The following is a 110208-nucleotide window of genomic DNA, read 5'->3' as shown; positions in this document are numbered from 1 at the left end:
ACCAGTAATGTCTCACAACAAATTTTGAGACTTGTTGTCACTGTTTTTGGCATATCCAATACATCATGGGTAGCTTGCCAGGCTTTGCCGTGTGAGCAAGATACTCTCCGTGGCTTGCCGGGCTCTCTGAGAGGGGCGGAGGAATTGAACCCGGGTCGGCCGTGTGCAAGGCAAACGCCCTACCCACTGTGCTATCGCTCCAGCCCAAATTGGGGGGGAGGGGAAGGTTTGCCTGGATGATGGCTTCTTTTGGACCCGGAGGGAAGTGCCCAGGTGACATGCCTGACTGGGAAACGCGAGGGGGATGGCGGATGCATGCAGCACGCACAGGACCTACTGGTGCACAGGACCTACTAAGCCAAGGAGCTGGGGTCTAAGCCACAACAGAGCTGATGTGGGCAAGAGAGGTGCTTAGGGACAATGAGCTGTTTCAATCATGACAGTTAATCCTTACTGACCACCCAGACTCTCTCTCTCTCTCTCTCTCTCTCTCTATCTCTCTCTCTCTCTCTCTCTCGGGATATACCTGGTGATGTTCAGGGCTTTGTCTTAGCTCTTCACTCAGGGATCACCCATAGTGGGGCTCAGGGAACCATGTGTGCTGGGGATCAAAATCAAATCGGCTCTACCCACTGTACTATTTCACTGGCTCAATCTACATGTTAAGTGCTTAACACACGCTATCTGTGATGTCTCACCATCATTCTGTAAAGTTAGAACTTTATTAGACCTATCTTATAAATAGGGAATAGAGGGGCTGGAGATATATATATATATATATATATATATATATATATATATGTGTGTGTGTGTGTGTGTATAATATTTATTTATTTATATTTAGAGAGAGGGCTGGAGCGATAGCACAGCGGGTAGGATGTTTGCCTTGCACATGGTCGACGCGGTTTCAATTCCTCTGCCCATCTCAGAGAGCCCGGCAAGCTACCGGGAGTATCTTGCCCACATGGCAGAGCCTGGCAAGCTCCCCGTGACCTATTCAATATGCCAAAAACAGTAACAACAAGTCTCACAATGGAGACATTACTGGTGCCTGCTTGAGCAAATCGATGAACAATGTCAGGACAATGCTACAAGTGCTATAGAGAGAGAGGGAGAGAGACAGACAGACAGACAGACAGAGATAGATACACAGAGAGGCAGAGACAGAGACAGAGAGAGACGGAGACAGAGATACAGAGAAGAAAAGGAAATCTAGTTATCGGTGCAGGTCACATCCAAGCCTCATTTACTCTGTGGGGCTGTGTTTCCTGTACTACCTCCTGCTGGATCCTGGGCAGCAAAACCAAGCCCTGGATCCTAGCCGACTTCCCCTAAAGCCTTTGTGCTTCTCTTCAACCCTCACAGGGTGGGACCTGAGGCTCTGCTCTCTGTCCTGATCCTTCAAAGAGGGTTTCTACGTGTTTTCTCTCACCGGGACCAGCCCTGCTGTGCTCCTTCAAATTGGTCTCTAAGAACAATTAGAGATGGGCTGGAGCATCTTTCTCACAGCATTTTTTGCATGTGAAAGCTCTGAGTTCAATCCCAGCACTTCATGATTCTCAGGCCCCAAAACAAAACAAAACAAAAAAAATACAGAGGATGAGGCATTTGCCTTGCATGGTGCAGAACCAGGTTAAATCCCCAGCATTTCGTATGGTTCCCCGAGTTCCAACAGAAATAATTCTTGAGTGCAGAACCAGGAGTAATCTCTAAGCACAGCCAGGTGTGTGACATGAAATCCAACCCTCTTCTAACTCTAAAAAATGTAACAGGGGCTGGAGCGGTAGCACAGCAGGTAGGGCATTTGCCTTGCATGCAGCCGACCAGGGTTCAATTCCCAGCATCCCGTATGGTCCCCTGAACACTGCCAGGAGTAATTCCTGAGTGCATGAGCCAGGAGTAACCCCTGTGCAACTCTGGGTGTGACTCAAAAAGCAAAAATAAATAAATGAAAATAAAAAAACATAACAAACAAAATCCCCCAATGAAAGGTATATAGTTTCAAGACCTAGTCCAGGGAATTAAACCCTTTATGGTAGTCATAATTTTACCTAGTGGTTTTGAATACTGACTTTGAAGCTCTGTACCACAAGTCCTCTGATTAGTCCTATTAATAGGAGTCCTATTTCTGGTGTGGAAGAGGTTTATGGGTGCAGTTGACTCATTGAGAGGTGCTGTGGGATTCCCAGGAACCCCTCAGGATCTCTGCTTTTGGAGATCGTTTCTAGCATGGCACTCCTATTTTGCTCTGAGTTACACTACAGAAGGATCAGGAAGGAAAGAGTCCACTCCCCGAGTCAAGATTCCCAGGGGTAAGCCTTCTGTCGAGTGGGCTCTGAGAACGTGGGCTAGGTCAGAACCCTGGCCTGATTGACCTGCTTTCTGGTGGGGGGAGAATCTTGCTTTAGAAGCCCCCTATCTGTCTCACCACAATTTATTTTAGAATTAATCAACAGTTAGGAGAACCTTCATGGAATCTTTATTTTCATTCAGAACATAAACATAGGGGCCAGAAAATTAGCTCAAAGAGAGTAAGCAGGTACTCTGTAGGCAGGAAACCTGGGTTCAATCTCTGGCACCATATGTTCCTCTGAACACAACTGAAACGACTCCAGAGCACAGAGTCAGGAGTAAGCCCTGAGCACCACTGGGTATAGCCAAAAAATCCAAGCAATCAAACAAATAAAAATCACACCCTCTCCCTCCGGCCCGCCCCACTGTTTATATTTCATATGTTCATATCTTGGTAGAACCTAAAAAAAAAACACCCGAAACCTCAGAATATAAATTTAGGCTCAAACATTTCCAAAAGTACAAGTGTGTCTTCTTTCTAATATTTTATAAATAACAGGACTCCATAACATAGACATCTGTTTCAACTATCTAATATAAATATTCCTAAAAAACTTCTGGACCTGGGGCTGGAGAGATAGCACAGAGGGTAGGGCATTTGCCTTGCACGCGGACAACCCGGGTTCGATTCCCAGCATCCCATATGGTCCCCTGAGCACCGCCAGGAGTAACTTCTGAGTGCAGAGCCAGGAGTAACCCCTGTGCATCGCCAGGTGTGACCCAAAAAGCAAAAAAAAAAAAAAAAAACCACAAAACTTCTGGACCATACCCATTATGACCAGAGGCTACTCTCAGCACAGTGCTTGGGGATCACACAAGCTCTTTGAGCTATCTTCCTGACTTCTTAAACTTCTTTTGTTTTGGTTTTTGGGGCTACAATTGGTTGTGCTCAGGGATCACTTTAGGTAATGCTCGGAACCATATACAGTATCAGGAATCAAACCTGGGTCTGCTATGTGCAGATAGTACCTTTTGTAGTATCTCTGTACTCTCTGCCCCAATTTAAAAAATACTGTTTTTCTATTTGGGTCACACCCGTCGATGCACAAGGGTTACTCCTGGCTGCACTCAGGAATTACTCCTGGCGGTGCTCAGGGGACCATATGGGACACTGGGAATCAAACGTGGGTCAGCCGCGTGCAAGGCAAATGCCCTACCCGCTGTGCTATCGCTCCAGCCCCTCAAAAATATTTATCCCCTTTGATGTATTTTTCTTCACTTTGAGAAAGCATATTCCTCTACTGCTTGTCACGTCTAGTCCACCTCTTTACCTTTCACATTCCCCCTACAATGAGTTTTTTGTTTGTTTGTTTGAAGTCCTATTGAATGCAGAAGATATTCAGAAAACAACCTGGGAAAGACTATATAGCCTTTAGGAAATCATAGTCTTAGAAAATTATAACTCAAGGCTTAAGAATAAGGAACAATAAATAATGGGAAACAATAAATACTTTCACATACAGTGAAATGTCAGAGTGTAAAAATGTCAGGCTTTGGTATCTGCTCTGACATTGTTTAGCTCTGTGCAAGTCAAGCCCTTAGCCGCCGTTTCTTACTCGTAAAACGCTCAACTACCTTAATGGATTGTATTATGTTCTAGATAAAAATTGTCTGAGGGATGGTAGTGAGAGTAAGACGCTTGCCTGGCACACGGCCCTTCCGGGTCGGATACATGGCACCCCATGTGGTCCCGGGAAGCCCCCAGGAGCGATTCCCGAGCACAGAGCCAGGAGTGAGTCCTGAGTGCTACTGGGTGTGGCCCAACCTCCCCGACCCCCAAAACCGCCCCAAATTGTCTTGACTGCCACTGACAATGCAATCAAGTTCCTGACATCTAAATGATGCTCAATAAACAGATGGCTGTTACTTTTCAAGTGACAGAGCTAAATCTGAGCGATTACACAAGAAATGATCATTCTGGGGTCTATGATGGGTAAATGAGCATTCTTTTCTTGTTTTTGTGCCCCATCTTGTGGTACTTGCGGGCTACTCCCAGTATGCTGGTTGCTCAGGGGTGCATGAGGCGGAGCTCATGCTCCCAGTCCCTTGAGCCATTTTCCTATGCCTAAACGATTGATACATACATATATATATATATATATATTTTTTTTTTTTTTGAGAGGGGAACACACCTCGTGGAGCTTAGGACTTACTCCTGGTCGGGGGTTCAGGGGATGGAACCCGGGGTCCGCTGAGCGCAAGGCGTGCACACGACCCGCAGTCCTATCTCCCCGCCCCGGGTTTTTGCTTTTGTTTTGGAAGGGGGCCCACGTGCTCAGGAATCACTCCCAGCGGCCTCGGGGCGGACCGACGTGATGCAAAGGAACCTCCTGGTGCAAGGCAAGCACCCTACCCGCTGTACTTTCTCGCCGGTCCCGTTTTTGTGGGGTGTCGGGGGCACACCCGGTGTGCTCAGCTGTCACTCCGGGGGGGGGGGGGGCGGCTCGGGCAACCGTATGCAGAGCAGAGGAATGACCCGGATCGGCTCTGCCCGCTGCACTATCGCTCTGGACCTGAACGACTGCTGTTAAGTCACCCGGACCAAAGCCTGATCTTCCGAGTCAAGCTTCTAGAAGCTCTCCCGTGGCAAAGCAGTGGAGGGATCGCAGGCGCGGAGGAGGGGAGTGGGATTGGCTTCCACACAGGCGAGCTCGGGCAGAGTACTCCCGGGAGCAAACGAGCCCTAGCTAAGGGTACGGGGGCTAGCCAAGACCAGCGCGAAGGTTCTGCCCGAGCACCCGCGCCACGAGGCACCAACGCGCCGACGGGCGACGCTCGCGCGTTTCCCCCGCCGGCGGCTCCGCTTTTCTGCGGGGCGGGGGCGGGGGCGGGGAACCGCGGCAGGGCTAGCCTATCACCATTGAGCGGCCAACGAAGTCCCGTCCTGATTGGCGGGCCGCGCGGTGACGACGTCACGCCCGCCCGCCCCGCCGACGAAGGGAGCGCCGTGGATTGGCTGGCTCGGGGCGGCGGGCGGTGGCGGAGCCCGGGCGAGTCCCGGGGCCGGGGCGGTGCTGCGTTGGCCCTTTGCCTGGCTCGGGGCGGCGGGGGGCTGCTGCGGAGGGCGGGGGGTCGGCGCGGCAGGAGCCCGGAATCGGTTCGCAGAGCCGCGGGGGTCGGAGAAGTGGTGACCGGAAGTGATCCTGGGGCTGACCGGAAGCGAGGCCTGGCGGGGGGAAGGAGAGCGGGGCGCGGGAGGGCGGGGGCTTCCTGCGGGAGGGGGCGGGGGGCGGCGCGGAGCCGGCGTGCGGGCGCCGAGTCCGGCCGCTGCGTCTGCCGGGAGGCCGGTGCCCACCCGCGGCCCGAGGGGCAGTCCGAGGAGACGGGACACCGGGGAAGGGTCCGGCCCAGGCGGGCTCCCGTGGCTTCCCCCGGGGGGTCGGAAGTCGGGGCAGCCCCGGGGTCCCGGCGCTCCGCTGCGCGGGGTGGGCGCGAGGGTGGCCGTGGACCCGGGTGGGAGGTCCCGCCTTGCGCCCGTCGCGTGGGCTCGCCCGGCCCGTCTCCGCTCACGGCTCGGTGTCTCCCGGGCCGCGCAAGGAGCCAGGATGGCCTGGGCGCTGAAGCTGCCGCTGGCCGACGAAGTGATCGAATCCGGACTCGTGCAGGACTTTGATGCCAGCCTGTCCGGAATCGGCCAGGAGCTGGGTGCCGGCGCCTACAGCATGAGGTGAGGCTTGGTGCCTTCCGAGCAACAAAGGCTGGACGGAGAGTGCGGGTGTGGAGGCGGCGGGAGGGAGCCGTCTGCAGCTAAGGAACGCGATTGCGGCGGGTCTTGCTTTTTTTTGCTTTTTTGGGTCACACCCAGCATTGCACAGGGGTTATTCCTGGCTCATGCACTCAGGAGTGACTCCTGGCGGTGCTCGGGGGACCCTAAGGGATGCTGGGAATCGAACCCGGGTCGGCCGCGTGCAAGGCGAACGCCCTCCCCGCTGTGCCGTCGCTCCTCCAGCCCCAGCGGGTCTTGCTTTTGAGCTTGGAGTACGGTGGAGGGAATTGATGGATGCAGACTGTCGGCGTTGGCAGGTCTGTGCAGGGTCAGTGGAAGAAGGAAGAATGGCCCAGGGTTAGCCGCCAGCTCAATACCGAGCCGGTTGTGTCGGTGCGGCGGACCTGGAGATGGGTGGATGGTGCCTGCATGTGTGGTAGGTCGAACTGGTCTTGTGTGTGCAAGAGGCCGGCCGCGTGGAGCATGCCTGGGATGGTTTGGCAGCTGGCGATTTGGGAGAACTGGGGCTTAGTGGTGAATAGTAATTGATGGCTGGTTGGAGGGAAGAGTGAGACCAAGTCCACGCCCAAGTCTCATAGTTTGTTCTAAAGCTACACTTAATTCTAGAGTTTATGACTTTTTTTTTCTTTTTGGGTCACATCCGGCGATGCACGGGGGTTATTCCTGGCTCATGCACTCAGGAATTACTCCTGGCGGTGCTCAGGGGACCATATGGGATGCTGGGAATCGAACCCGGATCAGCCGCGTGCAAGGCAAAAGCCCTACCCGCTGTGCTATCTCTCCAGCCCCAGTTTATGAAGCACAAGCGATGAGATTTGAGTGTGAAAGAGAACTTTAAGATGCCTCTAGACCCTTATGTAGCTAGTTAGAGGCTGATGATAGAATCTCCTTGGAAAATAGCATAACTTCACAGGTATTTTATTTGCATGTATTAGTTATTTCCTTCTTCCACTATAGTTTTTTTTTCAGTTGTGATATGAACAGGAGCCATGTTTGGAAATGTTGAAAAGCATTAAGGACTCCTTCCTTTAAGAATCTGGTTAGATGGGATGTAACTGGGTTTCACAAATAGCTTATGAGATTAAAGCAAATAGTCAGAAGTGACTTTAGAACTTAGCACTTTTATTAGGTTTATGGGGAAAGATGCTTTATAGGGGAAAGATGCTTTTTATGGGGAAAAGTTGGCAAATTAAGCACCTTTCCAGAGAGATCCTTTGAGTTATAAAATAAAATATAAACTTCCTTTCTTGATTCCTTTTAAACCAAAACAACTTTCTTTCCTTGAAGTGAAATTACAAGTTAGAACTGAATATTTCATTTTCAGAAATTTTGTTTATAGCTAGAATAATAGAGATTATTTCAGTGTACAGTGTGATTCTGCCATGCAATACCGTCTATTTGAGTAATTGGGTTTTTCTCAGGAGAAAATTCTAGTTTTACCTGACCTTGCTTATGTAAGTCTGGCCATAAAAATAGAGATTATTGTGGTCTGAAATGATCTGAACCTGTTCTGAAGCATTTCAGCATTTGATAACGTTTGACAATTTATGCTATTGTTAAAGTAAAAATTACCACAGCAAAAGACTTGCTTTTGTTTAGGGTATCTGAGATTAGAGGGAGATAAATATAACTGTACTTATTATGAAAATAGTTATAAGTTATAATCATTGGGGGGGTCCCCAGTTCAGTCCCTGGTGTCACAAGGTCCCCTTCGCACTATTGGGGAACAGCCATCCAAGCACCGAGCAGGAAGTCCCAAAACAAACAAAATTCTTCCTTTAATTTTTATTTTAGGTTAAAGTGGAATTTATATTACAGTGGATGTAAAAAATCTATTTTCCTTTATTTAATTTTGTGTGTGAGAGCTCAGTAGTGCTTGGGGGTTCCAAAATCCACATGGGGCGGTTCTGATGTTAGCACGTGATATTGGTGTTCCCCAGAGCGTTGTGTATGGAAGACTACCATTTGGGCCACATTCCCAACCCTAAAATCTACTTTTTTTTTTTTTTTTTTTGGTTCTTGGGCTACACCCAGTAGTGCTCAGGGATTACTTCTGGCTTTTCACCCACATCCAAGAATCATTCCTTGCAGACTCTGGGGACCCTACGGGGTACCATGAATCGACCCCAGGTTGGCCACGTGTTAGGCAAGCGCCCTACCCACTGTGTTGTATCTCCACCCCCTAAAATGTACTATTTTAAAGAGAATGGTTTAAGTGGTATTTACTGCAATGGTTTTCAGCTGTCAATCTGCGAACTGGTGCTGGTTCATGGGTGTAAAAAGGTTGACGAACCACTGACTCGTTGTTTCATGAGATTGTGCAATTACTACCTCCTTCTAGTTTGAAAATATTTCATTACCCTACCTGTCAAGTGATCGCTCTTTCCTTTTTCTCTAGCAATCATTAGGCATTTTGTCTGTATGGATTTACCTATTTTGAGTATTTTATGTAAGTGGAATAGTGTGTAACCTTTTGTGTCTGGCTTCAATCAGAATTTTAGGGTTCATTCTATTATCTAATATATCAGTAGTTAAGTATTTTATTCATTTTTATGACTTAATAATCTGCCATCTTATGTATATATCAATATTTCTTAATCCACTAATTTTAATGTTTTCCACTTTTGTTTTTTTTTTTTTCTTTTTTAGGTCACACCCAGCAGTGCACAGGGGTTACTCCTGGCTCATGCACTCAGGAATTACTCCTGGCGGTGCTCGGGGACCATGTGGGATGCTGGGAATCGAACCCGGGTTGGCCACGTGCAAGGCAAATGCCCTACCCACTGTGCTATCTCTCCAGCCCCCTTAGCCTGAAATACTTTTTTTTTTTTTTTTTTGCTTTTTGGGTCACACCCGGCAATGCACAGGGGTTACTCCTGGCTCATGCACTCAGGAATTACTCCTGGCGGTGCTCGGGGGACCATGTCATGGGATGCTGGGAATCGAACCCGGGATGGCCACGTGCAAGGCAAATGCCCTACCCACTGTGCTATTGCTCCAGCCCTTATGTTTTCCACTTTTGGGATATTACAAATGTTACTGTAGTGTTGTGTATATAAAGAAAGTGATCATGAAACGTGTAACTTTTGTGTAGTTACATATTTTCATTTCTTTTGGATACTGTTGCATTGCATACCTGTTACAGATTTGGGGCAAGAAAGATACTCTAGAAAGTAAGGCACATTTCTTTGCATTTGTCCTACCTCAGTTTGATCCCCTATTACCACCAGGTGTCCCTCCTGAGCATAGAGCCAGGTGTAGCCAAAATTCCAAAACAAAACCAGAGACTGGAGAGAGAGTACAGCGGATAGGGCATCTTCTTTTCCCTTTTCTTTTTCCCGGGAATAGTTGTATCACACGTGATGGTGCAAGAGAAGCACCTTAAACCCTGTACTATCTCATTCATCCTGCATCTTGTTTTGATGGAGAAGTTGCTTCACTTCGTTCACACGTGAACTTCAGAAACTAAAATCGTTGGAGGCTGCTGTTTAATACTTCACTGGCAGAGGAACTGTGCCGTTTAGCTAGTGCAGGAAGATGTGAGTCGTAACTGTGTCATGCAACTTACTCAAGGCAGTTTCACTTGCTTGATGGCCCCTTTGCACTTACAGGTCTTCACTGGGTTGAGTGACAATATTGTTAGAGCTGCAGCGCTCTAAACAAACCATTCAAGTCGGTTTCTGGACATCTACTGGTAGTGCGCATGTGCTGAGAATTCTAGGCTTGTATGCGCAAGATGACAGTTGTGCATCTGTAGGTCATTGTTGACTGTGTTACCGCCCTGTTTACCTTTTTTTGGTTTTATTTTGTTTTTGGGTCCCACCCGGCGATGCTCAGGGGTTACTCCCGGCTCTTCACTCAGGAATTACTTCTGGAGGTGCTCAGGGGACCTATATAGGATGCCGGGGATCAAATCTGGATTGGCCACTTGCAAGGCAAATGCCCTATCCGCTGTACTATCATTCCAGCCCCTGGTCTTGTTTACTTTTTAAGCGATGTGACAGTTATACCAGGTGATGATTATGTAATGAAATGTTCCAAACCAATTTTTCGGACAGAAAAAAGAGGATGTGATGATTATGCTGTGGTGACCTTTATGGGATGAATTATAAGTAGGATTCAAATTGCTGGGTCATATGGCAATGCTTTCCGAAATATTTTTTAAAACATTTCCTCTTTCTTCCCTTTGTTGCAGTTTTTTTTCCTTCAGAATTTCCAACCACCTCCCATTTTTATGGACATACTTTGAATCCCATTTTTATGGACGTTCTTTGAATTTTTTTTTCTTTTTCTTATTCTTTTTGGTTTTGGGTCACACCTGCTGGTGTGTTTGTCTTTTCTTTTGAGCCACACCTGATGGTACTCAGGGCTTACCCTAGGCACTGTGTTTAAGGCTAACTCCTGGTGGGGTTCGGAGGACCATCTGGGAACTGAACCTGGGTTGACTGCGTACCTGCTGTACTATCTCTCCGGCCCCAACCCATTAGCCCTGTCAGCTCAGGGCTGGAGGTTGTGTCCCAGGAGTGTTGCTGTGATCAGACCTCGCATGCCAGGCTCTATCTTCTCGGCTGTTTTTCCCAATCCTTTCGCACTTTTTTTCCACACAAGAGCGGTCATCGGGGTGGGGATGTTGCCTGTCAGAGCAGGTTGTGATTCTCGCGCACTTGACCACCATGCTCGTTGAGGGTTGCACCCTTTGAGTTTGGGGTGCCCTTCACACATTCACTGGGGGTCACTCTCTGAGTTGTGTGCTCGCCGGAGTTCACCGTTGCTGGCAGTGCTGCTTTATTGCACTGTCGCACGGTCCTCCCGTTGTTCATCGATTTGCTCGAGCGGGCACCAGTAACGTCTCCATCGTGAGACTTGTTCTTACTGCTTTTGGCATATCGAATATACCATGCCACGGGGAGCTTGCCAGGCTCTGCCATGCGGGTGGGATACTCTCGGCAGCTTGCCGGGCTCTCCGAGAGGAACAGAGGAATCGAACCCGGGTCGGCTGCGTGCAAGGCAAATGCCCTACCCACTGTACTGCACTCTGGCTATTCCTAAACTATCTACACTATCTCTCTGGCTCCAGGAGTTGCAGACTTTTACAAAGGGAAAAGAAACTGGAAAATAAACGACCCCCAGCAGTTTGGTTGTAAGGGGTTGCAGAGGGGTGAGCTGCTTAATTTCACTGGGAGCCCTGGAAATAGTGTGACAATTTATATTTACATAGTGACAATTTATATTTACATTTTAAAAAGGTTATGCCAGGATAAAAAAACTAGTTTTTATTTTGAGGAGGGATGGGAGCTTAGGGAACTCGGCCTCATCTGCATATCCTTAGAAATGCAAATTACTTGTCTACGGAGGTCAGCTGACAGACCTGCCTTAATCCCCTCATCAGATCTATTTGGGAATATCGCTTTTGTTTCATGCTTGTTGCGGAGTCACACCTGGTGGGGTGTGGGGAGCCATAAGGGGTGCCGGGGAATAAGCCCAGTGGGCCCTGTGCAAGACCAGCAGCCTACCCACTGTATTATCTCAGGCCCATGTGTGTCGTGTCCCCCGCCCCCCCCCCCCGTGGTTTTGTTTTGGGTCACACCCAGTAGTAATGCTTGGGTTGTTAGGGAAGCTTGCAGTGCTGGTGATTGAACCCGGGCATTCTGGGTTTTTTTTTTTCATTTATCATTTGGTGCTAGAGGAGGGTGCACCCAGTATTGCTCAGACTCTCCCAGCGGCCTCCTGGCCCTGCTTCGGGGTCAAGTGATGCTCTTGGGGAGTGTGGGGCATTGAACTGGTGTCAGCCACGTGCAAGGCAAGTTGCCTGACCCTTGTACCATCTGTGGCCCTCGGGTCCTTTTTGAACTGGTCCCAAAGTCATTAGCAGCTGAAGCCTTCACGCATGAAATGTCTGTGCTGGTCTTTCACTGCAGGGGACAGTGGGAACACTTGGGAGATGCTCCCACTTTGAAGCTGGGCTTGGTCGGTGGGTGAGTGGGCAAGACAGAGGAACCCTGCAGAAGTGGTGAGTGATGCTTGCTAGAGGGAGTGACGCCTAACTGTAAAACATACCAGCAAGGGGCTGGAGCTCCTGTGCTTTTCATGCAGGAGGCCGGATTTGAGCCCTGATACACCTCAGTCCTAATGCACTGCTGAAACTGACTTGAGCACTGAGCCAGGAGTAAAACCTGACACCACCTGGTGCAGTCCCTCTGCCAAGACAAAAGCAGAGAAAGAGGGGGGAAGAAGGGAGGGAGGGAGAGAGAAAGAGAGGAAGGGAGGGAGGGAGGTTGGGAGGTTGTGGTCAGTATTGAAGCACATCCCTAGTAACCAATAACCAGTTGTTTTTGCATTTAGGCCTTGCTGTAGTGGTAATTACCAGATTTTTGAGTACGGAAATGGGGATTGAGTTCTCTGATTCAAAGCTGTCAGGTTAAGGCTGTGGTAGGGGGAAGGCTTCAAATTCCCTGGAATACATAACCCGTGAAAATTGTTGCAGATCGCCGTTTGTTGGCAAAATGGGAAGAGTCGCTTATTTTAGAAATTCAATCAAAGCACCTGTTACTCATGATGCCACATCTGTTAGGCCAATTTCCTGTGATGTAGGGGTAGAGATATGAGAAACCATATCTGACAAATCTCCTGAATACGGGCTTTGTTGATTTAGATTTTTTTTCTTTTTTTTTTCTTTTCTTTTGCGGGGAGGATGTCACATCCGGCGATGCACAGGGGTTATTTCTGGCTCATGTACTCAGGAATTTCTCCTGGCGGTGCTCAGGGACCAGATGGGATGCTGGGAATCGAACCCTGGTCAGCCGCATGCAAGGCAAATGCCCTACCGGCTGTGCTATTGCTCCAGCCCCTGATTCGGATTTTTTTTGTTTTGATGATACTTTTAATATTTTGCAAGCGCTCTGTGAGTAAATTTGTAACTGGCATTTGTTAGATATTTTCAGATATTTTTCAATTTCTAAAAATAAAGTTCGCAGGAGCCGGAGTAGTAGTTGCATGGGGGTGACCAGGGTTCTATCCTCGGCATCCCATATGGTCCCCTGAGCCCATTCAGGAGTGATCCTTGAGCACAGAGCTAGGAGAAAGCCCCAAGCATGGCTATGTGTGACCCAGAAACTGGAGGGGAAAAAAGTTTGTAGATTTTTTTTTCTGCCACACCCAGGGGTGCTTCAGGGCTTACTCCTGACTCTGGTCTCAGGGATCATTCCTGGTGGGCTCCAAGACCCAGATGGGGTGCTGGGGATCTACTATCACCCTTGGCCTGGTTTGCAGATAGATTTGAAGGTTTTAGTCATTTTCTAAGCTGAAAGCAAAAACCACATAACTTGTAGAGGTAAAGGGCTATTATTAACAAATAATGTAGGCAGAGTAGAAATGGAGGAGATTCCAGGAGTTAGGGAGAAAGAAGAGATACTGCCTTCTTTTGGGGGTAAACTTTAATTTGTACACAATAACAGCTATTCAAAAACTCTGCTGAAGAAATAGTTTTTAGGGACTGGAATGATAGCACATCGAGTAGGTTTGCCTTCCATGCGGCCGAGCTGTGTTCTATTCCCAGCATCCCATATGGTCCCCCGAGCATCATCAGGAATAATTAATCCTTAGTGCATGAGCCAGGAGTAACACCTGTGCAATGCCGGGTGTGACCCAAAAAGCAAAAAAAAAAAAAAAGTTTTCATATGCGAACACTTCTTTAAAGTCTTTCTTGAAGATTGTAATGTAGGTGTGGGTACAATACTATTAAAATGTATGGTTTTGATAGAAAAAGTTCTGACACTCCGGACATCAACAAAGTACCTGTGACCCTTTAGATGAATCTTCATTCTGAGAAATTCTTTTGGTGCTTAAGAAACTTAAAGCACTGGGGCCAGAGCTATAGTACAGTGGTAGGGTATACTATCTTGCACGTGACCAACCTGGATTCAGTCTCCAGCATCCCATAAGGTCCTCTGAGTGCTGCCAGGAGTAACCCCTGTGTATTGATTGATAGGTGTGGTCCAAAGGCAAAAACACCAAAAAACTTAACGTGCTTCAAAACTTAGCACTATCTTCCAAAAAAATTCTCGAAACATTCCTAAATATATATATATATATATATATATATATATATATATATATCTCGACAGGGACGGGAGATAGGGTTCAGCGTAGGACCTTGTATATGTAAGGTTTTGCTTATCTTCAGCACCACGGTGAGCAAATTAGAACAAAAGCTGTCTGATCTCCAAGTCCCGTCACCATCCAGTGCTTGGAGTGTCAGTTCCACATGTGTCGTTTTTACGTGCTACTCTTTTGTGGTTTACTGGGATCATTTTGCATTTTTACTAGATCCCCTCGCCTTTCCTTGGGTGCTGGTGGCTTTGTGACGGTGGCAAAGGGTGGCACACATCCCTCAGCATAGTTCTCATCAGGGCTCGTTCCCCCAGTGGAGATGCGAGCACTCTCGGCCACGCTGCTCACTGAGACACGCTTTTCTATATTCTCAGTGCTTGCAAGTGTGTTTGCTGACACTCTTGGGCACTATATGCAGTGCTGGATTTGGCAAAACTGGGGTTGGCAAGCACCTTACCCATGATGCCATCTTTCCGGCCCTTGAAGCTCACATTCAACTTGTGGGTGTGGTACTCAGGTAGTGGTACTCATCGCAGTGCTCACAGAATGCTCACCAGAGACGGTGCTTTATTTATTTATTTATTTTTATCTTTATTTATTTATTTATTTATTTATTGAATCACTGTGGGAAAGGTTACAAAGCTTTCAGGTTTATGTTTCAGTAATGCAAATATCAAACACATTTCCCTTTACCAATACTAATTTTTTACCATGAAGAACCCCAATAAAACCCCACCCCCCACCCCTCCCCGTCCCTGTGAGGCAGATGAATTCTAGTTAACACTCTATCTGCTTTGATTAGAATCATTGTTTCAATAAAAGATTCACCACTATTATTTAGAGTTTACCCCCCCCCCCCCAAATCAGACATGCTGAAAAAGCATTGTGAAGTGATTTGCTTTCTACAGCTGGGTTAAAGAATTAAATGTTGGTTTTGGATTTCTGCTATTTTACCTATTGACCCTGGAAGTATTTCTACTGAAAGTCAGATAGTTAAGAAACTGGTTTCTGTGTTCTGGAGTCGTGGCCGTGCTGGAGAGCCGCTCGCGGGGGGCAACCGGTGGCCTCGGTAGGGCGTGAAGGGCGGAGCGAAACGCCCCCCTTCCCATGAGGTTTTAGTCGCCCCCACACTCCCGGCTCATACCTGCTGTCCACAAGGCACCCATGTGGCCGCCATCTTTCTTTCCAGAGAGGAGAGGGCGAATGGGGCAACACCCTTTCCCCTCCGGCAGACTTGATGGGCTGGATCAACGCATAGTCCGTTCACTTTTCTGCTCCAAGCTGCTGGGTTCTGCATTAAGTCCTTGTGCTTCTGGGGCCATGGCCGTGCTGGAGAGCCGCTCGCGGGGGGCGACTGGTGACCTCGGTAGGGCGTGAAGGACGGACCGGAACGCCCCCCGACCCATGAGGTTTTAGTCGCCCCCACACCCCCGGCTCATACCTGCTGTCCACAAGGCTCCCATGTGGCCGCCATCTTTCTTTCCAGAGAGGAGAGGGCGAATGGGGCAACACCCTTTCCCCTCCGGCAGACTTGATGGCCTGGATCAATGCATAGTCCGTTCACTTTTCTGCTCCAAGCTGCTGGGTTCTGCATTAAGTCCTTGTGCTTCTGGGGCCGTGGCTGTGCTGGAGAGCCGCTCGTGGGGGGTGACTGGTGACCTCGGTAGGGCGTGAAGGAGAGACGGTGCTTTATACCCACAGTACTCACACTTTTTTTTTTTTTGGTTCATTTTGTTTTGGAGTGGTAGGCTGGAGTGGTCACACCTGGAGGTGCTCAGGTCCTAGCAGGCTAGAGGACCCATATAGGGTGCTGGGGATCGATCCCGGATCAACTACATCCAATGCAGCTGCCCTGTCTGCTGTACTGTCGCTCTGGCTCCTTGGTTGTCTTGATTTGGGAACCACACCTGGTGCTGCTTGGTGTTTCAGGGACCTTTTAGTGCTGGGATCAAAGCTGGGCCTTCCGGGGCTGGAATGATAGCACAGCGGGTAGGGCGTTTGCCTTGCACCCGGTCAACCCGGGTTCGATTCCCAGCATCCCATAGGGTCCCCTGAGCACCACCAGGAATAATTCCTGAGTGTAGAGCCAGGAGTAACCCCTGAGCATCGCCGGGTATGACCCAAAAAGCAAAAAAAAAAAAAAAAAAAGCTGGGCCTTTCTCAGGAAAGCATGTTTTTTGAGCTATCTCTCGGGCACTTCACACATCTTTGTAGTTGCTGTGCTCAGTAGGGGTTTCATCCTTTATTGTGGTGGTTATACAGACCTACCTGCAGTGTGGCCAGGAGTTAAACAGAGCTGCCAGCCTCAAATAGTGGAGCTAGTCACTTGTGGGGCACTGGGGATTGGATCTGTGATCAGATGCTTGCAAAGCAAATACTCAGCCCCTGAGCTGTTCCTCCAGGCTCCAAGTTTTGGAGTCACTCAATAGTTCTTGTTACAGGTTTGGAGTTGGAGGTGGTTGGATTAAGCTGTTCAAGGCAGAGTTTTCTGAAATACCTACTAGAAACATACTAAATCCTTCTGAGTTCCGTTATTGTGACCATATAATATTAAAAAAAATTATTTTTTGTTTTGATTTTGGTACTCAGGGTTCAGTCCCGGTAGTTTTCGGGACTGTCATATGTGGTGCCAGGGATTGAACCTGGGTCAGGTGCGAATGAACTTGGGTGTAAAGCAAGGGATTTACCCGCTGTGCTATCTCTGTGGCCCTGTGATGAATTTTTGAGATCTATCGTATATGCATATATACTTGTATGTAGATTGTGTGGGGGTGGTTATCGGGTATCAGATCGAAGGTTTTTACATGTGCAAGTCAGGTTCTCTACTGAACCAATATCATATTTGTTTTGTTGCCATGCCCAGCAGTGCTCAGGGCTTGTTCATGGCTCTGTGCTCAGGGATCACTCTGGAACATAATGGGCTACGTGTGAGCAAGCACCTTACCCACTGTATTATCTCTCCAGTCCACCACATGTATATTTTTTAATAATTTATTAATGAGTACTAGTAATATTCCAGAGTAACTGGAATATAGGAAAGCAATACATGTTTGTAGCATAGTAGGATTCCTTGAGAAATTTCGATGACAGGGATCTGTTCTGTGGTTATGCTCCTGCCTCCTGCCTAGAACATAGTAGAGTGTCAAAGACTTTTAGCTGAATTGATGCTTCTCTCATTTCCAAAAGTTGGAAAGAGTTACTGAGTGCATCTGAGTGCTAACCTCCTGTGCACTGAAGGACCCCAATGATGGTGAAGACTCAAGCCGGTCCTCTGGAGTCTCATCTTGCATTTTAGGATGCAGTGTAAGCAGTTAAACACACCAATCCCTCCCTCCAGCTGATTTAATTGCTACGATTTGTGACCTGAAGCGGATTTTCAGTTGTTCCAGGTGATTCTTAATAGGTCGCCACGGCTGAGGGCTGCTGGTGTCTATACTGACAGCCATCCACACTGACCTGACTTAATTTTATTTATTGAATCACCATGAGAGCAGTTACAAAGCTTTTGGGTCTAAGTCTCGGTCATACAATAAAACGCCCGTACCTTCACCAGTGCCCATTCTCCACCACTAAAAACCCCAGTATACTCCCATCCCACACCCTCCCCCTACCTGTGGGACAGATGATTTCCAAATCACTCTCTCTATATGACTCTATATAATCACATTCAACATTTATTTCGACACCACACCCACCATTATTATTTGAGATTTTACCCCAATATTCAGATCTGCTGAAAAGGCAACAGTAGACAAATTGTTTTCTATTGCTGGTTATGAATAACATATGATGTCGTGTGGCTGCAGTAGGGCCGTGTGGTTTTGAAATTCTGAAATTTTAACACTTAAATCTGGAGGGATTTCTGCCAAAAGCCACTGGGTTTCGAGATCTGCTCCTGAGTCTCCGGGATCATGGCCATTGAGCAGCTTGATGAGGAGCCAGAGAGGCCGTTCGTGGGCTGTGACTTGGGGTCTCGTTGGCGTGGGGAGGACAGGTCTAGCTCCACCCCATCCCGTGAGGCCCAACAAATTTCGTCACTGCGGGTCCAAGCCTGACTGTCCAGTGGCCTCTGGAGGATGACGGCCACAGAGCCACCAGAAGGAAACAGGCGGAGGGACAGCACCCTTTCCCTCCTGGGGTGGCCCAGCAACAGTAACCTACTGCAGGGTCCGGACACATTTCTGCCAAAAGCCGCTGGGTTTCAAGATTTGTTTCTGAGTCTCCTGACTTAATTTTTAAATTTTTATTTCATTTTTTTACTTTTTGGGTTACAACCGGCAATGCACAGGGGTTATTCATGGCTCTGAACTCAGGAATTACTCCTGGTGGTGCCTAGGGACCATATGGGATGCAGGGAATCAAACCCGGGTCGCCTGTGTGCAAGGCAAACGCCCTACCCGCTGTACTCCAGCCTCTGACCTGACTTTAGTGATATGTTTTGTAAATATGGCAGAAGATGGCTGGAAGCTTTTTTTCCCCCCCAGTCATAAAAATGCTTTCTGCATTAATTTATCTAGTAGTAGGTAAATTCCACATTCATTTCTGGTTCATTTTCAAAAGTTCAGATTAACTTCATTTAGCATGATACTCCCCAGATCCATTTCTTGTAGCAGAAAGTGACACGTTTAATCTTTTCTTATCGCCAAGCAGTAGCCCACTGTATGTATATACATATATGTCACATAGTTCCTTTAACCAGTCACCTGTTCTTGGACACTTGGGTCGTTTCCGGAGTTTGGAGATCGTGAATAGTGCTACTGACCCTGCTCTGCCGATTCATGGCTGAATCTCTGAATATATTCAGAGGAGCCTGACGGCCATAGACCTGGGACCTCTTGAACTGTGGGTTGCAATCCCCCATAGACGTTGGGTGATTTTTAAAGAATTTATTTTAAATTTCTTATGGTTTATCATCAGTGAATCTTTGATTTGTACACCTGGATACTGGGGTCATATAAAATTTTCTTCAGCAAAAAGGAGCTGCCAGTGGCTAGAGTTTGAGATGCCCTGGATATCTTCTTAGAGTTTGAGAACAAGGAGGGAAAGAGAGGGCTGACCCGTCACTCCTCAAAGGGCCAGACTGCATGTTTATTTTCTCTCAGGTAGTTTTTGGGTTTGTTTTTGATGTTGGTCCTTCCTGGATGCTCTCAGGGCTTACTCCTGGTTCTACGATCAGGGATCACTCCTGGCAGACTCTGGTGACCATCTGGGGTGCTGGGGATCAAGCCCGGGTTTGGCCGTGTGCAAAGCAAGCCCCCTCCCTGCTGTACTCTCGTTCCTGTGCCGCGTTTGTCTTTTGATTCAGCTACGTTGTTTTGGTTTGGGGCCAGCACTGGTGGTGTCGGGAGGTGGGAAGCTATTCTTTACTTGGTGTTCGGGGTTATCCTGGCAGTACTCAAGGGTCCATATGTCACGGTGTACGTCATACAAAGTGTGTATTCAAGCCCTTGGAGCCATCTGCCTGGCCTCGCCTTTCTTTCTACATTCAGAAAATTTTTATTAGTCATAAGGGCATTTCTTGTTTGCTTATTTTGGGCCACACATGGCAGGGCTCAGAGGCCACTCACAGCTCAGTGCCCAGGGGTTGCCCCTGGCAGTGCTCAGGGGACCATGTGGTGCGAGCAATTGAACCTGGGCCTCCTGTATGCAAGACCAGCACTCTAGACCATTATTAATTTCCTTATTTATTATGGTCACTAATTTATTTCTATCAATATTTAGTGGGGCTGGAGTGATAGCACAGCGGTAGGGCGTTTGCCTTGCACACGGTCTGTGTGGCCGAGCCGGGTTCGATTTCTCCGCCCCTCTCGGAGAGCCCAGCAAGCTACTGAGAGGATCTTGCCTGCACGGCAGAGCCTGGCAAGCTCCCCGTGACGTATTCAATACGCCAAACACAGTAACAACAAGTCTCACAATGGAGATGTTATTGGGCCCGCTCGAGCAAATCGATGAACAATGGGAGGACAGTGCTACAGCCATATTATATTGAGAAGGTTAAAAACGATATATTAAGTGGGTAGATGCATAGTGACATTTGAGAAGGGGAGAAAATGCCCCGCATTCACAAAGGCTGAACTGTTGCTATGTTGCAAAATCCGATTTGCCTTGGTTCCTGGTAACCTTCACTAATCTTTCAAGGAATCATTAGATGTGGTGCGTTTGAGGATGAACCGGTAATAAAGTCTCCTGAAGACTAATCTCATGTTCTCCAGTTTTATAGTGTATTATTTTATTTTCTCTCATTGGCGATGGGAGCTATATCCTATGATCACATGATTTTAAGTTGTGAAAAAAAGGGGCAGAGAAAACCTTGGTTTCTAGGACAACCCTGTGCTTGTGCAGTTCTGTTGTTTATTTGGGGGATGGGTCATACCCAGCAGTGCTCAGGGGCTTACTCCTGACTCTGCACTCAGGAATCACACTTGGCAAGGACTTGGGGGCATGCTGTATGAAAGTCTTAAAATTTATCTAAATAGATTTTTCTTTTTTGCGTCACACCCAGCGATGCTCAGGGGTTACTCCTGACCCATGCACTCAGGAATTGCTCAGGGGACCATATGGGATGCTGGGAATCGAACACAGCTCATTCGCATGCAAGGCAAATGCCCTGCCCGCTGTGCTATTGCTCCAGCCCCCTAAATAGAATTTCCTTGTGTTTATGCCCTCATTTTAAAAATTACAATATGCTACTACTCTTTCATCATTCATACCATTTCCTGTTCTCCATTCAATAGCATTTTTTTGAGGAGGGCATATCTGGAGGTCCTAGGGCCTGCTTACTCCTGACTCTGCTCAGGGGTCGTTCCTGGTGGTGCTTGGGGGACCATATGGGATACGAGGAATCAAACCCAGATTAGCCACATGCAAAATCAGAACTCCAATCACTGTACTATCATTTTGGCCCCTCAATAATAGCAAAAGAATTTTATATATGAAAGGATGAGTCAGCAGCTTCTGCAATCTTTCTCAGAAATACAGAATGCTGCTGTTGTCACTGAGCAGGGGTCCTGCTGATCTTTGTATCACTTCAGTTTTAGTCTGTATGCTGCCAAAATGAGTTCCTCTCAGTAGTTTGTTTAGACAATGGACCCCTTCCAGCTATACATTAAGAAATGGACCCCTTCCAACTGTAGAGTTAGAACCATGTAACACGTAACTACACTCTATATAGTATACTCTTTCTCCTCTCTCTCTCTCTCTCTCTCTCTCTCTCTCTCCCTCCCTCCCTCCCTCCCTCCCTCCCTCCCTCTCCGTCCCCCCCCCCAATCCCTAGTATTGACATTTGAAATTTTTTGCAACATTTTTTTTTTCTTTTTGGGTCACACCCAGCAATGCTCAGGGGTTACTCCTGGCTCTGTGTTCAGCAATTACCCCTGGCGGTGCTTGGGGGACCATATGGGATGCTAGGGATTGAGGGGATTGAACTCAGGTCGGCTGCATGCAAGGCAAACGCCCTACCTGCTGTGCTATCACTCCGGCCTGCAAAATTCTTTATTGTGACAGTCACACTCAGGGTTGCTAGGTGGTCCATATAATGCAGGAGCTCAAACCCAGGACTTCACACATGGTAAAGCATGTGCTTTACCACCTAAAACATATCCCTGGCCCTTAGTCTAGACCATTTTTTATCTTCCCAGTAAGTTTCTTTTTATATCTTCCAGGTTAGTCTCTGCTCTGCTAGCTGCTAGTAAGTCCACTGTTCTTGGTTTTCTGTTTTAGGATAGCATCAAAAGGAATCATACAGTATATATTATTTTTGTCTAGTTCCTTTTATTCGTTATCAATTTTCTTTCTTGTTTGCTCTTTCTTTCTTTCTTTCTTTCTTTCTTTCTTTCTTTCTTTCTTATAGCTGGCTGTGTTCAGGGCTTACTTGTCTAGTTCTTCATCCAGTGATCATTCCTAGTAGGCTCACGGGGACCATGTGGGGTGCTGGGGGCTGAGCCTCTGTTGGCTACATGCAAGGCAAGCACCTTACCTGTCTCCATCCATTTCTTATTTTCCTTTGTTTTGCCCAGTTGTATTCCATTATCTGAATATACCAATGGTGCACCCATTCTCTGAGTTGTAAACATTGAATTTTTTCTAGGTTTTTATTTTAGGTCATGAACATCATTTACTTGTTTTTGGTAGATTTATATTTTAATTTCTTTTGGATAAATGTCTATTAGTGGGACTGTCAAAGGGAAGATGCATGTTTATATATATATGTGTATATATGTATTATATATAATTTTTTAATAAGCTGCCAGAACAGTGAGTACAGAGGTTAAAAGTACTTGCCTTGGGGCTGGAGCAATAGCATAGCGGGTAGGGCATTTGCCTTGCACGTGGCTGACCCTGGTTTGATCCCCAGCATCTCGTATGGTCTCCCAAGCACGGCCAGGAGTGATTCCTGCGTGCATGAGCCAGGAGTAACCCTTGTGCATCACCGGGTGTGACACAAAAACAAAAAAAAAAGTACTTCCCTTGCATGTGGCTGACTCCAAGCAATCCCTTGCATCCCATATGGTCCCCCAAATATGGCCAGGAGTGATCCCTGAGCACTGCTGGGTATAGTTCAAAACTGAGAACCAAAAAAACTGCCTAACCTTTACAAAACTTTCTGTTTCTTGGGCCATACGTAGCACTTCTCAGGATCTTGCTCTTGGGTTGTGTTTTAGTCACTCCCGGGGTGCTCTGGAAACCTTGTTGTGCCAGGAATTGAACCTGGGCTTCCTGCACACAAGGCTGCCCTGAGCCAGCTGAGCTGTCGTTCCAGCACCGCAAAATCAACCGCCAACGCGTTCCTTTTTTTTTTTTTTTTTTTGGTCCCTTTTAGTGCCTATTATTAAACAGGGTGGCCCATATCCAACATTTGGCTTGTTAAACTCTTTAATTGTAGACATTTTAATTGTGTGTTTATTATTTATGTATGTATGTTATTTGAGGCTCCATGATTCAGAATACTGCTGATGGGCTTTCATGTATTCCGGGTTCTTGAGCTATTTTAGTGAGACCCGGTGGCTGTTCTTTCTTCCCGTCCCCTCCCTTTCCCTGTGATGACTAGAAGCCGCGCACACGCGGGGGTGTGGGTCTGACTGGGATCACCCCTCTGCTTGTGGGGCTCAAACGTTTTTGAAGGGGTGCTTGCATCCACGAGCTGCCAGGGTGTGTGTGGGAGGGGCTGCCACCCACAGAGATGCAGGTTTACAGCGCAGGTGACTAGCACTAGGCATGGACCCCTGGCTGCTGCTTCTTTTTTTTTTTTTCTTTTTTGGGTCACACCTGGCATTGCACAGGGGTTGCTCCTAGCTCTGCACTCAGGAATTACTCCTGGCGGCGCTCAGGGGACCATATGGGATGCTGGGAATCGAACCCAGGTCGGCCCGCGTGCAAGGCAAACGCCCTCCCTGCTGTGCTATCGCTCCAGTCCCTGGCTTCTAATTTTCAAGCCCAAACCCCTACGTAATTTACTTCAAAGAAAATCACTTATTTTATTTGTATTTAATTTTTTGCCAAATTCAAAAGAAATTTTACTTTTTCAAAAAAATTTTTACCATTTTTTTTGGCCACAACCAGGAGATACCCAGGGCTTACTCCTGGTGGGGAATGGGACCATATGGGGTGCTGGGGATTGAGCCCCGGGTTGGCTGTGTGCACAGCAAGTACTCAGAACAGGTAAGCTCAGAGAAACAGATACAAGATGCTTTTTCTTAGAGAAGGTTGCTCTCGGTATAAGTTGTATTAGGCAAACATAAGTCACATTGAAATGGGTACTGTAATAGGTTTGTCCTATGAGTTCTAGTAATTTTGGCTCTTGTTTTTTGTTTTTTTTTTTTTTTTTTTGCTTTTTGGGTCACACCTGGTGATGCTCAGGGGTCACTCCTGGCTCTGCACTCAGGTGCTCGGGGGACCATATGGGATGCTGGGAATCGAACCTGGGTTGTCCACGTGCAAGGCAAACGCCCTACCCACTCTCCTATCGCTCCAGCCCCTCTTGTTTTAGTTCCTAAGAGAAGATTAGGGACTGGAGTGATAGCACAGCAGGTAGGGTGTTTGCCTTGCACACAGCCGACCCGGGTTTGATTCCCAGCATCCCATATGGTCCCCCGAGCACCGCCAGGAGTAATTCCTGAGTGCATGAGCCAGGGGTAACCCCTGTGCATCGCCGGGTGTGACCCAAAAAGCAAAAGAGAGAGAGAGAGAGAGAGAGAGAGAGAGAGGATTAGCTGATTTGAATATAGTTTGAATAGATAATGTAGTTGGTGCTTGTCTGAGAACATATCTGTCACTGAGTGCTGTAAATTGACACTTTAGAATAAAGCATACACTTTGCAGAGCCCTTTTAGGAACTCCTGTCTGATTCCTAGAAATTCTCTTTGGTTACCTGGGTTGTCTTAGCAGTGACTGTCATCACCTGCTGTCATTACCTGCTGTGCTCAGGGAGTTGGCCCAGCTGGCCCTTTGAACTGAATGATTGGATGGAACCTCCACTAGAGCGAGTCGTGTTTGTAGTGTCCAAAGCAAATTTCAGTTAAATTGTAAACTAGCCAATTCTCCCTTGCGCCGTGGTTGGATGCTATTGTAAATCGTTTGTTTTATTTCAGCGATGTCCTTGCACTGCCCATTTTTAAGCAAGAAGAGTCCAGTTTGCCTCCTGACAATGAGAATAAAATCCTGCCTTTTCAGTACGTGCTTTGTGCCGCCACGTCCCCGGCGGTGAAGCTCCACGACGAAACCCTGACGTATCTGAACCAAGGTTAGATGCTTCCTTGTTTGTGAGTATTTGTGCAGAGCTGCTGGATTTGGGATAATGTATTAAGCACCCTTTGTTTTTCCTTTGCGGTTTCTGAGCCGCACCTGGTGTTGCCTGGGGGTACTCCCGGTGCATTTCTTCGGGGGCCACGATAGTACGTGGGGCACCATGCAGCGCTAGAAATTGAACACAGACCATCTGCATGCAAAACTATCTCCCTGACCCCTAGATAGACTTGTATATGAAAATATGTCTTCATATTGTGACCTGGAAGAATTGAAGCCTGTCAGTTCATGACTTTGAGTTGTAGTGTCACGTTTGATATATATTATTGGCTTCTTTTGTCCTCCTCTCTAATTGTATTTCCTCCCTTTCTTTTCTCTCTCTTTTTTGGGGGGGGGGTGTGAGTGTGGGGGAAGGGGTTGGCTACACCTTGTGGTACTTGGGTTGTTTCTGGCTCTGCACTCAGTGATCACTTCTGGTGAGCTCGGGAGACCATATAGGATGCAGCCCAGTTGGCTGCATGAAAGGCAAGCACCGGACCTGCTGTGCTATTATTCTGGCCCCCTTTTTTTTTTTTTAAATTTGGGGTTTATGCGTGGAGGTTCTCAGGGCTTACTACTGGCTCTGTGCTCAGAGATCACACCTGGCAGACTTGGGGGACCTTTTGGGGTTTCGTGGATCGAACCTAGGTAGCCGTGTGTAAAACACACGTGCCTTACCTGCTGTCCTATCTCTGGCCACGTTCCTTTCTCTTTAATTTATATTCTCTGGGTTGTCTTGAAATTTTAGCCTCCCCAGTGGTTATTTACCAGTGTATGACCTTGGTCAAGTAAATGCCTTACATTTCAAGTTCCTTAGGGACTGGAGAGAGCATATAGTGGGTAAGGCTGCTTGCCATGCATGTGACTGACTCTGGTCCAGTCCCTGATATCAAAGACTGTTTCTCTGAGCACTGCTAAGAGTCCCTACTAGGCACTGAGCCAAGAATAGCTTTTTTTATTTTTTTGCTTTTTGGGTCACACATGGCGATGCTTAGGATTACTCCTGGTTTTGCACTCAGGAATTACTCCTGGCAGTGCTCAGGGGACCATATGGGATGCTGGGAATCGAACCTGGGTCGGCCACGTGCAGGGCAAACGCCCTACCCACTGTGTTATCACTCCAGCCCCCCAGGAATAGCTTTTGAGCTTTGCTAGGTGTGGCTCAAAAATTCACAATATGTGATTTCCTTATGTGAAAAGTGGGATTGTAATATCTTAAGCATTGAATCACTTAATGATATAATTTATAAATGTAGTACGGTGCTTAGCTTATAGTAAAGGATTAGAATTGTTAGTAATACTATTAATTCTCTTGTTTTATTCATTGCGCCAAATTTTATTCCTTCTGAAACTTGCAAAGATAACTTGTGATGAATATAATATGTAATTACTTTTTCTTCTAGGGCAGTCTTATGAAATTCGAATGCTAGACAATAGGAAACTTGGAGAGCTTCCAGAAATTAATGGCAAGTTAGTAAAGGTAAAAGAAAATGAGTAAATCATTCCTCTGCACAATATCCTCCCATTGGCCCCTTTAGGATAGTATTTTTTTCCTTTGATGAAGGAATTGGTGGTATCTATAATCTGCCACAAGTTCTGGTACGGCGGTATATTGAATTATTTCTTTGGGATCTGAATGAACCTCCCTGTTCACATGGATTTTTCAAAAGTGCCGAAACATGAGACTGACTTACCATTTCATGCCAGGCTCTTGATTTTATGACGGTGTCTTGACTCAGGAAGTTCTTTTCAGGCAGAATAAAGTAACCTTCCTGAGATCTTCAGAGAAGCTCCTGTGTCTCTTTGAATACTTGCTGTTGTAGCAAGGACAGAGGGTATTATTAAGAAATAGCCATTTTCTTAGTGGAGAGTTACAGTAATGGTTTAATAATTCACAGCACAGTTGGGCCAAAAAGTCTGGTAAAACAGCAGCTGTAAAAGTTGGTAGGAAAGATACAGGCACTTCAGCAGAATGACTGTAACCCATGAAGAGCTGGTGTAAGCACCCACTACCAGCCCTCGGTGTTTACAAGTTGTTGGTGGCTTAGCAGTCGGGGACTGGGTGAGTTTTCCTTCTCCATCTGAGAAGCTGGGCTGAATATGAGCGTGCCGTCAATAGAGGCATGTAAAAATGCTGCCAGTAGCATCCTTTTTTTTTTTGCTTTTTGGGTCACACCTGGCGATGCTCAGGGGTTACTCCTGGCTTAGGAATTACTCAGGAATTACTCCTGGCAGTGCTCAGGGACCATATGGGATACTGGGAACTGAACCTGGGTCGGCCGCAGGCAAGGCAACGCCCTACCCGCTGTGCTATCACTCCAGCCCAGCATCCCTTGTTTATACCTACTATTATCAGGACTGCTATGTAAGACGTTTTAAATATAATGCTAGTTAAATATAGTTTTAAATACAAATTTCATCCTCAAGTAGTGCTTGATATGATAGGCCTTGTAGAAGAAATTTTAAAAGAAATCATTTTAGATTGTGTCTAGAAACCAGCTGGGGGTGACTCGTTCTGATTTTCCATTGCCAGCCTGATTTTTTTTTTTTAAGAGATTCTGATCCTGTCTGATTTTGTTGCTTCCTTATAGAGTATATTTCGTGTAGTGTTCCATGACAGGCGTCTGCAGTACACTGAACATCAACAGCTGGAGGGCTGGAGGTGGAACCGGCCTGGAGATAGAATTCTCGACATAGGTAAATGAAGAGACTCTCTTGCCAGTGCAGTGCCTGTAACTGTGAACTGAAATCGAGTTTTCTTTACTTGGTTCAGAATGCCTGGGAGATAGCACAAAGGACCCGAGTACATGTTCTGCATGCAGGAGCCCTGGGTTTGCTCCCCAGCACTGAAGGTTTCCCTGGCACTGCCAGCAGTGACCCATGAGCGCGCACAGAACCAGGAGTAGCCCCCCCCCCCCCAACGAAACAAAAGAAAAAATTCTAAACTGTTTAAGGGGCTCGCATAAAAAATCGCTGCTGGGCTGAGTACATGCTTTGAATGTGGGAGCCCTGGGTTTGGTCCCCTGAACTCTGCCTGGAGTGAGCCTCAAGCACTAAGCTGGGAGTGGCCCCAGCACTATGAGGGGTGGCCCCATGAGAAACGAAACATTTTAAAAATTGCTGCTATGATGATACTACAATTGTGGTTTGAAATGTAAATAGTTCTATTTCATGTCAGTTATATCCGTTACTTCAGGATATTTTTTGTTTGTTTTTTTAAAGTTAATTGTAGTAAATATACATCAGAGATATTAGTTATATTCTCACAGGAACTTGGCTATTTCCTGGGTTCTGTAATAGTGGCCACTTACAGATGCAAGGCAGCAACTCACAAATTTACAGTTCTCTAATATTTGGTGATGTCGGCATCTTCTCATACGCTTACTAGCCATTTATGCACCTTCTTTAGTGAAATGTGTTTTCAGATTCTCGGGCCAACTTTGTGTCAGGTTATTTTGTTGTTACAGGAAGGCTTTTGTTTTTTGTATTTTTTAAATTTTCAATTTTTTTGAAGACTAAAGGAGGGATCCAGGAAAGCACATGTTATGCATGTATAAGGCCCTGGATTTGATCCCCGGCCCCAAAACCAAACTGAAGGAGGATGCAGTAAATTAAGACTAAAGCACAAAGATAGCACAGCAGGTAGGGCGTTTGCCTTGCATGCAGCCAACATGGTCGACCCGAGTTCGATTCCGCCGCCCCTCTCAGAGAGCCCGGCAAGCTACCGAGAGTATTCGATATGCCAGACACAGTAACAACAAAGTCTCCAATGGAGACGTTACTGGGCCCGCTCGAGCAAATCGATGATCAACGGGAGGGCCTTACTTATTACAAATGAAACTATAGGAGATAGAAGTTTAAATTGATACTATAGAGCATTCTTTTTTTTTTTTTTTTAATTTTTATTAGTGAGACACCATGAGGTATAGTTGTAGACTTACACATTTTTGTGCTTGGTTTTCAATTATACAATGATCAAGTACTCAGCCCTCCACCAGTGCCCATTCTCCACCACCACGGATCCCAATATCCCTCCCACCCCCCATCCTCCCCATCCCCTCCTGCCTCTGTGGCAGGGCATTCCCTTTTGTTCTCCTAGAGCATTGTTCTTCAACGTTTTTACACCTGCAAACCAGATCGGTGCCAGTCTGCATACGGGTCTCGTGATCAGTAGGTCAGTAGTTACATCCCTTGTGGAAGACTAGTATGTTTCAGCTTACCTGTGCCTGTGGTCATACCCCTTTCCATGGACCTGCAGTTGGAGACCACTGCTACTGAGAAAATACCATAAGGAAACGATCGAAAAGAGGAGAGTTCAGAATAATGGGGGCTGGGGAGAGAACTCATAGGTCTGGGGCTCGTGCTTTGCATTCTCAAGGCCCTGAGTTCCAGCTGGTGCCACGTGGCCCATGAAGCATTCCTGTGTAGCCCTACTGAACTCAAGTACTGCTGGGCACGTGCAATGCCACATTTCCTGGTGCTGGAGGGGTAGGTGAAGGGCCAAGTGGATGCTTTGTGTGCTGGAGGCCTGTACCAGTCCAATCCCCAGTAGTGCATGGTCCCTTGAACATCGATAGTTGTGGCCTTCTTCAAAATAAGCAAGCAGTATCAACCTGACGTTATTTGGTTAGTTTGACTGTCACTGTCCTCCTGTTGTTCATCGATTTGCTCGAGCGGACCCAGTAACGTCTCCACTGTGACACTTGTTACTGAGTTTGGCATATCGAATACGTCACGGGTAGCTTGCCAGGCTTTGCCGTGCAGGCGAGATACCCTTGGTAGCTTACAGGGCTCTCCGAGAGGGGCGGAGGAATTGAACCCTGGTCGGTCGCGTGCAAGGCAAATGCCCTACCCCTGTGCTATCACTCCAGCCCTCTTAGCGCAGTAGGCAGCGTGTCAGTCTCATAATCTGAAGGTCCTGACTATTTATCGAAGTCAGGAAATGATAGCAGACCTTATGCAATGTAGAATGGAAAATAAAGTTCTGTAAGAGCATGGTCTTTTTTGCTTTGTCTTGAGTCCAAGATCTGTCACTCTGTTACAGGATGGTTTGGTGAAATGATAAATCAGTATCAGTTTTCATATTAAATTTTTTGCATCGATTCATGACGCATTGCCTTTTCTTTTCTTCATAGATTCTGTTTTATCCTTCAGCAATCCTCTTAGTATACTTCTAGCAATAACACTATTTTTGTTTATTTTGGGGCCATACTTGGTGGTGTTCAGGGCTTACTCTTGGCTCTGCGCTCAGGGATCACTCCTGGCGGTGCTCAGAGAACCGTATCGAGTTTTGGGGATTGAGCCTGGGTTGGCTGCATGGAGGGCCAATGCCCTACCTGCTGTACTGATCACTCCAGCCCTTTTTTCCACCTTTTTTTCCAACAGTTCTGTCATCAGACCCAAGGCTTCACATGAACAAGGCTAGAGCTGAGCCTCTGAGCTATATCTCTTTCCCAGTAATGTTAGTTTTAATAAGTAAAACACAAAAGTTTTATGATACTGGGGCTAGTGTTTATACTTAATCTAGTTTCAAGTAGAATTTTGGCAAGTTGAAAGGAAGCTGCTATTTTAAAGTTGTGTTAAGATGAATTGCTTTAGTGGATAGAAGATACTCAGAAGGAAAGGTTAATATTGTCTCTAATTAAGAAGAGATTTAGTGCTGAGAGATGGTGCAGCAGGTAAAGTGATTGCCCTGCACACAGCCAATTCCTGTTGGGTTCCTGCCACCCCTGAGACCCACCAGACGTGATCCCTGAACACAGAACCAAGAGTAAGTTCTGAGCATAACTGGGTGTAACCCACACCCCCATCCCCATGCAACAAAATAGAGAGATTCAGAGGTTAAGTGAAAATATTGGTGGCCAGAGAGATAGTACAGTGGGCAGGGCCTTTACCTTGCACACAGCTGACCTGGGTTTGATCCCTAGCTCCCCCCTCCCCCCACATACACCTAGTCCCCCCCCCCCCCCCCCCCCGCGCACCACCAGGAGTGGACCATGAGCACAGCTGTTTGTGGCCCAGAAACCTAAGAGAAAAAAATCTTCATCATCAGTGGCTCATAATATAAGATTCGGTGCTTTCTTGGTTAAACTTAGTAGCCTTCAGAATTATTCAATGATTATCATTTTGTTTCTCAGATATCCCAATGTCTGTGGGTATAATTGATCCTAGGGCCAATCCAACCCAGCTCAACACGGTGGAGTTCCTATGGGACCCTGCGAAGAGGACCTCTGTATTTATTCAGGTAATGCACCGTGGATGGGCTTCCCAGAGGAAGAGCAGGTCTTGCTGCCAGTTCGTTGCTTTGTTTTGGTACCAGTGACTGAACCCACATAAATGATGTGCTCTATCTCTGAGCTACGTCCCCTGCCCCCTAATTTCTTTCTTGAAAATTAAAACTTGTTGAATTTGAGATCTTTACAGGATACCTGCCAGTCTGTCAAGTGTAGACTTCTATACATGTAATTGGGACATACGAAGAGTTTCTGAATTGCTCTTCTGATTTCTGCATTTTATTAACCTCCCCAAGATAATTAATGGTGGTATAACATTTTTTTCCCTTTGGATGGCCATGACCAAAGAGTTATTTAGTATAGAGATTGTCTTAGTTTCTTTTACTGTAATTTATGTCACTATTTTTCTATCTTTTAAAATTTGATTTGCCTCTCTACTTATATCTCATGGGAAGAATTCTTGAAAGTTCTTATTTGCGGGGCTGGAGAGATAGCACAGCGGGTAGGGCGTTTGCCTTGCACGCGGCTGATGGGGGTTTGATTCCCCGCATCCCATATGGTTCCCTGAGCACCGCCAGGAGTAACTCCTGAGTGCAGAGCCAGGAGTAACCCCTGTGCATTGCCAGGTGTGATCCCAAAAGCAAAAAAAAAAAAAAAAAGAAAAAGAAAAAAAGAAAGAAAGTTCTTATTTGCAGTAGTAGTATCTAATAGTCTACTGAGTATTGGCCATATTGCTGTGCTAATTTGTATATATGGTTTTTTTTGAGTCTTTTAGTAATACTTCTTTGGAGTTGGTAAGCTTTTTAGGGCTTAGAGAAGGTAATAACTGAGATAGTATTCCACTATTAAGAGTTAGTATTACTAAAGTAATAACTGAGATTAGCATTCCACTATTAAGATTCATCAAGATTTTTAGACTTTATGCCATAGCCCAAACTTATACATAATAGCAAGAATCAGATTTTTTTTGCTATTATCTGTAAGTTCTCTATTTTCTATTTTCCCGACATGAATGATGCCTCCTTTTTCTAAGTTTCTTTCAAGTCCAGGAAACGTTTACTAATAGAAATCATGGCTCTTTTATGTTAAATCTGTGCATTCTCTGAAGCAGTTAACAAATTTAGTTTGTCATAGCACCTATATTAGCATTAGGTCTGTACATTTATTTTGTTTGCATTTATAAATTGTTTAAGTTCTCCTCGTTCCTTTTGTTAGTGTGTAAGTTCTTAGAGATCAAAAGCACGACAATTTTTGTATTTATGGTGCTTTTAAGTAGTTGTCCAATAAACATTGCTGACTGGTTTGGTTCACCAATAGTCCTGAACCCTAGGTGTTGTGTTCTTTTCAGGTGCACTGTATCAGCACAGAGTTCACCATGAGAAAACACGGTGGAGAAAAGGGGGTGCCGTTCCGAGTACAGATTGATACCTTCAAGGAGAATGAGAATGGAGAATATACTGAGCACTTGCACTCAGCCAGCTGCCAGATCAAAGTCTTCAAGGTATCTCTGGGCAGAACTTTGCTGAGACTGGGACTTTTTTTCCACATCTTTGAATTTAATTTAATTTAATTTAATTTTTTTTTTTGAGGGGCGGTGGCGCACACCCGGTGATGCACAAGGGTTACTCCTGGCTCATGCACTCAGGCATTATTCCTGGCGGTGCTCAGGGGACCATATGGGATGCTGGGAATTGAACCTGGGTCGGCCACGTGCAAGGCAAACACCTACCCGCTGTGCTATCGCTCCAGCCCCTCATCTTTGAATTTTACCATTAGTTAACAGATCAGAAGGTTAACTTGCCTTCTTTCTTGTTTTTTTTTTTTTTTATTGAAAAAAACTAAGAAAAGTTCATCTACAACCATTAAAATAATTACTGAGATGCCTGGTAAAGAAATTTAACCAGGATAGGAAAAGAGAAACAGGGCAGGTTGACCACATGCAAGGCAAGTGCCTTACCCGTTATAATATCATTCCTGCCTGTAACAAGGTTTTTTTTTTTTTCCTTTTTGGGCCACACCCGGCGATGCACAGGCGTTACTCCTGGCTCATGCACTCAGGAATTACTCCTGGCAGTGCTCGGGGGACCCTATGGGATGCTGGGAATCGAACATCGAACTTGGGTCGGCCATGTGCAAGGCAAATGCCCCACCCGCTGTGCTATCGCTCCAGCTCCTGTAACAAGTTCTTTTTAAAAGCTCATAAAAATAATGAAAAATTGACTTTTAAATATATTCATACTTGATCTTTCCTTATTTTGGTCTTTTGTTTTTGCCACATGCACACATAAATTCTCACTGCAGAAGTTTTATCAATATAAAAATAATTCAAAGTAACAGACTGACCCAGGTTTGATCCCCAGCATCCCCTATGGTCCCCAAACCTACCATGAACGCAGAACTAGGAATACTTACCTAGTTGTATCCCCCAAACAAAAACTAAGCAAAAAATCAAAGCATGACTACAAAATGTCCCTTTATTACTTTTTTCGTTGTTGTCTTTTGGCAATGATAACCTTTATTTGTGAAGAAAAATAGTGGAAAGCCTTCCAATTTTTGTTTTGTTTTTATCTAATTTTCAAAGAATTTCATTCAAGGCCAAGGTATATGGGTTAGGCTGTTTGCATTGCACTGTATCTTGTCCCCTAAGCATCGTCAGGAGTGACCCCTGAGCACAGAGCCAGGAGTAAGCCCTGAGCACTGCTGGGTATGGCCCAGTAACCAAAAAAATCAAAAAAATTGTAATGAAAAAATGCTTCTCAAATAAATGACTTCAGTTCTGCTTTGGAGGGAGCGTTTGGGGATAGAAACGGGAAGGTCTAATGGTGGTGGGATTGGTGTTTGAATATTAAATGTAATCAATTATTGTGAACAACTTTATAACAGTAAAATTTTGAAAAATAATGATACCTTCCTTGAAAGTGTGTGGTCAGGCATTCAAACCGCAGTGCTGCCACATGCAGCAGTTGTGATGCTGGCAACTTTGCTGCATGTAATCTCTGGTTCTGTGTGATTTCCAACTGCACCAAAGCTGGATGTGTGGAAGTGCCCCCCCACCCCCCAAATACTTCTCAGACCATAACAATTAAATTGTAAACCAGTAACAAATTTTTCCAAATACTTAGAAATTAAACAATACGTTCCTGTTCCAAAAGAGGGAAGGAAATTTCCCAAGGACGGAATTAGAAAATATTTTGAAGTTTTGAATAAGTAATTTAGAGAGAAATTTACAATATTAATGCTTATATTAAAAAAGAATGATTGGTTCGTGCCCAATTGAATCAGCTAATAAGTGGCTGAATAAATAGCAGTACTCCTACATTAAAAAAAAAATAAAGAACGATCAGGTACTAGGGCAATAATACAGAGGCACTTACCTAGCACGCAGCCAACCTGGGTTTGATCTCCAGCACTCCTGAGCCCACCAGGAGTGCTGCCTGAGTACAGAGCCAGGACTAGGTCCTGAGCACTGCCAAGTGTGGCCCCCAAGCAAAAAACAAAACGAAACCTAGGAAATTAAACTGCACGTAGGCAGAAAAAAAGTGAAATAGACTGTTTGATTGCAGAGTCACCAAGTAATTGTTGCTTTGATGTTGTTGTTTTGTTCTGGGGCCACACGCTGCCGGTGCTATTGCTGTGGAGAATGGGTTTCAGCATGGTGTCCACCAGCCATGCTAGCCTCTGCCCTGCTATCCAGAAGATTGTGAGAGATTGTCAAGAGAGTGCCTGCCAGCGACTCCACCCCTATTTATACCTTTAGTTTTTCATCTTCCTTTCCAGTATTGTAGGAGTGGGATCATGGGATTGGATCCTGATTGGGTGCAATCTTCCCTCCATATATCCCAGGGTAATGTTCAGAAGCTTAAAGTTCTCCTGATTTCTTCCCTTTGGTGGGGTTTCTTTTTAGTGAGGTCTATCTGCCTCAGATCTGCTCTTCTTTTGCCCTTTGCTGTGACAGGCTTTTGGATTGTTTCTTGGTGATTTTTTTTTTTTTTTTTTTTTTTTTTTGTGGGTAAGGATTGTATTCAGAACTTCGCACATATGTTGGTCTGGTGACCATATGGTTTCAGGGATCGCACCTAAGATTCCTGAATATGAAGCCTGTGTTTCAGCCCTCTGAGCAGTGCCCCCAATTTAAACTCTTCCTTATTCCTAAACTTTTCCTGAAATAACTACCGTTTGGTATGTATTGTTCTAGTCATCTTCTGGGCTTTTACATGTATATAAGTATACGTGTATTTTATTCCCTTTGAAAGCATAGGATTATACCACATGTAATTTTTTGTGTGTGTTTGAGTTCAGAAGTGATTTTATTTCACGATCACGATCATCCTGTTGTTTGTCGATTGCCTCGAGCAGGCCCCAGTAACGTCTACTTCGTCCTAGCCCTGAGATTTTAAAAAGTGCCAAATTCAAGGCTCTTTCAGGGTTAGGAGAATGAGATCCATCATTGTTACTGGTATTTGGCATGTTGGGTATGTCACGGGGAGTTTGCCACAGACTCTGCTGTGTGGGCAGGCTACATTTGGTAGCCTGCCAGGTTTTCCAAAGTAAGATTTTATTTAAAAGAATGAAAAAAGGGAAAAGTACAGGAAGGCTTCTGGAGTATGGGAGGAGTTTCCTAAGAATTTTCTTACTGTTTTTGGGCATACCTGGCGGTGTTCAGGGTTACTCCTGGCTCTGCACTCAAGGATCACTCCTAGTGGGTTCAGGGGACCCTCTGGGGGAATGAGGATTGAACCAAGTCGCTGATTTACCCACTATCCTATGTCTCTGGCCTCGCAATGTGGCTTTTGTTAGAAGCTTACTTGCTTTTGTTTTGGGGCCATTCCCATCAGTATTCAGGGGCTACTCCTGGCTCAGTGCTTGAGGGTAGCTTCCAGGGTTCTTGTACAGCACACGCTCAGCCCTTTAAGCTATCGCGCCAACAATATTTATTTATTTTTGGTTTTGGCCTATACCCATATGTGCTCAGGGCTAGATTCGTCCTCTTTGCTCAGGGATCACTTCTGGCCTGGCTTAGGGGACTCTTGAGAGTACCAGGGATCAAACCCAGGTTGGCCACATGCAAAGGCAAGCACTGTGCCCACCAAACCCTTTGGCGTCTCTAACCCTAAATGTTTTTTGAAAATTTAGGCGTTACTAAAATACTGTTAATGATAGGGTTTCATGTATAATATTAAAAATTTAATAAATTGTACTGAAGCTGATGCTCTGCTGGGGGTCTCACCCTGCAGCTACATCCCTAGCTCCAATCAAGTTGTCCAGGGCCTTTTTCTTGCTCTCTTCCGTCAGCTCTGTGCTGTAGAGAGTGATCTTTTTTGTATCAGTAGCTGAATAGATCCCCTCTCTTTTTCTGTTCCATCAAGCATTTAGGTTTTCTATTTTCAGGCATATAAGGATGATAATGCATATTATATGTTCATAAGCATATTTTTTTATTTTAGGGCCCTAGTCCCAGCTGTGCTCAGGGCTTGCTTCTGGCTCTAAATTCAGGGATCACTTCTGGTGGTCCTTGGGGGACTATATGTGGTGCTAGGGATTGAACCAGGTTAGTTGCGTGCAGGTATTCTACTCTTGTTGCTCTGCCCCAGAAAATTTACATCGTTGTATATTTTGTTTCATATGTGACTGTTTTAGAAATAATATTGTTGGGTCAAGAATTAAATCTTTGAGTTCAGTGTGTTTTGAGGTTTTTTGTTTTTTTGGGGGCCACACCCAGTGATGCTTAGGGGTTACTCTAGGCTCTGCACTCAGAAATTACTCCTGGCAGTCCTCTGAGGACCATATAGGATGCCAGGGATTGAACCCTGGTGGGCTGCATGCAAGGTGAGAATCCTACCTGTTGTACTATCAGTCCAGCCCTGAATACTTGAGTTTAAAACAAAATGATTTCTCGTTTCAGCCTAAAGGTGCAGACAGAAAACAAAAAACAGACAGAGAGAAAATGGAGAAACGAACACCTCACGAAAAGGAGAAATACCAGCCTTCATATGAGACGACTATTCTCACAGAGGTAAAAGGGTTCCTTTTGGTGGCAGTTTCAGTCAGTGGGCAGTGCTCGGGGGACCGTATGGGATGCTGGGAATCGAACCCGGGTCGACCGTGTGCCAGGCAAACGCCCCACCCACTGTGCTATCACTCTAGCCCCATTGGTTTTTATTCTTAAAAGAAAAGTCTGAGGCTGGAGATGGCTCCCACCTGCCTTACAAACGTGAGGCCTAGAGATTGATGCCTGGTGCCACTCGCATGACCAAGTGTTGTCTCTGCATCTTTGTGGTTTGGGACCTCCCCCCAGCATTACAGCTAAAAATATGTGAGCACTGCTACCCGCTGGGTGATCCCCAGTGAGCACATATATGAACATCACAGCCTGGATGGCGCACACTGCAGCCACCCTCGTGAGCACCATAACCGAACATGTCATCGCAGTGCCATAGATGGGGGGGAAGGAGGACAGAAGATCCAGCCATTTCGTAAAATACACATATTTCAGCTCATTCAGTTGTACTCACAACTCTGTCTGACAGTCATACCATTTTTAAAAAACTTTTTGTTTTTTGGACTACACCTGAGCAGTGCTCAGGGCTTATTCCTGGCTCTGTGGTGTTTAGGGATCACTCCTGCCGGGGGCCCTAAGGGGTGCCAGGGATAGAACACAGGTCGAGCATGTACAGTGCAGTCATCTTTCCTGCTGTACTGTCTCCCCGTACGTACTGTACTGGCTATACTATTTCTTGGCCCCCTATATCTCATTCTGTTTATTTTTTTTCCTTTTTGGGTCACACCCGGCGATGCACAGGAGTTACTCCTGGTTCATGCACTCAGGAATTACTCCTGGCGGTGCTCGGGGGACCATATGGGATGATGGGAATCGAACCTACGTCGGCTGCATGCAAGGCAGACGCCCTACCTGCTGTGCTATTGCTCCAGCCCCTCCCATATCTCATTCTGAACAGCAGAAACATAAATATTTCAGTTTGGTCAAAACTTACTTGCCCTGAGTCCATTCCTTTCAGTTTTGATGTCCTCGGAGCAATAACGTTTACTAATCAAGGGAACTGTCAGTGTGACCCAAATGACAGGGAAGATGCCTCATCTGTGAAAGGCCCCAGTTCAGTGTCCAGTTCCGCATGTTTCCTGAACCACTCATGTAGCCCTTCCTCAGTAGCTCGTGTCCCCCCCCCCCGAAAATGACTATTTAGTTGCCCTATTCAAGGGCCAGTATCTTGGTGAACCCTGGACTCTGAATTCTTTTCCCTGTTTAAGTTCTTCTTTGCTTTTAGTGTTCTCCGTGGCCTGAGATCACGTATGTCAATAATTCCCCCTCACCTGGCTTCAGCAGTTCCCACAGCAGCTTTTCTCTCGGGGAAGGGTAAGTCTGGGAAGCATGTTTATCCTAAATAAGTATTCTTTCATGATCTTTCCATCAATAAGTTCTTTCCAAATGGTTGCATGCTGTGCTATGGTTAGTCTTCGAGGGATTAATGTATCTGCCGAGGTTTGTGTTATCTTGAAGAGACTGAGAGATTCTCTTCTTTTATCACCCCATTTAAAGAGAGCACTTACGGTCAGTCTTTGGCGATGGGGTACTTGTGTCCCCCTTGTTACTGCTCTTTGTCCTTTAACTTCCTGATGGTACTTTAATTGGAGTGGTCATCTAGAATTGAACCTCAGTTAAATGTACACTAAGGTGTATCTTATTACTTTTAAAGAATGACCCAAACACCTGATAATATGAATCTTGGGGAAGAAAGTTGAAGATAATAATGAACTTTTGGAATCTTCCATGGGATGCATTTCTTCTCTCCTATCCTTTTCCTATCAAAAGATAATCGAAAGTTCTTAGATTTCTACTTCCAGTTAAAATAAGTTATCTTATAATCTTAGCATTTGACATATATTTCACAAAGGCCTTTGAAATTTGAATATTTACACTATTAAATGTGTATGTTATTTGATGTTTGTTTTCCAATTTATATAGGCTGTATATTCAACCTACTTCTAAAAGTATTTAAAATTGCTTAAGTAAATTAAATTACTTAATTGTTACCTTCAAAATGTAACAATGAAGAATGAAAGTAGTAGCACCATCCTCCCATTATTCATGGATTTGCTCCACCGGACACCAATTATGTCTCCATTGTGAGACTTGTGTTACTGTTTTTAGCATACTCTGCGGAGCTTGCCAGGCTCTGGCGGGATACTCTCGGTAGCTTGCTAGGCTCTCCGAGAGGGGTGGAGGAATTGAACTTAGATTGGCCGCGTGCAAGGCAAATGCCCTACAAACGCCCTACCCTCTGTACTATCGCTCCAGGACTGGGAAATAACTGGGAACTGGAGCACAGGCTTTGCATGAGGGACCACCAGGTTTGATTCCTGCATTGGGTCCTGAGCCAGGAGTAGGGCCCTGAGCACTGCCAGGTGGGGCTCCCTGCAAAAACACAAAACAAAAACCAGAAATTATAGATGAAATAACTGGGGTCCTGAGATAACTAATAAATCTGAGTACTTAATGTACTTAATTTCAATTTTTCAAATATTGCCAAAAGAATAGTTTTTTCTCTTTATTTGTGGGTTTTTTTTTTTTTTTTTTGGGGGGATGCCATACCCAGTGGTGCTCAGAGCTACTCTTGGCTCTGTGCTCAAGAGTCTGTCTGTGTGGTGCTAGGGGTTCAACCTGAGACTTCTCCATCCATGTTCTGCATTCCAGTCACTTTAGCCACCTCTCTGGCTCCAGAAAAAAAGATTTTTTGCTTTTTTGAAAGCAAACTATTTTATTGTCTGTGTATTTATGCATTTAGAGGCACTTCTAATTATGCCTGGATTTTTTTTTCTCTTTTAGTGAAGCAGAATAGTTTTCACTGAAAGAACAGTGTGAGGGGAGAGGAAAAAAAATTAGCACTTTAGAAAAAGCCCAAACAAGATATATGTTTAAACGTGTTAATTTTGGGGCTGGAGCAATAGCACAGCAGGTAGGGCATTTGCCTTGCACGCAGCTGACCCAGGTTTGATTCCCGGCATCCCACATGGTCCCCTGAGCACCGCCAGGGGTAATTCCTGAGTGCAGAGCCAGGAGGAACCCCTGTGCATCGCCGGGCGGGATCCCAAAAAATAAAAAGAAATAAATGAATAAATAAATAAAAGTGTTAATTTTGGGTCAGAGAGATGATACGGCAGGTAGGCACTTGCCTTGCATGCAGTTGACCCAGGTTCAATTCTCTGCACCCCATGTGGTTCCCCCAAGTTTAGCCAGGAGTGATCCCTGACCACAGAGCCTGGCATAAGACCTGAGTATCACTGGATGTGCCCCAAAAAACAAACAAGTGTTAATTTTTACCTTTGTCATTATTTTATTAGTAGGCTCAAAGCGTTTTTCTCCCATAAAGAAGGAAGCATGGCGCTGGGGCCAGAGAGCTAGTCAGAGGATTGGAACATACACTGTACGTGCTGGTCGCTCTGGTCTGAAGTGGCCCCTATTGGGTGTGGCCCCCAAACAAAAAACAAGACAAAACAAACAAAGGGAAGCCTTATGGAAGGAGAGCAATATATAGAGCAAAAGGAAGTTTTACAGAAACCAAGGGTGATCAGTTAGACAGCACTGCTTGGTTGGAGTACTACCTGCCCTAGAGGCCCCCCAGCACTGCCAGGTGTAGCCCTGGTGTGTGTCTGGCCCTTTGGAGCTGGGCCCAACTGGTGCTGAGTTGCAGAGCTTTAAACTGACCTGCACAGCTGCATTACTGCAGGGAGTAGTCCCAGGCCCCTGAACTCTGGTGGCCCACCCTCCCAGAGTGATCGATTGTGAGGAGGGAGAGTTAGCTAGAAGCGCCGGAGAGCTTTCTAGCCCCCTAGTTTCTGACATTGCATGGCCCCTTGTGCCTCTGGTCCAAGCAGGACTGCCAGGCCTCAAACTAACTCCAAAAATAATAATAATTATATTATCACTGTGTAAGTATACAACCACGTTGTACATCGAAAATTTCCTTTCAGTTTTTTTCCCTGTATGTGTTTACATATATATATTTCTATTCTTGTTTAATGTTCATTAATTTTTTATACTGAGATTTTTACTTTACATTCTAATAAATTAGTCCTTTTAGGGGGTGGGGAAGGTTTGGGGCCCATACCTGGCCATTTTCAGGGACTGCTTCTGGGGGACCAGGCAGAGCTGGGGATTAAACTGTGGTTGGTTAACCTCTGTACTATTTCTCTAGCTCACTAATACATCTCTTATGTTAAATATTCTCGGTGCCATAATTTAATCATCCCAATTTACTGAAATGCTAAGATTCCCCCCCCCCCCCCACACACACCAAATTTCCAATAATAAAAAAAGTGTAGGAACCAGGGTGATAACTCAAAGGGCAAGAGCACATGTTTTACATGTGGGAGGCCTTTGTTCAGATACCAGCACCACCTGATTCCCCAAGCACCACTGGGAGTAGCCTCTGAGCACTGTGCCAGGAGTAGCCCCTCAGTATCTGCGTGTGCCCCCACCCCAGAAAAACCCAGAAAAAACATTGGATGAACATAGTTTCGTTTCCCTCTCCCAATAAAGTCTTTACATCGAATGAACAGATAATAGACGTATGGGACTCTGTATAGGAATATTATGTGAGACATAGATTCCTCTACATCACTGGCTTGTGAAGTGTTATGAACATGAAGTCTGCAATGGTGAACCCTAGTGTATGCCATGGACTCATCCTTTCGTTTTAAATGTTCCTCTAGAAATGGTTCACCAAGCCACCAGCCAGAGCCGCCCCCACCAGTCACAGATGTAAGTCTACAGTGAAATATCAGTTATTTGCAATGTTTAATAGTTTGATGACTGCCGTTCTTTAAAAAATGCTCAGGTTTTCGAGAATGTTATGTATTAATTCATGTTGAGTTTTGACTTTCTACTCAATACTAAGCTAAGGGCTTGAGAGAGGAGCCTTGCATTTTAGTTAGGAGCTTAGAGTCTAGTGGGGCCGATAAGGCTTGGCTAGCATCCCTGGGCGTTCTTGCGTGGTTGGATAGAACGCTGCAGAGTGGTGTAACAATGTCCAGTGGAAGGCTGTTGTCTGTCTGAGTGTGGATCCGTTTGGCTGTGTGTTACCTAATGATGCAAGAGATGAATGTTGATTTAGTTGTCAAAAAAAAAATTTGCTTTGTCTCTTCTAGAATCTCTTGCCAACAACCACACCTCAGGAAGCTCAGCAGTGGCTACATCGAAACCGTTTTTCCACTTTCACAAGGCTATTCACAAACTTCTCAGGTTCAGTTTGCTTGTCCTTTTGGAATATTCCTTTCTATTTTAGGGTCTCTTTGTAATCATGGATATATGTGTGTGTGCATGTGGCGTCTGCGGTCTCAGGGTTGTCTTCTGGCTCTGAAACTTTGTTTGTTTGTTATTTGGGCCACACTCAGTAGTACTTGGGGCTTATTCCTGGCTCTGCTCAGGGATCACTCCTGGTGGGGCTTGGGGCACTGCGTGCAGCCCCAGGGATGGAATCAGGGTTAGTCACATGCAGGGCAAACGCCTTGCCTCTGAACCGTCTCTCCAGCCCCTGAAATGGTCTCTCCAGCATTTTTTTTTTTTTTGACCAAATGAGTTTCATAGAACCCATCAGACTTCCTTAACAGCCACAGCTGCTATGCAGTACATTCGAAGAATGACCCTTAGGTCAGGGGAGATGGTTCAGAGACCTAGGGCGTAGGCTTTGTGTGTGAAAACCCTGGTTTTGAGTTCTGGCAACACATGGTCCGCGAGCACCTGGCCAGAAATGGCCTCTTAAGCAGCACTGGCTGTGACCCCCTCACCCCCCGGAAAAAAGACCTTAGTTTGAAACACTTTGGGGAGGTCACATCTAGCCATGTTCAGAGCTGTTTCTATTAGTGCTCAAGCAGTCGTGCAGTGCCAGGGATTGAACCTGGAGATCCAGAATGCAAAGCAGCCATTTCTCTGCTCTTATACTACAGGGTTTTTTTATTGGGGAGGAGGGTGATGTTTGCGTCACACCCAGGCTGTGCTCAGGGGCTGCTCCTGGCTTAGTTCTCAAGGGTCCCCCCTTAGGGAAGGAACCCAGGCTTCCCACATACAAAGCATGTTCTCTAACTCTTTGAGCTGTCTCCCTGGCCCATAAAACACTTTTTTTAGGGGTGGGGGGAATTGGGAGCTCAGCACCTGGCATGCTCAGGAGGTGCTCCTGGTTCTGCACTGGGGGATGCGGGGGGGGGGGGGGGGGGTTGTCTCTCCTGGTAGTACTCAGGGAAAGCTCGGTGCTAGGGATTGAGCCCAAACCTCCTGTGTAGTACAGAGGACAAGCTCAGACAATTGAGCTGTCTTTTAGGCCCCATACAACAGCTTTAAAAATGTATCCTTCAGGACCAGAGGGTAGTACAGTGAGTAGGGCGTTTGCCTTGCATGTGGCCGACCTAGGTTCAATCCCTGGCATCTGATATGGTCATCCAGGCACCCACCAACAGTGGCTCCTGAGTAGCAGAGTCAGGAGAAGCCCCTGAGCATTGCTGGGTGTGACCCTGAAGACCCCCCCCCAAAAAAAAAAGAAAAGAAATGTCCTCTATATAATATTTTAGCAAGGGACATGCCAGTAGTCTCAGAATTTTCATTTGTTATTACTGCTCTATATTCTGTTTGCACATTTGTCTGATTTGGCGTTATGCATGTATCTCGTCAAAAAATATCCACATTAATAAAATTCCCTCTAAGTAGATAAATAGTTGTGAGACAAGAGACTTAGGAGTACAAAGTGAGGTATGTGGAGGGGGGTCTGCAGCCAGGGATACGTAAGTTGGATGTGAAGGGTGAAGAGTCTGTGAGTCAAACAGTGGGAGGAAGGCTGAACAACTTGCTCATTACACTTGATCCATTTGTTAAAAGTATAGTGTTAGCAAAAAAAAAAGGGGGGGGCTGGAGAGATAGCACAGCGGGGAGGGCGTTTGCCTTGCACGCGGCCGACCAGGGTTCGATTCCCAGCATCCCATATGGTCCCCCTGAGCACCTCCAGGAGTGATTCCTGAGTGCAGAGCCAGGAGTAACCCCTGTGCATAGCCAGGTGTGACCCAAAAAGCAAAAAAAAAAAAAGTATAGTGTTAACCAGGAAGTTGAATTGGGTGAGAATTGAGGTGGGAGAGGAAGGTAGGAAAGCGTCTTAAATACTATGAAAAAGGTTATGACTGTATTATTTGGCAATGAGGTGCCCCTATAGCAGAGCCCTTTTAAAGAATCATTAACAAAGATTTGAATCTTTGCTTTTGATACCTGTTTTGTTATATTCATTCTAGGAGCAGATTTACTGAAACTAACTCGAGATGATGTGATCCAGATTTGTGGTCCAGCGGATGGAATCAGGCTCTTTAATGCATTAAAAGGCCGGTATGTAATTAGTCTTAAAATCTCAGTGAAGTTGGATTTCAGTGGATTTGGATTCAGGGTCTCTTTATCGTATTCTTTGTACCATTAAATATATCTTATCAAAACAGTTTTTACTGCCTCTCAGCTAGGTATCAAAAAAGCGAGGATGGACAAAAGCTTTTCCTATGGAATTCCCTATGATTACCCATTTTTGATTTCTAGATAGTGTTTTGTTTGTTTTTTTGTTTTTTTGTGCCACACCTGGCAGTGCTGGGGCAGGGGAGGAGGAGGGGTTCCTCCTAGCTCTGCACTCAGGAATCACTCCTGGCGGTGCTCAGGAGACCATCTGGGATGCCGGGAATTAACTGGGATTGGCCCTGTGCAAGACCAGTGCCCTTCCAACTGAACTATCACTCCAGCCCCTCCAGGTAGGTTTGACATTCAAAATACATATTGTCCTTAATGAATCAGGTACTGTTGTAGGCCCAGATTGTCTATTGATGAGCAAAACAGTGTATAAAACATAAATCTTCTCCTGGAACAAATGCAACAAAGCGAGTAATAAAAGCCAAAAGATTCTCTTTGTTAATGTTATTGAAAATGAATTCTGTTGTAATGTATTACCAGTACATTAAATTTTATAATCTTTTTTATAGTTTATAAGACCCTCTCCCACCTTCCTTTCCACCTTAGTTCTCACCCAATTCTCGCTGTTTTTTGTCTTTGAAGAAAAACAAATAAATGGAAATAAGATTGTGGTTGATGAATGCCCAGAGTATGATCATGGGGAAAAGAGATTGAATCTTTCATCTTTTCATGTATTATTTAAAGGGAGTGTAGAAAGAGGAGTGGAAAGATGGTCAGTTGAAGATGTTCTCTTGAATACTGTTCTCTGAGAAATAAGAACAGAGGGCTTAGGTTACTCAGGAGAATAAAATGAAGAAAATAAGATTCTCTAGTTCTTTATATTTAACATTTTCAAGTAAAACACTTATCCATTGAACAGTAGTTCACACATTATGAATACTTCTAACCTTTACACTGTAAAGTTGCCACATGTAAATTAGTGAATCAAGTCCAAATCAATTAGTGAATTCAAATCAATTAGTGAATATACTGAAGAATGCGTCCCCCACGCCTAAGGACCGTTGACTGGTTTCTGGTAAGAATGAGTGTCTCAGATTTTCAGATCTGATTTTTCAAGAAAAGCTGAATTTGTGAGGATCACACCCTGCCTTCTGTTGGAATTTGTTCAGTTGAAAACATCACCACCCCAGTGGAGACCAGGAAGGCCTAGCAAGTGGGCTGCATGGGTCGCGGGCTACCGCTTTTCAAGCCCTGCTCTGTAGTATTAGATCAGACCCCTAGATTCTGCCTTAATGTTTGCTTGCCATGGAAAGTGTAAGGTTAGTGGTCTCTTTTCCTCCCCAGGATGGTGCGCCCGAGGCTGACCATATACGTTTGTCAGGAGTCCTTGCAGTTGAGGGAGCAGCAGCAACAGAAGCATGAGGATGGAGACTCAAATGGTACTTTCTTCGGTAGGTTGTTCTGGAGAGGACAGATACGGAGGTGCAGAGATGGCCTATCTTTCGTTACGGGAATTAATCAAGCAGCAGATGGGGGCATTGGCTAGAAGTCATGATAATTACTAGAATGGTTTGCAACAGACTCATCCTTTCCAAATACTCATCCTTCCACGTGCTTTATTTCTAACTGGTAACTAATATCTCTTCTTTGCAGTAGGTCTTATCATCTCCACCAGATAGATGAGGGAAACTAGGCCCAGGGATGCTTTGTCACTTGCACCAGGTCACACAGCTGGCAGGTGGCTGGATGAGGATTGGAATTCAGGCGATCTGACTCTGAGTCCTTCAGAAAAGTGGGCATTATGTGGCTAGGCGAAAGAACAGTGGGTGGGACACTTGTCTTGCACGTGAATGACCCGGGTTCCATCTCCGACCTCCCATATGGTCCCCGCGCCCTGCCAAAAGGGATCCCTGGACACAGAACCAAGAGTAAGCTCTGAGCACTGCCAGTTGTTGCCCTAAAACCAAACAAAACAAAAAGGGGAAAAAAAAAAAGAAAACGGGCATTCCTAGAAATGGACGCAGAGCAGGGGACGTGGAACTGACTGTCGATTCTCTTCCTTTTGCAGTGTACCATGCCATCTATCTCGAAGAACTGACTGCTGTTGAACTGACAGAAAAAATTGCTCAGCTCTTCAGTATTTCCCCTCGTCAGATCAGCCAGATCTACAAGCAGGGGCCGACAGGGATCCACGTGCTCATTAGTGATGAGGTATATTCTCAGTGCAACTAAGTCACCGGCTGAGGTTTCATCAGGGCATGACTAGGCGCAGCTCCACGGGGGTGACTCCTCTGCTTTTTTTTTTTCTTCCTAAAGCAGTCTTCCCACTATTGCTCCGGCCCTTTCGTGCTCTGTTCTCTGCACCACAGATTTTTGCTTGTTTGCTTCTAAGATGCTGTTGATTTGTTTTTATTTTTGAACCACATCTAGTGGTGCTCAGGCGCTTCTACTCTATGGTCAGTGCTGGGCTCAGGGGACCTTGAGCTACTGGGAATTGAACCTCCGCCTCCTACTTGGCAAACATGCCCTCATCCCTTTGAGCTATCTCTTCAACCCCTTTTTTCGGACCCATCCTGGGACCGGGGGATGGCCTGGTGGTTTAGAGAGCTTGCTTAAGACTTCAAGCTTGGATTGAAGGATTAAGAATTCAGGGCCTGGAGAGATAAAACAGGGCTTAAGATGCTTGCCTTGTACACAACTGACCCCAGTTTGGTCTCTGGCACTGTAGATAATTCCCTGAGCATTGCCAGGATGTCCTCTCTGACCACAGAGCCAGGAGTAAGCCCTTAGTGCTGCCCTCCCGACCTGCAAGGAAAAAATAACTCAGTCCCAGGGGCCGGAGAGATTGTACAAGGGTTAAGGCATTTGCTTCGTATGTGGCCCAGTTTGCTCCCCAGCACTGCATCTGATCCCCTGAGCATCGCTAGGGATCACTCCTGAACACAGAGCCAGGAGTAGCCCCTGAGCATTGCTGGTTTTGGCCCCCCCCAAACAAAAAAACGAATGCAGTCTCTAGTGCCACTGCACACACCAGTATGATCCTGGCAGCTCTGCTGTCTGGGATTCCTGGAACTGCAAGTAATTTCCACCTGTACTAAAGCACCAGCTGGAGTGTGACAAGCAAACTAAAGAGTGGTACAGTTCTGGCAAGCACTGTGACCTGGAAGTATGCCCTTGGCAAGCATGCGTGGGAGCAACCTGGTGATCCCCAGCACACACTGTGACCAGAATGTGTGTGAGCACCACAGCAAAACGCGATGACCTCTGGCAGATACTACAACCAAGAGCGGTACAGCGTCACAGCCGATGTATGGCCCCTAGTGATGACCACAGCTAAAGGCTACATGTGCAAAAAAACGTGTATCTCCCTAAAACATGGGGGGTGGGAGGGTATCTGGAAGGTTCCTCATATATTCAAAATACATGATCCAGGCCCTCATATATGCAAAATATCTGATCTACCACTAAGCCACGTATTGGCCTTTGTACTTTCTTTTCCCCTTTCTGGATCATACCCAGTAATGCTCAGGGGTTACTCCTGGCCCAGCACTCAGGAAATAACTCCTGCTGGTGCTTGGGGGACCATATGGGATGCTGAGGACAGGGGTCAAACCGGCTGCATGCAAGGCAAGCTCCCTACCTGCTGTACGATTGCTCTGACCCCCTTTTCTACATTTTTTATTCATTTAAAGTTCTTGGTTTTGTTTTCATTGTCCCTTTAACCCAGGTTGTGCACATGCTTGATTGAATTAGCACATTTTGGTTCTGGTGCTTGCTAGGAGGTCACGTTCTTTCAGCTGCAGTGGCCACACACTTGTTTCCTAGGGTCATACTCTTTAGTTTTACTGCTTACACACGTTGTGGTTGTTGTACCTGCTGAGAGTTGCACACTTTTTAGCTTCTGGTAGTCACATATGAGTTCCTGGGAGTTTCATTCCTGGTTGTGGAACCTTTTAGTTGTGGTGTAGTTGGAAGCTGCTGGCGACACTGGGGGTCACAGAGAGCAGAGCTGCCAGGTGCCATTAGGTCTGAATTTACCCTTTCACAGCTGCAAAGCAGTCAGTTTGAGCCATTATGCCATCTCTCAACCCCATTAAAGTTTTTTGTTTTGAGATCAGGGAGATTGCTCGAATGGTTAAGTGTGCCCACCAAGTACTGCGTACCATTGTCACCTAACACCTTCTGGAAACCCCTGTGGCCCCCAGACTGCTGGATCTCTGCAGTATTCCATTGCTGAGCACAGAATAGTTAGGCCTGAACTGTTAGACTGATTATTGCAAGAAAAGACCCTGAGCACCCCAGTGTTGCTATCTGTGGTCCCTATACAGTATTTTTTTGTTTGCAGAAAGTCATTTCTGGGAGCGTTATATGAAAATGAAATTGTCAGGTGCTGCGGAGACAGCTCACCGGACTGGAGCATGTGCTTTGCATATGGGATTGGGTGTAGTGTGTAGTGTTTTGATAGGCAATTATTAAATATTAGCGATACGTATTAGAAATGTATTCATTCATGAAGTTCTCTAGTCTCACCTCTGCACATAGTTCACTCATCTGCAGGCAAATGCCGCGTATTGATGGCTAGGGAAAAAAAGAGACTTAAGCATTGCCTCCTTGCTGTTTTTTTCCTCTCTTAGATATAAGGTCTGTGGGATCCAGCTACCATAAATGGATGGAAATGGATTGAGTTTTGTCATAACAGCATCACTGGACTTTTTTTTTTTTTTTTTTTCTTTTTGGATCACACCCGGCGATGCTCAGGGGTTACTCCTGGCTCATTCACTCAGGAATTGCTCCTGGCGGTGCTCGGGGGACCATATGGGATGCTGGGGATCGAACCTGTATTGGCCATGTTGGCTGCATGCAAGGCAAACGCCTTGCCCGCTGTGGTATCGCTCCAGCCCCCACTGGACTTTTTTTTAAACTTATGAGTTATGTGCAAAATTACAGTGGTGTTACAAAAATACTTTTATTAGAAAATCATCTATCATTTGATAATTTGTGATTAGATCACTCTTCAGTTCTTATGAAGGAATTAGAAACCATCTGACTCATGTAACAGTTTGTTACCGAGTCATCATTGTTTCACATTTGCAGTTATACTGAGGCATCCTGGATGCTTCCAGCCACCCTAGAGAGTTACATATTGCTAAGATTCCAGGGTGAAATCCATGTTTTATTTTATACAATGGGGAACGGGAGTTTGAGAAGGAAAAAGTGGAAAAAGGAACCTGAAGAGGTCCACAAACTGCAGACGATTTAAATGCAGAAGGCAGTTATTTCATTTGATCCTATCAGAGTTGATGTACCCCTTGGGATTTCTTGGGGCTAGCCTGAAAAATGCATACTATGCTATTCTTTTTTTTTTTCTTAGATTTGACTGAAATTATTTGAACTTTAATAGCAAAGGAGGCCAGTATGCTTTCATTTGAGCAGGGCGTAAATTTTGTTTTTTAATTGAGTTACCTTGAGATACACAGTTACAAAAGCTGTGCATGATTGGGTTCCAGTGATACAATGTTCCAACAGCTTTTCCTCTACCAATGTACATTTCCCACCACCAAAGACCCCAATTTCCCTCCTGCCACCAACCCCATGCCCACCTCCAGCCTGCTTCTAGGGAACAAATATGATAACTTCTCAGTATCTGTATTCAAAACCATAAACGCCCAAAAGGAGAGAGAGAGAGAAGAAAAATGCATACTATACATACTATATTTTTAATGTCACTGTTATAGACTGCTTACTTTTTAAGACTGAAAAACCAAACAGAAGAAAATAAGATTAAAGTCAGTTGGTCAAAAGAAGTACGACAAACCAAAGCTTTTCATTACCAGCAAATTTTCTTCATTTTTTCAGATGATACAGAACTTTCAGGAAGAAGCCTGTTTTATTCTGGACACAATGAAAGGTAATAAAAAGGACAGTTGCCTCCTTCGGGCATTTAGATGCTATTTTTCACACTTTTTTAAGAGTATGGGGAAATTATTATTATTTATATGTAGTAGAGAAAGTGACATAATCAGAGACCTTTTTGGTATGAATTGGCTTCTTAATATATCGGAGTATACTCTGCAATTTTTTTTCACTTTCCATGGAAGAATGAGGAAATTGAGATGCATTGTTTTATAATGCATAGTTTTTATTGCTATACATATTTGATGATTGTTAATAAACAGTACCCTTTGTCCTGCTTTTATTTTCCTTCTCAATAAAGCCTTACTGGATTAGAGAGATACACAACAGGCTGAGTTCATGCTTTGTATATAAAGTAAAGTAAAGGCCCTCCCGTTGATCATCGATTTGCTCGAGCGGGCCCAGTAACGTCTCCATTGGAGACTTTGTTGTTACTGTGTTTGGCATATCGAATACGTCACGGGGAGCTTGCCAGGCTCTGGGGCCCAAATTTATGTCCTCTGAGTTCAGAGCTGGGCGCAGTACCCGAGCACTGCCAGTGCAGCCCCAAAGCCAAACAGAACAAAACGAGAAACCCAAATCATAAAATCTGACCATTTTCCCCCTACTGTTTTCAAGGTAACTAAAGGTGATTCTCTCTCTCTCTTTCTCTCTCTCTCTCTCTCTCTCTGTCTCTCTCTACAGCAGAAACCAATGATAGCTATCATATCATACTGAAGTAGGTGTGGGACATTCCAGCCTCAGACTGTTGCTTCCTTCACCTTTTGGAAACGTCCCTTGAAGGGGCTCAGAAGTAGAGACTTGAAGGTCTGCAGGAACCTGACTCATCTGATTGTGTGTGGGGAGTCGAGATGTTGGCGACAGAGTCCAACCATCTGTGTGGATGCAGCCCGGGGCACACACAGGTCACTGCCCAACTGGCATGTCAGCAGCTGTTTCTTAGTTAAAATTACTGGACCCTGACATTGAAAATCTTTAGAAACACCGCATTATTTAGGGTGTATGTAGGACATAATGATGAGAGTTGTGTGGTGTTTAATGGAAAGACGTTACATTTTTTTTTGTGATATAGAGCCATATGTTTTTTTCTAATATAAAAGTGAATATCTATATTCCTAAGACTAGATCCTCCATATCTTTTGCATCAACAATACTGGCATTTTGCCATAATTGGGCCCTGAAAATTCCTTCAAAGAAGAGAAATACAGTTTTTTTTTTATTTCCCTTTAGCTTTATGACTAATTGTAATTTTAGCTAACATTTATTGAGCATTTTCTTGTACCAGGCAGTGTGAAAAATCTTTCAGTGGATTATCTTATTTTAATCCTTGTAATAATTCTGTATGTAGTAGATAATAATAATCCCACTTGAAGATGAGGAAATGGAGACACACGATGGCTCCGTGGCTTGTTGACAGGCAGATGGGAAGTGAAGCTGAAATCCAAACCCAGGTACCTGGTACTGGTCAAGTGCTGCCCTGTCTTGCCAGCCTCGGCTCTTAACGGTGAATCAGATGTAACACTGAGAAATCAGTGTTACACTGAGAAATCAGCCACTGAAGAGGGACAAACCACCCCCAAATTATGACAGATAAATCAGGGCCTACCAAAAATGAACCCACAGCTCCTTGTTAAGTATCAACACTTACCAGATTTATAGAATTTTTAAGGTGGTGAAAAACTAGGGATTATCTATAGTGCCCTAAATTCACTCTAATTGAATGACCGCTCAGACTATGAATGAAATGTCCTCTCCCTTCTCCACGTTTCTGTCTGCCTTTTCTCTTGATATTGAAGTTCTTTTACTCGTACAGTGTTCTCTTTTATAACCTTTGCAAGAAATTCATTCCGAGCCCATTCACTCTTCTGACATTGGGTATTTGTGTGTAAAACTTTTTTTTTTTCCACATGTAAAGTTGTATCCAGAAATCCCTTTACATGTTATGTTGAAGTGAAAAAAAGGATAAATGTTCAAGATTCTGTATTGAGTTTGGACCTGTGTGTATGTGTGTTTTAATGCATTTGATAACGTTTTAAATGTTTTTATACAGAGGTTTTTGTTCATTAAAATAAACCTGCAACATGGCCTGATTTCTTTTGGTTTGAAGGAAATGGAAAACTTTTACACTGGAAAATTGAATCTTGGTATTTAAAACTTACATCTGGGCAACTTGACATGTTAGGCCAAAATAGCTTTTAAAAAAGCAAATGATTGAATAAGTAGCAGTACTCCTACATAAATAAATAAATAAATAGCAAATGATTAACATATCCCAGTTTGCAGGGTACATATCTAGCTATATTGCGTGTCTAGGGTTGATTTCTGTGCTTCAGAGAAGTTTGTTCTCTTAAAAGCCTGATCCTGTCTTCTCACACCTCCCACTCCATCTCCAAACAAGACAAAACACAAAACAAGAAGACAGTTTCTCAAGACTTTGTGAAGTAAAGTCCATATGAGGGCACAGATATTTTGGTTTCCGGATGTTAGGGACAGTTATACATGGAATATCCTCTGATGGTTATCCAGGGACTGGATAGATAGTCCAGATTTGGTTAAGTCTATACTGTGAGCAAATGGAAAAAGGCTTGACATAATAGATCTAACCAGTTCTGATGAAGGAGTGTTTTGAAAACTTTGTCTGTCCTCTTGCATTCCAAGAAAGTCTCTTGAATATGGTTGATATAGAAATTCCATCGTTAAGGATTCAGTGAAGCCTTATGCAGGGACGGGAGAGATAGTACAGTGGGTAAGGTGCTTGCCTTGCACGTGGCAGACTCCGGTTCGGTCCACAGTACTCTGTGGTTTTCTGAACCCACCTTGGAGTGATCCCTGAGCACAGGGCCAAGAATAAGCCCCGAAGACCATAAGGTGTAGCTCAAAAAACCCAAAAAGCTTTATTCAGCTTTCAAAGTTATACAGATTTGGAGTTTCAATATTTGAAGTTAGGTGTTGCTTCATTATTATTTATTCATTTATTTTTCTGGTATACCAGGCAGCCAGGGGTTGCTCTCAGTTTGTAGAGGACCATCGTGCAGTGCAGGGGATTGAATGCTTGGCTCCTGTGCTCTGGCCCTCTGAGCTATCTCCCTGACTCTCACTTGTAGTTTTGTCCGTGCCCAATTTGTAGCAATTCAAAGAATTGAAGATGAGCCATTTTTTCATTTCGCTAAATCATGAGTTTGTATGCTTGGCCATAGATGGTTCTGTAGGAATTGGATCTGTTAGGGTCTCTATTGGTTTTTTTTTTTTTTTCGGGGGGAGGGTGGCACATGGCAATGCTCAGGGGTGATTCCTGGCTTTGCTGAGAAATCACTCCTGGCAGTATTCTAGGCACCATATGGGATGTGGGGGATCAAGCTTAGGTTGACCGGGTGCAAGGCTAGTATCTTCGCCTCTGTATTACCTCTCTGGCCCTCCATTGGTCTGTCCTGAGAACTCTAATCTCAACAGGAATGGCACAAATGCTCCACCTAGCTGCATCATTCATATGCTGATTCATACAGAATAATCCCACGTCATTCTGTTTCTCCTAAAAATACTTTAGGATTAAGCTTTTATTCAAATTCTTAGACTGAAAAAGCATTACTACTACTGCAAAGTGAAATGAGGTGGAAATGATGTCATGTATGAGGTTGATCGGTACCTGTTTTTTTTCTGATTCAGTGATACTTTATTTCTTCTTGCTTTTTTTGTGGGCATGGGACAGGGGCCTGACTATGCTCAGGGGTTATTCTCGACTCTGCATTCAGGAACCACTTCTGCTGGTTACCTGGGTGACCATATGGTATGCTGGGGATTGAATTTAGGTTGACCACATGCAGTGCCCTACCCGCTGTTATCTGTCTAACCTCATCTCCTTGCATTTTTCTTTAATTGATCTTGTCATTTATTTTTATCCTTAAACTTCCAATTATTTCCAGATCACCCTTTTTTTTTTTTATCTCAATCCTTCCTCCACTTTGCCATTCAGGTTTCCTCTTATTCATTATGTATTCCCCTGTTATTCATGTGAATAAGTCTATTCACATGACCATGCAAAATTGCAACCAAATCCATCATTTGTACTCTTATTCAGAAATTAAAGGTGTACATGAATTAAAATTTCAAATTGGATTAATGTCAATTAGAAAGGAACTTGCTATTTAAAAAAAATACTAGTTACTATATTTTTGCACTGTTTTGCATTATATGGGATTTGGAAAATGAGTAATAACATGATGGAAGTTTAAATATTCATTTTACATAAGAGGTGGTATTCCTCATTCACTGCAAATTTTTTTGTCTCCTGACTCCCAGTGTCTTTTTTTTTTTCTTTTTCTGGGTCACACCTGGTGATGCACAGGGGTTATTCCTGGCGGTGCTCAGGGGACCATATGGGATGCTGGGAATCGAACCTGGGTCAGCCGCATGCAAGGCAAATGCCCTACCCACTGTGCTATCTCTCCAGCCCCTAATGTCTTATTTTTCATTAAGGATTTAGCTAACATCTTTCCTAGCTTCTTTATAACTTTGATTCAGATTATCATTTACCTCCTTTGTGCTTTTTAATTTATTTTTTGTTTTTTTGGTGTCATATCTGGTGGTGCTAAGGTGTCTTCCTAGCTCTGTGCTCAAGAATCACTCCTGGGGCCGGAGCGATAGCACAGCGGGTAGGGTGTTTGCCTTGCATGCGGCCGACCTGGGTTCGATCCCCGGCATCCCATAGGGTCCCCCAAGCACCGCCAGGAGTAATTCCTGAGTGCAGAGCCAGGAATAACCCCTGAGCATCGCTGGGTGTGACCCCAAAAGCAAAAAATTAAAAAAATCAAGAATCACTCCTGGCGGTGCTGGGGTGCTTGGAATTGAACCCATGACCAGTCGCATGCAAAGCAAGCACCTTACTGTACTATCTCTTAGGCCTCATCCTTGGTGCGTATTATTCAAACTTGAAACTCCCTTGCTCTCTACTTCTCAAATCTGTTTTACTTTTTCTTTTCTTCTGGCTTTTGGCCACATGCAGTGATGCTCAGAAATTACTAGGGGGGTGGGCGGGGTCACTCATGGATACCAGGCAGGTCAGCCTCACTCAAGGCAAGTTCCTTAGCCATTGTACTATCCCTTCAGCTGTGGTTTACTTTTTCAATAGGGTATATATGTAATACATATGTTGCCGATGATTTGGTAAGGTTGGGAGCAAGGAAGGTAGAAGAGAATCGAGTCTTCCACCTCTCTGCTCTACTCACCTTGGCCACCAGCACTTGGCAAAATGCCTGACATGGTTGAGACTAGTAAAGTCCGCTGCAAGCACCCACAGGGCACAGATACTCACATCCCACCAGTCCCATGAGGCAGCTGTCAAGTTATGCATGAACTTGACTTGTTATGCACGTTGTGGAGACTGATCCCTGCCACCCGATTTCTCAGGGAGCTGTGAACTCGGGCTTCAATGAAATTGCTCTTTGAAGGAAAGTCAAGCCAGTCTTTGGCACAGGTGATCTGGGTCCCATCAGCTTTCCCTCACAGAAAAAAGAATTCAGTAGAAAGTGAAAAGAGTGAAGATCATTTTGGGGCTGGTGGGAAGGGTTTGGACCACACCCAGTGGTTCAATACCTGGCATCACATATGGTCCCCTGTGCCCTGCCAAGAATAATGCCTAAGTGCAGTGTTAGGAGTAAGTCCTGAACGCAACTGGGTGTAGCCCTAAAACTTTTTTTTTTTTAAATGGAGATACTCATGGTTTTGAAGAAGACTAAAAAGAATAATGAAACAATTTACTTGAACTCAGGACTATTTTTTATTTTATTCTGGTTGTGCTAGGGATTAAACACAACAGTACATATTCAGGGAATGCATTTAACTCAGCCACATCCCTGACCCCCGAGATACTGGTGACCACAATGATCTCTACTTGTGGGCCATGACATCTGACTTTTGTTTCCATCTGTGACTGCTATTCTTGGTCAGATGTTTTCCTATTCCACTTTAATGTCTTGGTCTAAAAACAAACCACCCATCTGTAATTTGTGTATTTTGAATTGGCTCAAACAGCAGCAGCCCTGCAGTAAGGTGATTTCATCCAATATTGTTTGTTACAGAGTTGATATGAAAAAAATCCTGGTTGATGATGAACATTAACCCATCAAGGATGTTTTCACTGCACGTTGTTTTGCTTCAGAACAGAGGAACCTGTACATAGGACTTGTTTTATAGCATGAAATATTTATTTCATAGCATGGTCTAGAACAAAGTAGCATTTAGAATTGGAAATTCGATTTTTGTTTTACATATTAATATTTGCACTTCCTTTCTACTAGGCTTTAGCTTCATATGCCTCCAGACACCCTGCTTAGGTGAGAAGCAAAACTGTGGTTACTACTGGCAAACTGGCACCATTGTAGTAACTTGTCCAGTGAGCATCAGTGAAATACGGTGAAAAAGTAACCATGATAATGTGATTTTAGAAGTCCGCTTGATCTTTTGAGAGATCTAGAGCTTATTACCAAATCAGATCCTATCTTAGAGATTGGGTTGTTTTTGCTTGATTTGGAGCCCCACCTGCTAGTGCATAGGGCCATCACCTGACTTTCTTCTCAGGGATCACTCCTAGTGGTGCTCAGAAGATCATGTGTGGTGCTGGAGATTGAACTGGAGTTGAACACATGCAAGGTCCCTTAACGTCTATAATAGTTTTATGTCAAGAAAGTAGGCACTGAAGTTGATGGTACCCTGACAAATTATTCCGACAGTTCAAATTCTGCATGTGTGGTCTTATGAGACATTTTTAGCCTGGTCAACATAACCTTTAGGCTTCACTCTTGTGTATCTGTTTTGTTGCTAAATTTGCTGATTTTACAGATTGCTCTGGTCCCATCCCTCTTCTAGTTTGTTTTTGTGCATTCAAGAAAAATAGAATCATGAACATTTACACAGCACTGAGGTTAAAAATATTTTACTCTTCACAGAACTGCATGCCATACATAAATTTTTGCAGATGAGGAAGTTAAATATTTTGCTAAGGGTCAGACCACTAGTGAGTAGAGTTGGGGTTTATGTTCGGGTGATATGGCCCCAGGATAATCTTTTTTGTTTTGGGCCACACCCAGCAGTGCTCAGGGCTTATTCCTGGCTCAGCTCTTAGATGAGGCTCCTGGTGAGACTCAGAGGACCATAGTAGGGTCTAGGGATCAAATTTGAATCAGCTGTGTGCAAGTCAAGCACCCTACTGACTGTGCTCTGTATGCTGTACTCTGGCCATGGATACAAACTTTTGATCCCATGTTCTATCATACCTAAATTTCAGCCAATAGGGAAATTACTCATGCTTGTCGCCCTAAGAATCGATATTTTGTGTGATCTGCATTTCATTTTAAAAATTCATTGTTTCTTAGCTTCTTGGGGTCCCATGTCACTTAGGGGAGAGGACTAGAATTCTTGGCATTTTTTTCTCAGTCGCCCAATCTCTCTCATTGTCCCTCACTTCCCTTCCCTTCGTTGCCATTTTTGATGCTGTGACCAGAGGTCACACACACTAGGTTGTGCTTGCACGTTCAGCCATGGTGCTTGTGGGGTTTATTCTTGCACACATGCTCTCATGTGTTCGCTCACTGAGTTGTGGTGCTCACGCACCTTCTGAACCCAACTTCTCTGAGTTCTAAAACTGAGATGGCTCGATAATCAGTAGGGCTGCTGCAGTAGTAGTATCTTGTTTGCACTTGAACCTGGCTTTGGAAAGAGCCTTATCTGAGTTTTAACTCAGCCATCCTCCATCAGTGAATAGCCAGTAAATATCTACTGAACTCCTAAAGGTCAAATACCAGGCTTTGTACTAAGTGCTGAGGACACAGTGAACAGAACCATTTCTTGCTGTCAGGAAAGACTGGAAGACATATAAATCTGGTGGCAAACACAGAGATATGTAAGACAAGGGCATCGAGACTAGAGGGAAACACCCGCTTAGGGACACGGTTAGGGGGAGTTTGTAGTCAAGGGCCAGTGGAGCAAATAGAGGAGCTGACTCTGTGGCCGGCTGTCCTGTGGAGCCCGGTGAGCTGCAGAGTTAAGGGGGCTTGTGGAAGGGGGGGATTGGGGAACAGATGGCACGACTGGAGTGGTTGTGAGGCCAGGGAATGCGCCTGTCTTCTGAGCCGGGAAAGGCAAGGCTGACCTTCCTGCACATGACACTCAACGTCATACAACTTCGTTTTTATTTAATTTTTGCTTTTTGGGTCACACCCAGCGATGTGCAGGGGACCCTATGGGATGCTGGGAATCGAACCCACTGTGCTATCACTCCAGCCCCACATCTTCGTTTTAATTTTTTTTTTAATTGGCTTTTTTGGGTCACAGCCGGCGATGCACAGGGGTTGCTCCTGGCTCATGCACTCAGGAATCACTCCTGGCGGTGCTCGGGGGGGACCCTATGGGATGCTGGGAATCGAACCCACTGTGCTATCGCTCCAGCCCCACAACTTCGTTTTTATGTATTGGTTGGCTTTTTTGGGTCACACCCGGGATGCACAGGGGTTCCTCCCGGATCGTGCACTCAGGAATCACTCCTGGCGGTGCTCGGGGGGACCCTATGGGATGCTGGGAATCGAACCCACTGTGCTATCGCTCCAGCCCCACAACTTCGTTTTTATGTATTGATTGGCTTTTTTTGGGTCACACCCGGGATGCACAGGGGTTCCCCCCGGCTCGTGCACTCAGGAACGACTCCCGGCGGTGCTCGGGGGACCCTGTGGGATGCTGGGAATCAAACCCGGGTCGGGCCGCGTGCCAGGCACACGCCCTCCCCGCGGTGCTCTCGCTCCAGCCCCGCAACTTGGTTTTGAAAGCGGGTCCTCGCCTCCCTCCCACTTCAAAGCCGGGAAGACGCGAGACCCGGGGAAACGCTGGGTCCGGGGCCTCCCCGCAGTCCGCGCCCCCGACACCCGGGTACCCAGCAGGGATGCTCCCGCCCGCCTCCCTCCCTCCCGCGGGCGGGCTGCGTGCCAGCCGCGGGGTCCGCGCTCCTCGGCGGGGGCGAGGGGCCCCGGGCCCAGGGACGGGCGGGTCCGGCCGGACCCTCGCCCCCGAGCCGCCCTCCGCGTGCCCCCTGGCGCCCCGCCTCGGGTCGGCCCCGGCGCTGCCTCGGGGGCGGGTCGCGCCTCCAACTCCCGGCAAGCCGCGGGGCGCGGGGCGGGCGGCGCGCGGACTCCATTTCCCAGCCTGCCCCGCGGCCCGGGCCGGACGTGCCGGCGCCTATAAGAGCCGGAGCGCTGCGGCCGGAGCCTATTGTTAGCCGGCGCCGGGGCGGTTCTGGGCGGCTGCCGCCGGGGCCCCGCGTTGCCGGAGCCGCCCGCCCGCCGCCGCCTGCCGGCCCGCCCGCCCGCCCGCCCGCCCGGCCTCCCCGTGCGCCCGCCGCCCCAGGACTCCCCGGGCCGCGCTCTCGCCCTCCCTTCCCGCCCGGGCCGGGCCGGGGCGGCGGCGGCGGCAGCAGCCGGGGGCGGCCGCGACCGTCTCGGGAGGAGGCAGCTGCGGCGGGGCCGGTAATGGGCCTGGGGGTGCGGGCGGAGGGGGCCGCCGCGGCCCGGCCCGGCCCGGCCCGGCTGGGCGCGGGGGAGTGGCCAGCGCCGGGCGGCGCGGGGCGAGGGCTCGGCCGGGGGGCGGGGAGGCCGGCGGGGGCGGCCGGGGCGTGGGAGCCGCGGCCCGCGGGGGGCGGCGCGCGGCGACCGCTGGGGCCGCCTGGAAGCCCCCAGGAGGAGGAGGAGCAGGAGCAGGAGGAGGAGGAGGGTCGAGTTCGGAGGGGAGCGGAGGTGATGCCGGGCGGGGCGGGGGGCTCGCGGGGACGGGGCGAGGAGGCGCCGCCGCCGCCGCCGCCGGGCGGGGATGCGCCAGGCCGGGCGGGGACGGACCCCGGGGGGCGAGGGGGATGCTCGGCCCGCGCCCCCCGCTGCCTCCCGGGGGGAAAGCGAAAGCGTCCTCGCCCGGTGCCAGCGCGATCCTTTTTCACAGGCCCCAGCACGCCGCCGCCGACCGCCTGCCCTGCATTCATGCTTTTGGGGGTCCCGGTCTTGATGCATCCTTGTAGAGGGGTGGAGAGTGGCTGTGTGTCCGACAAGCCGTTCTTCCGTGGGCAATGGTAGAAGTTGTCCCCGCGGGGCCCAGTGTCCCCTTGTCCTACGGTTTTCAGCCCCAGGTAAATCCACGGCCCGTTCGGACCCCGCTCTTCCCGGCTGTCCATCTCGCGCATCCCCGAGTCGGAGGGAGGTGGTGGCCTGTGTCAGACTTGCACAGGGAGAGTTGGTGGTTCGTCCCTGCAGCATCAGAGATTTGTGTCTCCCCCGCGGATCGTGGGCGAGGTAGCGGGGGCCGAGTCTTGACCTTTGGTCAGCGAGCGGGCGCAGAGCAGGGGGCGAGGGTTGGAGGAGGGCCCCCACAAACACCTGGTTTACACCGGAGGGTGTTTTCACTCGAGCACTTTGTAAGTTCACGGTCCCCAGAGTAAATCACGAGGACTCACAGATCCACAGCGCGCACCGCCAGTGAACCACAGTACCCTGTAAAAAGAGAAATGGGACAGGTCATTTTTGTTGTCCTCTGGTCTGGGGGCCACACCCAGCAGTGCTCAGGGTTTAACTCCTGGCTCTGCACTCAAGGACCCTTCCTGGCTTGAGGGACCATTTGGGATGCCAGGAATCCGACCTAGGTAGCAGCCTTCAAGGCCAGCACCCGACCTCCCTCCTGTCTCTTGCCCCAGAGGACAGGTCATCTATTCAGGTTTACCCTCATGCTCAGCCGCAAAGCCTGTTCTCCTGTAACCTTGATACAGATTTAGGGATTTTGGTCCCTTGACCTTTAGCAGAAGTTGAGTTCCAGTACAGCAGAGATGTTTTCTCCCTTGAGGTGTGTACCTAATTATTTTGGACTCATTTAAGATGGAAACTTTAATTACTTTACAAATACGTATGTATTTCGTTGTAATTCCTACCTCTTCATGCCAGTCCTTCTTGCTCGTGCTTTTGGGGGAGGGGCAGCCAGGGAGGGGTGCTAGAGGAATTCTCACAGCCTGAAAAGGTTTAGCTCTAGCAATAAATACACACGATCTCCATCTATTTTACTTGGTGTTGGCCTAATAATCCTCTGTGTACTCTGGCGATTAGAATTATTTCATATACCTTTGGGGAATGCTCAAGCTAGAAACCCTTGAGGAAGGACCATAAGGCATGTAGCCAGGAAGTATAGTCCTGACATTTTCATTTTGCTGGCATTTAAAAGCTTTTATGGAGGTTTGTCTTATTTTGTCCAAAAGCATTTGTTGTTCACGTTGGTTACTTTGGCTGTTATCTGTCAGTTATGACCTGCATTTCTAGGCTCACTTTGATTATTTCTCTTCAGGCTTGGGGTATAATTCATGAGTTTCTCTTGAACTCAGGCATTGATCCTCTGCTAGTGTACAGTTGGGAGAGGTGGGAATGACTGATTCGAATTGTGTCTTGAAGAGTTGACTTGAACTGGAGAGTGTGGAACCTATTCTGGTTTTTGCTAGTGCAAAGAAAGATCTCTTCAGGCATCCTGGAAGTTCGAGGGGTGGTTTGTCCTTGGTGGCTTCTCCCAAACATCTTTACCAAACAAGTCAATTTCTCGGCAGGGAGCTGGAGAATGGAGAGCTAGGTTGAAAATTAAACAGACTAGATGAATTTTTGATCTTAATGTCAGGGGTAGTGTTGCTCACAGATCCTAAGGAAGACGAAGGAGCTAAGGGATACATTTACACACGGAGACAGATTCAGATTTTTCTCTTAAGCTTGATTTCTTTTTTTCCTGTTTGCTTTTTGTTTGGTTTGTTGGGGGCTACGTGGTATGATGCTCTGGGCTTACTCCTGGCTTTGTGCTTAGGAATCATTCCTGATAGTGCTCAGGGGACCATATGAGATCCTGGGGATCCAACCCAGGTTGCCCTGTGCAATGCAAGTGCCCGAAAGCACTGCACTAAACCTCTGGCCGTCCTCTTTGCTTCTTCCCGACCTCCCTTCCTTACCTGCTCCCAAAGTGGAGGTGGGAAGGCAGGGGAAAAGGGCAAAGGAGAGTGGGAGAAGCAGTGAACAAATGTGCTGCATCGTAGCACACCAAAATGATACCCCTGAGGGCAATGGGGTTAAAACTGGAGACTTCCACTACCAAAGATGATTTGGGACCAGACCCAGCCGCATGCTGGGCTGAAAGGAGTTTCACAAATGTGCTTACAGTCCTAAATGCCTGAGTGCTTCCCGCTAAAAAAAAGCCCCTCCCCCCAAAAAAAATCAAAAAACAAACCAACAGGCCTCGTTCCTAGTAGTAGCAGCAGCAGCAACCGGATCTTAGTTAAAACTGAAGCTGAATTTAAAGCCTTTCTGAGAGAGCAGATGTTTGCCTCCATCTAATTTTACGTGTGGTTTTTTTCTTAAGGGTTCTAGGTGGAGAGGGAAAGATTTAATTCAGTCATCAACATTTTCTCTTATTTTGAAAATCCCATCCGTATGAGTTCTCAGACGCAGAGGTTACCTGACCTCTAAAAATGGACTGTGATTACTGATTTCTTGCCCCAGTGATGCTCAGGCCTTACTCCTGGCTCTGCACTCAGGGATCACTGGCAGAAGTGCAGAGACCATAAGGGGTGCTGGGGATTGAACCCAGGTCCTATGCATACAAAGCAAGTGCCTCACCCACTATACTGTTGCTGTGGCCCCCATTAGTAGACACCTTTATGCCCCTCCAAACTCTTAACCCATTAAAAAGTCTGAGACTCCCCTCATTCTTTTAAAATGTGAGGGTTTGCAGGTGGCACTGTGCTTGGGAGTCATTCCTGATGGTGTTGGGTGACTCAGGCCTCCCACAGGCGAGGCAAGTGCTCGGCCTATCGAGCTCTGCCCCTCTTATATTGGAGGTGGGGGGTGTTGTGGAGGGCCCTACCCAGTGGTACTCAGGGCCTACTCCTGGCTCTGCACTCAGGGATCACTCCTGGTGGGCATGGGGGGGGGTGCTATAAGGGTGCCAGGGATCAGATCCAGGTGGGCTGTGTAAGGCGAGCACTCTGCCCTCTGCTGTCGCGCTGGCCCTCCTCCTCCTCTCCTTTTTTACACGTCCTGGGAATGTGACCTCTGATGGACAGTACGCTGAGAAACCTCAAGAACAAAACTGATACTTGGGGATTAGCTGTATGATTTAATCACAATTCTTATCAATTCCTTTATTCCTTTTTTCCCCCTCCCTGGCCAGATTTGTTTCAAGAAGATGCTGGTCTGAGGCTTAGGGTGGCTAAGGGATTTCTTAAGTTCATTTGTGACTCGAGTGCGAAATTTTGATGCAATTTGGAAAAATAAATAAATAAGACAGTATCTTCTCTCAAATTCTTGGTAGATCTGGTTGGCTGGAGAGCTGGTCTCACAGCAGGCAAATGGCTTTCAAGGGACAGTTGGGAACAAGAGCCCTATAGCAGGCACCTCTCGCCACTACAGTATATTCTGGGTGGCTGCTCGGCAGTCATGCAGCCCTGTCTTTCTGGGCAATGTTGTTATTCCTTCTGCATAATTAGCAACTAGTGAGATCATAGTCTGGGGAGCTGCTGGCAAGAGTGAGGCAGAGCAGGGCAGGCTTCCTCTCGCTGCATGTGGCTCTAACCCTTGACAGCATTTCTGCTGCTGATGGAGATTCAGATCCATGGGAACTTAAGATCCGAGACCAAAAGAGAAAGATTCGTACCTGGGAAATGGACCGTCTTAAGACTTTTTGGTGTCAGCAGGTTGAAAGCACTGCTGTCTTTTTTTTTTTTTTTTTGCGCGTCACACCTGGCGATGCACAGGGGTTCCTCCTGGCTCATGCACTCAGGAATTACTCCTGGCGATGCTCGGGGGACCATCTGGGATGCTGGGAATTGAACCCGGGTCAGCCGTGTGCAAGGCAAATGCCCTACCCACTGTGCTATTGCTCCAGCCCGAGCACTGCTGTCTTGATGTGACTCAAGTGATTTGTCACTTTTGCTGGCTTTTTTCCCCCCTTGCTTTAGTGTCTTTATATAGGACGAAGATTCAGAGCTAAGTTTCCTTGCACAGTGAAGGATGATAAAGTGGCTGGGCCCTGTTTTTTGGAGCAGTATGACGTTGGAGAAGATTCTGGGTTTTGAATCCAGTGCAGATTCTAATCTGCAGTCTATTCTTTCGAATTAAATTGGACCTTTTTGGGAGCCTCAGTGGGACACTTTATACTTGTGAAGATCTGGATACACTTTGAAATTGAGAGTCAAAAGCAGCATTTCTCAAAGTGTGTTACAAGGATCACTGTTCTTTAAATACTCTGGAAACTCAAGGCTATAGTCAGCGCGTGTGTGAAATCCTGAATCCTGTGTTCCCTGCCACTTAGCCCCGTACTCATTCCGATTCGAAACTTCTCTGAGGTCTTCCAGAAGCAGTTTATGTATCTGGAGTCTATTTTAATACGGATATCTTCTTTATGTATGCACTCTTTGGGAAATGCCAGGCTATATTTTCCCTAGGAAAAATAATTGGATCTAGTCTACATTTAGGCAACCTAATTCTGCCTCTGATCCCCGGTCCCTCCTGTTGCCCCTTGGAGAGCTCTCCTGGTGACCAGAGGAGCTGCTGCTGCTTTCTCCAGGCTAATGAAGCCTAGAGCCCAGCTGGCTTGGAACCAAAGGCCTTAACTCCCCTGGGAAAGGTGCTGCCTCTTTGCATCTCGTTATTCTAAAAGGTTGGACGGTGAGGGAGAACAGAAGTAGAAGAATGCTGGCTGCAGAAGTAGTGATCTAGTCTTGAGAGGCCAGATGTCACGACCAGCTTGGGTCTCTGCGTCAGCTGGAGGAGTGCGTGTGTAGGTGGGGGTGAGGGCTCTCTGCGTTCAGGCTTGCTGATTCCTCTTTTCCCCTGGGCAGAATGCTAACGCACCTGACTAGCCGGTGGTGAGCAGGGGCTTTGGGGCCAACGTAGTGGGCTCCCCAAGGAAACCCCCTTGAAACCAATGGATGCATTCACGGGCTCGAGTCTCAAGAGGAAGTTCGATGATGTGGATGTGGGCTCATCAGTTTCCAACTCTGACGATGAGATCTCTAGCAGTGACAGTGCTGACAGCTGCGACAGCCTCAATCCTCCGACAACTGCCAGCTTTACACGTGAGTGTGCTGCCCTCCCCGCCTACACATAACCCCCCCAGCACCCTCTGACCCCACACCCCAGCAGGACCCCTTCTGGGTCTTGAGATCTTTCTTCCAGCTAGTTTAGGGATTTACCCTTCATCAGCCTCTTCGCTGCTCTCTGTCCAGTCTTGTTTAAAGTACCCCATTGCTCTCAGATCATAGGCTGAAGTCTTATTTATTCTAGCTCATTTTATGTATGCTGGGATTGGTGCGTGCGGGATGGGTTGAATTAAAAAATTTCAGGAGTAATTCCGAATTCCGCAAAATTGTAATTGCAGCAGAACTTAAGTGTTGCCGCAGGGACAGATGGACAACTCTAGATATATTAATTATTATGACTCAATAAAAAGTAAAGTAAAGGCCCTCCCGTTGATCATCGATTTGCTCGAGCGGGCCCAGTAACGTCTCCATTGGAGACTTTGTTGTTACTGTGTCTGGCATATCGAATACGTCACGGGGAGCTTGCCAGGCTCTGCCGTGCGGGCGAGATACTCTCGGTAGCTTGCCGGGCTCTCCGAGAGGGGCGGAGGAATCGAACTCGGGTCGGCCATGTTGGCTGCGTGCAAGGCAAACGCCCTACCGCTGTGCTATCGCTACTTCATGACTCAATAGTTCTTGGAAAGAACTTTAACTTATTTTCGTGGTTCTGGAAATGGAACCCAGGACCTCGCACATGCAAGGTACGTTTCCTTGCGCTCAGCTCCATGCTTGGCCCAGAAATAACTTCTGGCAGGATAAATCAGGGCTTACTTATCTAACCTACTGCCTGTTTTTTTTTTAAACTATTTTTTTTTTATTAGTGAAGCACCATGAGGTACAGTTGTAGATATACAAATCTTTGTGCTTGGGTTTCGGTCATACTATGATCACATACCCATCCCTCCACCAGTGCCCATTTTCCACCACCATGGATAATATCCCCCCCCACCCCACCTACTGCCTGTTTTTATAAATAAATTTTATCAGAATGCTGCCACACTTATTGTCTGATTACTTTCATGCTCAGTGGTGGACAGGAGTAATAATTGCAAGAGAGATCTTTAAAAAAAAAAAAAGCCTAATATATTTACTGTCTGGCCCTTCTCAGAAAAAGCTTGCCTTCTGTATAGGTCAGTGTAGTCTGATAGAATTTTGTTGTGTTAAAAATGTCTTGTATAGTGGTACTACATGGAAAGTATCATGTTAAGCGAAATGACTCAGAAAGAAAGGGATAGACATAGAAAGATTGCATTCATCTGGGGAACATAAAATAACACAATAGGAGACTAACACACAAGATTGGCCGAGATTAGTACCAGGAATTTTACTCCATGACTTGGAGGCCAACCACACATACTAGGGTGAAAAGGGAGCTCAGATAGAGAAGGGAACACCAAATAAAGTGTGTTGGGAGGATCCTCCCAGGATGGGAGAAGCATGTGGAAAGTAGACTACAGACTAAACATGATTGTCACCCATTGCCTCTTTTGCAAACCAAAACACCTAATAAGAGAGAGAGAACAAAAGGGAATGCCCTGCCACAGAGGCAGGGTGGGATGGGGGGGGATGGGGGGTGGGAGGGATACTGGGATCTGTGGTGGTGGGAAATGGGCACTGGTGGGAGGGATGGGTATTTGATCATTGTATAATTGAAACCCAAGCACAAAAATGTGTAAGTCTGCAACTGTACCTCATGATGTCTCACTATTAAAAATTTAAAAAAAAATGTCTTGTATGAGGCCCAAGTGGTAGTCCAGCAGTGCAGGTAGGGCATTTACCTTGCACATGGCTTACCCAGACTCAGTCCCTAGCACCCATATGATCTGCCGGGCCCTGTTCGCCCCAAGAGCGAACCCTGAGCAATGCTGGGTGTGGCCCAAAAACAAACTCTTAGATGGTAGTCATATGAGATTGTTGATTATGTAAATGTGATTAGTGTAACTGAGGAGCTGAGTTTTCAATTTTCCTTTACCGAAACTTAAAGTGCCACTTGCAGCTAATAACTACTGAATGAAAAGTGAGTCTGAAGAGCTTATTATAGCCTTGAAGGATTACCTAGAGATCTTCCCAGCAGATGTTCTAAAGAGAGTGTTTGGGTAAAGTCAGCCCGGTGTGGACTACCTCAGGTTCCTGATCCCCTCCTACTGCAGTTGACGGCTGGAGGACCAGAGATCTGTGTGTCTCCAGGGAGCACTTGGAGAAGAGCTGAGAGCCGGGCAAGCTGAGGTCCCCAGGCAGGCCTCCATGCTTTACCTCACTGCTCTGTGCTCTCTTCTCAGCCACATCCATCCTGAAGCGGCAGAAGCAGCTGCGGAGGAAGAATGTTCGCTTCGACCAGGTGACGGTGTACTACTTTGCCCGGCGCCAGGGTTTCACCAGTGTGCCCAGCCAGGGTGGCAGCTCGCTGGGCATGGCCCAGCGCCATAACTCTGTGCGAAGCTACACCCTGTGTGAGTTTGCTCAAGAGCAGGAGGTGAACCATCGGGAGATTCTTCGTGAGCATCTGAAGGAGGAGAAACTCCACGCCAAGAAGATGAAGGTGCCTACGGGGTGGCAGGGATCTGGCAGTCAAGTGGGAACCATCTAGGTCCACTGAATTTTGTTTTGACTTGATTGTTTTCTTTGGCATAGAGAGATTTTACATTTTTCTATGAGATGTCTGTGATTTAGATTCAGATTTCAGTCTGAGACACCCGTCTTACTGTCTCTAGTAGTGTGTGTGCAGACAACAAAATGGCTTCCTCGTCCTTCTCGTAGGTGGTTTTCCCTTGAGGACGTGAGTGCCTAAAGACTCTCGGGTCAGGCAGTGGGGAGCACAGTGTAGGGCCTCTTGTCAGATGCCTGTCCTTGGCTCTGATGCGCAGAACAGTTCTGGATCTTGGATGCTCTCAGGAGTTCGCTGTTTGTGTTACCTCTGCCGTGTCTAGCTGTGGAGTCTTCTACGTATCAGCCTCAGCATCGGCAAACAGTTATCTCACGTTGTTAGTGGCAGGAGACTGGGTCTGCCCTCTGGCGCTGCCCGAGCTCGTCCCTTTTCATTTAGGAGGCGAGCAGGGCAGGCTGAAGACCATCTCAGATGGCTCCTTGCATCTCTCCGTTTGCAGTATTAGCAGCATTTGTCATTCCAGTCAGTCTCCACCAGTTCAGAACATTAGCCTCGGGGAATGGCCTGGTCCAAATTTGAGGAACACTGCTTTAGATCAGACCAGAGAGAGAGCGAGAGAGCGAGAGAGCGAGAGAGAGAGAGAGAGAGAGAGAGAGAGCGCCCACGCGTGGTGGGGAGTGGTGCAGGGGAAAAGTGCTAACCCCGAGAGCATGACCCATATAAAAATGAGCAGCAGTCTTATTTCCAGGGTCGTGTGAGAAATTCCAGTGAGACTTGCCAGTTTGGGGTGGAGTGATGAGCCGGTGGCTGAGGGCTCAGTAGATCAGGCTCAGCAGATCTCATTTTCTTCCTCCTGATACTGTAAGATCTCCTCCCCTTAGCCAACTCCATACACCTGTTTTTCCAGCCAGAATGATGTGCAGGCTTCCTGTCTTCCAAGGAATTCCATCCGTGACCCTATCACCTTTCTGCTGCTATAGCAACAGCTGGGCAAACAAACACTCCTCGTCTGCCATGCAGGCTTTCTTCCCTTTTCCTAGAAGAAGGCTCTCCTAAGTCTCATAGGGGAATAGTTGGTCAAAATAGGATGTCATCCCATTCTGTGCTGCCTCCCCCCTCCTCTTGGATGAGGTGCAGGGTACCTGCTACACCGATTGGTGAGGCAGTGATGGCATTTTTTCCTCTTCTGGGCCATACCCAGCTTGGTGCTGGGGGTGGCTCCTGGCAGTGCTCCAGGGACCACATAATGTCAGTAATCAAACTGGGGCCTCCACGTGCAAAACACGTGCTCAGCCTGTTGAACTCTCTCTGTGGCCCCAGTGGTGGCATCTGATACATCTTTGCGTGTCAAGAGAAATGTCTTGGGCCGGGATGCGGTTCATTGGGATAGCACTTCCCTTGCCTCTGTGAAGCTGAGGACCGAATTCATGGGACCACTGGATCCCCAAGCACAGGAAGCAGCCCCTGCACACCATGCTGCGAGCAGCTCCTAAGCATTGCCTAGTGCAGCACAAAAGAAATGGACCAAAACTTCGATTCTGCCTTCGCCGTGACTCCTTCACATAGAAATTTCTCCTACTTTAGCATTCTCCAGAAAAAGCAGCATTTGTTCTGCTCCCCCCGTCTCCATATGCCATCTCATATTTGTTCTCTTTGGGGCTGCCACCAGAAGTGAAAAAAGGGGGAAAAACTGGTTTTCTGTAGCTACCTATGATTATTCTATTATCTTAGATTTCCACTTTTTTTTTTTTAATTTGTCTATATTTTTTCTTCTTGTTTTGGAAAAGCAAGAAAGTTTTGAAACTTACTTAGAAAGATGTGAGGGGAGAAAAAAAAAGGAGAAGTGTGTGTTCACGAGAGAACAGAGGCTTCTCCGGAGTGGAAGTAGGCAAGTAAAGAAACAGAGACAAGCAAGCAGGATACGTGTCCAGGTGAGAACACGGACTTTTGAAGAGCAAGCCCTATTTCACTTTTTTAAATTATTAAATTTTTATTTTTTATTTATTTGTTGCTTTTTTGGGGGGGGTCACACCTGGCGATGCACAGGGATTACTCCTGGTTTTGCACTCAGGAATTACACCCGGCGGTGCTCGGGGGACCATATAGGATGCTGGGAATCGAACCTGGGTCTGACGCGCGCAAGGCAAACGCCCTACCCGCTGCACTATCGCTCCAGCCCCTTTCACTTTTCTTAAAAAACAAAGTTGGCCCAGTTCCTCAAAGATTCTTTTTTCTCACTGATCGGGAGTACTATCTCAGCCATGACTTTTGTTTGAGCCGCGTCCATTGGTAGATAGGGCTACTTCTGGTGACGAGCAGGGGACTGACCATGCTGTGCCGGGAATTGAAGCCAGGACTCCCACATGCTCCAGCTTAGGAAATTTTCCGACCCATCACATTCTTATCTACACGGGTTTCTTCCTGTCGCATCTCTCATCACTTTACTTTGAAGACGGTCGGGGGGAGGGCATTAGGCGGAGGCCACTGCTGCAAAAGAAGCAGTCCTAAGGGCTGTGGAAAGGCCCTTGCGGTTGGCCTGCTGATATAGAAATCATAGATCTGGGAGTCCTGAGAAGCATCCCTTGATTTCTCTCCTCATCTTCCCATCCCTTCTTCCCCTCCCCCAAGCAAACAGGTATGTAGCTTGTTACCCGGGGCTGTTGCATCACATTTCTCCCAGGAGTCGTTCCTTTACCTGCACCTCTCTGGTCTGATGAAATAAGCCAAACCCTCCACTTGCTTGGCTCTCATCCTTGCAGGGTCTTGGAGATGATCAGAACTCATTTCCTTTACTTGAATTTTTCTGGTGAGTTTTCAGAATCCATGCAGCACCTGTTGCCTTCAATCTGTCCTCTCCCTTTGAGTTCCTTTTTAAAGACTCTCAATCCCTCTTAGGCTGAGAACCCAGATTCTACCTTTAGATGGTATATTCAGATTATAGATGCCATCCTACCTCTCAGCTTTTCCCTAAAATCAGATTTAAAAAATATATATATCAGAAAGCTGGAGAGAGAATACAGTGGGTAGGGTGCTTGCCTTGCATGCACCTGACCCGGATTCAATCCCCAGAACCCCATATGCTCCCTGAGCCTGGCATAAACCCTGAGCACTGTTTAGGTGTGACTCCAAACAAAAAACAACAGAAAGAGAGGGACTGAAAAGATAGATGATACAACAGTAAGGCACTTGCATATGATTACCGGCATCCTGTATGGTCACCTGAGCACAAAAACTAAAAAACAAAGATTAGAAAGGAGAAAGGACGGGGCCAGAGGAGGACGTACAGTGGTTGGGGCATTTGCCTTGCACGTGGCTGACCTAGGTTCAATCCCCAGCATCCCTTATGGTCCCCCGAACACCGCCAGGAGTAACCCCTGATCATCACCGGGTGTGGCCCCAAAACAATATTTTTTTCTTTTTGGGTCACACCCAACGATGCACAGGGGTTACTCCTGGTTCATGCACTCAGGAATTACTCTTGGCTGTGCTTGGGGGACCATATGGGATGCTGGGAATCGAACCCGGGTCGGGCCACGTGCAAGGCAAACGCCCTGCCCACTGTGCTATCACTCCAGCCCCAACAACAAATTTTTTAAAAAAAGAAAAGATATATTTCTTCTTAAATAGTTGTAGTACATTTACTTCTAGTATTTCTAGCAATGGCATTTTGTATGAGCACAGTAAGAGATAGATCAAGCTTAAAGTTTGGTTCTTCCTGAAGACATCTCACTATATATTCCAGACCACAGTCCTCGGGACAGGTTAGTCTTCCTCCTTATCCAGTTACCTCTTTTGAGGCATGACAGAGCTTGGCCACGACCATGCTCTTGACTTATAGCTGAGTATTCTGGCGCTTCGGCCTCACCCATTTTGATGCCAGAGTAGCTCACAGCTGCCCTGGGTCCATTCAGTCCCTTGTCAGGACCCTGCTTTTGGGGCAAGTAAGGGCAAATGAGGCTTAAGTTGGGAAAGCAGATGTCTAGGAGTGAATATTATTCAGAGGGCTGGAGCGATAGCACAGCGGGTAAGGCATTTGCCTTGAGCGTGGCCAAGCCGGGTTCGATTCCTTCGCCCTTCTCGGAGAGCCCGGCAAGCTACCGAGAGTATCTCGCCTGCACTAAGCCTGGCAAGCTACCCGTGGCATATTCGATATGCCAAAAACAGTAACAACAAGTCTCATAGTTTGTTGTGAGATGTTGCTGGTGCTGGCTTGAGCAAATCAGTGAACAAGGGAGGACAGTGCTACATTTTTATAAAGGTGTTCACAATAATTTGTTACATTTAATATTCCAACACTAATCCCACTCTGTTACACCTACCTACCACCATATTTCGAATGTTTCCACCCTGACTTCCAAACCCTGCGTTCAAAGCACGACCTCAATAATTTATTTTATATTGCTTGTTATGAATAATCCACTAAAAACGATCCCAAAAAAATTATCTTAGAGGAAAGTGTGCAGATTGTTGTTTACCATGGAGCCATTAAGCCCTTGTATCAGAGATTACTAAGATGTTATTAAAGGTTGAGCCTTGTGTGCTTGTATGTAGCACCGGGTCACTGTCCTCCCGTTGTTCATCGATCTGCTTGAGCGGGCCCAGTAACGTCCATCATGAGACTTGTTACGGTGTTTGGCATATCGAATATGTCATGGGTAGCTTGCCAGGCTTTATTGTGTGGGCGAGATACTCTTGGTAGCTTGCCGGGCTCTCCGAGAGGGGCGGAGGAATCGAACCCGGCTCAGCCAGGCCAACTGCACGCAAGGCAAACGACCTACCACTGTGCTATACATCACACACACACACATATATATATATATAGTTTTCTTCTCTCCCCGAGATGGGTTGCTTCTACTTTACACCCCATCAAAATGTGGTGTGCTACTGTGTTTTGTTGTTGTTGTTTTAATTAATTACTGTGAGATAGTTACAAGCTTTCATGTTTGGGTTAGTGTGCTACTCCTACATCAGTGGTACAGAGTATGAGATGTCTCATGGCCGCATTTGCAGAACAGTAATTTTTAACTGGACGGTGACTTTGGGGTCCAGAGGCCTCTCTATGGCGTATCATCCTGTGTTGTTCTCTTCCAAGAGATTTATTTGGGAGTCTCTGGATCACAGCCGTTAAGGAGCTCGTGTGGTACCAGAGGCAGTTTGTGGGCTTGACTATGAAGCTACCAGAAAACACAGGGAGATAGGGGGAGGTCGCCCATTCCCGACTACAGATTACTAAGACTGTGAGAGCTTTTGTAATAGCCATAATTACCCATTTCCCCCCCCCCCCTTTCTAAGAAGATGAAGCTCTCTGTACCTCCAGATCATCGTTTACAGGCTGGGGATTTCATCAAATGCCCTCCCCACTGCACGCTCTGGCCTGAGAGAAACTCTGCTTTAGAGGCTAACTTTTCCTTCCTGTCTGTCGGCAGTTGACCAAAAATGGGACAGTGGAGTCAGTGGAGGCTGATGGCCTGACACTAGATGACGTGTCAGATGAAGATATCGATGTGGAAAATGTGGAGGTGGATGATTACTTCTTCCTCCAGCCTCTGCCCACCAAACGGCGACGGGCCCTGCTGAGGGCTTCTGGGGTTCACCGCATCGACGCGGAGGAGAAGCAGGAACTTCGTGCCATCCGCTTGTCACGGGAAGAGTGTGGCTGTGACTGCCGACTGTATTGTGACCCAGAGGCATGTGCCTGTAGTCAGGCCGGGATTAAATGCCAGGTGAGTTCACAACGGTCTGAAAATGGTACCTTTGAGTCCAGGGCTGGTGGTGTGGTTTCACGGGTGGATTCCTGAACCTCCCAGCTTCTCACAGCCCTTTTCCAGGGAGAATGCAGGCATGATAGGATTCTTAACTGCAGAAAATCGATGAGCTACTCTGAGTTTATTATCTGTTCTCAGGGGCAATAAGCAACAACTGTTAGTAAATGGGGGGTAGGAAGTGGCAGGTCCTGATCGTAAGTTTAACATTGGTAGTTGTTCCTGAAGTAGCAGTGTTCTTTGAGATAAAAGGAAGCAGAACAAGTTTGTATCTTGCAAACAGTTACTCTTAGTACCTCTGTCAGTGTTATAATAGTTCTTGGATCCCGTAATTCAGAAGAATTACCACCTGACTGTTCTTCTGACAAAGAAGGGTCTGAAAGAAGAGTCTTAAGGACTCAAACATAGCAGCACCATCACCGAGAATGAATTTCAGCTGCAACTTTGTGTATTTGGAATGTAGATTCTGGGTCCTTGTGGTTGAACTGATGTTATGATGTTCATCTACCCTTTCTTTTCCTTGTTTTGGTTTCTGGGCTACAGCCAGGACTCACTTTTGGCTGCTATATGCTCAAAGATCACTTCTTGGGGGGCCCGGGAAGGAGTGATGGGGGGCATCGGGGTCAGTAGAATGCAAGGAAATCCCCTTACCTGGTGTACTATTGCTGATCTAGCTACAGATTTTTCTGACTGAAGTCCCATGATGAACCAGACTGTTAAATACAGACCAAAGAGCACCCCTAAGAACCGGAGTCTTCTAAGAACAGGAATGTAGATGTAAATTCATGAAACAGAAAGATGTTAGGGCCAGAGATAAAGGACAGGAATTAAAGCACCTGCCTTGCATGCAGCTGGCCCGTTTGAATTTTGGCACCACATGGGCTGCCCTGAGCACCAGAGCCAGAAGTAATCCCTGAGCACAGAACCAGGAGTAGACTCTAAGCACCAGAGGGTGTGGCCCCCAAATGAAAAAACAACCAAAAAAAGGAAAGATACTATGTATTTGTACTTAGGTTTTGGCTTAAGTTTTTTTTTTCTTTTCCTTTTTTCAATTTATTGGTCACACATGACTCTTCTCAGGACATACTCCTGGCTCTGCAGTCAGGGATCCTTTGTGGCAGGGTTGGGGTCCAGGAGGCCACATGGGTTACCAGGGATTGAACCTTGGATGCACACAGGACAAGCATCTTACTGGCAGTATGATCTCTAGTCCTTATTAACAGTTTTTAACACAGTCTTTAGCTCCTCCCACCCTGTTTCGACTAGAAATAAAAGAGATAGAGGTAGAAGGTACTTCCTTTCCAGAGGTCCCTGGTTTTCTTATTCGTTGCCATGGTTACTGTTTCGGAACCATAGTGTTCAGGCCTGGGGGGAGAGCTCAGACATCAGGAGTGTGTGCTTTGCATGCCCTGTTGGATACCTGGGTTCGATTCCCCTGGCACCATCCCTCAAAGCAGCACTGGGATTAGCCCCTGAGCACTGATGGGAGTGGCCTCAGAAAAACAGAACCAGACTGTTCAATGATCAGGGGAATATGAAGCAGGCAATGAAAAATTGGCTGTAACTATTTGAACCTTCATTCTCATAGTCTTTCACAAATCGAGGTTCTACACCTAGTTTTCTCCAGAATGTCTTGCTTTGAACTAGATCTTGCAGAATGCAATAAGCTTGAGCCCCAGCCTTTTCTGAGTAAAGCTGGGGAATCCTAGAAAAATCTCTAGGTGTCTGTGGGGCACACACGTTTCTGCAGCTTTTTTAACTCTGACATAAACATTAGATCTTTTTTTTTGGTTAGAGAAAACATAAAGCTCTAGAGAAAGGACTTCCTTGAAGTGACATTAATTAATAGCTGCCGAATAACAGACACAGGTGGCCTTGCAACAGTGTAGTGCTCCTTTAGCTCATGCTGCATGATTCCTTTGGTTTTGGAACCACAGCTGGCTGTGCTCAGGGCTTACTCCTGGATCTGCATTTCGGGGATCACGCCAGGTATGCTTGGGGGAGCACCCGGGATCGAATCAGGAGTGGCTGTGTCGGTGTGTGGCAAGTGCCTTACGCCTAGTATTTAATCTCTTCGGTCCCAAAATTTCGTCTTGAATTGCTGGTTTCTTCCTTTTGCGAGAAGACCGCAAAGCCCAGCAGTCTCGATTTGCTAGCAGACGTTTCCTAGCCCCCTGGCTGAACCTGTTGGTCCCATCTTGCCTCAGCCTCCCGATTTTGTTCCCTTCGCAGGTGGATCGCATGTCCTTTCCGTGTGGCTGCTCCCGAGACGGCTGTGGGAACATGGCTGGGCGCATTGAATTCAACCCGATCCGGGTCCGGACTCATTACCTCCACACCATCATGAAGCTGGAGCTGGAGAGCAAGAGGCAGGTGAGCCGCCCGCTGGCCCTCCACGAGGAGCCCTCGGCCACGGCCACCTGCAGCCTCACCGGGGCGCACGGCTCGGAGACGCAGGACTTCCAGGAGTTCATTGCTGAGAACGAGACGGCAGTGATGCACCTGCAGAGCGCGGAGGAACTGGAGCGGCTCAAGGCGGAGGAAGACGCCAGCGGCTCCAGCGCCAGCCTGGACTCCAGCATCGAGAGCCTGGGCGTGTGCATCCTGGAGGAGCCCCTGGCTGTGCCCGAGGAGCTGTGCCCGGGCCTCACCGCCCCCATTCTCATCCAGGCTCAGCTGCCCCCTGGCTCCTCGGTTCTGTGTTTTGCTGAGAACTCGGACCACGCAACCGCTTCGGCAGTGAGCAGCCCCTCCTACTTGAACAGTGGGCCCCTGGTGTATTACCAGGTGGAGCAGAGGCCAGTCTTGGGGGTGAAAGGAGAGTCCGGCACAGAAGAAGTCCCACCTTCTTTCCCCAAGGAGAAGGATCTGAATGTCTTCTCTCTCCCTGTTACCTCACTGGTGGCGTGCAGTTCCACAGACCCAGCTGCCCTCTGTAAACCAGAAGTGGGGAAGTCATCCACTCTAGAAGTGCTCATGCCCGAAGACTGTAGCCCCGAGGAGCCTGAGAACGAAGACTTCCGCCCCTCTTGGTCCCCCTCCAACCTCCCCTTTCGCACGGACAGTGAAGAGGGCTGTGGGGTGGACAAGTCCTCACAGCCCAGTGAGGACCGGCCTCCCGAAGATTCTGCACTGGAACTTCCCCTGGCAGTGTGACGCGGGGCTGGAGCGTCTGTCTCTTACCCATTCTCTATTTATTCCCTATTTTACCTAACGCCATTTCAAAACAAAACTGTAGAAGCACCTGCTGCTCCCATGTTATTTTATTGGGGTCTTTGGGAAATGGGAGGGGGGTGGCGGGGGGAAAGATTGTACAAGTATTTCGTAAAGGGAAACAATCAAGGAGATGGGCTCCAGCTTGGTCTGGGCCTCAAGTCTGCGCAGAGGCAGCTGTGTAGTGAACACTGAGCTTTCTGGGCCATCGGAACGAAGAGCTAGATGTCACAGGAGGAGCTGGGTAATCAAGCAGCTTCCCCCCTGCAGGGGCCAGAACAGTCACCGAACAGCACGAAAGCCCCTTCCGGTTCCCAGGTAGGGGCACAAGCTTGATTTTCTTTGTGGTCCCTCTGATGTCCCTTATTGGTGTGTCATAATAAATTGGAAATAATCACCCACGCCAGTCTAGAGAGGATGGAAAGGTCTCTGCTTCTGTACAGAATCTCTGGAACTAAAAAAAAACGAACCGCCTCCCCCTGGTTCCCTATCTGGTAAATAAGTTAATATTTGACATGTTTGGTGTTCCCTGACCTGTTCCCCACACTGGGGACTCCTGGTCTGTAACTTGAATTGTCAATTTCCTGTTTTTAGGTACTAGAGTTACACGAGTCTTGGTTTTCCCCCTCCTCTATATTTTCCTTTGAAGAAGAGGAGCAGTTTGGCTGGGGATTGGTCTAAGGGCCCAAGGCTGCAGTGTGCCCCCCCGCCCGGCCAGTTGGCAGGAAGCTGTAAGCCCGGGCTCAGCCATCCCAGGGGAGGCATATATGCAGCAGTAACTGTGTCCAAAGGAGGCAGCAGAGCAGCTGCTGTGGGAAAAGACGACTTTTCTTTGTGCCATGCTTGCTTTTTTGCCCTGGATTATTGTTCCCCTTCTTTGGGAGATTCAAGCTTTAATGGAATGTAGGATGTGGCAACTAGTTTGTCACCAACTAGTTTTTGTTTGTTTTGTTTCGTATCTACCTCCTGTCTGGTCCTTCTTGGCCGTACAGGGGTAGAGAGTTCTAATACTATTCCAGTTCACGCCCGCTGCCCCTGCCCACTAGATTGGCAGATGCTTATTAGGCCATCTTGATGACACATGAAAAAAGGAAGGCGAACATCCTTAAATACCACATACCTCTCCCAAGATACAAATAATTCCAGCTTTTGACTATAACCACTGAGATTCATACAGTGAGACTCCTTCCGTTCTTCTATCACAGGGAATATAGTTATTTCTCTTAGGTCCAACTTACGTGCCAGGCCCTGCTGCTTTTTATACCACTCAAAATTTTTCTAAATTTTTTGTAGCAAATGGTACCATTACCGGGTAGTATCCTTTCCACAATGCCTCGCTTCTGGTGTGGCTTATTAGCAGGAAAGAACAAAATGGACAAAAGAGACTGGGGTGAGGGAGAGAACTTCCTACGTTGCTCACAAAAGCCTTTTCCCGTGGGCGACCAAGGCACCAGTGTCTAAAGCAGTCTTCATTGCTGTTGCCACTGCGTTCCAACTGCGTTTAAACTGAGCCAGAGAGGCCCTGTACTTAGCAGACATCCCTTTTAACCCCTTCTGCCTCTTGTTCATTCCTGTTCTGAGGGGAGGCAAGGCAGTTAAGTACATAGATTCTTACCTCTCCCCAACTCCAGTCTCACTAAACAGATGAGAGTCTGCGGTGTCTGAGCTCTACGTGCTGCCCCAAACCCAGTTTCTCCCTTCCTAGACTGGGCACCCTCAGATGCGAGACTGAAGCTTAGTTGGGAGTTTTACTCTGGAAAAAAGAATCATTCTGAAAGTTCATGTGGAAGGGGAGTCAACTTTATGCATTCCCTCTTTAGGAAGGATCCAGCCGAATCAAGAATGTGGATTCTAGCTGAGCAGTGAGACACATTAGCCTCTGGGATCAAATCAAAAGTCTGAATCTACTTAAATTCATTGCCAACCCCCAAGACACTTTATTTTTCGAAAAACTAGTTCCTTAATAGAAGTCTTATCGCTTCACTAACTTCAATCCTAACACTGATCCCAAGCATTAAAATGCTAAATATTAACATTTAGCAGACCTGTCTTGTCAAGGGGCCTTTTCTACAACCTAGTCTATCTCATTTTTGGTGCTACCTGAGGTGGACAGAAGCACGGTTGCCAGAAAAGCGAGGCCTTTTATCACAGAAGCAAAGAGCTTCAGTCCCACTCAGCTCAGTTGAGGCCTAGATAAATGACTTATTAAAATTCCTTTCTCATATTGTACACAGGTAGTATTCTCAATGTGAATCCAAAGCTTGTATGTTTCTCTGAAAACACTTTTATTTTTCCCCTTTTAGGTCCTTGACATTGTGATAATACTGTATTTAAAGAGAATATTTAAATGTAATATTAAAGAAATATTCAAAAGAACGGTGTATTCTTCATCTTGTCAGGCCACGATTCGGCTGTCGGTAAAGATGCTTCTCCAGCACCGTGAAAAAAACGAGGTCAGTAAAAATGAATGTTAACAGCAGAAGCAGGAAAAGACGACGTTACCTTTGGATCAAGAGCTTGACTTGTGCATACACTGTTCCCTCTATACTCCTAACCCTTAAGCGTCATTTTTGAAATACATAGGAAAATCTGTTAGTTAACATCATAAATTTCAGCAGAGATGAATTTGAATTCTGTTCCTTCCTAACTTGTACCCATCAGAAGGTTCCAGTCCAACCACATATCTCAGTCTTGTAACAGGATCCTTATTAGCAAAATGATTAGAGTGAGCACAAGTAATTTCCAGCAAGTGGTTTGAGTGGTTTTTACTTGGGTTTAAAAACAGTGCTTCATGCGTTTAAAATAAGTTACTCTAAGTCACGGATGTCCACATACACAAATCCAACTTAGTATCTGGAAGCAGACCCGTCCTGGTCTCCCAGGCTGGGCAGTAATTTAGTAACTTAAAGGTTTGATCCACAGCTCAGTGGTGGTGCCCACCGTCAGGTCCAGTGGACTGCCGCGTTACAGAGTGAGTTAACAGTGCACGACCCACAAGGGTTGCACCACACCCCCAAAACGAAAATGGGAGGGGGAGGCAGTTAAGGCTATAAATAATGGGAAGGAATCAAGAAGTCCTTGAATTTCCCTTTATATAGTACATTAGAATGTTAAGTTCACGCACAAAAAATTTACTAAAATGTTTACAGGACTGGAAAAAGAAAGGGAGTGGTTTAGTACAGTGGAGACAAATACTCGTATTTTTGGTCATATCAGAAAGGATGTGGGGAGCCCTTGAGTCCATGCGTCGATGGAAAAGCTCCCTTTAGGTGGTGCTGTTCCCTTAGAGGCCTCGGCCACCTGTAACAAACAGCTGTAAAGAGTGGGCAGTGGCGAGTCCTAAACACACGAGGACCCCCTGGCAGGGCAGAGCTTCCCTTCCGGAGACCCGACCCCAGACATCGCAGTCAAAGCCCACTTCAGAGGCCGCTGCCAGCGACTGCTATTGAGGGGAGCGGCTGGAACTCCCAGCCCGGGCAGGAGGGGCTTCAGTTCCTGCCTGCACAGAAGGCCGCCGGCTGGGGACGCCCATTCTGCCTCCCGCACACCGGGCAGACACAGAGTCTCAGTGGTCGGTGCCGTCTGGCCTGCGCTGCTGCTCTCGGTGACTGGACAGCGCCTCCACGCTACGGTTGCTCAGAGCCTCGACCCCGCGTAGTTGGTGGACAGCAGGACCAGGTTGTGCAGCAGGAGGGACAGCTCGGCTTCTGCAAAGACCGTCAGTGGTAAGGGTTTGGCCAGGGAAGCCAGCCTCAGCCGCCTGACATGAGAGGTGGAAGCCAGGGGAAGGGCCGTGTGACCGTAGGCTGTGTCCCCTGCTTTGGGCCCGTCCCAGCATAAACGCTTCTGCCCTCCCACCAGATCCACTCACACCATCCCTATTTCTGTTTTGGTCACAACTGGCAGTGCTCAGGGGACTGTATGTGGTACCAGGAACGGAACCCAGGTTGGTCATGTGTAAGGCACATTCCTTTCTGACTGTACTACTCTCTGGCACTAACATCCTTGTTCTTTATTCAAGGGAGGAGGGAGGAGGGAGGAAGGGGAGGGCTGGGTCAACCCAGCTATGCTCAGGGCTTATTCTTGGCTCAGAGCTCAGCAGCTACTTTTAGCGGTGTTTGGGGACTATACTGGGACAGGGATCAAACCCGGGTCAGCGGCATGTAAGGCAAGCGCCTACCTGTACGATCTCTCCAGCCCCAACATTCTCATTCTTCTAATGTGACAGCAGCAGAAAATGAAGAAATGGCAAAGGTACTAAATATCACTGTTACCTCAGGGATTCTACTCGCAGAATTAGATGCTCTGGGGATGTTTCTAGGCTTCAAGGAGATTACTGGGGAGAAAGTCTGCCCTGATATTCACAGGCTTAGAAAACACCAATGGCTACACAAGTTTCAAGAAGAAAAGAGGGGCAATAGACATCGTGTGCAGTGAAGGGTCTGTCTTGCCCATGACTGACCAGGATTTCATCGCTAGCACCACATATGGTGCCCTGAGCCCTGCCAGAAGCGATTCTTGAGTGCAGCGCCCAAGTAAGCCCCAAGTACCCCTGGCTGTGGCTTCAAACAAAAACCAAAAACGTAATCAAAACAAAACAAAACAAAACAAAAAGAAGAACTAATATCTACTACGCTCACCTACTTTTTATTCGGTCAACCGTATCTTTTTCATTTGAATTTGAATGTCCCTCACCCCACTGCTCCTCAACCGGGACAAACAGATTCCCCACGGCCTCCCGACTTATGGGAGTCTTTTTGGGAGACATTTTTGGTGGTCAGAACTAGCATGAGGGTACACTGGGGCATCTGGTACAGAGAGGACAGAGATGTCACTAAACTGCTGATAATAGAACAGTTGTCAGCGTGCCAAAGCCCAGAGACTGCTTCATTTTCCTGCACCCACAATTTCCACTACTTCCTGTCATTTTTTCAGGGGCCGCACCTGGAGGTGCTTAGGAGTACTCCAGGCTCTGTGCATCAGCATCACCCCTAGCAGTGCACAGAAAACCAATGCGGATCAAGTGACCCTGAGGATCAAATCAGGGTCAGCCATGTGCAAGGTAAATTTACCTGCTGTACCAGCTCCTCCCTTTTGCCTTTATTTTTATTGGGTTTGTTGTTGTTGTTGTTTTGCTTTATGGGTCACACCTGGTGTGAGTTGCACAGGAGTTACTCCTGGTGGTGCTTGGGGGACCACATGGGATGCTGGGAATCGAACCCAGGTCGGCCACGTGCAAAGCGAACGGCCTACCTGCTGTGCTATCACTTCAGCCCTCTCCTTCCTCTTGCCTTACAGTTTACTCCATCACCTGCCTCACCACTGTAACTCAGAATCATCTTCAAACACTGTGCAAAGTGAGCTGCAAAATTCCAGTGACATAGCCACGGGGTTTGCCTTACCTTTCAGGTTGCAGGAGATATGCAGCCACTCTCCCAGCCAAGTTCGACACCTCTCTTCAGCAATATGGTTAGAATTCAGGCCACGAAGATAACAAGCCTGCATCACCCAGAAGAGAAAAAGTCCACAGGAATTATAGAATGAGGATGTTAAGGCAGTCATAGATCTGTAGCTAACTCCAAGTCTCCTTAAGTAAGTAATAATGCCACCCTCAAAGAAACCCCTCATGTGGTAGCTGAATTATTATGAACACAATGAGAAGGAAAGAACCTTATAGACTCTTAGCCTGAAGTTCAGTGTTCTTGGGGCAAGAATGATAGTACAGTTGTAGGCTTTTGCCTTGCACATAGCCGACCTGGTTTGATGATCGGCATCCCATATGGTCCCCTGAGCACTGCCAGGAGTAACCCCTGAGCATCACTGGGTGTGACCCAGAAAGAAAAATAAATTCACGCGTTCTTAGATTTTGAAGGGTCAGTGCAAAGTAAACATGACCAAATCCTGCCACTTTCTTCCCACTAGCTAGGTTTGCTGGAAGTAAAGTGAGAGACAGACAGTTTGCACACCATTGCAGTAACAAGTCAGACTAGGAGCACTCTGCAAACTCCCAGTCCCTGTGGGCTCAAAAGCCCACGAAGGTTGCAATCAGGCTCTTACCGATTTAACTTCCTGAGCTGTCAGCTGGCTGATTCCCAGCTTCGCCAGAGCCTTGTCCAGCTGGTGAATCACCGTGGTGTGAGTCCTCAAACGATATCTCAACAGGACAGGAGGCAGGTAAGGCGTGAGAAGCATGGCACGACTTAAGGCTCTCTGTGAAACAGGAGGAGAAGGTCAACAAAATGCTACCAAAGCAAAGACCCAAAGCTGAATTCCGCTGTGGAAGATAAAAGTACTCACCATCTGGAAAGCCTGGAGTTGGTCCATGCCCAGAGGAGGGTTCGAGAAACACTTTCTCAGAGCCAGGATCTCATGGATTGTGGGGTGGGTGCCACGCTTCATCTTGGGAGAGGTAAGAAACCGGTGGGTTTAAGAAGAGCCCACTAGCCCTTGTTCCCAGTTTTGGAGCAAAATGGATTTAACAAGATTGTGACTTGCACAAAGGGATAAAGGGATAATACCTTGGTGCACAGCTCTGTCATGTGCTTCTGGAGTCCTGCATCAGAGATGAGAGGGACGATCGTTTCTAAATAACGAAGGACTTCTGGGTGAGATTCCTTCCGAAGACCATGGTAGACATCTAAGAAATCAATTTTTTGCTCTGGGGTCCAGAAATGTTGGACCAGTAGTTGCCTAGGGAACAGGTACCTGAGAGCAAAAGAATGAAAAGTCAAACTGGCATGTTTCAACATGAGCCGTGCCAAGAATGCACTGGTGGACAGGAAGACGAGGAAGGAGATGGACACCTGACCCTACTCCTTCCTTTTTCATAATGAGTTCCAGACCAAGGTCAACTTCATACTGCAGTGTAACTTCATGTCCTACACTGAGGTTATGTGACGGGAAACGGGAGGAGTAGCCTAGCCCGGGGCAGTCTAAGAACACGACTCCTCTGAGATTCAGTTTGTGGGAAAAACATTGGGTCGGAGCTGTGGAGCTTGACAGTGGCTGTGAGACTGACAATCTCGGACTGTAGAACAGTCCTGTGTATCTAGTCTGTGGAACAGCAAATGTTTTTAATTCATTTGTCCACATGTATGCTGTGAACAAGTTCACAAGTTCAGACGAGGGAGGTCTAACCCCCTTTGAGAAAATCTGGGTGACCGACGTAACCGTTAGGACAGAGAAGTGAGCCTTTGTGACCATTGAGGCTAGATTATAAGTACAGAGTCTTTTCTCCCCACCCGCATCCCACTGCCCTGCCTTTGTTGCTGTGCGATGAGTGGGGTCACAGTCTCGGTTGAGGGGCTCGCCCAGAGTCTGGAGTGGGCTGGTGGCCGCACCTGGGAACTGAGATGCTCTACTACGCATCTGGCTGCAGTGTACTGGAGATGGGGGCGCTTCTGCGGCAGCACCTGGGATCCCAAACAGCAGTGTCGCCTGGGTTGCACTTGGCATATGGGCTGGTGTCAGGACCTGAATTTATCTAGAAGTGGTAGCCTCAGGCCTATAGGACAGGCTCTACCACTAAGCTGTCCCCACAACCCCTAAGGGTCCAGGTTCATTTGCAGGAACAATCACTCTGAACCCAGAGCTGAAAAAGTTCCTCTATCTTCATGCCTCTCTATGAAGAAGGCCACAAGAAGGCTTTGGGAAAGTTCTAGTCTTCCAGCCATCCCTGCTAACGCCCCACTCCTAGACGAGACTCTCTTAGTCCTAGACTCTCCGAATTAGTTTGTTCACCAGCTCAGTATCACCCGGTGACTTTGGCTAATACTGTAGTAAAGAAAAATCAGTAATGCAAGCTGTGTTCAAACCTGGACCCACTCTCTCAGGAAGTGGTGCTTGTTCTAAGCTATTAAGTGACAGCTTGTTATACAGGAATAGACACCAACATGCAAGGCCACAGGTTAAAGGTCTCCTCTTTATTTTCTTTAATCTGTAATTTTGGGGGTGACAGCCAGCAGTGCCCAGGGCTTTCAGTCTGGCTCTCTGCTCCGTGATTATTCCTGGTGGGGTATGGGAAACCATATATGGGTTCCAGAGGGTGAACCAGAGCCATCCATGTGCAAGGTTAGTGCCCTAACTGCCGTACTATCTCTCCGGCACCTGAGAGTCTCCTCTTTTAGATAGTAGACAACAAGTAGAGGCCGAGCATAGTCACCCTGCAATACATCTCCAGCACTGAATATAGTCCCGAGCCCGCTGGGATAGGTGTTGGGCTGGGACGCAGGAAAAGCCCCTGATCACCAATGAATATGCCCTCCACACCCCCACCCCCCACACACACACACAATCTGAACATGAAATCTACTTTGGGGAGAAGCACTCCTGGAGGTGCTTAGGGATGGGACCATTTGGTACTCAGGAATGAACCTGGTGCTCCGGTCCTTTGAGCCACTTTCTGCTCTGAAATTCATTTTTTCTTTTCCCCTTGAAGAAAGAAATCTGTCCCAAATTGCTGTCTCTCAGGGTGGGCTGTTCCCTCCAGGGATAGAGGAAAAAGGTCATTATGTAGGGCCAGAGTTACAATACAGCAGGGAGGGCATTTGCCTTGCATGTGACCAACGCAAATTTGATCCCCATATGGTTCCCCAGCACCACCAGGAGTATTTCCAGACTGCACAGCCAGGAGTAACACTCAGGCATCACTGGGCGCAACACAAAAAGTCAAACAAAAAAGGTTATTATTTTTTTGTTTTGGCCACAAATGATAATTTAGCTTTTAAACTACACCCAGGCTTGGTGCTCGAGGAACCCTGCTGTGATGGGAATCGAATCTAGGGCATCAGACACGCAAGACCCAGAGTCATTATCTTATCTCCTGTTGTACAGGAGTGTCCACAAGCTAGGAAAAGACTGGGTCACCAATATCCACAAATGTCCCGTGACCCAGGGACATTTTGATAATCTTAACATACGCTTTTGATAATCCTTAGACTGATGAAAAGACTAGAAGCTTGATAACCCCTACCTGGCTTCTGTACAGAAATAATATTAAAAAATCAATTCATTTTTTAACACTTAAAAAAATCATGTTTCTTTTTCTTTTTTGGGTCATACCCAGTGATGCCCAGGGGTTACTCCCGGCTCTGCACTCAGAAGTTACTCCATATGGGATACTGGGAATCGAACCCAGGTTGGCCGCGTGCAAGGCAAATGCCCTACCCGCTGTGCTATCACTCCAGCCCCCCCCCCCCCCAAATTATGTTACTTTTAAAACAACCCACAAATGCTGAATACGTAAGGGGGCAGTTTGTACTCACATTAACACGAAGACCAGGTAGTTGGCAAAGGGTGGAACGGAAATAATACCTAGGAAAAGGAACTTGGTGATGTCTCGACGAAACTGAGTGGAAACAAACGGAAAAGCAGTTTTAACCCGGATCAGTTCTGATCACAGTGAAAAATCCTTCCTCCTCCCACCCTCCCCTGCACAATAACCTTTATTACAGCTGAGAAAGGGATTGCGGTTATTTCTGTCAACTGCTGGATGCTTAGTTCCTTGAGGGCAGAAACCTGATTTGTTCTCCTCTGATCCCCAAGAAACGTCTAGTATGAGGCCTCACATTCTACCAGTTCCCTTGGTGAACGCCTCTTCATCTGAAGAATGGGCCCTAGAAATCTGACTCGGTCTCAAAACTGCCCATCTACTTACCACCACATACTACTTTTCTGTTGCCTTTCTTGATGCTGGGGACTGAACCTCACATCCCACAGGCAGGCAAATGCTCCACCACTGAGCTAAACCCCCTCCCCACTTGATGCCTTTTGGACTGTCGCAGGGTTTTCTGTGTTCAGAAAGAAGATGGACAGTGGCCCTGACTTTTATTCAGAAAGCGCGTAGAGACCACGGAACTCTACTGAGAAGGGCCACACTCTGAACCTAACTCAAAACTGCAACTGACTCTCATTCTGTCCGTTCCCCTGACCTCAAAGCAAAGGGCAAAAGCTCGAGAGAAGATGAGCAAGGAAGAAAAGAACACAAACTTGAGAGCTTGGTTAACTTCGATTACCTCAACCAGGAATTTCTGACATCTGCCTCCGGCCCATACCTGTCTCAAATGCTCCATCTCCCGGTATGAAAGTTGATGAAACTTTATATTGTGCTTCCACATACTTGTCCTTATTCTTCTAGCCTTTTTGGCATCAGCCCATAACATCTGCAATCCTGCCTCATTAAAGTAGAGGACACAGTGTGATGTTATCCCAGTTTGCATCTTCCCCCAATTCTCTACTTGTGTCCCCCCACATGCGCTCACCTGTGCCTCCCAGCCACAGACTGAAGCTTCACACGAGGCCTGCAACGCTTGTGAGGCCAAGCCCTGTCTCCTTTCTCGTCTCTACTTTCTCATCTCTACTCCCTCTGCAGGCAGTACATCCTGTCTTCCTTCCAATGCTGGCTTCTAGGAGCTACTCTAAACGGTCTCCTCCTTATTTACGATTTTTGTTGTTTCCGGGCCACACCCGGCTGTACTCAGGGGTTACTTCTAGCTCTGAGCTCAGGGATCGCTCATGTTGGTTCTTGGGGGACCGTATGGGATGCCGGGGATCGGAGCTGGGTTGGCCGTGTCCAAAGCAAGTGCCCTACCTGCTGTACTTTCTCTCCAGCCCCCTCGTTACTCACTTCTTATTTCTCTTTTCTTTGTTTGCTTCTCTGTTCCTTTGTTGGGGGGGAGGGGTGTCAAAACACTGCTCAGGGCTATCTCTTGGCTCTGAGCAGGGGATCACTTCTGAGAGACTTGAGGGACCACATGGGGTGCTGGGAATCAAACCCAATTTGGCGGTGTGCAAGGCAAATGGCCTACCCGCTGTGTAATTGCTCCAGGCCCTATTTCATTTTTTGATGAGGGGATTGAGCCAGGCCCCCTTCTATGCGAATCGTGTGCTTTATCACTGTGCTACATTTTTCAGCCCGTCCCTACTTTCATTTTGGGGCTACAAGTGGCAATTTTCTGGAGCTACTCCTGGTCCTCAGGTCATTGAACCCGGGGCTCCACATGCAAAGCATCTATGTCCCTAGCTCCTCGTTTACTCTTTAACAAACATTACAACTGCCTGAACTCTAAGTCTTTTTTTTTTTAATTTACTCTATGCATTCCCAATACAGCTAATAACTTTTCAGAGCTGGAGAGGTTGCTCAATCGACTGAGCACACGATTTGGCTGAGAAGGCCTGAGTCCAACCCACAGCACCACAAGATCCCCTGAGAGCAAAACCCTGAGTACAGAGTCAGGAGTAGTCACAAGCTCTGCTGGGTGTGGCTCAAAAAAAAAAAAGGAAAAAAAAGGAAAGATATTAACAAAAATCTAATGTGATATTAACTTTTTAAAAAAAAATTTTTGGTCATACTTAGCAGTGCTCAGGACTTACTCTGAGTTCTGAGGTCAGGGATCACTCCTGGTGGGGCTCAGAGGATAATATGGGATGCCAGGGATTGAATCCAGGCCAGCTGCATGCAAGGCAAGTGCCTGCCCTCTGTACTATTGCTTTGGCCCCAACATTTTTCTTTTTAACTTAAGAAACTGGGTGAGAGCCTCTCCAGTAGTGCTGGGTCTCCCAAAGCAAAACGTGGCAGAATTTGGGCATCAAATGTGGAGCCTTAGGCGTGGTAGGTATGGTGCTCCACTCCTCTGAGCTATTTTCCTGTTCCTTATTTTATTATCTTTTGATCTTTGAGTCACACCCAACAGTACTCAGGACTTACTTTCGACAGGGCTTGGGGGACCATGTGGGGTGCCATTTTGGTCAAACCCAGATCAGTGGTGTGCAAGGAAAGCGTCCTACCCACTGCACTATCACTCTGCCCCATCCTGTGTTTTATTTCCAAGATACTTTTATAATTACTCTAATTCAACGTAATTCTGACCACATTTTAAATCTCCTTTCTCTGGTAATTATTACATGGAATTAGAACTTTGGTCTTTACAGATGCTTTTACATTTATGAATGAAAATAAATATAAAACAATATAAAACAATATAAAAGAAAAAAATCTAAATGAGACAATGGTGAACACAGGATTGGAGAGACAGCTCAATAGGCTGAGTGTGGACTTTACAAGTGCAGGCCCTGGTTTAATCCCCAGCACCAAAAGATCCTCCAAGTACCACCAGGAGTGACCCCTGAATATAAATCCAGCAGCAGACTCTAAGCATAACCAAATGTAGCCCCAAATTCCATTCCCAAAAAAAAAAAAAAAAGATTGGTGGCCATGAGTTGATAAATGCTGGAACTCAAATAACTTAATCATATTATTCTACTTTTATGTGGTTAAAATGTCCTATAATAAAAGTCTATATATATATATATTTTTTTTTTCTTTGCGGGGGTCACACCTGGTGGTGCTCAGAGGTTATTCCTGGCTTTGCACTCAGAAATCATTCCTGGAGGTGCTCAGGGGACCATATGGGATGCTGGGAATCGAACCGGGTCAGCTACATGCAAGGCAAACACCATACCCACTGAATTATTGCTCCAGCACCCTAAATGTCTTATTAAAATGCCTTCTGGGCTGTTTGTCACTCCTCCTATTATAAGCCTTGGAGCTCAAAAGGCTTGGAGCACACAAAAGGTTCGTTACTATCTCTAGTGCTAAGGATAAGCATTTTACTTAAAGTATCAAGTTAGTAATAAATACAATACTTGGAGCTGACAATGTTCACTATAATTGGTGTTATAATGAACATATAGTGTATACTAATTACTATACAACAATTACCAATTCTAATTAGGTATTAGGTCCAAAGTAACTTACATGCATTGATTTATTTAACTTTCACAATTAGGTGGTCAACAGATAGGTTCTATTATTATTCTTAGTTTACAAATGAGAAAACCCAGGGACTCAGATTAAATAGTCCAATCAAACAGGGACAAACGGGGATTTGAACCCAGCAGATGGCTCCAGACAGGACAGCAGACACTGTTCTATCTCATAGCATCTAGAAGAGATATGATTTGAACCAAAACACGCAGAAACTGAGTGCACATAGTTCTATTACCAAAACATGCTATCTAGAATATACGTGATAAGTCTTCATTCATCCTTCTTCTGAGTCAAGCCAACTGGTATCAGAGGGCAGGTCTATATCCCTGGCCTTGTGAATAATAAAAAAATTTCTACTTCAATCAGGTGCACAATTAAGAACAAAAGTATCTATGTAATCCCTTAGTGCTGATAAGAATTTTTTCCTCATCTCACTGCATAACAATCTCAAATGTGTGAACTCTGAGTAATCAAGCACTTAAAATACGGAACACTGTCCAGTTCACATTCTTATAGCACAATCTGCAAACGATTGTCTCTGTTTGTGTTTTGGTGGCGGTGGTTTTGGGGCCCCACCTCGTGGTGCTCAGGTGCAACTTTGACTAGCTCTGGGCTGGGGGACTTTGTGCCCAAAGGCTCCAACTCCTTGTGCTATGTCTCCAGTCCCTCCGGTGCCATTGATCTTAGTCTCTGACACTGCCCAGGAGCGCTTCAAGGGATCCCCACTCTAGTTCTGATTTTACCTTTCGTGAAGATTGTGTACAGAAGATAAACGCGGGGGAAACGACGGCTTAAAAACTCATGGTATTTCCCATTAATCGCTTTAGTCTTGGTCACCACGTAAGAGATCAAGCTCTTCATATCTGCCTTTGGAGAAAGGTGGATCTTTGCAGACCTGCAAGAAAAAAGAATCAAAGAGACTCTCTAGAATCTAGTCCTGGAGGCCCCTAAAGTCCTGAATATAAAACACCACCCCTCCGAGAATGTGTGCAGAGACCGGAAACTTCCAAGATCAAGACCTTGGGATTCAGGGGCTGGAGCACTAGCACAGCGGGGAGGGCGTTTGCCTTGCACGCGGCCGACCCGGGTTCGATCCCCAGCATCCCATAGGGTCTCCCGAGCACCACCAGGAGTGATTCCTGAGTGCAAAGCCAGGAGGAACCCCCGAGTTCGATCCCCAGCATCCCATAGGGTCCCCTGAGCACCTCCAGGAGTGATTCCTGAGTGTGCAAAGGCAGGAGGGACCCCTGAGCATCGCCGGGTGGGACCCAAAAAGCAAAAAAAAAAAAAAAATCTTGCATTCAGAAGCAACGAGCCTCCCAATAACAGATCGGCGAGGACAGGCAGGACGGCAAACCCTGGAGTGTGCAAGGCGAGAGGCTGGAAGCAGCAGGCTAGAGTCCAGAGAGAAGGGGGGTCGAGGCGATCAGCTAGGGAAACCGAACCTTCGGGAAAGAGGAGGCTGGGAGATGAACTCGGGCCACAGGGCCATGCAGACACTAGGGGCACTGTGCACGGGGAAGCCCCGTCGCTAGCGAGAAGCGGGGAGCAGCGTCCGGGTGGGCCTGGGCGCGGAGCCCGGCGGCGCGACCCTCAAGGCTTTGCAGCACGCAAGCGAGACGGTCGGGGCATGCAAGCACGGCCCGCCTCGGAGCGGGGCGTCGGCGCTTTTCTCTCTCCGGGCCCTCACCCAGGGGCCCCCCAGGCCAGGCCGGGGCGAATCAGCTGCAGCCGCCGAGGGGCGGGGGGTCCGCGGGCGACCGCCGAGCCCCACAGCGCGGCCCGAGCCCAGCACACCCTGGACAGCGCCATCTTCGCCGACGGGGAGGGGCGCGGGCGCCGGGGCGGCTCTCGGGTCAAAGGGCTCCGCGTGGCGCAGCGCGCAGGCGCCTTCCCCGGGCGCTGATTGGCGCGAGGCTCGGCCCGAGCAGGAAGTGGGTGGGGAAGTGGGCGCGGCGAGTGCTTCCGGGGTCAGAGGTGCCGGAAGCGGGCGCTTCCCGAGGGAGCGGAGCGCCTGCCCGGGCCGGGGCCTGGAGCTGGAGGACGTCCTCTCCTTGGGCGTCCGGTGACCCCGGCCGATTCCCCAGGGTCTCCGCGCTTCCGAGCCCGCCCTCGCCCGCCCTCGCCCGCCCTCGCCCGCCGCCTGGGCCGGGCTCGGGGGCCTCGACGCGGTAAGTGCCAGGCGGCGGCCGCGGCTCCGGCTGGGCTGGGCTGGAGGGAGCGCGCGCCCCCTAGGGGCCGGCGCGCGCGTCGTCTTCGGTGGGCTTCCCCCGAAGCCCCCCGGGGGAGCGTGTCCTGCCCAGCGGACAGCAGCCTGAGAGCAGCCCGGGTCCCCGCTCGGTGACACTTCCTGGACCGCAGCGACAACTCGGCGCGCCGGGCGCGGCCCTGACTCGGGAGGGCGGCTTAGATCCTCTGGTCCCTCGAACCCCCTCCCCCGCCCCCCGAGTGTGGCATTGGGTGTAACTCTCGAGCCCAGAAACACACAACACACACACGCACGCACACGCACACGCACAGTCACTTCCCATCCCCCCTTCCTTTTTTTTTTTTTTTGCTTTTTTGGGTCACACCCGGTCATGCTCAGGGGTTGCTCCTGGCTCTGCACTCAGGAATCACTCCTGGCGGTGCTCGGGGGACCCTATGGGATGCTGGGGATCGAACCCGGGTCGGCCAGGTGCAGGGCAGACGCCCTATCCCTGTGCTATGCTCCAGCCCCTGTCCTTTATTTTTATTTATTTATTTTTGCTTTTTGGGTCACACCCGGCGACGCACAGGGGTTGCTCCTGGCTCTGCACTCAGGAATCACTCCTGGCGGTGCTCGGGGGACCCTATGGGATGCTGGGGATCGAACCCGGGTCGGCCGTGTGCAAGGCAAACGCCCTCCTCGCTGTGCTCTCTCTCCAGCCTTCTCTCTTTCTCTGGCTCTCCTTTCCAAAGTCGCCCAAGGACATTTCCTCCCACCCCTCCGTTTTCTGGCGATGGGTAGATGGGTACCAGGGGTCACTCGTGGAGACCTGGGCCTCGCTGAGCTGCAGCCCCAGCCTGGCTGTCTTTTTTCCTAGCACCTGCTTAATCACGTGCTGGGAAGTAGTAGATGAATGGGTGGAGCATAAAATGAACTGAAACCTCACCCCGCAGGTGCCTAGGCAGGACTCGCAGCAAGTGCTCTCAGGAACGTTTAGGTCTGGACAGAGGTAGTATGATGGGTAAAGCACCTGCCTTGCACGAGGCTGCCCCCCCCCCCCCCCCCATGGTCCCCAGAGCCTGCCAGGAAGGATCTCTGAGAGCAGTGGGGTGTGACCCAAAAGCCGAAGAGAAAGAGGAAAAAAAAAAGAACGATTAGTTCAAAATTCTATAACCCAGGGCTGGAACGATAGCCCAGCGGGTAGGGCGTTTGCTTTGCACGCAGCCGACCAGGGTTCGATTCCCAGCATCCCATAGGGTCCCCCGAGCACCGCCAGGAGTGATTCCTGAGTGCAGAGCCAGGAGTAACCCCTGAGCATCGCCGGGTGTGACCCAAAAAGCAAAAAAAAAAAAAAAAAAAAAAAAAAAAACACAGAACACAAAATTCTATAACCCCTGAGCATCACCGGGTGTGACCCAAAAAGCAAAAATAATAATAATAATAATGATCCTATAACATTTCTGAAAAGAGGATCAATCACAGTTCGTTTTAGTAAAACGATGCCTGCGCCTGTCCCCATTGCGTTGTCGCTCAGGCTCCCCCTGATTTCATCCCTTGTTCCCCGAAGCTTCCTGTGCTTAGAAACACTGACCTCTTCTGCAGGCCCAGCAGCTCCGTTGAGTGCTCATGTTGCTGTCTCTTCTTTCCTTGATCCCTGCTTGTCTTTCTGGTTCTCTCTAATAAAGTAGTATTAACAGCTGACACTTTTGAAACGGGCACTCTGTCATCACTGTGTTTTACGTGCGTGAAATTACTGAGTCCTGACTGGGTTTGTGAGCTCCGTGGCATTGTTAACTGCACCTGTGTGAATGAGCAAAGACCAGGACCGGATTTGAATGCAGCCAGAGTGGTCACCTGAATTGCTGCAACACTGCATATAAACACGATTGATAGGAAATTTTAACTCCCACAGACTTTGTTTCCCTTGCCACCTGTGTGACTAGCTATACTCATCCTTCATAGTACTTAAAATGATCATAATTAGCTGTGTCAGCCTCATAATGATTGTCTTCCCTTTGGGATTCTAAACTCGCTTAACCTGCAGTACTTAGCACAGTGCCAGGCACTGAATATTTATTAAATGAAAACTTAGTTATCTGCGTAAAAGTAGTGCTTTGCTTTTCAATATAATTCCTCAGAAAGCAAGATTCTGCATATGTTCTCACAGTCTTCCTGTTAGGGTCCATGATGTCTGAGTTTTTAAAATAATATTTTTGTTTGGAAACAAAGTATTGTTTGGTTGGGAAAGATGCAACCTTAAATCACCTCAATCAGTGCTAGTTCTGCAGACTTGTAGAGGTCATTGGCTGGAATAACTCCAAGTAAAAAAACAAAATTTAGTGAGTTATTCTGGGGTCAAGGACCTTACACTTCCAAGTGTTAGATATTGTTGATAACCAGTCTTTCAGGTCTTTGAACCCAGGTTAGCCGCATGCAAAGCAAGCACTTTACCCCATGTTCCATTTTTCTGCCCTCCCCCCCCCGTATAGAATTGTCTTATAACATTTGCGTGAAAATGCGTTCTCAATATTTTATGTGATTTATAAGATTTTGAAAATACTAAGTTGAAAGGACATTTGAACTGGTATATTTATATTGCATTATTCACAATAGCCAAAACATGAGATCAGTGACAAATGACCTGATAAATTGTACTGTATTTACTCCACAACAGAACACCACTCTGTTGTTTATTTTGGTTTTGTTTTTTTGGATCACACCCAGCGATGCTCCGGTGTTACTCCTTGCTCTGCACTCAAGAATTACACCTGGCATGCTCAGGGGACCATATGGGATGCTGGGGATCGAACCCAGGTCGGCTGCATGCAGGGCAAACATCCTACCTGCTGTACTGTTGCTGTGACTCCAGAACACTACTCTGTCATTCAAAAAGATAAAATTGTGCCATTTGTGAACTGTTGATGCTAAATGTCATAAAGTTAGCGAAAGACTGAATATCCTGGAATATTAATAAAGCAAAAGAACCATTCAGTGCAACAAAACTAGTTCCAAGATTCAGTGAAAACTGATGGTTCCCTGAGGGAAAGGAGGGTGGTAGAAGAACATGTACACGATAATTTTAGTGTTTTCGATGGTAGTGGGGCTCTGGTGGGTGCAGTGAGTTCTGTGCACATAAAGAGGTCTGAAGCTGCATTCCTGAAATCTAATGGTAACAATGATAAATCAACCAAAAAAGGGAGGAAGTCCATACCAAATAATATTGGTTGATTTATTCAGTTGACAAATACAATTTATATTTTTATTTATTTATTTTTAATGTGGGAATACTGCTATTTATTATTACTTTTTTTTTCTTTTTTGGGTCACACCCGGCAATGCACAGGTCACACCTGGCTCTGCACTCAGGAATTACCCCTGGCCGTGCTCAGGGGGCCATATGGGATGCTGGGAATCGAACCCAGGTTGGCCGCGTGCAAGGCAAATGCCTTACCCGCTGTGCTGTCTCTCCAGCCCCCACTGCTATTTATTCAGCCACCGATTAGGTTGATTGAATTGGGCATGAACACTGTATGTTAATTTTTAATTCTGTTTATTCCCATCATTAACTTAAAAACTGCATAAGTACTAATTTTTGTTTGTTTCTGGGCAACATGCGGCAGTGCTCAGGGCACGCTTCTTCTAGTTCTGTGCTCAGGGATCACTCTTGGCAGTGCTCAAGAGTGATTTGGTGCTAGGGATCGAACTTGGACTGGTTGCATGAAAGGCAAGTACCCCCTGTACTGTCTCTCAGGCTCCTAAATCTAGTGTTTCTATATGCCTGAAAAGTGGAGGTGGGGGGGACGGAAGTGGGAGAGGGGCGGTAGCAGGAGGGGGAGAGAAAAAGTGCCTGCTGTAGAGATGGGGGGGAGAGTGGTAGGAGACGAACTGGGCACATGGACATTGGTGGTGGTAAATGTTTCTGGTGGAGGGATGGGTGTTGGAACTTTGTATGACTGAAACCCCACTAGGAACGGCTTGTAACTGTGTATCTCGTGGCAGTCCAATAAAAATACAGTGTTTCTACCTATAGTTTATGTAACTACTCCCTTTTAACTTTTCGGCTGTTTCCAGTTTACATTATTAAAGCGGACTGAGTTTTATTATTCAGGCTTTCTGTGTGTATTTCTATCATCAATCGTGGGGGGAGAGTTTGGGCCACACCTGGCGATACTCAGGGGTTACTCTTAGCTTTGCACTCAGGCAAGTGCTTGATGACCATCTGGGATGCCAGGGATCTCATCCGGGTTGATGTGCAAGGTAAGCTCTATACCCACTGTACTAGCCCAGGCCCTCAGTATCAATTTTTTTTTAATCCTGTTTGTTGAATACAGTGTGTTTATTCTCTAATAAAATGAAATGCATTGCTGAAAGTAGACTATAGACCAAACATGATTGCCACTCAGTGCCTCTCTTGCAAACCACAGAACCCAAAAGGAGAGAGAGAGAACAAAAGGGAATGACCTGCCACAGAGGCAGGGTGGGATGGGGGGGATGGAGGGTGGGAGGGATGCTGGGACCCGTGGTGGTGGAGGATGGGCACTGGTGGAGGGATGATCAAGTTATACTTGATCATTGTATAACTGAAATCCAAGCACAAAAATTTGTAAGTCTATAACTGTACCTCGTGGTGTTTCACTAATAAAAAATAAAATGAAATGCATGTTTTGCTAAATATTAGATTTACATTTCTATTGGTTAGTAACTAGTTATTTCACATCTATGAAGTTGACTCAAAAACTTTTAAATTCTTCTCCATGGGGCTGGAGATAGTACAGCAGGTAAGGACTTGCACACAGCTGATCTGTGTTTGCACCTCAGTAACGCGTACGGTCTTCTGACACCACCAGTAGTGATCTCTGAACACAGAGCCAGGAGTAAGCCCTGAGTTCAGTGAGATGTGTCCGCAAAGCAGAAAGATTCTTCTCCTTGGGAAGATGGCATTGCTCACATCTGGATGCGTATGTTTATTTTAAATGTAATCCATTGTCTTGTTTTTTTAATTCAGTATTAGAGATTTTGGACAAACTTGCAGGCTATCGAATGTAGGCTGCCCACAGGGCAGAGTCTGGCAAACTCCCCGTGGCGCACCAAATATGCCAAATACCAGTAACAATGATGGGTCTCATTCTCCTAAAGAGCCTTGAATATAATCTCAGGCCTAGGATGAAAGAGACGTTACTGGGGCCTGCTCGAGGCAATCGACGAATAACAGGATGATGAAATGAAATGAAAAAAAAAGTATTAGAGATCACTCAGCATGGGTTTATCTGAGATGTTGAGTGTAGAGTAAGAAGAACACTTGCCTGGGGACTGGGAAGATAGGTCAGTGGACTGGAATGCAGGAGACCCCGGTTTGTAAAGCAGAAGATGTTCCCCCCAAGCAACCCCAGGAGTACCCCCACCACAGCACTGCTGGGTGTGGCCCCAAAACAAAATCAAGCCCCAAATTTAGCCTTGTCAAGACAAACTGTTATATGTTAGGGAGAATTTATTTGCTTATTTCCACAGTTGAAAATATTTCCACAGCTACTGAACATCAAAATTGTTCATTATCAGACCAGAGAGATAGCCCACCATGCACAAGGCACCATCACATGGTCCCCTGAAGATTGAACCCAGGTCAGCCGCGTGCAAGACAAGCTCCTGCCTCTCCTGACCTTTGCTAGTCATCCCTCTGGCCTTCTCTTGTCATCTTAACTCTTCCAAGTCTTTCTTGGAGGGCCCAGGTTACACAGTAGTTCTTTGAAAACCTGTAAAAAAGGCAGCAAAGGCTCCGGGTGTGGTCCTGGACTCACTAGGAGGAATCTCTACAGAAGATGAAGGTTCTGCAGCCAGTTCCTCCTTCATGCATGCACCTGGAGCCTGGTCCCAGTGTCCCAGAGGTCTGAGAAAGGAAGGAGGTGTAGACTTCTGACAGGCCCCCAAGTCCTGCTTCTAAGGCCCTCCCACTGCGCCTCCTCATTTACCTCCTCTCCCCAAACAAGCCCTGAGCACTGGCTCCCTCTTCCTGAAGCAGGTTGTGAAACTGGAGCACCTCAATCACGTGGCTGTTGTGGCTGAATCTGAGACGAGTACCGAGGTCTCCTGGGCCACAAGCTGAAAGATTTCAGGTGAGTTCAGTTGCAAGCAGTTCGGGAGAGAAGACTGGAAGAGCAGGTTAGTATTGCCTGAGAAGCAGTATTTTTTCCCCCTCTTTTATGGGGGGCACACCCTGTGGTTCTGCTCCTGGCCCTCTGCTCAGTGGTCACTCCCGATGGTGTTCTGAGGGCTATATGCGGTACTAGGGAGAAAACTGAAGTTATGGAGGCAAACACTTGACTTCCTACTTTCTCTCCAGCCCCAGAAGCAGAATTCTAAAACAGTAAGAAACAACCTGTACTTTCGTTTTTGTTTTCGGCCACACCTGATGTTGCTACTTCTGGTTCAGTGCTTGGAGTTGCTCTTGCCGTGCTCAGGGCCCCTTGTGGTTCCAGAGATCTAACCTGGGGTCTGTGTGCTCTTCCACCTTTTGAGTCATTTCTCGGGCTTCGCTTTTGATTTCTAAGCCTAATCCTTGCAGGCATAATTGTCATCAAAAAACCTTTCTACACACAGCAGTTGATGTAGACAAATTCAGAACGTATTGTGCACATGCATGGTCCTACTCTGAAAATTGATACTCTGAAAATTAACATAAGCAAAGGACTGACCTCAGTGGTCATCAAAAGAGGAGCCCAAGCTAGCTACTAAGGACAGCGAAGGGTGAACATCGAACACATCAGAAGGGAGTTGTTCCAGGCTAAGGGCACTGCCAGTAAGGAGCAGCGCCTGCTAGGCATTGCTGCTAGGGGTCCCAAGTTCAGGGCCCGGCACCGGTCATCTGTAGGGCGGGTGCTTGTTTCCTGGCCCCGCCCACTACCCGCCTCCCTCACACATGGGCCCCACCCCAAGCCTTTCTTCTCCCAGACAGCACAGCTGCAGCCTGAGATCAGAGGAATTCCTACTTTGTGTCAGGCCTTGGCTCTGAATGAGGGGACCTTTACCCAGCATCAGCGGGAACCACCCTCAGGAGCCGCTTTGTGCCGCCTGGCACGTCCACATGATTAGACCAGAGGGCAGAGGTAAGGAACTCCCGAGGGGAGGTCTCCCACACACTCTGGCGGGGTCCGGGGTGGGGGTCTCAACCATCGTGCAGCCTGTGTGGCTTTTGATTACACCGGCTTCTCTTTCTGAGCTCCCCTCGGTTTCCACTTCGACAGGAAAGAAGAAGCTTCTGCCTCAAGGGATCCCGTGTGGATGCATTTGCGTTTTGGGCAAGATTCAGAGACGACTGACCTGACCTGCGTGAAGACTTCAGGGGGTTTACGGTTTAGTACATGATGAGGAACAGTTATCGCCAACATGCCCAGACACGTTGCGCACCAGGTTCAGGAAGGAACCTAGCTGTGGGGCAAAGGAGGAGAAGCGCTCGGAGAAGCCCCTCTGGGAGCAGTTGATCACAGCTCACTTGATTGCCAGATACACACATTTTTATCGAGGGTCTTGGCTTAAGTCACATTAGAGTTTAACACTATTGCCTTTACACTTAACACTTTTTTCTTCTCTGCTTTGCCCCCAGTCCAGTCCACTTCACGGCTATATGTTATGGTTAGAGTGACTTGCGAAAGGCTTCTGTGACAGGTTTTGCTTTTTCAGGCATACGTGACTGGAGGGTCGAACGAGGCTGAAGGCCGGACACAAGATGCAGGCCCCGTGATTTGCTGCCTTTGTCCAGTTCCTCCCTCTTGTGAGATTTCACTTCAAGGCTGCTTTGCACTGGCCGCTTTGCCAGTGCTCGTCACTCTGCTCCAAATCTTCTCCTCTTTATTTATTATAGCTGGGAATAGCCGTAAGCCCGGGCTCATATTGCTGGACTGGAAATTGATGGTCCATTACCCGAGTCATTTCCCAAAGACGTGTTTGAGCAAATCCAAACAAGCAAGGGGCTAAGGCTAATAGAGAACCACCAATAAAAGCAGGAAGTAAGGCAAGTATCCAAAGGGGAACTGAGGCAATGGAGCAGGGGAAGATGGGGTGGTCACTGAAGCGTTCCCTAAGATGATTGTGAATTTTAACCATTTTCTTGATACAGCCTCAATTGTCCTGTTATGTCCCAGGAAGGGAGATTCGCTCACACTTTGACCAGACCAGATTCGAGGATGCAAATGCAGGGCCTCTTTATTGCTAGCTCGAGATAGGGTCCGAATCTCATGCAATGCAGTGGAGTCTTGACAAGGACCCCGACTCCAAATTCTGAGCAGTTTAGATAGGGTTTGGTTACATAACAGGTTTTTTTTTTTCCCTAGGAACTGGCAATGTGTTTCCAATTCTGGTCCCAATCCTGTCCTGTGACAACAGGGACCAACACTATGTTTCCAATTCTTAGTCCCAGTCTTGTCCCGTGACTCCACTCCCTAGGCCCTCTCTGCTGGGCTGGGCGCCAGTGCCCATACCCCCTGTTCTGATATTATTGTTTGCGGGAGGCCTGCAAAACCACTCCCTGGCCTGCGGAGGTGGCCCTAGGATCCGTAGGTGCAGGGAAGGACCGACCGAATGAACACAAGACACAAGAGACAGAGTATAGTTTAGAAATAGAGAGAAAAAGGTACAGACTTTATTGAGGGATACAGACTGTTTATATAGGGTCTGGGATAGCCCAGTCACAAGCAGAAGCAATATAACCATACATGGTAAGGTCAGCAACAAGAGCTTTACCTAACATTCAAGGTAAACGTTTGTACATCAAAGTGTCTTATGGCAGTAGGTGCATCCTGAGCTTTACATTTGTATATCAAAGGATCTTAGGGCAGTAGATGCATCTTGGAGGTTACTATAGATAAGGCCAGATAAGATAACTGTCAGCCTGATGTTATGTGGCCATAGATCAGGTATCCGCTGAGATCAGGAAATCCTGCGAGACTGTCACCAATGTCTGTCCCAAGCAGCTCCTAACATGGGAACCACAGCCAGGGTCTATGAGAGGGCTCTTGGCTTCCCACAATTGTTTTCTGAGAAGTCGGGACTTTTTGATGGGGGAAAACCAAGACTTAGGCCTGCTGAGCTTTGGTCTTAAAGTGGAGTCTCATGGCTCCACTTTGGTCTCGCAGTTCCAGATTCATTAATAAAACAATATTGTTCATCAAGAAATATACAGACACACCCCTCCTTTGTCTGCTGTCATCAAGTCCAGTGCTCATTGATTCTAAAGAATGACTTCAGCTAGGGAATTCATCTGACGTTGCAGCATTGCCAGGGGGTGTTGTGGTGGAGTCAAACACTCCCTGCACCTCGATGGCAAAGTCTCGGACTGTCAGGAGTGTTTTAGCCAGGGCACCAGAGGACAGTCCCACCAAGGCAGCTAGTCCAGAGGCAGCCAAGAGGGGCAGGAAAATTGCTTCTTTGGGTTCAGGCAGGATCCAGGCAAGTTCATCTGAACTGTAGAGTGAATTGTAGGGCAATTGCACTAAAAAATGTGGAACAGTGTCATACAGTGAAGAGTCACTTCAGTAAAAAAGACCTTCCAGTGGGTGTGTGTGTGGCGGGGGCGGGGGAGAACGTTTCATTTATGGTTGCTGGAATCAGGTCTGTCACATTCCCCCAGAGAGGGATGCTCTGTATCAGATCATGGTTCTTATTCTGGGGCGGGGCCGTGTCAGGCTTTGTTGGCAGAGTAACCACAGACCAATTTAAAGGCAGTGCTGCAAACAGGGGCCCTGAGAGAGAAGCACTCGAGAAAGCATCTCTGCCATGTGTAGAATTTATGTCCCTCGGGAGATTAAGTGTATATAGTAGATACTGGGGACAGGAGGGAGCTCGGCAGTGCCTCTTGATGGCCTCTTTCAGGGAATGTATAGTTTCATGGAAAATATGTGATACAAAGGCAGATGCCAGAACAGGGACCAATATTCTGGAGACCCACAAACTATGTGCTGATTTATTTGCCCAGACAGAGGCATATAAGAATCCATCGATTCTCTTCTGCCGACGTTGGTGCCAGGAGCCCAGTATCTGTAATTCAGTTTTTTCTGTTTGTGTGAGGGATAGACTTAGTTATAGAGAGGAAAGATTTTTGTATCTGGATTTATGCAAAGCAACATAGTGCCACGAAACATCAAAAACATGCTGAAGGTACAAAGAAGAGAAAAGCAATTACTTCACTCACAATGAGTTACAATATACCTGCTTGTTATGCGTCCCAGTCAAAAGAAGCATTAAGTTCTGTAGAGATAGAATATACAGTTTAACAGCATGATATCTAACTATATCTAACATATCAACATGATATTTAGTTCCATGTTGAAAACCTTGATTTCCAATGATCTAAGAGCACTGTAACAGGAGTCTGGATACTAGAACAATTCTGCAGATATAATTTAGAGTTTCTTATAGCAATATAGTTTGATCAGTTTCTTTCCTTAAAACACAACCTCAAAACTACACATTTCTTTACATTCTCAAGACTTACACACATTCCTTTACGTTCATTTTGTCTTGTAGTCTTTCTTCAAAACCAGTTTCACTTTAACAGGATTCCTTTCCTTTTTCCCTCTAATGATATCTCCATCCATTATCTTTCTTACTTAAAATGCACACTTATATTCCTTCCTTATAGTCATATCTCACAGGTTTTAACCTTATTTTTACTGAAATGGCTTGCTCCACCAAGAAATTTGGAAGAACGTTGCTAACCATCTCATTTACCATGACTAAGCTGTACTCTGCAGTACTCTTTCAGAAGCATTACATCAGATGGGTATTCAAAAGATTTACAATGTTCACAATTAAAGATCTTATAACATGGAGTTCCAAATTTTAGGAAAATAACATATAAAAGAGGATTAAAATACAAGATTCATATATTGCATTTACCTGCATTTTCCTTCAGTCTTTGCCCACTCTATCACTTCCAGTAGACTGCATTTTGTTTTTGTTTTTTTTTTTTTTGCTTTTTGGGTCACACCTGGCAATGCACAGGGGTTACTCTTGGCTCTGCACTCAGGAGTCACCCCTGGCGGTGCTCAGGGGACCATATGGGATGCTGGGAATTGAACCCGGGTTGGCCGTGTGCAAGGCAAATGCCCTACCGGCTGTGCTCTCTCTCCAGCCCCTGCATTTTGTATTTTTAAAATGACTTTAACATCAATTTTTATTTTTCTCACCAGTACACAATTCAAATAGTCACATATTCAGTTTAAGCTTATATTTTTAAATAATCCATGAAAACAACTTAATATAGAGAAAGGGAACGAAGTTTTAGATTGTCTATGTTTACCTTAGTATGAAGGTCAAATATTCCTTCTAGTTTTCAGTTTTATCTCCTTTTTTCCTTTCATTTCCCTTGAGATAAAACTCTTCTGCCAGAATGTTTTCAACTTTAAATCTCTTTTTTACCACAAATACATACTTTGTCTTCTGGATATTCTCTATTCAAAAAGTATTCAAAGCTTTAATACTTAGATATCAACTTCCTAACTTCAAAACTGTAACCAGCATAAGACTGTGGACTGTGGTATGTCTTCATCCTCAGCTCTTACTTTCCTCAGCTGAGATAGGAGAGGCGTTGGGGGCAGCTGACTCTGTTCAGCTAGAAGGGCTGTTCTTAGCCGTTTGAATGTAAAGCGAGTCACTTTTTTTCCTCAGAAGAAGACCTGAAGCTGGTCTGAAATTCCAGCAAAAAAACCTGATCTCTGATGGGATAAAAGTTTTGCAACCAATTTTATAACTCTAGAAAGCAGACTAACTTTTCATTAAAATTGGCTGAGGCTTGTAAGATAAGGCCTTGTGTTCTCTGCATTCTTATTTCGCTTTAGTTTCAGGCTCTAGTTTCGCAGCTCTTTCTGGATAGTATAGATTCTGAAGCTCAAAAGAATTTCAACTGTTAATAACAATATTTTTCCAATGTTAATGTTTTCCAAATTAAGAATTTAAATTCTTAATTTAGATTTAATTGTAATTAAATTAAAATTAATTTAATTCTTAAATTAAGAATTTAAATTTCTCTGTAGGCTTAACATTCTGATGAGAAATTTTTGTTTAAACCTGTTCTAACAAGGTCCAAAAACACACAAACTTTTTTTTTTTTTTTTGCTTTTTGGGTCACACCTGGTGATGCACAGGGGTTACTCCTGGCTCTTCACTCAGGAATTACTCCTGGCGGTGCTCGGGGGACCATATGGGATGCTGGGAATCGAATCTGGGTCGGCCACGTGCAAGGTAAACGCCCTCCCCGCTGTGCTATTGCTTCAGCCCCAAAACACCCAAACTTTTTAAATTGCTGGGTTGCATATCACTTTGACCTCTCGTGAAGATGCAGTTTGCTCTAAGGATTTCTTTCTTTCTTCTTCTTTTTTTTGTTCTTGGAAAACTTTATTTAGGTTTAAATTAAAAAAAAACCCACAAATGTCATTTTTGTTATTAAAGGGCAGGTGGGAAAGTAGGATTATTCTTCACAGTTGCCAGCTGGCAAAGTCAAATTGAGAGAGATCATCTAACTAGAAGACACTTAGTATTCCAGATTATATTCACCTCCAAAGAGATCATGAAAATTAGGCTAAAACTTTGAAAGAGATTTACATGAAGTCACACCAGAAAAGCTAAGAAAGTGATAATTAATATTTTGGGAAATTTTATTTTACTTAGAAAAATTAATACTTAATACTCAGAAAAATTACCTTTTTTCTTTTGTTTATTGGGCCACATCCAGTAATGCTAAGAGCTTATTCCTGGCTCTGTGCTCAGGGATCACTACTGGCATGCCCAAAGGATTTCTACTTCTAATTTCAACCTGGCTCTAACATTCCAGGGCTCTACACACAAAAAAACCCACAAATTGATTACAGACAGAAGGATGGGCACACAAACATACATAGACGTACATACATACACAGTTTATCGATTGGTACATGAAAAATGGATCAAGAAGGCACTTCTTGTACAAAAGCCAGCAAACTAAATTACGGACAAGTCTTTGTCTTCGGGGTTGGTAGTTCTCATGGGCTTAAACAAGGGAGAGAAATGAAAAACGTTGCCTTCTTGGCCCAATATTCCCAGAGCCCAGGAGGCTGCTTGGGATTGGAGAGTCAATGCTGGAAGCCTGTCCTCCAAATTTAAGAGACTGGTGGTCATCCTATAGGCACTTAAATGGCCATTGGAGTGACCAGTTTAACATGCTGGTGCATGGGAGAGGTAGAGTGTAGGATCGTAAGACAACTGTGTAAGTCCCCCCTGCAGAGCTGTGTAAACTCCTTCACTTGGGGATTACACCTGAAAGGATGTTCATGGGCTCTCCGGGCAGCTCTCTCGCTGCCGGCGTCCATAGGAAGGAAGAAGGAAGGAAGAATGAGGAAGGACGAAGGAAGAATGAGGGCTAAGCTGTTTGTTGATTAGTTGCCGTTTATTCAATTTCTCATTTCTCTCAGCTTTCTCCAACTCTCTCTCTTTATCTCTCTAACCTCACAATTCTTACTTCCCACTGTATCCATCTTCTCTGTATCTCTCTCTCTGCTGTCTCTCCCTGTCTTCTCTCTTTCTCCTTCAGTTCCCCCCTTTTCCCCTAAAGCTGCTCCCCCCCCCTCTCTCTCCACACCTTCCCAACCATGCCTCCCCAAGGGAAGCATAATCAAAAATGTTTTCCCAATCTTCCCGACCACCTGTGGCCCACAAGGGCAAAATAGCCCTTAAGGTGTGTTTCTCCTCTCCTTAGCCCAGCAACTTAATTAACATCTTTAATTCTACGTCCTAATATTTACCATTCTGTATGGACACAGTAATAGACACTTTTAGGCTTATAGAGTGACTCTCCTGGGAACATCTTGCTATAGACTCAGACTACACTGCTCAGGTTGGATTAATCATTTCTAACCCCAGCAGGGTCCAAATCTAGTTATTACTTTTTGGTTCATGACCATGCTCTTATACTTAAGCATTATGGCTCTTTGGCCAGACCCATTTCAATGCCAGCTAGCTCACCGCTTGCCCTGGGTCCATCCATTACCTTGTCAGGACCCTGCTTTTGGGGATATAGGAAGTAAGGGAAACTGAGGCTTAAATCGAGAGAGCAGATGTCCAGGAGTTATTATTATCTGGAGTCAGTCAACTCCCAAGTCACAGGCTTGTCTTTTTAACTGTCTTCCTGTATCCATACAAAAAGCAATTGCCGTGAAATAGCTAACCACGCAAAGGACATTAAGGAGAAGAGAAAGACAGTATTTACATGTCAGAGTCTGATCAGGAGATCAAGGTAGTTGGCAGGTTGAGGGGCAATCAACGAACACAAGCTCCCAGCGGCCAGGGAGAAAGGGAAAACCAACATTATTCTACAGTTGTCCTACAGAACTCCTATCACAGGTCGTGGAGGAAAGAAGGGTACTAGAGTCACCTTTGGATGACTCCAAGGAGTAGACAAGGCCAGACCCCATCAGTTGCGATCCTAGTCCCACAGATTCTTGTGTATTTAAGGTCTGAAAGAGTCAGGAGGAAGAAGAAACAAGGAAAGATAAGTGAGGGAACTGAAGAAACCCAGTATTCCCCCAGATCAGATTAGAGGAATTCACCCATGAGAAACATCACTGATTACCTTAATCGATGCCCCACGTTGGGTGCCAGATGTTGGGGAACAGTTATCCCCAACATGCTCTGACACGTTGTGAACTGGGTCTAGGCAGGAATCTGGCTGTGGGGCAAAGGAGGATGAGCACAGAGAAACCCCTCTGGGAGCAGCTCACTTTATTGCCAAGTCCACACATTTTTATAGAGGGCCTTGGCATACAGGAGATTCAGTCACATTAGAGCTTAACACTATTGGCCTATCACTTTTTTCTTGTCTGCTTTGCCCCCAGTCCAATCCCCTTCAAGGCTACATGTTTCGGTTAGAATGACTTGCTAAAGGCATATGTGACTAGGGGGTCGAGTGAAGCTCAAGGCTGGACACATGATGTAGGCACTGTGTTTTGCTAACTTTGCACAGTGACTTCCTCTTGCGAGATTGGGTTTTTCCTGCTCCAGTGCCCATCGCCCTGCTCCACAAATACACTGTTGTGATATGACAATAAAACAAAATACAGTCGAATGTTTTAATGAAGGGAAACAGACACATGTAAGTATATGTATTTGTATATATAAATGTGTGACTCCAGGTTCCTGGCTCAGCGTTTTGCACTGGCTGTTCCTTCTACCAAGAATTCCTTTCCAAGTGCTACCCATGCAGCCTCCTCTCTCACTATGGTCGGGTTTACGCCTCAGTGTCATCAAACAAGGTTTTCCCAGGTCATCCTTTCTGAAATAGTTATCTCCCACTTCTAGCTCTTGCTGCTTCATTTCTTGTTTTTTGTTTAGTTTGGTTTTTGTTTTTCACTTTTGGTTGTTGCAGGTGATGGAATCTAGAGCCTCAGGCATTACGAAGTGGCTCCATCACTGAGCTGTGCCGCCATTCCCATCTTTTAAATTTTTATCGAATTATCAATTTTTCTTACATGTAATTAGTATTTGTTTCCCCTAAATAATGTAAGTTCTCTTAGAGCAAGAACTTTGCATGTCTTGATCTGTAGTCTAGTGCTTAGCATGATACCTGGGAGAGAGCAGATCCTCAAAGATAATATTTATTAAATAATGCAATTAAACTGGAATGCATGTGTTTGCATGTCCTTTATTGTACAATGAAGTTGTCTTTACAAACTAATGCTATTCAAGTCTAGAAACTGGTTATTCTCAATCACTGCCACCTTCAAGAGTAAGAGAAACAAGGATTCTCAGAGATCTTTTTGTTTGTTGCTTTGGGGTCATGACAGTGATGCTCAGGGGGACATAGAGGGCACCAGGGATCAAACCCAGGTTGGCCACATGCAAGGCAAGTGCCCTACCTTCTGTAGTATCACTCCAAGCCCCTCAGAGATCTTGTGGAGACTTTTAATCAACAGTCCCGATAAGTCAGGTTTGATCCTAACTGAGAAAGATCCAAGGGTCAGTTTGTGTCCCCAGCACTCCTGGCCAGTCTATTCAGTTTTTTTTTTATTGAATCACCATGGGATACAATTACAAAACTTTCATGATTGAGTTTCAAACACCCATCCCTCCACCTGTGTATATTTTCCACCACCCCAGTATCCCTCCCGTCACCCACACCCCATCCCACCCCTAAGACAGACAATTTCCCTCTTACTCTCTCTCTCTCTCTCTCTCTCTCTCTCTCTCTCTCCTTTTGGGTACTATGGTTTGCAATACAGATAATGAGAGGCCATCATGTATGGTCCTTTATCTACTTTCAGCATACATCTCCCATCCTGAGCAATCCCTCCAACCATCATTGACTTAGTGACCCCTTCTCTGACCCAGCTGACTTTTCTCCCCACTCATAAGGCAGGAATCTTCCTGGCCCTTGTGTCTACTGCCTTGGATGTTAGACTCATATTATGTTATTTCATATTCCACAAATGAGTGCAGTCATTCTGCATCTGTCCCTCTCTTTCAGACTCATTTCACTTAGCATGATACACTCCGTGACCATCCACTTATAAGCAAATTTTGTGACTTCATCTTTCCTAACAGCTGCATAGTATTCAATTGTGTAGATGTACCATAGTTTCTTTAACCAGTCATCTGTTTTCGGACACTTGAGTTGTTTCAGATTCTGGCTGTTGTGAACAGTGTTGCAATGAACATACAGATGCAGGTGTCATTTCTCCTGTGCTTTTTTCGCACTCCCGGGATATATTCCCAGAACTGGTATTGCTGGGTCATATGGAAGCTCAATTTCTAGATTTTTTGAGGAATACCCATATTGTTTCCCAGAAAGGCTGAAGCAGCCGGCATTCCCATCAACAATGAAAGAGAATCCCTTTCTCCCCACATCTGTACTAGCACTGGTGGTTCTTGTTCTTTTTGATGTGTGGCAGTCTCTGTGGTGTGAGATGATATCTCATTGTTGTTTTGATCTGCATCTCTATGATGATTAGTGATATAGAGCAGTTTTTCACGTGCCTTTTGGCCATTTGTATTTCTTTTTTGAGGAAATTTCTGTTCATTTCTTCTCCCCATTTTTTTGATGGGGTTGGAGTTTTTTTCTTGTATAATTCTACTAATATCTTGTATGTCCTGGTTATTAACCCCTTATCTGATGGGTATTGAGTAAATAATTTTTCCCATTCATTGGGCTCTCTCTGTATTTTGGTCACCGTATCTTTTTTTTTTTTTAATAATTTTTATTAGTGAAACACCATGAGGTACAGTTGTAGACTTACAAATTTTTGTGCTTGGGTTTCAATTATACAATGATCAAGTACCCATCCCTCCACTGGTGCCTATTTTCCACCACCACGGGTCCCAGTATCCCTCCCATCCCCCACCCCCCATCCCACCCTGCCTCTGAAGCAGGGCATTCTCTTTTGTTCTCTCTCTCCTTTTGGGTGCTGTGGTTTGCAGAAGAGGCATTGAGTGGCAATCATGTTTGGTCTATAGTCTACTTTCAGTATGCTTCTCCCATCCTGGGAAGATCCTCCCAACACCCTTTATTTGGTGCCCCCTTCTCTATCTGAGCTGCCCTTTCCCCTTGCATGTGTGGCTGTCCTCCAAGCCATTGAGTAAATCTCCTGGTACTTATCTTGGCTATTCTTGGCTGTTAGTCTCCTATTTTGTTTCTTTATTTTCCCCAGATGAATGCAATCTTTCTATGTCTGTCCCTTTCTTTCTGACTCATTTCTCTTAGCATGATACTTTCCATGTAGTACCTCGTGTATGTAAATTTCATGACTTAATCTTTTCTAACAAATACATAGTACTCCATTGTGTAGATGTACCAAAGTTTCTTTAACCAGTCATCAGTTCTCAGGCATTCAGGTTTTTTCCAGATTCTGGCCATTATAAATAGTGCTGCAATGAACAAACAAGTGCAGATGTCACTTCAACTATACTTTTTTGCCTCTCTGGGATATATTCCCAGGAATGGTATTGCTGGTCAAATGGGAGCTCAGTTTCTAATTTTT

The 110208-nt window shown here is 46.5% G+C and overlaps 3 protein-coding genes across 6 annotated transcripts; 2 read left to right on the top strand and 1 right to left on the bottom strand.

Annotated features, from left to right (window-relative positions):
- The first annotated feature begins 5872 nt into the window (after positions 1–5872).
- On the top strand, positions 5873–52642 carry TFCP2 (transcription factor CP2). 3 transcript variants are annotated; one of them, XM_056120221.1, is made up of 15 exons: positions 5873–6019; positions 24775–24926; positions 26371–26447; positions 27559–27664; positions 31105–31211; positions 32549–32701; positions 37103–37213; positions 38484–38572; positions 41929–41977; positions 42364–42457; positions 44488–44578; positions 45989–46095; positions 46713–46855; positions 50501–50552; positions 51245–52642. In XM_056120221.1, exons 1-15 carry the CDS (start codon positions 5898–5900, stop codon positions 51277–51279), a joined length of 1488 nt encoding a protein of 495 aa, XP_055976196.1. In that variant the 5' UTR covers positions 5873–5897; the 3' UTR covers positions 51280–52642. The 3 variants fall into 3 exon arrangements, with proteins under 3 accessions (XP_055976196.1, XP_055976195.1, XP_055976197.1); XM_056120220.1 differs by having other exon boundaries at positions 51242–52642; XM_056120222.1 differs by lacking the exon at positions 5873–6019 and having other exon boundaries at positions 24861–24926; positions 26376–26447; positions 51242–52642.
- A 7971-nt stretch (positions 52643–60613) lies between these two features.
- On the top strand, positions 60614–79647 carry CSRNP2 (cysteine and serine rich nuclear protein 2). The gene is made up of 5 exons (XM_056120219.1): positions 60614–60713; positions 65442–65678; positions 67961–68220; positions 73713–74009; positions 76281–79647. The coding sequence occupies exons 2-5, from the start codon at positions 65528–65530 to the stop codon at positions 77202–77204; spliced, it is 1632 nt and encodes a 543-aa protein (XP_055976194.1). The 5' UTR covers positions 60614–60713; positions 65442–65527; the 3' UTR covers positions 77205–79647.
- Positions 79648–79663: 16 nt separating this feature from the next.
- On the bottom strand, positions 79664–91839 carry LETMD1 (LETM1 domain containing 1). 2 transcript variants are annotated; one of them, XM_056120223.1, is made up of 9 exons: positions 91718–91839; positions 90771–90922; positions 87314–87429; positions 86525–86607; positions 83780–83966; positions 83559–83660; positions 83319–83471; positions 82664–82760; positions 79664–80968 (listed from the first exon to the last, which is right to left on the bottom strand). In XM_056120223.1, exons 1-9 carry the CDS (start codon positions 91837–91839, stop codon positions 80898–80900), a joined length of 1083 nt encoding a protein of 360 aa, XP_055976198.1. In that variant the 3' UTR covers positions 79664–80897. The 2 variants fall into 2 exon arrangements, with proteins under 2 accessions (XP_055976198.1, XP_055976199.1); XM_056120224.1 differs by lacking the exons at positions 83780–83966; positions 87314–87429.
- Positions 91840–110208: the final 18369 nt, after the last annotated feature.

The sequence above is a fragment of the Sorex fumeus genome, unplaced genomic scaffold (assembly GCF_029834395.1).
Source record: "Sorex fumeus unplaced genomic scaffold, SorFum_2.1 ptg000042l, whole genome shotgun sequence".
Classification (NCBI taxonomy): domain Eukaryota; kingdom Metazoa; phylum Chordata; class Mammalia; order Eulipotyphla; family Soricidae; genus Sorex; species Sorex fumeus.
The sequence above is the reverse complement of the archived record's forward strand: the minus strand, read 5'-3'. Positions and strand labels throughout refer to the sequence as shown.

Excerpts from the sequence above, each read along its gene's own strand:
- LETMD1 (XM_056120223.1), bottom strand. The coding sequence starts at position 91,839 with ATGGCGCTGTCCAGGGTGTGCTGGGCTCGGGCCGCGCTGTGGGGCTCG. Across the intron at positions 86,608-87,313 it reads AGATGGAGCATTTGAGACAG|TTTCGTCGAGACATCACCAA; the intron begins GTATGGGCCGGA and ends GTTTCCACTCAG. Across the intron at positions 82,761-83,318 it reads CAGCTCAGGAAGTTAAATCG|GCTTGTTATCTTCGTGGCCT; the intron begins GTAAGAGCCTGA and ends TGGGTGATGCAG.
- CSRNP2 (XM_056120219.1), top strand. The coding sequence starts at position 65,528 with ATGGATGCATTCACGGGCTCGAGTCTCAAGAGGAAGTTCGATGATGTG. Across the intron at positions 65,679-67,960 it reads GACAACTGCCAGCTTTACAC|CCACATCCATCCTGAAGCGG; the intron begins GTGAGTGTGCTG and ends CTCTCTTCTCAG. Across the intron at positions 68,221-73,712 it reads TCCACGCCAAGAAGATGAAG|TTGACCAAAAATGGGACAGT; the intron begins GTGCCTACGGGG and ends GTCTGTCGGCAG.
- TFCP2 (XM_056120220.1), top strand. The coding sequence starts at position 5,898 with ATGGCCTGGGCGCTGAAGCTGCCGCTGGCCGACGAAGTGATCGAATCC. Across the intron at positions 24,927-26,370 it reads CCTGACGTATCTGAACCAAG|GGCAGTCTTATGAAATTCGA; the intron begins GTTAGATGCTTC and ends TTTTTCTTCTAG. Across the intron at positions 38,573-41,928 it reads AGCTTTTCTCTCGGGGAAGG|AAATGGTTCACCAAGCCACC; the intron begins GTAAGTCTGGGA and ends ATGTTCCTCTAG.